This window comes from Onychostoma macrolepis, chromosome 12 (genome assembly GCF_012432095.1).
Source record: "Onychostoma macrolepis isolate SWU-2019 chromosome 12, ASM1243209v1, whole genome shotgun sequence".
NCBI classification, from domain to species: domain Eukaryota; kingdom Metazoa; phylum Chordata; class Actinopteri; order Cypriniformes; family Cyprinidae; genus Onychostoma; species Onychostoma macrolepis.
The window spans coordinates 31,281,844-31,408,066 of record NC_081166.1 but is presented as its reverse complement, the minus strand read 5'-3'; the positions used below and the strand labels follow the sequence as shown (position 1 = coordinate 31,408,066).

The window sequence follows — 126,223 nt, the reverse complement described above, 5'->3', positions numbered from 1 at the left end:
TCTAAAAATAAAATATTTTTGTTTTGTTTTTGACATAAATGTAAATAAAATCAAAACGAAAAAAACCTAAACTAAAAACAACAACTGCAATAAGCAGATATGAATGGCGGTATGTGTGTAAGAGAGTGTGTGTGTACGTGCGTGAGTGAGTATGCTCGTTCCACATTACATTTGTGCTCTAGTATCAGACTTTAATTTTGTTGTGTGGACATTTTCAGATTTATGCAGAATTTATTGATTTTATTTGCCAATTTCTATAAAAATGCTCTTTGTTGCAGTCACACGGTGTGTGTGCGTCTTTTCTACATTGCATTTGTGATGAAGTACCAGGCCTTTATTTCTGTCTGAAAATTTTAAGACCTATGCTGGATTTATTATTATTTTGACATATCCATCCATTTGGATATTTTGAAAAGGATTTTACAGTATTTATGATCAAGAAACCCATTTTTTTTTCTGTTTGAGCAGGGCAGAGTGAATTGCCGTTCTATTGATGGCATGCAAGGAATTTCATCAGAGGAGACCATCTGTGAGGTCAACAAACCTCTATTCTCAGGAAACGCTTCTGTGAGTCAAAATCTGTGTGAAGAGACACACAAATGGATACAGAGACATCTAAATGTCTGAGACCAAATATGGGGTTCAAAATGTACTTGGAACTTGGAAATACATTTTAGTGATAATGCGTGATTGAGTAACTCAAGGTTTGCCAGAAGGCCTCTGCAATGACATATCTGAAAGACCCAGATTCTAATCATTCGTACTGTAAAGGGATTGACCGGAGATTCTGAAGCCTCTGAGAGATTTGTAAATGTCAATGAATACCTTAGTGAAAAAAAAAAAAAAAAAAACTATGCCATAATTTATTTTAAATACACTTATTTCATTATAAGTGTACTTCAAATCCATTAACATATTTATTGACATATCACTCGAAACCTAGTGATATAAAATTATTATTTATTTATTGCACAATGCACATTTCTTAATATTATGCCTAAAATGTGTTTTATCACTATTAATATCACTATTAATAAGGATTGTATGGTCTCTGTATTATATCAGTCTTTAAATGCAAGATATTTAAGGTATACTCAAAAGTTCCACTTTATCATAATCAAATATACTTTAGTATGTCTTTAGTTGGAACTCAGCACTACTTACGCATAATTAATGTGCATTAAGCACAAAATTAGTTGTTCCAATTTAGCAGAATTTAAGCATACCAGTTTACCAAAAGTACAATTGCAGGGTATTTTTATTAAGTACATATATATGTAAATGTATTTGTAGCATTCATAGCACAAAATAAATGTATTTCATTTCATTTATACATTTTAGTGTGTGTGTGTATTTATATATATATATATATATATATATTTGTTTTTTTGTTTTTACATAATGTATGTATATGTATTGAGTATATTATATACAGTATATATATATATATATATATAAATACACACATACAGTATATATTTTGAAAATATTTACGTTTATACATTTAAATACATGAAATATACATTAAATATAAAATATAAGAATATGAATATATTATGTATAAATATTTAATATATAACCATAACACATTTTTCTTAAATATATACATGCATGTGTTTGTATTTATATATACATAATAAATATACACAGTACACGCATATATATTATGTAAACAAAACTTTTATTTTGGATGCGATTAATCACGATTAATCATTTGACAGAATTGAATATATATATATATATTCACTAAGGTACCATTTGATTGGCTAAACCTTTTGCCACTCTTAATTTCATTTCAGAATCAGGAGTAGAAGCAACTGAAAAAATAGTTTAGCACTTATAGTTCACCACTGTCTCACACTGTCTGACTTCTTGACCCAACTGTATCTAGACACACATACACAGAAATTAAAATATATTTTGTAAGCATCCTTGATTTTTAAAATGTTTTATAATGCTTTTAACTTCTTACCTCCTTTCTCTAGGCTGTGCTTGACATTATTTACAGTATTAATAAAGAAAGTCATTTTGACCAAAAGGTGACATTCAGTGCATCTGTTGCCAGGTATTGTTTTAATCTATGTCTATCAAATTAATTATATCAGCATGAAAAATACCACTAACCAATACCACTAAATACCACTTCTGTCATTTCCAGTGGCAATGCGAATCACTCTGAAAACAGTGAACTGTTAAAAATGAGAAACATCAGTGTAAAACATGCTATATATGTTACCTTGTTGAGGTCAGTGCTTCTGTTTGCTTTAGTATGATTACAAGTATGATTTCTGGACCTTTAGATATTTTGCTTTTCTCACTGGGTGTTTCTTCTAAAGACATACAGATTCCAGCATTTACATCAATTTCACCAGTGGGAAGAGTAATCTTGAAAAACCAGTGAAACAGATATTGGAGGTAAAGATGCTTCTGAATTCTGTGTTCCATTATTTCATCACACATCTACTGAAATAACAACAGTTGTCAGTATCAATCAGTCTCCTTTCTTTATGTCTTTAAGGTGAAAAATGAGTTTAGAGAGCTAAACTTAACAATTTTCATTAGAGTACCTGTAAAACTGGGAGCCAAAAACATCTGGAATAATAAAAACGTACAGGTAAAAGTGTGTGCAAATCACATAAATCAAGGAGAAACAAGCAAGTACCAAGGCCTTTAGTGTCTATATGGTGCCATTATTGTAGTCCATATGACTTTTGTAGTCCAAATTTGCACATTTAATACTTAAATTGTCTGCCATGGAAGGCATTTCCTTCTTGTTCCATGGACGAAAGTAAGCCTAGTTGAGTTTGGAATGACATGAAGGCAAGAATATTTTGGGGTGATTATAAAACTATTTTGCTTTGTAAAAGATTCCAGATTGCTTCAGGGACAGAGACGAGCAGCCCCCCTCCACCAATTTTCTGAAAGTGCTCAAAAAGAAAAATGTCTTGGTGAGTTACATTTGGTTTCATTTTTATTTGAAATTAATTTTGAATAAATGATCTGATTTAAATATAAGGAAGGACACAAGGATCCAAGGACCCAAGATGGCGGCGCGATCAGACGCAGCGGCTGCTCCAGGTCCCAAAGACGGTGCTTTTTTGTCTTTTAATGTCGTCTGTTCATCTCCAAATAGTGTAAATGTACCGCTAGTTCATAAGGAAATCACTCCTAAACTCATATATGTTCGCCAAAGACTTTTGGATATCGGCAACGCATACAAAGACCAACTCTCGCCGGCGGCTACTGAGAAGCTACGAGGCCTCTGTTTACTGCTGAAGCCAGACCTCGAGACCGCAGCCTCGCCTACTGTCGCTACCCGCACAAGGCGGCGTCGCAAGCGGTGTGAGAGAGGACGGAAGCGCGGTAAGCGGAGGTATACGAGCTAGTCTGAGGAAAACCCCACAAGACCGGCTCTTCCAACACTCATGCTCTCAAGCGTTCGCTCTCTGGAAAACAAACTGGACTTAATTCAACTCAGTCGATCTACACAGCATGAGACAAGGGATTGTTGTGTGTTTGTTTTCACTGAAACATGGCTGAACGACAACATCCCGGACTCCGCCATTCAGCTGCACGGACTAACTTGCTACCGCGCGGACAGAGATTCATCACTGTCTGGTATGACTCGCGGCGGTGGCTTGTGTGTGTACATCAACAAAGAATGGTGTAACAATGCTGGGGTAGTGACAAAACACTGTTCATCGCTGGTGGAGTTTATGTTTGTGAAGTGTCGACCGTTCTATCTGCCGCGGAGTTCACGGCCATTGTTATTGTCGCGGTATACATCCCACCGTGCGCAAACGCAAAGGACGCGCTTCGCGAGCTGTACAGCGCCATCAGCGAACAACAAACAAATAACCCCGACGGCTTTTTCATCATAGCGGTGACTTCAACCACGCAAACTTAAAGACAGTTTTGCCAAAGTTCTACCAACATGTGAACTTTGCAACAAGGGAAATAACACACTGGACTTTGTTTACACAACAGTTAAGAGCGCATACAAAGCTGAACCCGCCCCCACCTCGGTACTCGAACCACATCTCTGTTATGCTAATCCCAGCATACAGACCACTTCTGAAACTGGCCAAACCGGTTCACAAACAGATCAAGGTATGGCCAAACAATGCCACCTCAGCACTGCAGGACTGCTTCCAGGACACAGACTGGAACATGTTCAAAGAGGCGGCCACCTACAACAACCACACAGACCTGCAGGAGTACACTGAAACTGTGACTGCTTACATCCAAAAGTGCACTGATGATGTGACAGTCACCAAGACCATCACCACATGCGCCAACCAGAAGCCATGGATGACAGCAGAGGTTCATGGGCTGCTAAAGTCCAGAGATGAAGCATTCAGATCAGGAGATAAAGCAGCCCTCAAAACAGCAAGAGCCAATCTGTCCCGCAGCATCAAAAATGCAAAACGGTCATATGCTCAAAAAATCAACAATCACTTCACAGACAGCAGTGACACACGGAGCCTGTGGCAAGCTATTCAGACCATCACAGACTACAAGCCCCCGCCACAGGCCTGTGATGATGACACATCCCTCCCAGATACACTCAACCACTTTTACTCACGTTTTGAAATGCAGAATGACACACCTGCACAAAAACTGCCCACACCTCCCAACGACCAGGCACTCTGTCTGTCTCCAGCCGACGTAAGGAAGTCCCTATCTAGGATCAAGCCACGCAAGGCTGCGGGTCCCGACAACATACCTGGCCGTGTACTGAAAGACTGTGCTGCACAGCTGACAGATGTCCTAACAGATATCTTCAACACCTCGCTGAGCCAGGCAGTCGTCCCCACATGTCTCAAATCCACAACAATCATACCGGTACCAAAGAAATCACCTGTGTCCTGTCTAAATGACTACCGTCCCATAGCACTGACTCAATCATAATGAAGTGCTTTGAGAGGTTAGTCATGCACAACATCAAAACCAGCCTCCCCAACACACTCGATCCGCTCCAGTTTGCATACCGTCCGAACCGCTCTACGGACGATGCAATTTCCTCCACCCTCCACCTAGCTCTTACCCACCTAGAAAACAAAGACACTTATGTTAGAATGCTGTTCATTGACTTCAGCTCAGCATTCAACACAATAATCCCACAACAGCTCATAAATAAACTCAACCTGCTGGGCCTTAACAACTCCCTCTGCAATTGGATCCTGGACTTTCTAACCGGAAGACCTCAGTCAGTCCGTGTCGGCCACAACACCTCGAGCACTACCACACTGAACACAGGTGCCCCACAAGGCTGTGTGCTCAGCCCGCTGCTCTTCACGCTGCTGACCCACGACTGCACTGCCAAGTCCAGCTCCAACCACATCATCAAGTTCGCTGATGACACAACAGTGGTAGGTCTCATCAGCAACAACGATGAAACGCACTACAGAGAGGAAGTGGCACAGCTGGCTGAATGGTGTGGCACTAACAACCTGTCCCTCAATGTGAGTAAGACAAAGGAGGTTGTGATGGACTTCAGGAGAAACTCCGTTGATCACCCCCCACTGACCATCGACAGCTCGACTGTGGAGAGAGTCAGCAGCACTAAATTCCTGGGGGTGCACATCACAGAGGATCTCACCTGGTCCACCAACACCATGTCACTCTCCAAGAAGGCACAACAGCGCCTACACTTCCTCCGCCGGCTGAAAAGAGCAAGTCTCCTCCACCCATCCTCACCACTTTCTACAGGGGCACCATTGAGAGTGTGCTGACCAGCTGCATCACTGTCTGGTACGGAACTGTACTGCAGCAGACCGCAAGACCCTCCAGCGGACAGTGAACACCGCTGCAAGGATCATCGGTGCCCCTCCCTCCATCCTGGATATTTTCCTCACACGATGCTCCAGCAAAGCCAATAGTATCGTGAAGGACTCCACACACCCTCCCACAGTCTCTTCCAGCTCCTACCATCAGGAAGACGGTACCGGAGCATCAGAGCCCGCTCTGCCAGACTGCTCAACAGCTTTTTCCCCAGGCTGTGAGAGCCCTGAACTCAAATCACCCCGCCCTCTCTGAACCCCCATACAAACCCCTACCTCCTGTAACATGTAACGTGCAATTCAAGTGTGCTACACACAGGTGAGTGGGCCTGCACAAACCACCTGTAGTAGCACACTCTCCTCCTCTATGCGCACTAGTCACTTTTCACACACACTGCTGTGTGTACACAAATCCACAAAAGAACTCAGTAATATATGTATGTTTACATGCTCATGCACTACAAATCATCCTGCACTGTTCCCCAGCCAGCTGCTTGAACTCAATGTTTCTCCTTGCACATGTACAGTATTTATCTGAAGCATTCGTATAGTTTGTATAGTTTGTATTTTTAGTTTGTATAGGTACTTTTATAGATAGTATATTTATAGTCAAAATCTATCAGTAGGATAGTTGTGTATAGGTTTATATTGTCTTACTCCATTGTTGTATGCCTGTATTTATGTAGCACCGTGGTCCTGTGAGGCACGACATTTCGTTCCACTGTATGCCCCCGCATGTAGCGGAATGACAATAAAGCTCAACTTGACTTGACTTGACTTGATAAATTGTGTCAAAATAAACTTGTTTGACTGTTGTAACGTTTTTCTGTCAGAATTGCTCTGTGGCGGTGTGTGCAGTCTTCAGGTGTGACGTGAATCTGTTGAGAAATGAAAGGAAGTTCTATAATATCTCCAGCAATGTGAGCTCTGGATGGATTGAGCAGGTATCTGAAGTTACAGGGCCTGAAATCTTTATTAGATGAGAGATTTCTGCCATTCTAATATACACAACATTTATTCTTATAGATTGGGATTAGGTCTGCATCTTTTCAGTTGGTCAGTACAGCATCTCTGGATTATGATGAGGACAAATATATTTACTTCTCCGATTCACTCAACTCTGTGCCAGTTTGCGAGGTAATGCGTATAATTCACTTAAGCTAATATCATAATTTTCCAGAATTTGCATCAGAATTTGTGAGATTTTGCTTCTAATAGCAACATTATTGTGTTGGTGCGTGTGAAGGTGAACACTCAGGTGGAGGTCTATGAGGAACCCAGCATCTTAAAGGAGGTTATTGGAGGAGTTATTGGAGGACTGCTGATAGTCTCACTCATCACAGCCGCCCTCTATAAGGTGCAATACACCAGCCTTTTCATAATTCTCTAATAGTGTTAACGTAATGTATAATGTTTTATTTTCATTTTCTTTATAGTCAGGCTTTTTCAAAAGAAAGGCCAAGCAGCAGAAGTATCCAGCACAAGAAGCCGATGAAGTGAAAAATCTAAATGAAAATTAAAGCAGGATTGATTTATTACATTTATAATTTTTTTTCTTTCATCAAAATTAACAGATGTTCATAAAACAAGTCTCTCCTTTGAAGCTGCACTACAAAATATGTTTTGGTTATAAAAAGGAACAAAAAACTATAGTCCACCAAACATTACACACAGAAAAATAGCCAGATATATCATGGCCACTTTTCAGTCATGGCCACCTTGTACTAATTTGTTTCCTCGTTTTGAGTAAATGATTTTGATTAAATCCAATTAGTGCAAGGTTGCTACCATTTATTAAAACCAGGGAACAAATTAATACGTTGTGGGAATGCATTCTTAATTTGTACTGTCCATAAAAATTTGTGAAAACTCTTTGTGTCCTTGTCATATCTCGATTCACATTGGTAAGCTTAAATAATGATTTATAATTTAAGCTGTTGGGTCCAGTTTTACAGGAAATGTTATTTTTATGTCAAAAAGAAAGTCAGAAAGAGGTTTATTGCCAAGTATGTTTGCACATACAAGGGATTTGTTTTAGCGTCTCAAGCTTCCAGTACACAAAAAAACAACAACACACAGATAATAAAAAATAAGATGTGAATAAAATACACACATATAAATATAAATAAACCACAAAAAAGAGTAAATTGTATGTACAGGTGTGATACAATTGATAAAGTTACAAAATTGTATAGATAAAATTGAATAGGAATAGAATAAAAAATAAATTGTAGGGATGTACTTGGAGGTAGGGTGATAAATAAGTATAAGGTTATTGCACAATGGGGGAACATTTAACTGTTCATAAGGTAGATTGCCTGGCGGAAGAAACTGTTCTTGTGCCTGGTTGTCCTGTTATTTGGGGCTCTGTAGCGCTGGCCAGATGGCAAAAGTTCAAAAAAGAGATGGCTTGGATGTGAGGGATCCAGAGTGATTTTCTGAGCCCTTTTCCTCACTCTGGATGTATACAGTTCTTGGAGGGTGGGTATGGGAGCACCAATAATCCTCTCAGCAGTCCAAACTGTTCTCTGTAATCTTCTGGTGTCTGGTTTTGTAGCTGAGCCAAACCAGACAGTTATTGATGTGCACAGAACAGACTCGATGACGGCTGAGTAGAACTGTTTCAGCTGCTCCTGTGGCAAGTTGAACTTAGCTGGCGAAGGAGTCGATGTGATTGTCCCACTTCAGGTGCTGAGAGATGGTGCTGCCCAGGAATCTGAATGACTCCACTGCAGCCACAGAGCAGGGGGGTTTCTCCTGAAGTTCGTCTCCACTGTTCTGAGTGTGTTAAGCTCCAGGTTGTTAAGACTGCACCCGACAGCCAGGTTGTCAGTAAACCCTCAGCTATGTCATTTGTCTTGTGGTTTGTCATATCCACAAACGGAAAGAAAATGGCCGTGTGTGGGTGTTGTGGTTTGTCGAGTGTTAGCTGCTAGCTTGCTTTAGAGCAATAGTTACTTAGAATGTAAACTAGCCATCTAGCTGGCTAAACAACAGTCATCATTGACCTCTTGGGAATCACCCATTGTCAAAACACAGATGCCTCAAACTGCAGAGAGAGTTATCAAAACACAATCTGAACCATAACAGCACATATGGGTTTCTTATTTCATACTGTGCACTTTTTTGGATCTTTTTCTTACTGTCTAGCTTCGCTTGTTATGATAACTGGTAACAGTAGAGATTTCAAAGCATCGGATTCAACTAAAGTTAAATAACTACTCTAGAAGGGACATGTAATTTCATGTTTCAAGCACAGATGGCAATACAGAGGCCATAATGGAATAAAACGGGTAATTGCAGCTTTATCTCAATTCTGATTTTTTTTCCTCCAACATAATTTATATTTACATTTACGCATTTATCCAAAGCGACTTACAGTGCATTGAGGCTATAAAGTTTTTTTTTTATCAGTATGTGTGTTCCCTGGGAATTGAACCCACAACCTTTTGCGCTGCTAACACAATGCTCTACCACTGAGCCACAGGAACATATATAAGACATAAAAAAGTAAGCGCAACTTGTGAGGCGTCGCTCACTAGCGGATCTCAGACTTCTGGAGGGGATGTAGAGGAGGGTGCTGAGCCTGTGGTTGTTCTATATGCAAGCATCAGTGTCTTGAACTTGATGCGAGCTGCGACTGGTAGCCAATGCAATGAGATAAAGAGAGGTGTAACATGGGCTCTTTTGGGTTCGTTGAAGACCAGTCCTGCCGCTGCATTCTGAATCATTTGTAGAGGTTTGACTGTGTTTGATGGAAGTCCAGCCAGAAGAGCATTGCAGTAGTCCACCCTAGAACTGACAAGGGCCTGGACAAGAAGTTGTGCAGCATGCTCCGTCAGAAAGGGCCTGATCTTTCTGATGTTGTGTAGTGCAAACCTGCAAGATCGAGCAGTATTTGCAATGTGGTCTTTGAAGGTCAGCTGGTCATCAAAGATTACACCAAGATTTCTGACCGAAGTTGATGGGGTAATTGTTGATGAACCTAACTGGATTGTGAAGTCATGCTGTAGAGTCGGAGCGGCTGGGAAGACAAGAAGCTCAGTCTTTGCCAGGTTGAGCTGTAGGTGATGTTCTTTCATCCATGTCGAGATGTCTGCCAAGCAACCTGAGATCCGTGCAGCTACCGTTGGATCCTCTGGTTGAAAAGAGAGATAGAGCTGTGTGTCATCAGCATAGCAGTGGTAGGAGAATCCATGTGCCTGTATGATGGGACCCAGTGATGTAGTGTGTGTGGAGAAGAGAAGGGGTCCAAGAACCAATCCCTGAGGAACCCCAGTGACCAGTCAATGTGCTTTGGATACCTCCCCTCCCCAGGCCACCCTGAAAGACCTACCAGTATCTTAACCCTCTGGGGTCGACAAACGCGTATACGCGCTTTGAGGCAGATTTTCCTGATAAGGCCGAAATGAGCTTGAATTACTCTGCCATTTTTGATGGTACAGATAAGAGCAATACACCATTCGAATCTGTAAGGGGTCTACTTTTATTTGTATACACTCATAATAACAACTAAACTTTGTGCTTTTGAAGAATAAAGAAAACAAACAGGGTATGCTCTCTGTCTTCTCCGTCTCCTCGAACTGTTTTTAGACACGCGTCACTAAAATGAACTGTAACTCAGCAAATACTTCACACAGAGACATGGGAGTTATATCTATAGAAAGCTTGAAGTGTCTACTTTGAAATGAAAACATTCTGTGATGGAGTAATCAGTATGAAACCAACACGATGTTCAGTCTGTCCCGTCTGACTCATTATCTCTAATGAGATCCCGCCCTCGCGCGGCTCGCGCCATTCATATGTAAATAGCCGCGTGGGACATGGGCATGTGCAAACGCCCAACACAAACAAAGAAGAGATCCTCATCGCGGCTACTGTTACTGTTTGCGCTGAGTAAAGGCAGGATTTCCCTCGAAAGAAGAACACGATTTCATCCAGCAGAGGAGATCAATCTGATGAGTAAGTAATGTTTCTTTTTTGCATTAGTTACCATTTTATTGTGACATAAACTTGAACAGATTTACTAACAGTTAGTTGGGGTTTTCCCAAACGACAACATGATGAATACCACGCGTCTAAGAATGTTTAGACCATGTTTATTATTAATACTCTGTTCACAAATAGATTTTAATAGCGTGCTAAACAATAATAATTAGTTTCTCAGATATAAAATATCACTTTTTATAGTACAAAGTACATCCTTTTATTGTACAAAGCATGCTTGAATCTGTGGCTACAGAATCATATCATAGGCTACTATAAAATCATACATACTAGACTATATGACTACAAAATCATAGTTGGGTTTTTCCCAAACTATAATTCCTGACTACAATGTTTGAAATCGTGTAAAACATTTTTAATATGATAGGCAATTCACTGTATTTATATTTCTAACGGCGCGATGATGTTTTCATGCTCTATATAAAACAAGAAAAGTAATATAAATGTACACTGTAACATGATGAATGCTACGAGTCTAAGTATGTTTAGTACATGTTTATTATTAATAGCTTACTCTGTTCAGAAATAGATTTTAATAACGTGCTAAACAATAATTAGTTTCTCAGATATAAGATTTCTTTCTCTTTTTATGATAGTACAAAGCATGTGTGAGTCTATGGCTACAAAACCTATGTATATATATATATATATATATATATATATATATATATACATACAGATGTTCCTGATATTAACATGCTCACAAATGTTTTTTTTTTTTTTTGTATTTTGTTGAATCAGATACCAGCACCAGATGTATCCTGATGTCTCTTCAAACTGTTTTCCTCTGAGAGCGCTGTACCAACATCAGATGTTCAACTACACTAATATTCTATGTTAAAACAAGCTCCTTTTCTACTGATTATGTTTTTTCTTCTTGAATCCATGGAAAGAAGTAGAAACACTTAAATAACACACGTAAATATCAGGTATGATTTACTTGTTTCACTTGTTGAACAGAATCTGTTGCAGGAATGACTCAAAGTCTGTTCACATCTCTATGGTTAGATCAGTGTGCACAATAATGTTTTGATTATACTGTGTTGTAAATAAAATACAAATAATTTAAAAAAACCTTTTTTTCAATCTCCTCACATTCTCTCTTACCTGTCTCACAGTCACACTGATGGGCCATTAGGGGCCATTAGGGAGGGCCCTTGTCTCTCAGGTGAGACTCACTTAATATTCATGGCCATTTCCACTCCCTCGCATATAGACCCTCGACCACAAAACATGTCTTGAAAATTTTAAATCAATATATTGTTTTCTGTGAATGAGTAAGCAGAACGATTTTCACATAATTTTGAAGTAAATATTCTAGCCTACAAGACTGATTACTCAAAAGTCTTGTTCAGGACTATTTAGTGTGGGTTTTATAGCCTTATTTCAGCTACATTTTTTTTCCCCAAAACTTACTAACCACACATAATATTTTTTTTCTAAAAAATGCAAACATGTACATCCATCTTGGTCACATATTATTGTAGCACAATTTGTGCTGAATACAAAATAAATTACATGTTGGTCAATAGTATGTTTTAAGTAGCTGAAATAAGCACAAATATCAGGGCATGTCAAAACATCTCAAGGGCCCCAAAATGACCTCAGACCCCAGAGGGTTAATACTCCTTTGTAAATTATTATTTGAAGTAACAGAACTATGGTTAATTTGTGGTTACCATCCATGGCTACAAGAACCATAATTTTTGGTTTTATTCGTAGTAAAACCATGGCTACTTTTCTTAAGGGAACATAGAAACTCAGAGAGAATATTAGATGCGTTGGTGGTGGTGAAAATATTACCGACATTAAAATACGTTATTAATGTCAACAGCCAAATAAGTTTCACAGGATTATGAACGTGCCTGTGAAAGGAGTGAAATTATTTCCTTTATGAAATGAATTCCCCATGAGGCCAAAACTCAGGAACTCTTGCAGCACACATGACATGCAATAAAACAATAAACGTTCTAATCTGACAGGAAGATCTGGGAGAAAGACCATTTGCTCATCTGTCCCTTGACCCATCCTTAGGCCCCCTCCTTCCCCCCTGGGCATGACATAGAAGTGTCAAGAACTCAAGTTGCCAGACTTACAAACTGAATTTATTATATCTTAAGAATTAATGATCGTAACCCTTTCATCATTTTAAAGGTCTCTGTGCGATTGGTAAACTGGTCTCAATTTCACAGTAGTCACTTGTATTATGAGAAATAATGAAAACTTAAGTTAACTCTGTACTTCTGTCGTGGGCGGTCTCCTTTCAAAATCTGATAAACATTGCTCTACACCAGGTGTGACTATTTGGGTGCGCAAGAACAGCTCCTACAGGAGGCTTCTCATCCCCCATATACAGATGTTATCTGTTTTGGGGCAGAGAATAAATGTTTATGGCCCTTTTGTTCTGGTAATATTTAAGGGAAAGTTGCAAATCATTCATTGCGATTCTGTAGCCAGATCAGCCGTAGTGTGAAGTGTATTTCTTATGCTCCATACTATGTATCTTCTTGAAGTCAGGTATATATTTTACCCTTAGATTCATCTTTGAACAACTGATGTTATGTATTTTCTTATTTCTAAATTGGCTTCTAATTATTTTCATTATGTAATTGGCATGATACAACTCTACCTGACTAATAATAAATTGTTATATTTGATTCATTCTGATCTCTTCTGAAATTATTTTTTCTAGTAGATTAGAGTTGTAGTCTAATGTTTCCACAAATCTGCGTCCAGGACAGATCATACTGAAGTACCAACGAATGAAGCGGGGGCTCGTCTTTAGGGATCTTCTGATTTCGGTCTGTCACTGACTTAGCAAGTTACAGTTTTCGTGATTATAGAAAAAATACACTTTTTATTATGTGTTTGCAGGGTGCAGCCTATTTAAAGGTATTATAGTCACCCTGTACCCTCTGAATAAGATCAACTGGCTAGTTTGTGCCTTGCGTTCACAGTTGGCCGAGTGAATTGCTAAGCGAAACTAGGTCACTAATGAATGAAGAATTGAAAGTATGGGATTTCCAGAATGATCAAATATCTAAATTAATATATATTCAATGTCTGTGATCAGTTTTTAATTATAGATATTGTCTAAATTTAATGACCACTTGGAATTGGAGTCAGATTGAATACGGAGCTAGATTAAAATTGAAACTAAATCCAGATAAATTCAGAGGCGTAAGTAAAAGACCGAACATGCATTAAGCCTTAGACCAGGCTGCTGGATTCCGCTGTTTGTGCTAGCGGGTGGATCCTTACACCTGCAAGTGATGCACGGGCTTCATTTTCATATTTTTCTTTTCTTTTTTTTTTTTTTCTTCTCTCTGTGCCGGATTGCTGATGTCTTTTCACGGGTATAGTTGTCCATCAATTATGATTATTTGCAATCAGCTGCAAACATTTTTTTTTTGACCAACTGGAATAACACCCCCCTGGGAGTTGGTGTCCTATGCAAACTGTATACTCTGCGTATAGGGAGTGGCGGTACTGGCTAACGTGGTTTTGCCGACAGCGGGCTTTCTTGTGGCTATTGCTAATAACATGTCAAAAGTTTTTTCACTCACCCTACCTTTGGTTCTCCTTATTATTGGAGTAACTTCCAACACGGAAACTGCGTATCTGCCATGCAATCTGCCAAGCGTTTAAAGGGCCTTGATAGCCTTGATTTTGCGACATATGAGCACTGCCACTCACTTGGTATCCTCCGACATCCGCATTATGTGCATCGTTCAGCACGCAGGATTTTCAATATTCATCAGTCAACACCTACTGCTATTCCATCCATTTGGTCAAATAACACAATTTTGGATAAACATTTACAGAGTGACTGTCGTCCACCGCTTGTCTACATGAATCGGACAAACTCCAAGTATACCTCGCCTGGAAATTTAGGTGCATTACAAAATAACCTTGCTCTTCTCAACTGTCGCTCCATCTCGGATAAGGGCCTCTATCTACACAAACTAATTACTGACAACAACCTGGATATGCTATTTCTTACTGAAGCCTGGCAAACACCTAATGACTTCATGCATCTTAACCTTCTTACAACGAACAGATATCAATACCTGTCTAAGCCGCGTTCATGGTAAAGGGGCGAATTACTGTTTATAATTTACATTATGCTACTTGGACATATTATTCGTCGCTATGGTTTTCAATATCACTGTTATGCTGATGATATTCAGATATATACTGCTTGCCATCCAGATTCTATCCACCAAACCACATCACTATCTATGTGTGTTAATGAGTTAAAGACATGGCAAAATTCTAAAGGGAAATTCCCTATAAACCCTTACAATCTAAGTACACTTGAACTAATACCAAGCGCTAGCCGGAACTCTAAAGATAAAGTTGGTGTGCCCTATGCTCCATCTCAACTGAATTTGAGTCAGTTACTAATGACTCAGGACATGCGATAACAAGAATGCAACGTAATCTACTAGAGTAAATAATTACAGAGTAAATCAGAATAAAATCAAATGTAACAATGTATTATCAGTCAGGTAAATATGTATTATGCCAGTTACATAGCCAATTCAAAGATATCAAATCAATACAATACATCAAATTCTCAAAGATGAATTTAAGAGTAAGATGCATACCTGACTTTTAGAAAAATACATAGTATGAAGTGTGTGGACACCCTTCATACTATGGGCTCATTCTGGCTGCTGAATCGCCCTGATCTTCTTGCAAGATTTCCTTAAGTACTCAGCCCAAGACAAAACATCCCCCGAAATGGAAACTGGAACTATCAATTTGAATTTGTATTGATCAAGCTGAATTAACATCTTTTGGGACAGATGGTAATTTGCATGGAATGGTACACCCTCTATAGTAATCAAAATATCTCTTATCACTTAAGATCTGTATTATCTTTTAGTCTACTTTTTTAAGATTGAGACTATTATACCACTCGCCCTGAGACTATTCAAATGATACCAAAAATGACTGTGAATATCACTTGCGTTAATGTAGAACATTATATTTTGTTATTGACCATTCTGAGTGAACAGAGTGGAGGGAGGATGGTTAAGGGGAGGAAAGGGGAAGAAAAGGAATGCATATGTGAGAGAGGCGTTTTCCCGCATTTTCTCTCAGTGGAATGTGGAAACAGATGTCTGTCTCAGAAGATAAAAGACATTTTCTGTCATGGCTCCTAAGCTATGGAACTCTTTGCCACTGGCACTAAGGAGAACAACCTCACTCTCTGAATTTAAGTCACAACTTAAAACCTACTTGTTTAACCCAATACTACCAGTCATAATTATGTTTCTTTAGACACTTTCCAACTCATGCACTTCCAGTTGTAATGCTTTCTCTAAGTATTTTTGTTATGTGTATCTGTCTTGCATTTGCTGCTCTTTATGTTTGTTTGTTTGTTAATACTATCCATTTTCTATGTTGTTATGTGTTGCTATGTTTTTTTCTATGTGTCTTTGCTGTATCATAATATGCAACTGCAATCATTTTTGTTTCGTTTTGTTTCTGGACTGGGCAAATGTTTACTGTTCAACTTAATTGAATATCTGAGCTGACTGTCTGTGAAGACTGTATGTAAAATAACTGTCCATTGTGTTACTGCTTTTGTAAAGCATCCTTGAGCCTGGGAAAGGTCAGGTGCTATATAAATTAAACATATTATTGTTATCATTATTACAGACCAATGGTAGTTCAAAGGTGTTTACCAGCCGGAGCATGCTTTTCTAGAAATCTTCAATTTGGTAAGCTGTTTCAAATTCCTGAAACAAACTCCAACGTGCTTATTTTTGGCCTGATTTTGTTCGAAATGACATCACAACAGTTGCCCTTTAAGTATATCAGGGCCTTTAAATCAAGCGTAGCGTTAGTTCTGGCAGGTCATGTTAGCCAAGCTCGTATCAGCTGACTCTCAGCTGATCCCCATCTACCTATAGGAATACGACACCTCTCTAAGCATCCATATATAAGTTCCTTCAGTATTATCAGCAGTTTTCGCATTGCTCAATAGCTAATTAAATGGGGAATTCGGCAGGCATAACACCATCACTAGGAATTGAGAAATTAGCAAGTGGAATTTGTTTCCCCAATGGATTCACCTCCGATTCATTCAAGTTCGTTAACCTGAACACGTGGATTCACCGCATTGATCATAAGCTGCCTGATTCAGAAGTGACTGAGTTAGCATTACTTCACACATTATTGAAATGGACTCCACGAGTTATGTGACCGACTCAAGAACAAGTCAGATGGGAACTTCATCTCCAAGAAGGATATCTAGAGATCAAGCATCCTTGCCACAGCTGCTATGTTGCACTCTCTCGAACATCTTCACAAGCTAAGTTCCTTTTAATGCTCTCAGGTTATTGGCAACATGCATGTTGCTATATTTATTTACGTTGCTTAGGCTCATTTAGTTGTTTAGTTGGCGATGTTCGGTACTTTCTCTGTTACTGGCAACACGCTTGTCGTTGCAATATGCTGCGCTTAAAGGGGGATATAACGCCATTTCATGCATTCTGGTTGTTTACTCTGTTAAGAGTTGGATTTTATGCACGCGCACACTAAGTGACCCGAGCGAGAGCAAGAGCGCGCTGCTCAAAGCATTTTGTTTATAGGGAAGTCATCGGCAGCGCTGCAGTACTTGCTCGAGAAAAATGTCTCTAAAGATATGTGTTTTTGTATGTGAGGAAAATATAACTTTATTCAGTGTTATGTGAACAGTGGATGCAATTTGTTTTACCGGGACAGCAACAGAGTTTCACAAGCGTGTTTGTTTGTTCAATACAGTGACTAAATTAACGAAAAATAAAGCATCAAAGGTTTTGGCATTTTCCAACAGCACAGCAGTAATGACTTGATGAACTACTTTACTTCCAAGATCGATACTATCAGAGATAAAATTGTAACCATGCAGCCGTTAGCTACAGTATCGCATCACTATAGATCCCCTGAGGAACAATTCCACTCATTCTCTACTGTAGGAGAGGAAGAATTGTATAAACTTGTTAAATCATCTAAACCAACAACATGTATGTTAGACCCTATTCCATCTAAACTACTAAAAGAGCTGCTTTCAGAAGTCGTAGATCCTCGTTTGGCTATTATGAATTCATCATTGTCATTAGGATATGTCCCCAAAACCTTCAAATTGGCTGTTATTAAGCCTCTCATTAAAAAACCACAACTTGACCCCAAAGATCTAGTTAATTACAGACCGATCTCAAATCTCCCTTTTCTGTCAAAGATACTAGAAAAGGTAATATCCTCACAATTATATTCCTTCTTAGAGAAAAATGGTATCTGTGAGGAATTCCAGTCAGGATTTAGACTGTATCATAGTACTGAGACTGCTCTCATTAGAGTTACAAATGACCTGCTTCTATCATCTGATCGTGGTTGTATCTCTTTATTAGTTGTACTGGATCTTAGCGCTGCGTTCAACACTATCGACCACAACATTCTTTTGAATAGACTAGAAAACTTTGTTGGCATTAGTGGAAGTGCCTTAGCATGGCTCAAATCGTACTTATCTGACCGCCATCAGTTCGTAGCAGTGAATGAAGAGGTATCATATCAATCACAAGTACAGTATGGAGTACCTCTAGGCTCAGTACTAGGGCCGTTACTTTTCACACTTTACATGTTACCCTTGGGAGATATTATCAGGAGACATGGTGTTAGCTTTTACTGTTATGCTATCAGCCCTATACAGCCCGGTGAAACACACCAAATTAAGAAACTAACGGAATACATAGTCGATATAAAAAACTGGATGACGAGTAATTTCTTACTGCTAAATTCTGAAAAAAACAGAGGTGTTAATTATTGGACCTAAAAACCCCACATGTAATAACCTAGAACACTATCTAACAGTTGATGGCATAGATGTCAATTCTTCTTCATCAGTTAGGAACCTAGGTGTGCAGGTGTTTCTTTACAGATGTTTCTAGCATCTGTAAAACTGTGTTTTTCCATCTCAAAAACATATCTAAATTGCGACCTATGCTCTCAATGACAAATGCAGAAATACTAATTCATGGGTTTATGACCTCAAGGTTAGACTATTGGGTGGTTGTTCTGCACGCTTGATCAACAAGTTAAGTTAAGTCGTGACGTATTGTCAAGTATGGTGACCCATACTCGAAATGGTGCTCTGCATTTAACCCATCCAAGTGCACACACACAGTGAGTAGTGAACAAGTGCACAAACACACACACACACAGTGAATACACACCCGGAGCAGTGGGCAGCATCCAGCGCCCGGGGAGCAATTAGGGGTTCGGTGCCTTGCTCAAGGGCACCTTAGTCATGGTATTGAAGGTTGAGAGAGTGCTGTTCATTCACAATCCCCACCTTCAATTCCTGCCGGCGCGAGAATCGAACCAGCAGGTTACAAGCCCGACTCCCTAACCATTAGGCCACGACTACCCCCAATGTATCCCTATCAAACATCAGATAGATCTTGTTAATTACTTATAAAGCCCTGAATGGCTTTGCTCCTCAGTACTTGAGCGAGGTCTTTTCACATTATAGTCCCCTACGTCCACTGCGTTCTCAAAACTCTGGCCGTTTGATAATACCTAGAATATCAAAATCGACTGCGGGCGGCAGATCCTTTTCCTATTTAGCACCCAAACTCTGGAACAATCTACCTAACACTGTTCGGGAGGCAAATACACTCTGTCAGTTTAAATCTAGATTAAAGACCCATCTCTTTAACCTGGCTTACACATAACACACTAATACGCTTCTATTATTAAAATCCGTTAAAGGATTGTTAGGCTGCATTAATTAGATCAACCGGAACCGGGAACACTCCCCATAACACACGATGTACTCGTTACAGCTGGCATCTACGCTAATATTTGTCTGTTTCTTTCTGTGGGTTTCATCTGGCCAGAGGAGAACTGGGCCCCCAACTGAGCCTGGTTTCTCCCAAGGTTTTTTTCTCTATTCTGTCACAGAGGGAGTTTTGGTTCCTTGCTGCTGTCAATAACAATGACACTGACAATGACATCTCTGAATTCAATAATGAAATGCCTTTAACTGAAAATTTAGAAAATTGAGTGTTTAATCTTATCATTATACATTACTGACACTCTATCCTCCAATTTGATACTGTTAAGTGCTTTGACACAATCTGTGTTGTTAAAAGAGCTATATAAACAAAGGTGACTTGACTTGACTAGGAGCTGCTGTAAAACTGCATCAAATATCTGTCATGGTTGCCAATTGTCCGTAAGTGTAGTGTTGCCAACTTCTTTCAATGGAAAGTACCTAAAGCCAGTTTGAAAAGTCGCTAAATGTCGATAGATGACATCATACATTAATTAGCATGTTCATGACGTCATCGCGTGGTATTGCCTTTTACATTGTTTGTCTCTCTGTGCTCACATACTGTATTTTAATGCAGCCAAATTCATAATAAAAATGAATCTGCACAAAAATCCTGCCATCGTCTGATGAGAAGACAAATACAAAAAGACAAGACAATTCCTGTGCTGTGATTTTGGCTATATTTGCATGTAAAATTAGAGAAACAACATAATATCTATTTTAACTGAACGCGCTGCTCCTCTCAGCCGCTCGCTGAAAAGAGCAGATGCAGAGAAAGAGGTGTGTGCACGCTGCCCTCGCGCCGTTGCGGCAGTACCAGTGCCTCACTAAGTGCCTGACATCACAGAGACTCACTAAGGTTTGTCCAAGTGGTCGCTAGATTTGTCGTTAGTCGCTTTTTGGAAAAGAAGTCGCTAGGGGGGTCTGAAAAGTCACTAAATCTAGCAACAAAGTCGCTAAGTTTGCAACACTGCGTAAGTGCTCGCGACTCTTCAGCTCCACCCATGGCTCGCCTCCAGGAGCTCGACTGTTTTCGGAGAGAATCGTAAAGCTGTGTATTTCTTTTACAAACCTGATTAAACTGAAGACTCTTCGTAGATGTGAATGATGCAATACTACACTATAGGTAATCAAGATTAACATGAGATTTGTCAAAACTGTGCGTGTTATGTCCTCTTTAACCTACTCAAATCACCTTTATTTTATAATATTACAGCACAGATTTAAGCAGCAGGAAATATGGACCATGGTGCAAACGGAACAATTTCTGCTGCAGCACAGCTCCAAGAGAAATGGTAAATGGTCGTTGTTCAGTTGAAGTCTTTTGCATCCGAAAACCTTGGCTGCTGACATGCTGCCTTGCTGCTTTTAAGCCAATGACTTCGCAGGCAGCGTTTGTTCACGAAGGTCATGAAACTGATATCAGACATGCTTCTGAGGCAGCTTAACAGTTCAATGATATAAAACAATTTAGAACAAGCTTTGGTGATAACTAAGCGAATATTTAATTAATTACTTAATACTGATTTCTCACTAGAAATAACTTCATGCGCCATCTTTATTTTGCTCAACCACACAGGATTATAGGTATCAAGGCACCAAAGCATACATCTATTCTGTCTTTAAATATCTAGCAAATTAAGGTATCTCAGAAAGCAGGAAGGCTAACATTGGATTCGACGTGTCTTGATGCCTTACTTGAAATGCGTATTCCAAAGGCAGCATTTTCCAGTTTTGGATTCAGCCGTCATTTCAGTGTTGTTCAGCTTTCTCCTCTGGTATTAGACACGCTTGTCCTGTCTAGTTGTATTGGAAATATGCATGTTCTTAAGCTTTTGGTTGTTTTGGGAACATGCTTGTTCTTATAGTTGCATTGTGGGAACACGCTTGTCCCAGAGCTATCTGGTTGTTATTGGAACATGCTTGTTCTAAAAGTTGTAGTTGTATCGGGAACATGCTTGTTCTTAAGCTATCTAGTCGTATTGGGAACATGCTTGTTCTTAAGTTATAGCTGTATTATTGGGAACATGCTTGTTCCAGAGCAATCCGGTCGTTATTTAGAACATGTTTGTTCTTAATGCTGTAGTTGAATTGGAAACATGTTTTTCTTAAGTCTATCTGGTGTTATTGAGAACATGTTGCTTAAGCTTTCAAGGTATTGGCAACATATTCATTAGGTCAACTGTTGAAGGTAACATGTTCATTGCTACAGGTTATGTGGGTTTTGCCAACAATTTGTTTTGGTCATTGGTTAAGGGCAACATCCTTGTTTCTTAAGGCTTTGAGATTTTGCTATCAGTTTGTGTTGGGAGATATCAGCATATGGTTTTGTTTTGGGGGTTGTCACTGCTCTCCCTGCTCTCATCCATGCTAGGCTGCATGGATGCGAAGGGAGTTCTTGCCCAGAACAGAACCATACCGCCAATCCAAACTGTATGCTAATTGTCAATCATCTTTGACGATAGTGGTCCTGACAGAAATCAAGAGTAGCCTTATGGCAGGTCACGTTAGTCAAGCTCGCATCAGCTGATTCTCATCCCCATCCTGATCCCCATCTACCTATAGGAATGCGACACCTATCAAAGCTTCCATATACAGTATAAGGTCCTTCAGTATTATCAGCAGTTTTCACATTGCTCAATAGCTAATTACCCTCATGCATCCCCAACTCCTCCTCTGTCAGTCAGGATTCAGCCTTCTGATTTTCCTTTGAATCAGACTAATTCTAAAATGTGTATATAAAATTGCTGAACTTTAACGATATCTGCAATACATTTGTTGGTTCTGTTCTGTTTACCCTTGGGGTTATCGCTGCTCCCTGCTCTCATCCATGCTAGGCTGCATGGATGCGAAGGAGTTCTTGCCCAGAACAGAACCATATATACCGCCAATCCAAACTGTATGCTAATTGTCAATCATCTTTGACGATAGTGGTCCTGACAGAAATCAAGAGTAGCCTTATGGCAGGTCACGTTAGTCAAGCTCGCATCAGCTGATTCTCATCCCCATCCTGATCCCCATCTACCTATAGGAATGCGACACCTATCAAAGCTTCCATATACAGTATAAGGTCCTTCAGTATTATCAGCAGTTTTCACATTGCTCAATAGCTAATTACCCTCATGCATCCCCAACTCCTCCTCTGTCAGTCAGGATTCAGCCTTCTGATTTTCCTTTGAATCAGACTAATTCTAAAATGTGTATATAAAATTGCTGAACTTTAACGATATCTGCAATACATTTGTTGGTTCTGTTCTGTTTACCCTTGGGGGTTATCGCTGCTCTCCCTGCTCTCATCCATGTTAGGCTGCATGGATGCGCAGGGAGTTCTTGCCCAGAACAGAACCATATATACCGCCAATCCAAACAGTATGCTAATTGTCAATCATCTTTGACGATAGTGGTCCTGATAGAAAAGGTGAACGAGCCTCTTAAAGCAAGCAAGTCACCAACAGAGGTCACCCAGTCATTATTAATTTAAGAAAAACAAGTGCAAGTGCAAAAAGATTCATGGCAAGCTTGTCGCCACTGGGTTACACCAGTGACAAGCGGTGACTTTTTTAATAGGAGTGCTAAGATTCTCCCCATCGGCTTTTAGTACACACTGTGACACGTGTCCCGGGACCTCATCAGCGTCGCCCTGGAAACGGAGGAGAAGCACCTGCACGCCATTAACGCGGGCTGGCCGGCCACACCTGAACCTCCTGAACACCTGAAGAGGCGCATTTGGCGGAGACATGACTCCAGTGAAGCATCACTTACTTTTCTCTCCTTATCTCCCCAGAGAGCAGCGTTTAGCCGGCCAGCCCGAATCACCTGCACAGATACTATTTAAACTAAACTGAGCTAGACAATGACATCTCTGAATTCAATAATGAAATGCCTTTAACTGAAAATTGAGTGTTTAATCTTATCATTATACATTACTGACACTCTATCCTCCAATTTGATACTGTTAAGTGCTTTGACACAATCTGTATTGTAAAAGCGCTATATAAATAAAGGTGACTTGACTATATGTCTCTGCATCGATTGAATGATTTCATTTTTTAATTCCCAGTGAATAGGAGTTAAAACTCCCACCCGGGTGACACTTCTCCAACAACAGACCATGCAAAATACCAAAAATAATAATATCTTTAAAATATTGCCAAGTAACTTCGCAAACAACAATAAAATCAGAGAAGGACTTTAACTGTAAGTAACACAAGAATACGGAAAACAAAACTAGGTAAAAAATAAAATCTTCCCGAATGTTCAAAATGTTCTGAGGATTTATTTATTTATTTATTTTTTATTTTACATACATTTTCATCAACTTTTTATTTATAATTTTTTTTATTTACCACTTAGGCATGTTGACAATAATGTATATCTTCAACATTGTCTATGACCAAAAATTGAAGATATGTTTTCAGTGAACTTTCAAAATTTGCTTTGCTAGAGAAAGCATGAAAATATACAGTTCTCATGTTTTTTTCATTTGATTTAGTCGAGTTAGTTTTGCATCAAACACAATATAATTTTTGGTAATCTAGATCTGGCAGCAACAGTGCATTTTTCCGCTTGGGAGAGTGCTTCGCGGACAGCTTACCTCGTGCATGAAATCAGTCGCATGCCAGCAAAACACTGCGAATGCGCTACAATCCTGAGAGTCACAGCAACAGAGCGGAGGCGCCAAAGCTGCGGAGAATCTGCTTACCCTAGAAGTTTCCGTAACTGATGTAGATTTACAGAAAATTACCATTGTTTGTCAAATAAACAATTTTACGTATTTATTCCTAACACTTTATTAAGCTTTAAGTTACATCTAAAATGACGAGGGATCAACTTATAATCACGTTTATGTTAATTAGCCTGTGAACTCATTCTCTCAGATGGCCTGGGTATACGGAACATTGGCAGCTTATATGGACGGAACGCCCCTGGGTTACACATATCTCGTTGTTTCCTTTAAAGCTGAGACCACTGCTAGTTTTAGTTGACAAAAAATCACTAAAGAAAGACCTTCTACTACAGTTACAACAACATCAGCTTCAGTTTCAATGCCTCATTTATTTCGACATTATTCACAAGGCAGTCGTTTTCTAAGTGCTGCTTATTTACAAGGTTAAAAACACAACCATACACCACATAGCAAATATCTTTTCAAATACTTTACTTGGAGCACCTCTATTGTCATCCTTTTAAGGACTATTAAATGACTTAATAAACTGCAATGTATGTGATTTATGAATTAATTTAATAATTCATTTTCTTGATCATTTATTCTCTAAAGCTTCATCTTTCTTGAAAATGTGCTCATTTCCTCTTTATCAAATTGCTGTTCCTCTTTAGTTTGATGCTTCCACCCCTTTTCACAACTGTGAACCACATCTAGTCTCACTTTAGCATACGGTTTAATACATGTATCCTTCATATCTGCATTTATGATGGACCAGAACTTTTGCATCATTTTATGCATCTTTTGTGGTAAGTTTGCTCTTTTGTAAGCCTTCTTGTGTTGCAAATCTTAAGGCTTTTTGTACCGTCTTGTAAGATTGTAATCAGCAGTAATAAGATGAACTTTGAATGCATTGCAATATTAATACACAGAAATAAATGAATGATTCATTGTGTTGTTGTAGGAATTAAATTGAATATCTTGCAGTTTTAGTTTGACTATGGAGTTACAGTTACTCAACATTCACTATTGATCATGACATCTAATTTTATATAATCTCAGAACTTAAAAACATTGGCCAAATTTTTAAAGTAATAGCATACATAATACCATGGCCAGTCCTATGATATGGATGAAGAAGAAAAATGTCCTTTTAAAGCAAGAACAAACTCCGATAAAGTGTGAACTTCCTTTTATAAATGCCTCGGTCTAATTCAGTCTCATATATGCTGTCTGCTTTGACACATTGCACACAAACATACATCTATGAGAAATGAACTGCAAAAAATAACTCATAGATGCACTTGCCAGCTTTCCATATTTTAATATATTTAAAATGAAGACACTTAAGAGGAAACCAAACAAGCTAAAGGTTTTGTTAGGCACAGTGTTCAACAGAGTAGAGCACAGAACACTATATTCACAATGTAGCACAGCCTTAAGTTTTTCAGTATTGTTTTTTTTTTTTTTTTGGTTACAAGACCAAAAAAATGTAATTGTAATTGCTTCTGTTGATGCTACACAGTGATATGACCAACTGCTGAGCAGGTGTTAGACATATGTTAACCTATTACAGCATGTATTTTAGCATGACTGGACTGACTAATAAGCAAGCAGGAATGGAAATATAAATTTTATACATTTTAAATATGTCAAAAATTCAGTCTCTAGTTACTAATTCAGTGCTTTTTTTTTATTTTGAACACTTTAGTGTCTCAGTCGCTGATGGCTTTTAACATTGATCCTTCAACCTGGAAAACGTTCACTGTATCACAGAATGTATCCTTTGGCTATAAGGTTATACAGAAAGACACAAGGTGAGAGCAACACATACATTCATAATGTTTGAAAAGCACAACACTGCCATCAGCTGCCCAATGAGACAGGAAGAGACCATCTTATCAACATCTGTCATCCACCGCAGTTCATTTTGTTTTTACGTGGCTATCATAGCTTTTGTGCTCCAATTTACATAGTGAAGAATTATACTATCAAAATGTTTATTGAGAGTTTGTTTAACTTCAGAACAGTGATTGTCAAATTGTCATTGTCTTTGACTGCAGCACCCCCTGTTGACAAAAATTGAACTTACAGCAGTAGACAGAAAAAGAACCATGAAATAAAACTTTACACATAGGCAAACCTTGAAATGATTGATCCATATATGAATGATCTGTAAATTGCTTCTCTTCACAAAATTATAGTTTCTCAGACAAATATACTTTCATATGTGGTGTGATTTGAAAGAATAACAAATACACTTTTAACAAAAGTCAATTAAGCAGTTTTTACATTTATGACAGAACTTATGGACCGGTAGTGATGCTTGACACATTATTGGTCACATGGTGTTTCTGTAAAAAACAAAAAAAGACAAACAAACAAACAAAAAACAGCAACAAAGCTCAAAAGTCTGATAAGATGCTAGGCTCATAAATATTAATTCCGTTGTCTGTGTTCGTTCACAGATTGGCTGAAATTAAAAACATGGTTGGGCATTAATTCTGTCCACTACCAAAGAACCAACTGCCAGTGGCTTCTACTTCTCAGGATGAATAATTTTTAAAGTGGTGGTTGATTGCAATTTCACTTTTTTAACTTTAGTTAGTGTGTAATGTTGCTGTTCGAGCATAAACAATATCTGTAAAGTTACGGCGCTGAAAGTTCAATATAAACGGATATATTGTCTTGTAAAGAAAAGTCTGTTTAATGCCTACAATTACAGCTGGTAGGGACTACAACGAGCTACTTTCTGGGTTTGTGACATCACAAAGCCTGAAATTTGCAAAAACTTCACCCCGGGAACATGCAACAAAGGGGGCGAGGCCAAGTTGCTCTGCTGTCAAAACTAGGGGTGCAGGACAAAATCTATTTATATATGAATCGCGATTCTGTCTTCTAACGATTCTAATGAATTCACAAGTTTCAAAATCAATGTTCTATAGCAGCGGTTCTTAATCCTGTTCCTTGCGACCTCCTGCTCTGCATCTCTCTCATGATTCAGATCATCAGCTCATCAGCTCCATCAATGAACTGTGTTCCAATTATACACTCTAAGACAGACAGATATTTTTCACATAGCTACGAGAAGCGGTAAACATGGACGTGCACGCAGTTGCCGTGGTAGCGAGCAATACTTGCTGGCAAACACTTCTAACTGTTAAAAAGTAACAGATTACTGTTACAGATTACTTTACAAAAATGCTATTACGCAATCATGTATTCTGCTGTATTAAAGCTTTAATCAGGATAAAACTGTATATTAAATGCTAACATAAGCAGTAGCATTTACAAATCAGAATCAGAATCAGAATCCCTTTATTTATCCCCAAGGGGAAATTCCTTTTTGTTATACCATACACGATTCACAACCAAAAGAGAAAGATAGCATATAAAAATATATTAAAATATAATAAATGTCTAAGTAAATATCTAAAACTACACCATCCCTAAATTCCTCAAAAGAAACATTTACCACTGTATACACCTTTATATAGTAAAGGGCATAGTATACAAAAGAAAAACAAATATGTATTACCCATGTACAATGTTTGTGTAACTGTTACAGTTCAGAGTTCAATAGTTTAATTGCGACAGGCAGGAATGATTTCCTGTGTCTCTCAGTAGTGCAGCGTGGGAGTAGAAATCTGTTACTGCTCTTGTAGCTGGTCAGCACATTGTAGAGAGGGTGAGAGGGAAAGTCCTGTATAGTCTTTATTTTGTGGTCTGCCAGTCAAATAGTCCACCATCCAGGACACTAGTGGGGCATCCACCTGCATTGTTGTCAGCTTCTCAGCCAACAGAGCCGGCCTAATGGTGTCAAAAGCACCTGAAAAATCAAAAAAACACGATTCTCACAATGCTTGCCTGCTTGTCCAGGTGGGTGTAGACTCTGTTGAGCAGATAGCAGATGGCGTCCTCCACTCCGTAAATTATGTGAAAAATAATGCGTTTTTTTTTAAACGGAGCATTAACACATGTTAGACTGCACCCCATAAAAACAATCAAGCCTAAAAAAAAGCGGTCAACCACTATGGAGTCAATTTAATGCCGCATATATATGCAAAAGAAAATGAAGTATTGCAAAAAGAAAATAAGTTTTGCAAATAAAAATAAAGAATTGCAAAATAGATAAATAAAACAGAGCAAAAGCAATGATTTTGCAATACATATTTTCCATGGCCATATCTACTAATTTATTTGCAATGCAGCTTTTATTTTGCGTTTCAGTCAAGTTTGAGTTTGCAATACTGTTTTTTCCCTTTGCGCTTCACGTTTCTGCGCGTCTCACTTTGTGGCGCTGTTTTGACATGGGGGTGGAGTCAGGGGACGGGGGCGTGTCCAACACGGCATGCCTCCCTGGAAATGACGTCATCGGCCCGAGACGCAGATCACAGCTGATCCAGGCACGTCATTGAGCAGAGGCATGCGGGCGGATCGTTTCCTTTTATTCACTAGCTTTAAAACATGCATGCTTTCATTTTATTAACAAATCTATACGTGTATTAGAAGCGTTTGCTCAAGTTAAAGAAGTTGTTAATATGAACATCTGCTGTTTTTTCGCTCAATGTGTGCACACTTTTATAGCATTAAAATGTGTATTGTTTCATCTGGTTAACTAAATGTGCATTAATAGTGCTTGTTTAAAATCTCTTAACCTGTGCACAGCGCTCTTTGTTTACATTAGTTCAGAGTTACTGCTAGTTTTAATGTAAAGAATGCAATTAACTTCACAAACTATACATCATTAAAAGGTCTAAGACTCAAGCTTCATATCCATCTCGACTTCGTTTTCATTTACATAACTCCTGGCATAAATTAAGAAATGACTGGCACTGGAAGTTAAAAAAAAAAAATGAAGCTTGAGTCTTTTGGTTTAAATTTCTCGTGGCCACGATATATTAATGGGTAAACAAACCAGCGTGACCATAGCAACCTGGGATTATCAGAGATGTATTTATTAATATTTTATTTTTAATTAAGAAATTATACCAAAAAATACATTATTAAATTATTATATTAACACCACCACGGGTAATTTTACCCATGGCTGTTTTTCAAATAGGCTACATAATATATTTACAATTAAAAATATCCAAGTCTTACAGTCATTGACTTTTACTAAAATTGTGTTATTTACAATCCCTGTTTATTGTTAAAAAATTGTTTAGATAAAACCAGAACAAAAATGGGGCATTTATACCTATAAGCGCCATCAGGACAAATTTACGCATAATTCCTGTCATCACGTTCAAATGAAGATGTTTATTCCTCTACTCATAAATGTTCAAACTTTGGATTTAATATTAATTTGTGTTTGCAATTTTTATCGTTTTTGGTTCGCTACTGTGTTGCTTATTTATTCCTGAAAAAAAAATCTGAATTATGATGTAATGAATAAAACAATTTTATGATTACCCCAAGTTTATTGGTGTTGTTCTCTTATTCAAATGATAAATTATATAACTAAACAAATTAATTAATTAGGTGAAACTGTGCACTTGAATTTGTCATTGTACATCCTTTGCAGTGTGGTGAATTAGTATTGCTTATAATAGTCTATTTAGGGTGTTTTAGTCATTTAAATAACATGGGTTATCTTGAAACATTTTATTAGCTCTAATATTACAACACCCAAATATGTATTTATTTCCTCGTAATTCTTGTTGTAATTGCAGGCTGGTTTATTCATCATTAAGAAAAGTGATTAGTGTAACCTGCTTAAAAATAGCTGTGAACTTAAAACAACAGGACAAAACGTAGCTGATGACTAAAATAATAATTTTATGACTCTAGACATTGTGAAGACAGTGGCATAATACAGTGACAAACTACGTTTTTAGCCATATCAAAGCAGTAGTCATGGCATGGGTGAATTTGACCCGCTGGCGCTTTTAGGTATACAGCGACCTCTGGTGGTTGAAGTGTTAACCATAGGCTACGTACTGGACTGTATCGCGATGTAGACAACATTCGAATTAAGTTTATTATGAATAAATGTTACATAAAGTATAATAAAATAGGCCGACAAGAAAACATTTTTATCCATCCCACAAGTCTTGTAAGTCCATGTATTTTATTAGTATTGGTAATATTTTTATATTCGTTGTTATGTATTTGATTTATTTTCCCTTCATTTCGATCTCTTAACGTTCAGGGCTGTATAATAATAATAATAATAATAATAGCCTAATATACATATATTACATAAAAGACATGATCAACGGACTGTGGGATGGATAAATATATTTGATCAATCTCTGATAATCCCAGGTTGCTATGGTCACGCGGGTTTGTTTATGCATGATTAAACTCATGGCCACGACATACAGTATTATCACGTTCCCACGACTTAATATCTCGTGGCCACGACAAAACTAAACCAAAAATACTTTTAATCTTTTTAAACTTCCAGTGCCAGTCATTTCTTAATTTATGCCAGGAGTTATGTAAATGAAAAACGAAGTCGAGATGGATATGAAGCTTGAGTCTTAGACCTTTTTAATGATGTATAGTTATAGGTATAAATGCCCCATTTTTGTTCTGGTTTTATCTAAACAATTTTTTTTAACAATAAACAGGGATTGTAAATAACACAATTTTAGTAAAAGTCAATGACTGTAAGACTTGGATATTTTAATTGTAAATATATTATGTAGCCTATTTGAAAAACAGCCATGGGTAAAATTACCCCGTGGTGGTGTTAATATAATAATAATAATTTAATAATGTATTTTTTTGTATAATTTCTTAATTAAAATAAAATATTAATAAATACATCTCTGATAATCCCAGGTTGCTATGGTCACGCCGGGTTTGTTTACCCATTAATATATCGTGGCCACGAGAAATTTAAACCAAAAGACTCAAGCTTCATTTTTTTTTTTTTTAACTTCCAGTGCCAGTCATTTCTTAATTTATGCCAGGAGTTATGTAAATGAAAAACGAAGTCGAGATGGATATGAAGCTTGAGTCTTAGACCTTTTAATGATGTATAGTTTGTGAAGTTAATTGCATTCTTTTACATTAAAACTAGCAGTAACTCTGAACTAATGTAAACAAAGAGCGCTGTGCACAGGTTAAGAGATTTTAAACAAGCACTATTAATGCACATTTAGTTAACCAGATGAAACAATACACATTTTAATGCTATAAAAGTGTGCACACATTGAGAGAAATAAACAGCAGATGTTCATATTAACAACTTCTTTAACTTGAGCAAACGCTGCTAATACACATATATATTTGTTAATAAAACGAAAGCATGCATGTTTTAAAGCTAGTGAATAAAAGGAAACGATCCGCCCGCATGCCTCTGCTCAGTGACGGTGCCTGGATCAGCTGTGATCTGCGTCTCGGGCCGATGACGTCACTTCCAGGGAGGCATGCCCAGGCCTGTTGGACACGCCCCCGTCCCCTGACTCCACCCCCATGTCAAAACAGCGCCACAAAGTGAGACGCGCAGAAACGTGAAGCGCAAAGGGAAAAAACAGTATTGCAAACTCAAACTTGACTGAAACGCAAAATAAAAGCTGCATTGCAAATAAATTAGTAGATATGGCCATGGAAAATATGTATTGCAAAATCATTGCTTTTGCTCTGTTTTATTTATCTATTTTGCAATTCTTTATTTTTATTTGCAAAACTTATTTTCTTTTTGCAATACTTCATTTTCTTTTGCAATTCTTTATTTTTCTTTGCAAAACTTTATTTTCTTTTGCATATATATGCGGCATTAAATTGACTCCATAAACCATCCCTTTAACAAAATCAGTCATTGTGACAGGACATTTTTTAAAAAAATAATATAATTTAACATGTAGCACGTCAGTCTTTCAATTTGACTATACTCAGTATTCACATGTTCTATAACCCTAACACATATTCTTACCTTTTTCTATAGTCTGATCGTGAGTGATCCTTTAATTCAAATCAGTCAAGATCAAAGAGGACGGATTTATAACTGTTTGGTCACAGAAGGAACCTGCTCATCACTGAACATTAATGGTATTTGTACTATAGTACTAAATGATATATTATTTGCCATTTTCCACAAATAGGGTATATAGTGTCTATGGCCTGAAACACTTGAAGAATTCTTATTTTGTTTTTCAACAAAATGAAGGGAGGCAAATGTTTAACCCTCAGAAAATCATCAGTTTCTAAAGGTCATACTAAACATCAAATGGGCTGTTTTATTTCCTGTTACCTTGTTTCCAACATTTTGGACTCACAATTGAAAACTCGCAGTTGTATTTTCTAGTGATTAACATTAAATAAACATTCAAAAGCAAGGCAACTAAACTGCGCTGCTGCTAGGCAGTTTGGACCTATATGTTGGTGTGCTTATTGGTTATTGATAAATGGATATTAACTATACATTTAAAATATATATATTTTAATGTATTAGGTAACAAGATTAAATGCTTGAGCGTGTTTAATGAATAAAGTAGCCCATTTGTAGAAACTGTAGAAGAATTAAGATTAGTTATGAGATTAGATCTTCTCACCATTGTGTAGAATGGATCTAAATGATGCCACTGCACTTATATATATATATATATATATATATATATATATATATATATATATATATATATATAGAAATGTTAAAATGGAGAAAGTTGATAATTAAAAACGGCCTTGCATTTCAACAGACTGTCAAAGATATGCTTTTAGTTTGTATAAGGTGTAATTTTTAATTATAAAGAAGGTCAAGACCTCTGGGTGGGCATATCTAGCATATTTAGTAGTTTGTACCTCAGTACTGCAATCAGTGCATGCCCTTCACCCCCATAGGGTACTTTTTTTAATGAAAATGAACAAACTGTCTGTATGTTAATAAAGTGCCCTCGGAAGCTGTCAGCATGTCTCTTGGACTTTCCATGGTTCAAGATCCACAATCTTCAAAGGTGGCGGTAAGTTATTTAGCACACTATAGAAATCAGTTGCAAATGGAGTACATATTATATAGAGTACTATTATATAGTAGTATAGTTGAATTATTTTGTTGAGGCATTGGTGTTTATTTTATTATCTTCTTTCAACAACTAAACAGATTTTTATCAGAGAAATAAAAGTGGTTGGCATTGTGGTCTAGAATTACTAATTGATTTAGTATTTTTTTTAAATTCATGTTTCAATTCCATCTCACCCAGATTTGTGGTCCAACCATTCCAAAGAAATGTGTAGCAGCTACCAACTACAGAGGCATGTGCTTTATCCGTGAAAACAATGTGTTCAAATCACCAATACCAAGCCCTAAATACAGAGGTAAATATGATGATCACTAAAGGTATTTTAAAAATTTTTATTTGTACTGATCAGAGATGTGACTAGGAGATCAAAATGCAAGCTTCATTGAGTGTAGTCCATAAACATGATCCATTGAACAAGCAAAAGGGCAAAATCACAGTATAAACAATCCTAGTGATGTGTGCGCTCAAAACACTGCTTCATGAATCTTCGAAACGTTTACGAATCTTTTGTTTCCAATCATTGATTAGGAGTGTGCTACGTCATAACTGTTTCAAACGTTTCAAAATTTTAACAGCTCACTACTGGGGGGCCACTCTGAAGCCTTTTTTTAATTGACTTCTAATAAAAACAGAACATACAGCCTACAAGAGTATAACCATACATGTTAGAGGCCTGTACCATAATAGTTGCTGAACAAACTCAGGGTTACAGGATCAGTTTTGAGTTGACAAAACCAAACCAGTCCAATCGGGCTTTGTTGGTACCATGAAGCTGATCATCAGCTTTCTCTGTCAACTCAAGCTTGATTTTATCTTTAAAAATGTTTTACTATGTAGCGTCCCTTTATTTGGAGTAAGAGAAACTGGGGGAGTGGCTTTATTGCATCAGAGATGCGTCACTTTGCTTGAAGCTGATTGGTCAAATTTCAGTTTGAGATCTCTAAACCAGAACATAACCTACACCGGAGCAGGTTAGCTGTGGAGCGTAAGTTACTATGGTGATGAACACCACTAAAAGCCAAGCCACTTTCATGGTACCTAAATCCCAGGATTGGCGCAAACTAAAGTGAAACTTACCTGGCTAGCCAGCTAAATCGGCTTCATGGTACAGGCCCCAGGGGTGTATTCCAGAAAGCATGGTTAACTTACCGTCAGATAAACCCTGAACTTTCGGTTGATAAACGCCAAACCTTGCTTACTCGAGGTATGTGGTTCCAAAAACGCATCCGGGAGTAAGTTCATTCAACTCAGAGTATGTTCCTGGTTAAGACTCAAGACATTCTCAACAGAGCGACGAATCGACGAGTCACTATGGAAACGGACGCTAAGAATAAGCTCGCCATACTGCTTCTTTCTTCTTCTTCTGTTCAAAGGTCATGTTGGCCTTATGCTTAGTGCATATCGCCACCTAATTGATGGTTTTGCAATCATTTGTATTTTTTTTCCGTTTAATCTTCAATCCTTGAGAATAAGAATTATATTGTTTGTTTGATGCTAATTATATATTAAGTCATATCAGATATGTATTTTTATTATAGAAATACATTATAGAAAATGCCGATCCATGTGTGAGATGATAATATAAAATGTAATATATATATATATACTGTATATATATATATATATATATATATATATATATATATATATATATATATATATATAGGCTAATATAATAAATTAAACATTACCTTGTCATAATAGTGTTTTATAATTTATACAGATAACTGTTATATATGCCAATAAAATATAATAACCATATTAGAGCAATATATAGGCAAACCTTATTTATTACGTATAATAGCGCTTTATCAATAAAATAGCATATATATATATATATATATATATATATATATATATATATATATATATATATATATATTAGTAGGCTATATACATAACTGTATTGTAATAATATATAATATTGTGTGCTCTGATAGCTGAAGTGAACTAACCCTGGAACATAACCTGTTATCTTCAGGTTATCTTCAGAGACAAGTTGCTATGGTTACTTACATACCCTGAAAGTAACCGCCGATTTTGGAACAGAAAGCTGAGGTTATCCGCTCACTTATCCTCAAACATACCCGGGTATGTCACATAACCTGCTTTCTGGAATACACCCCAGGTGTAATACAGATGTATACAGATGTATACAGATATATAAATAAATAAAGACAGAATATCATTACGTTTTTATTGTTTGATGTTGTTTCCAAATGTATCTTCACATCGATTTTAAATGGTTCAGAATTTGGTATTTTTCATTCCATTGACATCATTAATTGTTCAGAATTTGGTATTGTTCATTCCATTGACTTCATTAATATAATAACAGGCAGTCATAATAATGTAATAAACTATAAGATGATTTTTACCATCATGAGTCAGGGTTCGAACTTGTGATGCCTAAAGAGTAACAGCTGTATGTGATAGCGTGTTGCTCATGGCACCACGTAGGTTATAATTCATCAACACTTGCCCGAATCGCTGTCAAGGTTCAGATCAACATGTGCAAGTGGCCACTGGGTGTCACAGTGGAGACAGGTGTCAGATTGTTTCGAAGCCTCGACACAATTCAGCACATTTGCTTCAACTGTTTCGGTGATTCATGAACCCTCACTCTGCCCATCACTAAACAATCCATATTACAACAGAGGTCCAAGGCAGGCAAACAGGTCAAGCCAAAGAAAAAGACAAAGAACCAAGACAGGAACCAGGATAAATGTACCAAAATGCAGAGTAACAGTGCGCTAGACTTTGCAACGTCTGGCAAATACACACAGACTTAAATAGGCAAACACAAATGAGATCATTACACACAGGTGGCAGGAATTGGAACATAATGAATCCAGGCAATGAATCATGGGAAACGCAGTTCATGATACAATCCAGAGGACAGGAAGAGTGCCCTCTGGAGGAGCTCATGGGCACTCGAGCTGGAGATCATGATATAAAATGAACTTTAACAACTTTCTTCTCATTTGATGTAACTTTATTACAGTTTTAACTACATATGTAGACACTTCTGCTTCTCTTTATTTCCAGACTGTCTTGGTCAGATCGACATAGCTTTTCTATTAGATGGATCGGGGAGTGTAGGGGAGTATGATTTTGGGATCATGAAGACTTTTGTGACAAATGTGATCAGACGTTTTACTGAGCGGGATGCACAGGTAGGAATAGCCTTAAATATTTTCAGTACTGTTTTTATGCATATAAAAAAGTGAAACACATGAAGGTGTCTTTCCATGTATAAATATCTTTTGTCAGAAAAAAAAAAATGGCTTTATAGAGCACATAATGAGAATTTATCTGTTGCTGGTTTACAGTTTGCCATTGCACAGTACTCCAATGGTTGTGAAATTCATTACAATTTCAATGAACTCAAAACTGAAGACAGCACATGGGAGTCTAAGGTGACAAGTATACGGTACTTTATGGGTGCCACTTACACTGCAAATGCCATCCAAAAACTTGTGTAAGACTTGTTTGTTACTATAATAATCTGAATAGTTTTTATTTGGCCCAATGTGTATTATGTTCATATATACGTTTATATTTGTAGTTTAAAAGTTAAAATGTAAAGCATTATGAGAAATACAATTGACATACTGAGTTGAAGTCAACAGTGGAGACACAATTATCATGAGGCTTACTAGAGGCTTAAATTTTCTGGAAAATGTGGGTGTTGCTATGACGTTGTTAAGCATTTCTGGGTGGTTATTTACATACCGATATGTAGTATTTATGTGGGTTGCAATTTTTTTCCTAAATCTCTTTTCAAATGCCAGGAATGAGCTATTTACATCAGCTGGAGGGGCAAGACGATCTGCCAAAAAAATCTTGCTTGTCATTACTGATGGAGTGTCACATGACAGGAACTCATTGCCATATGTAGCATCACTGGCAGAGGCAAAGAACATAGTACGATTTGCCATCGGGGTAGGTTGTCAAGTTCTTAAATATTCACTTGTTGTATTCTTCATTTTTAAGGTGCTTTGGATAAAAGCGTCTGCTAAATGAATAAATATAAATGTAAATGTAATTACAACAAGCTAGGTTTAAACCTGAACCTTTTGTTATGAATTTTGTGTTTTTATTTTTGAGCTGCTAATATTTTGTTGTACTTACAGCTTAAAATAAAAAATGCATGGAAATTTGAAAAAAAAAATAATAATAATTGTGTACATATATTTAATTAATATTTCATATTCCTATGAATTTATTGCTTAATGACATATTGCAATGTATATGCTGTGTCTGTGTTTCATTGTGTTTTGGTTCTCGCCTGTGACCTAGTTTCCCTCAGTCTGTTTAATCACTCTGTTCTCCTGAGTTCCTGTTAATGATCTAATTTAGTTCCTGTGTTTTTATTCTCCCTGTTTGGGTCTGTCCTTGGTCTTGTGTCATCTTTCGATGTGCATGTTATCACGTCATTCTAACCTGTATTCTGTGGATTATCTTATTAAAGCCTATTTCTGTGTATTCCTCATCTTTGTGCGATTAGTTTAACATCCACGCATGACAAATATGCTTTGTAACATTATTTCTCTTTAAGGAAACAACTTTTGGTAACAATTTACGGTAAGGGTACATGAATTACCATGAATTCATGCATAAATTAATATGTGAATCATGCATTACTTCATGTATTAATATCTCATGAATTATCAGGAACTAACATGAATTCAAAGTCTTTCATTCATGACTTCATGGATGAACAACACCTTAATTAATACATTAACTAAGGCGAGTACATTATCATGATTTATTACGCATAATCATGATGTTTTCTTTGTTCACAAAAAAACAAGGTCTTTACTATCTATTGTGGATAAAGCTATGCTTATGGTACATGATTCAAAAAAGCATTATTTTGTGCATGTAAGACTACTTGAATTATTAAAGGAATATACAAAATCCACATTACCTCATGCATGCATACAGGCTAGAACAGTATATCAATTAATGTGAGAACTAATGTTTTTCATTAAATATGATATGAGTTATCAAGCATGTTCATATCACTTTAGTTGAGGGGCCACACACATGATGAAGTCATGAGAAGTTAATGCTTAGTTAATGATGATTACTGTATTTCGATGTTAACAGAATTCACATACTGTGTTCTGTGATTGGCCAATGTACATTTACCTGCAGGCTACTATGAAGAAGATATGAACATGCTTGATAACTCATTTCATATTTAATGAAAAACATTAATTGATATACTGTTCTAGCCTGTATGCGTGCATGAGGTAATGTGGATTTTTGTATATTCCTTTAATAATTCAAGAAAGAAATGTACCATAAGCATAGCTTTATCCACAATAGATAGTAAAGACCTTGTTTTTTTGTGAACAAAGAAAACATCATGATCATGCGTAATAAATCATAAATCATGATGATGTACTCACCTTAGTTAATGTATTAATTAAGGTGTTGTTCATCCATGAAGTCATGAATGAAAGACTTTGAATTCATGTTAGTTCCTGATAATTCATGAGATATTAATGCATGAAGTAATGCATTATTCATACATTAATTTATGCATGAATTCATGGTAATTCATGTACCCTTACTGTAAAGTGTTACCCAACTTTTTGTTTCTAGGTTGGCAATGCTTTTGCTGATGCCAATGCAAAAAAGGAGTTGAATACAATCGCTTCTGATCCAGACAATGATTATGTGTTTAAAGTGACAGACTTTACTGCACTAAATAATATTCTTCAAAAACTGGAAGAGAATATTATTGCGATTGAAGGTATGTTGGCACCTCAGAAGACAATACAATTAAGAATGAAAGTGCTTTTTATGTATGTATAGATACATCTTTTTGGAATAACTGAACAGATTTTCCCTAAAGCTTTAAAGCAACTGTATGTAGTTTTGTGTATTTTTGTGACTTTGGATCCTCCTACAGTTAAGTTGAATTCACTGTCGTAATTACAGTGGATACTGTAAGTGTACTTGTGAATTTCTTGCTGCCTTCAAACAAACTGCCCTTTTCGCTGAATTTCGTGTCCACTCCAAAAACATACTCCCAAAACAGACATTTGGAATTAAACATTTGCCTTATTCAAAGCCAGTGTAAAGTTTTGAAACTGATTATTCAAGCTAAAAAACTTTATACAGTTGCTTTAAATAACTTTGAATCAGTGATTTATTTCTGTAACTTCTGTTGCTTTGCTGCAGGAACTCAGACTTCAGGTGATTCTTCTAGAATGGAGTTTGCACAGGATGGATTCAGCACAGCTTTCACATCATATGTAAATAATATGTGATTTTACCAAATCCTTAACATGAATCTCTTCAGACCAAGCAAATGATCATAATATGGTTATGAATGAATGAGGCATAATATTGTTATACAGTTATACTTTCACCAAAGGTTGAAAAAATATAGGAATATACTTTAAATACCACAACACTGTGCCCCAAAGACAACACTGCACCCTTTTGATCTTTTGTAATGAATTCAAATAGTTTGTCATGTTTGTCACTGAAATCCAGTAACAGTTTTGTTTTGCTTTGTTTAGGGAAGTGTGTTAGTGAGTGCTGTGGGAGCTTTCCAGTGGAAAGGTGGATATCAGGAATATTTTCCAGACTTTTCCTTTCAAACAGGCAGTGAGCATGAAAGCTATCTAGGTGAGGCTTTTTTGAAACAACCAAATATAGAAGACATTTGAATTTAAAATCAATTTCTTCTGTACATTAAACACAACTTAGAATATGCATTATTGGACTATTGCAGGTTATTCAATGGCTGTTGCGAATGTGGCAGGGACCAGCTATGCTATTCTAGGAGCTCCAAGATACAAGCATCAAGGACAAGTCATCGTATCACAAATCAGAGCCTATCATGATAAACAGCTGGACTCTCCCAGGGTTGTTCACTTACATTTTTTGGCATCAAAACCATGCATAAAAACACATCATTTTCACTATGCAATAAAACACTAAGTGCAAATAGCATATTTTCTTTAGCGATAGATACTATTTACACAGTGCAAATAGCAATGGATTCTATTTACACTGTTAAAATAGCAAGATTTTCTGCCATTTACACTACTTATTGCAAATAGTGGCAATTATCTGCACCTCAGTATTGTACTACATTATAAAACAGTACGCAATAATAACGTATTGAGTGTAAATTATAGTTTTAATTCAAATTATTAAATGGATGCCACCTTATTGGGACAATAAAACCCTCCATACACCTACCCTAACCCTACCCAATACTCTTATTTTCAACTTTTTGATTATTTCCTTCATTTTACTTACAATAAACGCCTTTCTGATGCTATATGAGATTTGAAAAGAGAGAAGAAAAAAAAAGTTCTGCCAAGGTTTGAACTCAGGTCGATCACATTTACATTTAGTCATTTTGCAGACGCTTTTATCCAAAGCGACTTACGATTGGGGAATACATAAAGCGATTCATCTTGAAGAGGCAATCCGACAAACAAAGTGCTTGTAACACCAAGTCTCAGGCATTGTTTAAATAAGTACAAGCTTGCAAGGGAAGGAATAAATAAGGAGAAAGTTTTTTTTTTTTTTTTATGTGTAGGGTGAAGTCAAGTAGTGTCAAAAGAGATGAGTTTTCAGCTGTTGCTTGAAGATTGACAGGGATCCAGCACTCCGAATATGGGTGGGAAGATCATTCCACCAGCCAGGAATGGTGAACGAGAATGTTCTGGAGAGTGATTTTGAGCCTCTTTGTGATGGTACCACGAGGCGTCGCTCACTAGCAGATCTCAAACTTCTGGAGGGGATGTAGATTCTTAATAGTGAGTGCATGTAGGCGGGTGCTGAGCCTGTGGTTGTTCTATAAGCAAGCATCAGTGTCTTGAACTTGATGTGAGCTGCGATTGGCTACCAATGCAATGAGATAAAGAGAGGTGTGACATGGGCTCTTTTGGATTCCTTGAAGACCAGTCGTGCCGCCGCATTCTGAATCATTTGTAGAGGTTTGACTGTGTTTGATGGAAGTCCAACCAGAAGAGCATTGCAGTAGTCCAGCCTAGAAATGACAAGGGCCTGGACAAGAAGTTGTGCAGCATGCTCCGTCAGAAAGGGCCTGATCTTTCTGATGTTGTGTAGTGCAAACCTGCAAGATCGAGCAGTCTTTGCAATGTGGTCTTTGAAGGTCAGCTGGTCATCAAAGATTACACCAAGATTTCTGACCAAAATCTTTCTGATCACATCAGAAAGCATGTGTCTTACCATCTACGCCACTGAAACTGATGTTGATGTCTTTTTTTAGTGTTGACTAACTCAATCACATGTTAGTGGGCGGAGTTGGTGTAAATAGCCTTTGCCAACAAGATGGGCTATTTGCACGTAGACACTCCATTTTTTGAATACGAACCAACAACATTACAATTTAGCTTTCTGTATTTCATTATAGAATATCTAAACAAGCATTCATAAATGAATAAAACTAATTTCAGGGTTTGACATCAAAGTGTCAATTACCTTACCTGGAAATATCAGTTTCAAAATCATTCTGATGGTACCTCTGTTACGGGGCTGACGAGATGAGAGACGTGCGGATCCAGATGCAGACTTTTATTGAGCAGAGACGTGGTCATAACAGGCAGGGTCGAACAGTGGCAAACAGGTATAACATGGGCGAGACAAAGAGTAAACCGAGACAAGCGTGGGTCAACGATCGGCGAACAGTATCCAAAGGGGCGAGACAGGAGAGGTAATCCAAAACGTCAGCGATAGTCCAGGCAGGGGAAATCACAATCTGACAAAGGCAAGGCTAGGCGAGGCAAAGCAAGACTAGGAAAACTAACAGGCTCTGTAGGGCAGCGATAATGCATACAATACTCGGCCGCGACGGAAGGAAAGTCCAGGGTTTAAATAAGGTATGTGATCAGTGTGTGCGTAGGATCAGGTGTGCGTGTGATTAGTGCAATGAGTGATTGGTGACAGCTGTGATCAGTAATGGATGATGGGAATTGGAGTCCATTGTGATGTGTGGTGTGAAAGTCCATGTGGTGAGCGAGTGACCTCTGGTGGTGAGTGAATGGAAGTACAGACCAGATTCGTTACAGAGCCCCCCCCCCCCCAAAGAGCGGCTTCCAGACGCTCCGCACAGTCTATAATCCAGGAGGGAGGTGGAGCGGAGGCAGAACAGGGGGAGGGATGGAGGGCGAGGTTCCTGTGGAAGCGGAGTGACCGGGGACCAAGGCAGAGCCGGCAGAGCAGGAAGCCAGGGCAGAGCGGACGGGACTGGAGCCCACTAGGGCGGAGCGGACGGGACTGGAGCCCACCAGGGCGGAGCCGAAGACCACCAGAGCCAGACAGCAGACCACCACAGCGGAGCAGAAGGAACAGGTGGAGCAGAAGACCACCAGAGCGGAGCAGACGGACCCGAAGACCACCACGCTGAAGCAGATAGAGCAGGAGCCCACCACGACGGATCAGGAACCCACAGCACAGCCTGGGACCTAGGGAGAATGGAGACATAAAAAGGAGAGAGAACATGCACGGACCCAAGGACCGAGGCAGGGAACACAGAAAGTTAATTGACGGCCTCCATAGCCATGACAGGACAGAACGAGAGTTCATTGACGGCCTCCATAGCCGTGACAGGACAGAACGAGAGTTCATTGACGGCCTCCATAGCGGTGACAGGAAAGAGCAAGAGTTCACCGACGGATACCGCTGACACCTCTGGCGGTTCTGCAGCAGCTGCCACTACCTCTGGAGGTTCTACAGCAGTAAACTCAGGACACAGGGAGAGTTTAGTAACGGTCTCTTCGACCGCAACACAACAGGTTGAGAGTACATTAATGGGCGCCACCACCTTGCAGGGAACTGAAGCAAGCACCGCTGCCTCGAAAGGTTCTGTAGCATGCGCCGCCACCTCTGGAGAGACTGCAGTGGCCTCCATAGCTTCGGGGAACACAGTAGCGGGCGCCACTACCTCAGGAGGCTCTGCAGTGATTGCCGCCACCTCTGGAGGTTCTACAGTGGTAAACTCAGGACACGGGGAGAGTTCATTGTTGGGTGCCACCACCATACAAGGGGCCGCCGCGAGCCCCGCCGCTTCTGGAGGTTCTGCAGCATGGACCGCCACCTCTGGAGAAGCTACGCAGCCCAAACGCAACACAAAGCGATTCCCATCAGGGGAAGTGCCTCAGACAGGGGAATATGCATAAGAACAGGAGGGTTAGAGTGAGTTGGTTTGGGGATACCAGCCGTGCGTGCAGACACCAGAGGTACATCCCTCAGACTAGACATCAAACTGGGATAGTGGAAGACTGACCTTGATGATCTGGGTGTGTCAGCCCGGACGTGACGTGACTCTGGACGGTCAGCGGAGACGTGACGTGCTGTGACTCTGGACGGTCAGCGGAGACGTGACGTGCTGTGACTCTGGACGGTCAGCGGAGACGTGACGCGTGCTGTGACTCTGGACGGTCAGCGGAGACGTGCTGTGACTCTGGACGGACAGCGGAGACGCATGTGACTCTGGACGGACAGCGGTGACGTTGTGACTCTGGACGGACAGCGGAGACGTGCTGTGACTCTGGACGGACAGCGGAGACGTGCTGTGACTCTGGACGGACAGCGGAGACGTGCTGTGACTCTGGACGGACAGCGGAGACGTGCTGTGACTCTGGACGGACAGCGGAGACGCTGTGACTCTGACGGACAGCGGAGACGTGCTGTGACTCTGGACGGACAGCGGAGACGTGCTGTGACTCTGGGCGGACAGCGGAGCGTGCTGTGACTCTGGACGGACAGCGGAGACGTGTGACTCTGGACGGACAGCGAGACGTGCTGTGACTCTGGACGGACAGCGGAGACGTGCTGTGACTCTGGACGGACAGCGGAGACGTGCTGTGACTCTGGACGGACAGCGGAGACGTGCTGTGACTCTGGACGGACAGCGGAGACGTGCTGTGACTCTGGACGGACAGCGGAGACGTGCTGTGACTCTGGACGGACAGCGGAGACGTGCTGTGACTCTGGACGGACAGCGGAGACGTGCTGTGACTCTGGACGGACAGCGGAGACGTGCTGTGACTCTGGACGGACAGCGGAGACGTGCTGTGACTCTGGACGACAGCGGAGACGTGCTGTGACTCTGGACGGACAGCGGAGGCGTGCTGTGACTCTGGACGGACAGCGGTGACGCTGTGACTCTGGGCGGACAGCGGTGACGTGCTGTGACTCTGGGCGGACAGCGGTGACGTTGTGACTCTGACGGACAGCGGTGACGTGCTGTGACTCTGGACGGACAGCGGTGACGTGCTGTGACTCTGGACGGACAGCGGTGACGTGCTGTGACTCTGGACGGACAGCGGTGACGTGCTGTGACTCTGGGCGGTCAGCGGAGACGTGGCGTGCTGTGACTCTGACGGACAGCGGTGACGCTGTGACTCTGGACGGACAGCGGTGACGCTGTGACTCTGGACGGACAGCGGAGACGTGACGTGACGTGACTCTGGACGGACAGCGGTGACGTGCTGTGACTCTGGACGGACAGCGGTGACGTGCTGTGACTCTGGACGGACAGCGGTGACGTGCTGTGACTCTGGACGGACAGCTGTGACGTGCTGTGACTCTGGACGGACAGCTGTGACGTGCTGTGACTCTGGACGGACAGCTGTGACGTGCTGTGACTCTGGACGGACAGCTGTGACGTGCTGTGACTCTGGACGGACAGCTGTGACGTGCTGTGACTCTGGGCGGACAGCGGAGACGCGTGCTGTGACTCTGACGGACAGCTGTGACGTGCTGTGACTCTGGACGGACAGCTGTGACGTGCTGTGACTCTGGACGGACAGCTGTGACGTGCTGCTGTGACTCTGGACGGACAGCTGTGACGTGCTGTGACTCTGGACGGACAGCTGTGACGTGCTGTGACTCTGGACGGACAGCTGTGACGTGCTGTGACTCTGGGAGATCTGGGAGATCAGCGTAGACGTGACTTGACTTTAGGAGATCAGCTGAGACGTGAAGTGATTCTGGATGATCAGCTGAGACGGGGCAAGATTCTGGGAGATCAGTTGAGACGTGACTCGGTTGATGACGACCAACTGTGACTTGACTTGACTCTCTGACATCAACTGTGACTTGACTGGGCTCTTTAACAGCAACTGTGACTTGATTTGACTCTTTGACATTAACTGTGACTTAGCTCATTAAGATCAGCTTTGACTTGTCTTGACTCGTGAAAATCAGCTGTGACTTGACTTGGTTCTTTAAGATCAACTGTGGCTTGATTTGGCTCTTTGACATTAACTGTGACTTGACTTAGCTCATGAAGATCAGCTGTGACTTGGCTTGACTCCTGAAGATCAGCTAGAACATGGCGGGGTGTTGTTGTGGCCGCCATTTTGTGAACGGGCTCCGCTGTCACCGCCATTTTGTGAGCGTGCTCCTGCGCAGTTGCAATCATACAATTGAGTGCGGTGTCGCGTTCCTCCGCGACACCCACAGTGAACGATGAACCGACAGTCAATAGAGCATGGTCCATAAAATCACTTAAAGACGAACGAGGACCCTCACGAATTAGTCGCGATTTGAGCGGCTGGTTAATGCCCTCGCAAAAGAAGTCTATGAGTACACAGTCCGGCAGATAGGCTACATCTAAATACTCTTGTATATAATCCTTCAGCGATCGCACTCCCTGCTCGAGGGTTAATAACAGTCTTGCAGTGTCCATACCTGGCCAATATCCACATGAAAAGCCGCTGGATCCTTGTGCGGCCGAGTATTCTGTTACGGGGCTGACGAGACGAGAGACGTGCGGATCCATATGCAAACTTTTATTGAGCAGAGACGTGGTCATAACAGGCAGGGTCGAACAGTGGCAAACAGGGATAACATGGGCGAGACAGAGTGTAAACAGAGACAAGCGTGGGTCGACGATCGGCGAACAGTATCCAAAGAGGCGAGACAGGAGAGGTAATCCAAAACGTCAGCGATAGTCCAGGCAGGGGAAAACACAATCCGACAAAGGCAAGGCTAGGCAAGGCAAGGCAAGACTAGGAAAACTAACGGGCTCTGTAGGGCAGCGATAATGCATACAATACTCAGCCGTGACAGAAGGAAAGTCCAGGGTTTAAATAAGGTATGTGATCAGTGTGTGCGTAGGATCAGGTGTGCGTGTGATTAGTGCAATGAGTGATTGGTGACAGCTGTGATCAGTAATGGATGATGGGAATTGGAGTCCATTGTGATGTGTGGTGTGAAAGTCCATGTGGTGAGCGAGTGACCTCTGGTGGTGAGTGAATGGAAGTACAGACCAGATTCGTGACAACCCTGAGTTATAATAAGGCAAATGGCTTCCCACACACCCATCCTGAAATGTTTCAGGCTTGAGTATGTGAAGTTTATGTTGTACAACAAAACATCCCATTATTGTCAAGTTATGTTTCATTTTGAGAGAACCCTCCTGGTTTTGACACCACAGCTGCATCACTCTACAATCTGACCCATTTCAGATGTGGCCAAAGTAATAACAACAGTGGTTAAATATAAATATATTTTTATTATATGATAAAAATTATGGCTAGGGACAATTTATGTAGTTGCTGGACATTGGTGGATATTGTTGGTTATGTCCCTAATAAATTCTCGGGCTAGAGTAAAATCAAGTCTCGAAAGAGAGGCTTGAGAGAGATCTAAAGTCTTTAACATTAGGATCCAGACATGGTTTTAAGAAGATGCGGGAAGGGTGCAGTCATAGCAGTACAGGATTAAAACACAAATGTGCAGTATTCTGTTACAATTAGCAGAAAGTAAATAAAGCTAATATTAATATTCAACTTCCTCTTTTCTCAGCCTCAGATTGGTTCATATTTTGGAGCTGAGGTTTGTGTGGTGGATTTGAACAGTGACTCCAAAACAGACCTTCTCTTGATATCTGCACCAACGTACATGGAGCCTGACCGAGAGGGCAGAGTGTTTGTTTACACCTTTACGAGTCAGGTAAGTGACGGGGATATGACATTTTAGAACAATTTGAAAATTCATTCTGATTTAAACAAAAATAATTTTGATTAAATATTTGATCCCCCCCCCCCCCCCCCTTTACTCTCTCTGGTCTGTCTTCATAGTTCATTTTTTCCGGTGTGGTGCTGGTGGGAATGGCAGGTCAGAGGGGTCGGTTTGGTTCTTCTCTGGCCAATCCAGCAGATCTGAATGGTGATGGTTTCAGAGATGTGCTGATTGGAGCTCCTCTGGAGGGGAATGGACAGGGCAGCATCTACGTCTTCAATGGTGGAGTAGATCAAATAAATCCCACATATTCACAGGTGAAAAAGAAGTGGTTGGTCGCAGTTTAAAGGGTGTAGTAGTTTAAAGCACCTTCCTTGCATTACTTTACTTTTCCTTAGCTCGCTTCATGGGCTCATTCTAATATTTTCATTGTCTTATCCATTCCCTGTGTGTGACGGCAGAGGATTACTGGATCATCTGTGCGACCAGGTTTGCGGTTCTTTGGGATTTCGTTGAGTCAGTCCTCTCTAGACCAGACTCAAGACAGCCTTCCTGATATTGCTGTTGGGTCCATGGGAGAAGTTCTGCTTCTCAGGTCTGTTAAAAGAACTCAAAATATATACAAATACAGAGTTTCAGCCATGATCACTCACATGTGTTATATGTGAACCTTTCAGGTCCAGACCCATCATGCTCTTGACCACAAATGTAACTTACAACCCATCCAAAATACCAACCAGTGTAACAGACTGCTCAAAGCCATTGCAGAACACCCTGACCGTGTGCTTCACCATGAGTGGATTCAAACACAGCCTAACAGGTTTATTTATAAATTACATACTAAAACTTTTTTAGTTTTTGTGCACAGAACTCTTGAAATCCGGTATTGTTGCATCGCTAATATTTGATTTCTTGTAATCAATTATTTTTTCTAGGTTTGGCTGCAAATATTAATTACACCATAATGCTGGATGCCAAGCGACAGAAATATCGAGCATATTTCACAGCCAAAAACCGTCTCCACAATGATGTGATGAACATAAAATTGCAGGAGGCTTGCAAAAGTCATGCTTTCCTTATAGAAGTAAGCTTCAAATGTCATTCTGTTGTCTAGCTTTTCTGATTACAGTTTTTCTCAATTGTTTACACGCAATTTTAAAAACCGGGTTCTTTTTTTCCAAATATAAGCACAATTATCCAAACACCACACTCAATTTGCATAATTCCAAGATTGTTTGCAAAATGACACACTTCAGTCAAAACATATAAACATATTTGTGAAAATGCTATTAGTTTTATTTAACCAACACAGTCCTCAATGATCAGACACTATTGCAGCCAGTTTCACACTGCTGTGATAAATAAAAAACACATTTGTAAAAAAACGAATTTTAGGAAATAGCATGTGCTAGATTTTTGGCCAGACATTGTTATGTAAGGGATCATTTAGATGGGAAAAATATTGTGACAAACCCACAACATTCTTCATGATTAGTTTGAGATATAGGAGAATGTACACAAATAGGCCTATAAAACTTACAAAGCACTGCACAACACTGATGCTGCTGACTGAATATTTCAAGTATTTATTTCAATACTTACAATATTTCTTACCATAATCAGTTACAGTAATCAACCAACAATGAAATCAATGAAACATAAAATCTGTAGACAAATAAAATTACTGCATGAATTACAGTACATACACTTTGACTCTGAAGAAAAGTAAAGTAAACAGAAAACTACTGTAAAAGCAACAAGAATACTGTAACTATTCATCTCTCCGTCTGGCTGGATCAGGCCATAAGATTTCATCCACATCACAGGCTATGTCTTCATTGGCAAGGCACCGTTGGAAGAATCGCCTTGTGTGACGAATCCACCCCTGCACAGAAGCTGCTTCAATAAGATCACAGGCCTGCTCCATGGCCTGAATGAGGGGCAAACGGTCATAGGGCCGCAGGTCGTATACCTTCCACCGCCACGCTGAAAAAAACTCTTCTATAGGATTCAGGAAGGGGGAGTATGGGGGAAGGTATAAGACTTCAAAATCAGGGTGATCATGGAACCAATTCTGGACCAGAGCAGCCCGATGGAATGAGACATTGTCCCAAACGACAATGTACCGCATATGGTCCACTTGGTGTAATGCTGTGACAATCTCATGCAATCGGTCAAGAAATGCAAGAATTAGATTTGCATTATAGGGTCCCAGATTTGCATGGTGGTGGAGGACCCCATTTTGTGTGATAGCAGCGCAAATGATGATGTTACCCCCTCGCTGCCCTGGCACATTGGTGATTGCCCTGTGTCCAATTACATTTCTCCTCTTCTTCTTGTTTTCGCAAGGTTAAATCCAGCCTCATCCACATATATAAATTCATGTTGAATTTCTGCTGCATCCATTTGCAAGACTCTCTGAAACACATTAAAGACAATAAGATGCTATTCAATATCTATTGGACAGTATTTTTTGTGACAGAACATTATGAGCAGTGCACAATACCACACCATAGTAAGATGAACAATACATACCTCCACATACTCATTGCGCAGATGTTTCACTCTCTCTGAATTTCTGTCAAATGGTACCCGATACAGTTGCTTCATGTATATTTGATTTTTCTTTAGGATTCGACCTAATGTTGACAGAGAGACTCGTTGAATGTTACTGAAAATATTGTCATCATTGATGATATTGGCTTGGATTTCTCGCAGCCTGATACAATTATTGGCCAAAACCATGTTCACAATGGCAGCCTCTTGTGCACGAGTGAACATAGGGCCCCTTCCACCTTGGTGTCCTCTACCCTCAATCCTATGTTAAAAAAAAAAAAATTATATATATATATATATATATAAAATACATATGCAGCCTACTGTCAAATGTCACAGTAAACATTATTGATGACAAGTACAGCAAGCTTCAGTTTCAATATACTGTGTGGTTAGCTTACCTGTTTTCTCGATGAAATGTCCGAATTACTGACGCAACAGTATTTCTGCTGAGATTTGGTTGAACTCTTTGTCCAGCTTCCATCAGTGTCAGTCCATGGTTGATAACATGGTCAATAAGTGTTGCACGGATTTCTCGAGTCAAATTTGGTCCTCGCCTTCTTTGTTCAGGTTCTATCAACCCTTCAAGTCCTTCTCTACCTCCTCCTCTACCCACTTCTCCTCCTCCTCCTCCTCCTCTACCCACTTCTCCTCCTCCTCCTCCTCTACCCACTTCTCCTCCTCCTCCTCCTCCTCTACCCACTTCTCCTCCTCCTCCTCTCTACCCACTTCTCCTCCTCCTCCTCCTCCTCCTCTACCCACTTCTCCTCCTCCTCCTCCTCCTCTACCCACTTCTCCTCCTCCTCCTCCTCTACCCACTTCTCCTCCTCCTCCTCCTCTACCCACTTCTCCTCCTCCTCCTCCTCTACCCACTTCTCCTCCTCCTCCTCTTCTCCTCCTCCTCCTCTTCTCCTCCTCCTCCTCCTCCTCTTCTCCTCCTCCTCCTCCTCTACCCACTTCTCCTCCTCCTCCTCCTCTACCCACTTCTCCTCCTCCTCCTCCTCCTCTACCCACTTCTCCTCCTCCTCCTCCTCTACCCACTTCTCCTCCTCCTCCTCCTCTACCCACTTCTCCTCCTCCTCCTCCTCCTCTACCCACTTCTCCTCCTCCTCCTCCTCCTCTACCCACTTCTCCTCCTCCTCCTCCTCTACCCACTTCTCCTCCTCCTCCTCCTCTACCCACTTCTCCTCCTCCTCCTCCTCTACCCACTTCTCCTCCTCCTCCTCACCCACTTCTCCTCCTCCTCCTCCTCCTCCTCTACCCACTTCTCCTCCTCCTCCTCCTCCTCTACCCACTTCTCCTCCTCCTCCTCCTCCTCTACCCACTTCCTCCTCCTCCTCCTCCTCTACCCACTTCTCCTCCTCCTCCTCCTCCTCTACCCACTTCTCCTCCTCCTCCTCCTCCTCTACCCACTTCTCCTCCTCCTCCTCCTCTACCCACTCTCCTCCTCCTCCTCCTCCTCCTCCTCCTCTACCCACTTCTCCTCCTCCTCCTCCTCCTCTACCCACTTCTCCTCCTCCTCCTCCTCCTCTACCCACTTCTCCTCCTCCTCCTCCTCTACCCACTTCTCCTCCTCCTCCTCCTCTACCCACTTCTCCTCCTCCTCCTCCTCTACCCACTTCTCCTCCTCCTCCTCCTCCTCCTCCTCCTCTACCCACTTCTCCTCCTCCTCCTCCTCCTCCTCTACCCACTTCTCCTCCTCCTCCTCCTCTACCCACTTCTCCTCCTCCTCCTCCTCTACCCACTTCTCCTCCTCCTCCTCCTCTACCCACTTCTCCTCCTCCTCCTCACCCACTTCTCCTCCTCCTCCTCCTCCTCCTCTACCCACTTCTCCTCCTCCTCCTCCTCCTCTACCCACTTCTCCTCCTCCTCCTCCTCCTCTACCCACTTCCTCCTCCTCCTCCTCCTCTACCCACTTCTCCTCCTCCTCCTCCTCCTCTACCCACTTCTCCTCCTCCTCCTCCTCCTCTACCCACTTCTCCTCCTCCTCCTCCTCTACCCACTCTCCTCCTCCTCCTCCTCCTCCTCCTCCTCTACCCACTTCTCCTCCTCCTCCTCCTCCTCTACCCACTTCTCCTCCTCCTCCTCCTCCTCTACCCACTTCTCCTCCTCCTCCTCCTCTACCCACTTCTCCTCCTCCTCCTCCTCTACCCACTTCTCCTCCTCCTCCTCCTCTACCCACTTCTCCTCCTCCTCCTCCTCCTCCTCCTCCTCTACCCACTTCTCCTCCTCCTCCTCCTCCTCCTCTACCCACTTCTCCTCCTCCTCCTCCTCTACCCACTTCTCCTCCTCCTCCTCCTCTACCCACTTCTCCTCCTCCTCCTCCTCCTCTACCCACTTCTCCTCCTCCTCCTCCTCCTCCTCCTCCTCCTCCTCCTCTACCCACTTCTCCTCCTCTACCCACTTCTCCTCCTCCTCCTCCTCCTCCTCCTCCTCCTCCACCCACTTCTCCTCCTCCTCCTCCTCCTCTACCCACTTCTCCTCCTCCTCCTCCTCTACCCACTTCTCCTCCTCCTCCTCCTCCTCCTCCTCCTCCTCCTCCTCTACCCACTTCTCCTCCTCCTCCTCTACCCACTTCTCCTCCTCCTCCTCCTCCTCCTCCTCCTCCTCCTCCTCCACCCACTTCTCCTCCTCCTCCTCCTCCTCCTCCTCCTCCTCCTCCTCCTCCACCCACTTCTCCTCCTCCTCCTCCTCCTCCTCCACCCACTTCTCCTCCTCCTCCTCCTCCTCCTCTACCCACTTCTCCTCCTCCTCCTCCTCCTCCTCTACCCACTTCTCCTCCTCCTCCTCCTCCTCCTCTACCCACTTCTCCTCCTCCTCCTCCTCCTCCTCTACCCACTTCTCCTCCTCCTCCTCTACCCACTTCTCCTCCTCCTCCTCTACCCACTTCCTCCTCCTCCTCCTCTACCCACTTCTCCTCCTCCTCCTCTACCCACTTCTCCTCCTCCTCCTCTACCCTTCTCCTCCTCCTCCTCCTCTACCCACTTCTCCTCCTCCTCCTCTACCCACTTCTCCTCCTCCTCCTCTACCCACTTCTCCTCCTCCTCCTCTACCCACCTCCTCCTCCTCCTCTACCCACTTCTCCTCCTCCTCCTCTACCCACTTCTCCTCCTCCTCCTCTACCCACTTCTCCTCCTCCTCCTCCTCTACCCACTTCTCCTCCTCCTCCTCCTCTACCCACTTCTCCTCCTCCTCCTCCTCTACCCACTCCTCTTCCTCTACCCACTTCTCCTCTTCCTCTACCCACTTCTCCTCTTCCTCTACCGCCTTCATCTCCTCTTTGAGCTCCCCCTCTCATTCTCACTCTTCTTCTTCTAACTCCTTCCATTTTTGTTGAAGACAGGTGAACTCACCTGCTGCCTTTTATAGCACACACTGAAAACAGTGCTGCGTTTTCAAATTAGCACATGTGTGCTTCCACACCTGGTGGTTGTGATTATCCAATTCGTTCATTAGTGTGGTCATTGGCAATCCAGTGCTTTGTAATGACAAGTAACCTCACAATCCTTATCTGTGTCTAAGGTGTGAAAATGTGTGTAGAGTTTTACAAATCACTGTGTGTAATGTTTTGCAAAAAGGGTGAAGCAGACATTGTGTGTAATGTTGTGCAAATCTGTGGAGGTGTTTTGCTCATTGGAGTAGAATTTTGCAAATTGCGTGGACATTTTTATTTTAGTGTGTAAACAATCGTAAAAAACTGTAAACTTTCAGTGAATCTGATGATGATGAGTGAAGGTAAAAATCCGAAAACTTGAGACATTCTTGTTTCTTTTACCAAAAGCTCAGTTATTCAAACTTTGTTAATTATGCCTTATTTTTACACAACAGAAAGAAAATTAGCAGGATGCAAAACAACATATTTTGGAGAATTATTACATTCCTTACTATTTCCTGTTTCTACCAGGCTTGTCCAGAAGATGCTCTGAATCCATTGTCCAGTGAGTTAACATTCACATTTGAGGGTCTTCCATCTACATCTAGAACAATGCAAAACTTGAGGCCAGTACTGCTGCCGGAGATAAAGACCACCACAGACCACAATGTAAGAGTTAATCTGTGCACAATCCTTAATACCTTATAGCCTGTACTTCATAGTTCACTCTAAAATGTATGATCAAAACTGAAGTATTCTAATATCAAAGGAGGTTAATTTTGTCCCTCGTCTTTTTAAATATGTCATGGTGGCCAACATAGCCAGAAGAATCAATAATGCAGAAATGCACAGTGGTTTTAGAATTTCAACCTCATATATGAGATTCTTGATTTTTTTTTTCTTTTTTTTTCTGTGCCCTCACATTGTTTTACAGCTAGATTTTGAGATAAACTGCGGAACTGATAATCTGTGTGTTGATGACCTCAGAATGGATTTCAATTTCTCTGGGTGAGCAAATCACTTGCTCTATTTCTAAAGTGTAATATTGATAGAGATTAATAATTCCAAACTATCTTGACATCTCTCTTTTGTTTCTGTCATCCAGATCTACAAACATAGAGGTTGGGATCATGCAGGAGATCAATGTGACAGTGTTTGTAGAGAACAGAGGAGAAAACTCATACAACACAATCTTCATCCTAAACTACCCCTTTGGACTTTCCTACAGGAGAATTACATCTAAACAGGTAAAAACAGACACCAAAGTACAAATGCTGAAACTATAGTAGTTAATCATGATAAATATCCAAGGCAAATTATCTACTAAACAATGAAGAGACAATAAAATGTGTGTTGAAATATATGATAAACAATCTGTGTGAACAGGGCAGAGTGGAGTGTGTGTCTCTGGATGGTGTGCAAGGAGTTAAACTAGGAAAAACCACCTGCTTCATCAGTAAACCCATCCTCAGGGACAACTCTCAGGTCAACAATCACAGCCATGACACACGTGTTTGCTCATGTGTAGTGCTGCACGATAATGGTTAAACTCAGTGCTTCTCAAATTTGTCCTGGGAACCCCTCACCACTACAGATTTTGTATGTCTCTGTCATTGGACACAATCAAGTCAAGTCTTGCAGATTCTACTTACGAGCTGAATGAGTTGAGGTGTGTTAGAGGAGGGAGACATACAAAACTTGCAGTGGTTGGGGGTCCCCAGGACAGGTTTGAGAAGCACTGGTTAAACTGATAATCATGATACTTTTGCTCAAAAATTAGAATCACGCTAAACTAAGAAATTTCTTCTTACGTTTCCTCAGAATTATTGCACGTTCATGTAGGCACAAATCAAGAGAACGTCTGCTCATACACTGGGTTTACTTCACCCAGGTCTACTTTCCTGGTTCATTATTTTCATCATAAACATTAACACACTCTCTACATTATGAAAACTGGTAGAACGTTAAGCTTCTCTCAAAAGTTAAAACTATAAAAAAAAAAGATTGTTTCTGCCATGGAATAAACAAATATAAAAAGGTAATTGTGAGTTTTTATCTTTTCTTGTAATTGTGAGTTAATATCTTGCAATTTTGACTTTTTTCTTTGAATTCTGAGTTTACATCTCACAATTCTGTTTTCTTTTTGTTTGTTTGTTTTTAATTGTGGGATTAAGGGATCTACAATATGGTCATGCATTGATATGTGCTTTATACGTACTAATAAACAGCCAATATGCTAGTAATACAGTGAAATTCTTTTTTTTTTTTTTTTTACATTTGAACCTTTAAATTTGTATCTTTAAATAAATAATAAAAAAAAACATTTTATTGTAGCATAGTCATTGCATGTGTGCATTTATTCAGCAACCACAAACAATATAGTAGAGACTGATCTTTGGATTTATTACAGTCACTGAGAAGGTTTGCTCAGATTTAGTTGCAGAAAATAGTACAAGCGGCCATAGGTGGAGGGTGAACAAGCGCCAGGGTAAAGTTAAATGTAGCTGAAAGTTAGTATAATCTATTAACTACAAACATCATAAACTCGTCTTTCTAGGCAAGTACCAGATATGGGTGTCATGTAGGCTAATACATTTTTTTTTAATAGGACTGAATTTGTATTTAACATGATCACAATTTAATGAAAAAAATTGAAAGTTGCTAATTGTAAAGTTTTCATTTTCACAGTTACTCAAACAGGGAATAAAGTATATACAGAAAGTGAATGAAGAACACTAACTTCGATCTATTGATCGAACAAAAAACAAAACTGTCATTATAATCACTGAAGCTGTCTACACTGTGAAAAGAATCTCTTACTTACATTGTACGTGTTACGGGGCTGACGAGACGTGAGACGTGCGGATCCATATGCAGACTTTTATTGAAGAGAGACGTGGTCATAACAGGCAGGGTCGAACAATGGCAGACAGGTATAACATGGGCGAGACAAAGAGTAAACTAAGACAAGCGTGGGTCGATGATCGGCGAACAGTATCCAAAGGGGCGAGACAGGAGAGGTAGTACAAAACGTCAGCGATGGTCCAGGCAGGGGAAAACACAATCCAAACAAAGGCAGGGCTGGGCGAGGCAAGGCAAGGCAAGGCAAGGCAAGGCAAGGCAAGGCAAGGCAAGGCAAGGCAAGACTAAGAAAACTAACAGGGCTCTGTAGGGCAGCGATAATGCATACAATACTCGGCCACGAGGGAGAGAAAGTCCAGGGTTTAAATAGAGTGTGTGATTGGTTACAGCTGTGTGCGTGTGATCAGGTGAGCGTGTGATTGGTGAGATGGCTGATGGGAAACGCAGTCCATTGTGATGTGTGGTGTGAAAGTCAATATGATGAGCGAGTGACCTCTGGTGGTGAATGAACGGAAGTGCATGGACAGGATTCGTGACAGTACGTACATCTATGCTTTGTTGTTTCTGATGAGAAAAGTCAATTACAGTGCAGAATTCAGTCAGCGAGCGCGCGCACGCAACGAAACTCCGGTATTTTAGCGCTGACTCATCTGAGCATCTCTGATTGACCACTACATTCATAAGCTAAACAGAATCCCTTGTGATTGGTTATAATACACAATGCTGTAAAACGCATTAAAAAAATATGATTAAATATAAATTAAGAAATATCGGTAACACTTTACAATAAGGTTCATTATTATTAACTAACATGAACTAACCATGAGCAATACATTTGTTACTGTATTTACTAATCTTCGCTAACGTTAGTTAATAAAAATACAGATGTTCATTGTTAGTTCATGTTAGTTCACAGTGCATTAACTAATGTTAACAAGATTTTAATAATGTATTAGTAAATGTTGAAATTAAAATTAACAAAGATTAATAAACGCTGTATAAGTGCAGTTTATTATTAGTTAATGTTAACTAATGTAGTTAACTAATGAACCTTATTGTAAAGTGTTACCGAAATATCTTAATTTATACGCAAACGACACTTTTCATTAATTTTCACTTTGTTAGCAACAGATGTAATAGATTTCATTTTAATTGTGCTGTGGTGCAAGTCCCCGTGGCCAGAGAAAGGCTTACACACGTTTCGCCTATGCAAGCGGCCTTTAAAATCTGGACGTCTGGCAACCCTGAAAGCTAGTGGAGGCTTGTTACTAATACAAGATAACATAAATGTCAAAATAAATAAATAAAAAAAATAAAATAATAATATTTATTTATTTATTTTCATCATTAATAAATTAACAAAAAAAAAAAAAGAAGGAAAAAATAACCAGGCCAGTATTGCAACAATTATGGTTAATTAATCAAGAGAAACCGTGATCATGATTAAAAATGTGATTAATCATGTAGCCCCACTTATGTGCACATACACACACATTTACTGACTAATTTTAAACTTAAAGCTGTTTTCTACCATTGTCTTATCCATAGAAAATTTTATTTCATGTTATGTTGACATATATGTAAGTTATGACTCATCTTTGAGCTAGTCTAACATTCAGTCTTGTTTTTCTTATTCTGGCATTTTTGTCCAAATTCTAGGTTGTCTTTGAGATTACATACAGCATTAATAAAGAAAGTACACTGGGCCAAAATGTGACGTTTAAGGCTGAGGTCACAAGGTATGACAATAATTTTAACTGATAAATTTTAACTGATAAGTGATGCTGATAAACAAAACCTCCATCTCTCACAGTGGGAATGACAGACACTTGAGCAGCAGTGGATTTTTTAAAATGAAGACCATTGGTGTCAAATATGCCATCTATATTGCCTTGATAAGGTTAGTGCTCTGCTTCATGTTTCTGTATAAATAGTAAATCATACCAAATTTTTCTTTATCCTATACTGTAATATTGTAATTGTTTTTTTGTTTGTTTGTTTTTTATTAAAGGCATGAAAATTCCACCATCCACATTAATTTTACTTCAGGGAAAAAGGATCTTATGAAACCAGTCCAGCAGATAATAAAGGTATCAGTTAAAATTCTGTAACTTAAAATACACTGAAAATAATTTGGCACAGAAACTATTTTCACTTGAGTTTGAGTTTTATTAGACATAAAAGGTGACAATACAGTCCAAAGGCAACTTATTCCACTCCTGTGCACCTGAATACACAAAGGCCCTTTGCCCATTCAACGTCTTAAACCTACATACATTTTTTTTTATCTACATACATATACATTTTATGATCTCGGACCATAAGCCCATATTATTTTCACTGACTCTTCCAGATCTCACTCAGATTTCTACTACTCCTGCAACTCTGTCTCGATTATACTCTCCTCAGTTTAGCACAAATTTCAACTTGTGCTTTGCTGAATGTTGCTCACAGTTGCACTTGGATCAATCATTATCTGACTTGGATGCTGATCAACATCTTAGCCTTATGTATTCTGCCTGGCTTAAGGTAGCAAATGCAACTGCCCCCCCTTAAGCCACACAAGCACAAACCAAAATTTGAACTTTGGCAAAACTCTGACACGCGCCTCTTAAGACAAAATTGTAGAAAGGCGGAATGAAAATGGAAAAAGGACAGGCTGCATATCTCTCTTCAAATGCTCAGAGACTCTCTTACATCTTATCAGACTGCAGCTAAGTCTGCAAAAGCTGCATATTTTTCTAATCTAATTGAAACTAATCACTCTAAACCTAAGGTATTGTTTTCAGTTATTCAATCTGTCACAAATCCTTCTGTTAACACTTTACCTGTTGCTTCTGTTGCTCTCTGTGAAAGCTTCTTGAGATATTTCAGTGACAAAATTACCAACTTAAGACGTTGCGTCTGCCCCACTTTAACTTTAACTGTCTCTCCAATCATGTCATCTGCCTCTGCCTTTTTGGATGTTTTTGAACCTATCAATTTTCAGGAATTGAAGGAGGTGATTGGTAAGCTTAAACCTTCAGTCTGTTCCAGCGATATCATTCACCCGAGATTTTTAAAATTAATTATCAATTCGATTGGGCCAGGTCTGGTGTCTCTTATTAATAAGTGTCTCCAGACTGGCTCTGTTCCTGCCAATCTCAAAGTCGCTACGGTCACTCCTCTGCTCAAGAAGCCTTCACTGGATTCCTCTGTCCTAAAATTTTTTCGCCCAATTTCTGTCTTCCCTTTTATTTCAAAGGTTTTGGAGAAGATTGTGCTGAATCAACTTCAAAGTTTTCTGTCAAGAAATTGTATTCATGAGGTTTTTCAATCTGTTTTAAGTCTGCTCACAGCACTGAGTCTGCCCTGTTGAGAGTGTTAAATGATATTTACCTCTCTACCGATTCCGGAGACTCTGTGGTTCTTATCCTTTTAGATTTATCGGCCACTTTTGATAATGTAGACCACTCCTCACTGTTATCCAGATTGGAGTCCTTAGGTCTAAAAGCTAACGTCCTGAAATGGTTTCAATCCTACCTGTCTGACAGAAAGTTTTTAGTGAAGCTGGGTAATTTTACTTCTTCTTCTGCACCTCTGACCTGTGGCCTTCCACAAGGCTCTATCTTATCTCCTTCTCTATTTTCTCTTTACATCCTACCTCTGGGCTCAATTCTACGTAAACATGGTATGTCTTTTCACTTCTACGCAGATGATACTCAAATCTATCTACCAATCAAAAAAAACAATTCCACTGCGATTACTTCTCTTCTGCAATGTTTAGAGGAGGTAAAATCATGGCTAGCCCAAAATTTCCTCTTCCTAAATGAAGACAAGACCGAGGTAATTGTTTTTGGTCCAAATGAAAACTCTCAGTATATAAGCCCTGAGTTAGAAAGTTTATCCGTTTTAGATCCTCACGGGTGCAGAACCTAGGAGTTCTTGTTGACCAGCATTTAAAATTTATTGGAATTTCTGTTATCGGATCCAGTTTCTATCAGCTTCGTTTACTGTCCAAAATTAAACATTTTCTCACTCCTAAAACTCTCGAAATCGCTGTTCACGCTTTTGTTACATCTCGTCTAGATTACTGCAATTCTTTATATTGCGGTATATCTAAGTCTCAAATTGCGCGTCTACAGCTTGTTCAAAATGCTGCGGCCAGACTTCTTTTAAAGTGTCGTAAACATGAGCACATCACTCCAGTTCTTAAATCCTTACACTGGTTACCGGTCTGTCAGAGAATAGACTTTAAAATTCTCCTCTATGTATATAAATCCCTACACAATCTAGCCCCTATCTACCTCTCTGAACTTCTTCTTCTCTACTCTCCGTCAAGAAGCCTACGATCCTGTGACCAGGCTTTGTTGGTAGTCCCTCACGTTAGGCTTAAGTGTAGAGGTGAGCGTGCTTTTGCAGTGGCAGGGCCTCGACTTTGGAATACCCTGCCTCTAGAGATTAGAATGGCCTCTTCTCTGTCTGTTTTTAAGTCTCTGCTAAAAACGTATTTGTTTTCCTTAGTGTATTGACTACTGTGCTATGGCCATTTTTAATTTTTAAATTGTTGTATTAAATTCTGTCTGGTTTGTTTTCTGTGTATGTGGTAGGCTATAATCTTGCTTTTCTGTAAAGCACTTTGGTCAGCCTGGTGGCTGTTGTAAATGTGCTATACAAATAAAATGAACTTGAACTTGAACTTGATAAATTAAGATCCATAATGCTCTGTCTAGTAAAATGACCATGTCTTAATTTAACCTGAGATAAATGATAATTAAAATATACCAGAGCTATATTATTAATTATTCTACATACCATTTTAGGTTCAGAAGTGCAATAGTTAACCATCTAAGCTGCTGAAAGTGTCTATTTTCCACATGACTAAAACATTGTAATCCTAAAACTAATCTCACCACTTTATTTTGTGACTTTTGTCATTTTGCCATCCACATACTGGATAAATCAATCATCCAAGAAATACACGCATACTCAAAATGACATTGAACAAGTCCTATAGCAAGCACCCTTAAACTTTAAAAAATAAATAAATAAATAAAAATAAATAAAAACTATATCTTGCAATGTATTTGATTCTAGCATTAACTTTCTAGAACACTTTCCAAGCCATATTCACTCCACAATTAACCAATGTTTTATTTGCTAGGATGAGCCGCTAACAGGTTGAGCACTTCCGGTTGAGTGAATGCTGTGCGAATTGTCTGCCGCTGCTCTCCGGTCCTATTGTTTTATTTATTTATTTAAAGTTATTATTTTATTTTTTCACTGGGCCTTCAAGTTGGTGAAAACTGAGAATTTCTCTTCTGGCTGAGTTCCCATCGATTGGTGCAGTCTACAAGCTGAGGCTAAAGCTAACCTGGGAATCTCCCTCCGCTGCTGCCGTCAGAGTGGCGCCTGGTGTTAGGCGTCCTCTGGATTAACATATAGACATTTATGTCGTCCTCTGGGTGTCGGCAACTCTGTGTTGTGATAGCTTCATCTGAGTTTTTGCCACTGAATTTTCCTCTGACTTCTGCTGCATCTGGGCTGCAAGTTCTGGATAATAATTATTATGCCTAGTTTTCCTCTGGACTCTTGAGCTTCGTCCAATATTTTATCAAAGGTATGCCGTTGAACTCCCATTGAACTCCCTTGGATCTGCCCGGTGAGTGTCTATTCTCCTTGCGACATTTAACCATGGACTTGTACTCCGTCTGCTGTTTATATCTTACTGTTCTGGGAATTATCGTCACTTGGAAAAGTGAACGGCACTTCTCTGATGTCCCCTCATTTCTACCGACTATGGCAATTACGTTCACTTCTTCTGAACTTATCCGATTGAATGATCAGTCAGTTATGCTGCCATCAGATGCTTTTCTACAATGCGCTGGTCTGGGGATTCTTCGTTGATCACGATATATTCACCGTGGCGCTCGTTCTACTTGGCGTACACGGTCGACTATGACTGCAATACCAGGCAATATTCCTGTAATATTGTCTAATGAGTGACCGTCGCAGCGACGCTGTTTATCCTCGGGGCGAACTTGAATCACCTTCACTCCTTATCAGAGGCGTCTCAGCATGACTTTTCATCACAAGAGTCAAATCAGCTTGAGATTAAAATGGCCTTGCTAAATGCAAGATCAGTAACATAATCAGCTCTTGATTATATTTTCTTATCAGGTTTCTCTGTCAGTAATGTAACTGTTAGTGAGGCCGGACTGTCTGACCACTGGCCGTTTTGTTTGACAGTGTTATAAAGGTATTTTGGTGCAAAACAACTGAGCGTCCGTGACAGCGGAATTTGTAGTTGTAGAGAATAGCCACACATGTGTATCAGTAAATTTGAAGCCACAGACAAAAGCTGCAAACTTGTAGATTTTTTTCTCTCTCCCACAAACACAACAGTTACACCTTCTCGAATCCTTCATTGCAGATACACAAATCCTATTCTACGAATCACAAAATCAAGAAACTTGCTCACATGTTTTGCTACTATTGCTGCAGTGAATGTGGTGCAAAACACATTCACACACCTGCATCAAAATTGTGATTTCACGGACGAATTTTGTACATCCGCAAATCAGTATGTGAATACTTGCAATGAGATTTGCACACTTGTAGAATGTTTTCTTACATATATAAATTTTTTTCTTGGATGCTTTTTCTAGCACAAACACAAGTGCATAAAGACAACAGCTTGAATCTGCTGCTACGAGTCTTAAACACTGTTTTTCACCTGCAAATGACAAGTTTCACGTACTCTCACTTTTGCACCTCATATCTGTGTGACAAATGGAGCAAAAGTGATTTGTGCATCTGTAGAGGCAGCAGCGGCCACTCTTCCGAGATCAGAGAAGTTTGGCCAATCAGAAGAGTACGTTTGGGCGCCTATCAGCAGGGAGGAAAAAATAAATAAACTTTCGCAAGCTGTGAGCATCTTCCGGAGCGGAGAACTGCAACCAAAGGTATGTTGTTTTTTTTTTTTTTTTTTCTGAAATCACTCACCGTTATACTGTACAGTATATTTATTTATAGTTTAAATATTAAATGAGTTTAGCTCCAACCCTGATAAAACTCACCTACCTGTAGCCTTCTAGTAGTCCTAATTAAGTTAGCCCATCCCTGCTTCTACTCACAAAGAGGCTTCATAAAAGATAAACCCGTTAATGAAATAGATTATTATGAGAGTGTCATATACAAGACAATTAAATATATTTGTTAATATATTTAAATTATAAACAAATGTACAGTATAACAGTGAGTGAATTCAAAAACAGAAAGTAAATGTACCTTTATTGCTATTTGCTGCTGTCCGCTCCGGAAGATGCTCACAAGCGTTTTTATTATTATTTTATTCCCCCCTTCTCGTTCGGTGCCAAAGGATAGGTACCTAAACTACACTGTAAAGAGATTGCTGTAAATTTTACAGTAGCTGGATGTATTATTACTGTATTCTCATTTAAAGTATTATTACTGTACTGTCAATATTAGTACTGTTCGGTTTATTTTCATTTTTTACCTGAATAAAACAATCTAATTGTAGTACAACACTGTATACCATATTATTTTACAACCCCAACCCCATAAAGATCACATTAACTCATTAGCATTTGTCTTTATAATATTCTTGTTTGAACATTGTTGAACATTGAACTTTTTAAAAATACGACTCTTCATCTCTAGCATGTGCTAGCTGAAAAAGGGCATCACCACAGTCCCCTGGGGACTTTGTATATGCAGCATGGCAAATCAGACTTCACAGAAATAAAATGCAGTAAAAATTAGATTAAATTTGTTTAAAAAGTTAAATTTCAGTAATTTTGGCAAATTTGACAAGCTCTCTGATGAGAAACACCATGAGTGGATTCAGGCTGATGCTTTTTCTTTGCACCCTCTTTCCAGAATTCCATCTGATCTGTGACACTGAATGGTATGCCATCAGGGTTGATTCTCGGGAATGGGAAACAAGTGTTAACAGAATTTGCCCTAACTGCCAGACTTTGTGCTGTATGCAGTCTCAGGGGGAAGTCGTGGCCTAATGGTTAGAGAGTTGGACTCGTAACCTAAAGGTTGTGCGTTTGAATCTCAGGTCTGGTAGGAATTGTAGGTGGGGGAGTGAATCTCTCCCTCCACCCTCAATACCACAACTGAGGCGCCCTTGAGCAAGACACTGAACCCCCAACTGTTAATAATAATAATAATAAGTTTTATTTATATAGCGCCTTTCCAGAGCTCAAGGACACTTTACAATAAACATCAGAAATGGGAGGAAAACAACATCAGAAATCCAAAGAGTAATATACAACATAAAACAAAGTAAACAGAAGTTAATTAAGAAAGATAACATTCTGAAAACAAGTGAGTTTTGAGTTGTTGAATTATAGAAATGTGTTAGTGTGGGTTTATGTGTATGCCAGGTTAAAGAGATGGGTTTTTAATCTAGATTTAAACTGACAGTGTGTCTGCCTCCCGAACAATGTTAGGTTGTTCCAGAGTTTTGGCGCTAAATAGGAAAAGGTTCTGCCGCAGTTGATTTTGATATTCTAGGTATTATCAAATGGCCAGAGTTTTGAGAACGCAGTGGACATGAAGGACTATAATGCAATAAGAGCTCACTCAAGTACTGAGGAGCTAAACCATTCAGTGCTTTATAAGTAATTAACAAGATTTTGAAATGTATACAATGTTCAATAGGGAGCTAGTGCAGTGTTGACAGAACCGGGCTAATGTGGTCATATTTCCTGGTTCTAGTAAGAACTCTAGCTGCTGTATTTTGGACCAGCTGGAGTTTGTTTATTAAGTGTGCAGAATATAACATTACAATAAAGCATTACAATAATATAACCTTGAGGTCATAAACGCATGAATGAATGTTTCTGCATTTGACATTGTGACTTTAGTGTTCTATTGCTGAAATAATGGGGTTGATTCCCAGGGAATGGATAACGATTTAAAAAAAAAAAGCTTTAACTAGTTTACTTCGGCTAACTTACTAGCTGATGTTATCCCTGTTATGATGGCAATCACAAAAAAAGCCTCCAACTGGAATGCAGATGACATGATCCAGACTAGAAAATAATATAATCAAGGCCTTTCGCAGCGCAAGCGCAGATCTAAACGGTGTCTAACATACCGTCTTACTGAGCAAAAGCTGATGTAAGCTTGGCATGACAGAGACATGCCCTCTGTCAGCGCAGACCGCCAAGCTGCCTGATCTTCCGCAAGGTGATGCCATGGGTCAGGGTTGATGTTAAAGACATTCATGTCCCGCTTGACGACACCCTTAAAGCGGAGCTTGGGTCGGCCACAAAGGCGGTGTCCAACAGCTAACTCCCCATGGAAGATGGACTTTGGGAGACGTTCATCAGGCATTCTGTGCACATGGCCGATCCATCTGAGATGTCTCCTCCGGATCGCGGTGTACATGTCACTGCTGTTAGTGAGCTTCAGCACGGTGGTGTTCGGGACCCGATCCTGCCATGACAGGCCAAGGATCTGTCGTAGACAACGGAAGTGAAAAGCATTAAGCTTGTGCTCCTCCCACCGGTATGTAGGCCACGTTTCGCTTCCATATAGCAGAACAGAGAGCACGCAGGATTCATATATGCGCACCTTTACTTTGAGAGAATGGTGGCTGTTGTTCCTGACGCGAGACTGAAGTCGCCCAAAGATTGTTGAGGCACAACCGATCCTAGTATTCAGTTCAGCATCAAGGCTGTTGTTTGCTGTCAGGGTTGAGCTGAGATAGACAAATTTCTCGACAACCGACAGCACTGTGCCAATGATGGTGACGTGAGGGGGAGCAGGAACGTTCTGAGCCATCACCAGTGTCTTACTGAGGCTTGTGGTGAGTCCGAACTCTGTGCAAGCACTGGCATAAGAATTGCACATCTCCTGAATTTCTTGTTCAGTGTGAGCCACGAAGGCAGCGTCGTCTGCGTAGAGCAACTCGCGCACAAGGACGTGCTTCACCCTGGTTCTGGCCCTCAGACGAGCCATGCTGAAGAAGTTGCCATCACACCTTGTGTGCAGCAGAACCCCACCCGGAATCGGAAACGCCTGTCGCAGCACAGCCGAGAAATAGATGCCAAACAAGGTGGGAGCGAGGACACACCCCTGCTTTACTCCGCAGCAGACATCAAACTCGTTTGAGCGGGCACCATTGAACTGTATGGTTGCCCACATCCTGTCATGGAAGCCTTGGAGTATTGCCAAAAGAGTTGCCGGACAACCGAGTCACTGCAGAACATGGAAGAGACCAGAGCGACTCACATAATCGAAAGCCTTAGTCAGATCGACAAACACCATGTACAGCATGGTCGCTCGCACTGACTCTCCGGCAGCACCTGGTCAGAAACGCGCTGCAGTCTTGGGAGGATTGCACGGGCAAGTCATTTTCCCGGAAGGCTAAGGAGCGAGATGCCTCGATAGTCGTTGCAATCCTGCCTGTCACCCTTGTTTTTATAAAGAGTAATGATGTTGGCATTCTTGAGTTCGCTAGGGATACATTTGTTCTGCCAACAGCGTCGAAACAAGCAGTGAAGCAACCTGACCAACACTGCCCCATCACACTTCAGCAGCTCTGCTAGAATTCCATCGCTGCCCGGTGACTTGCTATTCTTCATAGCTGCAATCGCACGCTCGATTTCCATTGTTGAGATCTCCGCATCCAGCTTGTTAAAGAAAGGTAGTTGTGGTACAGGAGCAGAAACAGCGTTCAAATCGGCGTCCACAGGAGTGCCATACAGCAAGCTGTAATGCTCAACCCATCTACCAAGCTGGCCTGGGAGGTCATTGACGATGGTGCGATCAGTGGCTCGCAAAGGTGCTGTTTTTTTCACTGTAGGACCCAGTGCCTCATTGACGCCACTGTACATGCCGCGTATGTCCCCAGTACTTGCACACCGTTCTACCTTCTCACTAATGTCCTGCCAGTACTGCTCGTAGGCCTGGCGTGTGAGACGCTTGACCTCATTCCTGGCCTTATGATAGTGAGCGATGGTGGAATCGTTTCTATCTTGGAGAACACTGAGACGGGCACCACGCTTCTCAGCAAGGGCCAGGAGCAGAGTAGCAGAGCTTGCAAGTAACCAATCCGGCTGTTTTCTTCTACAAAGGCCGAAGACCTCAGATGCAGCCTCCGTCTGCAGAGTGCATGCTCCTTTACCTCTTGACAGCGTTGAGTTGGCGCCTCCTGACAATAATGTGATCAAGTTGGTCCCAATGTTTGGACCAGGGGTGCATCCAGGTAACCTTGGATCTGATAGGTCCAGATGAAAAGGAACCCGGCAAGCATAGGCCATGAACATCGCACAACTCGAGGAGACATTGGCCATTGTCATTGATGCTACCAATCCCAAAATGACCCAAGACCGGCCTCCAGGCAGTGACATCCCCTCCAACTCTGACCAAGCAGAACTAGATCGTCCCTGGCCGGGATGGAATGAATGACCTCGCTAACGTGGGTATAAATGGCGTCCTTGTCCTTAGGAGTCGCGTCAAGTGTGGGTGCATAGGCAGAGAGGAGAGTGAGAAAGCCAGCTGAGTGTGACATCCGCAGGGACATTAGACGTGGAGAGCAAGCAGTTGGTTGAGAGACGGTGGACAGCAGGGTGTTTTGCACAGCAAAGCCGACTCCATGCATTGGATGATGGTCGTCTGGATAACCACACCAGAAGTTCCTCTCGCGCACCGAACAGCCAAGTCTAGCTTATAGCAGCAATAGATAGTTCGCAGTCAATGACGGCTGATTTCCGAGGAGCACTGTTGAGGTCGGAGTGCACTCCAAGACTTCTGATGTTCCAGCCCGCCAGTGTCAAAGAAGAAGAAGAGGCAGTCGCAGAACTGACCGAGCAACGACAGCCCTTGAGCGCAAGGGCTCCCAATTTGCCAGTCGCTGAATATGTATATGACTTTCCATGCATGCTATAGCACTGAGTGCTGGGGCAGAGTGCAGAAGACGGATGTTTGCCCAGGACAAACACCTTCCTCTGGGTCCTGCACCACTAAATCCGACAGAGTGCAAAGCACGACAGTCAATAGCAACGCAGGATCACCGCAGTAGCCTACTAACTTGGCCTAATACTCGCTGTCCGTTGGCCCGCTAAGGATAATCCGCCCACCGAGGAAGCTGTGGTAGACCAACCAGGAAATGTTCGAATGCTCTACAACAGCTGCCAACTCCTGCTGTCGAGTTGACATCTACTATTTGACCCATAGTTGGGAGGCATAGAGGGGTACTGTCACTTGCCCATGGTGAGCCCCTATGACTCATGGTAGGGCAGGGTCGTCTTACTCTCCCGTACAGGTCCGTTAGACCTGCCCACTGCCCCAAGAAATAATAATAAAAAAGCAGTAATTGAAAATACTACTCAATGTTCAACTGTTTCACTCTTTTTAGTGTTATTGTAGTTTATGATCAGAAAAAAAAACTACCATACAATAACAGAACTTATAGGTTATAAGAAAATAAACAACATTCATAATATTTGTTAGCCAAAATTCCTATGTATTGCTAGTCCGTTCCTATACAACCCATTCTGTGGGTTAGTGGAGAGCAGCAGCCTGTGGCTAGTTACATCAAGACATCAAGAATTCGATGGAAAATAATTTCCTACAGTTGAATCAAAAAAAGACTGAAGTTATGTTGTTTGGTCCTTCTCACCTTTTACAAAATTTAAGACCTACTCTAGGCCATTTTGAGTTATTTTTGATCCTGAATTAAAATTTGACAAACAAATTAACTCTGTAGTCAGAGCCAGTTTTTGCAGCTTCTGGGGCTTTGCAAGCTGAAAAGTTTTCTCAGTTTTAACAATTTATTCATGCATTAATTTCAACCAGGCTGGATTACTGTAACGCTCTTTACGCCGGAATTAACCAGTTCTCACTATCACATTTACAACTGGTACAGAATGCTGCCGCTCGCTTTTTGACAGCGACACAAAAGAGGGAGCATATTACCCCTGTGTTAGCTTCACTTCACTGGTTGCCTGTTATATTCAAAGTTGATTTTAAGGTTTTAGTTTTTGTTTTTAAAGCATTTAATGTTCTTGCCCCAATTTACATTTCAGATCTTCTCCATTTCTATTCTCCTGTGAGAACACTTAGATCGTCTTCTCAGAAGTTATTGATTGTTCCAAAATCTTGTTTAAAATCTAAAGGAAACAAAGCTTTTTCAGTTCTTGGTCCTATGCTCTGGAACTCTTTGCCTTTATCCATCAGATCATCCCCTACGTTATCTTCTTTTAAATCATCTCTTAAAACATACCTTTTTTTCTCAGGCTTTTGCTTAATTTGAAAATACTTTTTTGGTTTCACTTTATTTTGATGGTCCCTTTAACACATTCTATTGACTATAAGTAATGTTGCACCTACATTTCTACTAACTCTCATTAGAGTGTTAGTAGTGCATTAGTTGACTGGTAGGGTTAGGGTTAGATGAAGTTGACACGTTCTTGCAAAGTTACTTATAGTCAGTAGAATATCTGTTGGGAGACCAACACAATAAGAATTTAGTAGATATGAAGCAGACAGTCTACTAATACTCATATAAGAGATTGTTGACATGTAGTTGCAACATTACTTAGTGTCAACAGAATGTTCAAAAGGGACCATCAAAATAAAGTGTTACCACTTTTTTATTTTGTTTCTGTTTGTTTCTTTTGTTTGGTGATGTTTTGAATTTCTTTTTGTATTATTTAATGATTTTAAATTTTATATTGTCTTAATGCTTTCATTAGTTGGTATTTTTGATGTCTTGGCTGTGCAGCACCTTGGTCAGCACTTGTTGCTTTTAAGGTGCTATATAAATAAAATTGACCTTGACCTTGACCTTGACATACCCATCAACTTTGACAGCTAAGTCCACTTAAAAATTGCTAGTAAATTCCACAAACATTTGAACATTTTAAATTAAATGTGAAATTTTGAATTAGAAAAACTGAAATAGTATTATCTTGTAAAATAATATTTGTTTTAGTTACAACTTCAGAAAATCATTCAGTGTTATTATTATCATTATCACTGATATACTGTTGTAGTTCCCCTTCAGGAACTCGAGCTGCGTCGGAAAATGCTAGGGAACGCCTTCAGCGATATCAAGCTCTGAATCATATGTGTAATCAGTCCAATCGATGGCGAGATGTCAGATGCGGGTGACGTCATGACCTGGAAGCTTAAAAGCACATGAGGTGCAGCCGGCGTCAGCTTTCTGTCATTCAGCAAAGCTCTCTGTGTGTGTCAATCACGATCTGTGTTCTGTGAGTCTTATTTATTGTTGTCTGTCAAGTTCACAAAGCATTCAGCATCATAAGCTCCAGCATATCGAAAGCAAGTGCTAAGACAAATAAGAGGCGAAAGCAGATTGCGCTATAGAATGTGTGTTCCTCTCTGTCCACGCTATATCACGAGCGGGGATACACACAGTCTGTGCGTGGTCTGCTTGGGAGTGAAGCACGCAGAGTCGGCTCTCGAGGGAGCCGTTGCCGCACTGTGAGCGGTTGCCACTGCATACACTTCTCACCTGGAAGGTTCTCTTTGAGGAGGGAGCCTTCACCAGCGTTCCTCACGGTGCTGGCCCCGCTTCTGCCGAGGAGGAGTGACAGCTGCACTCGTGGTGTTCGCAGCTGGATCTGGTGGAGGGAATGGAGATGGGCGAGGCCCTATCTTCTTCCTCACCTGCCAGATCCACTGCCCACTCTCTGAGGTTGTGTAGTGTCTTCCGCCGCTGCTCAAAGAACCAAGCACAGTCTCAGACTTTATTAAGTCTCACAATAGCTTATGTCTACCCAGAGTGCTACTTCATAATTCAGTCCTTTCAGTTAACACTATCTAGTGACTAAGTAAGTCACACAGTCTTATCATCAATGACTAGATGATGCAGCAGCACTCTGGAGCAGAATCAGAACCAAACTTCTTTCTCTACTCTTGACTAAGAGAGAGTAAAAGATTCTGTCTCCTTACCCCCTTTATCGTAGAATACAATGTTATAAGCATGAGCGTGCATTTGGTTCAGCACTTGCTTTAAACTCATAAGGTATACCTCTTGGTTGACCAATTGAATCTATATAAACTGCAGGGTCTTTTTCATAGGCTCTTCTCGATCTGGATTTCTCTTCCTTTGTTTCTTCCTCTTCTAAAGAGATGTGACTCATTTTATGTGTCAGCATAACCCTAGTACATAATCCTGACCATTTTTCTGGTAATGTTGTCAAGAGGCCAAATTCTAATCCACACATCCACCATATGTCTGCCAATGCAATATCAATGTCATAAAATATAGGTGGTGGGCCTTATCAATAAATAGTCATCTGTACATCGCGGCATTTTCCATATTTTGCTACATTTCCCTTTAAATCTTCCTACGTCAACATTTCCCTTCTTTTCATAACATTCAAATTCCTGATCTGCCATTAGTTGTATTTTTCCTTGTGGCTTTTGTATTTTTATTTTCTGTACTATTGGCAATTTACGGCTACGTACGCACTGTAATTCAGTTTCTTCTCTGTAGCTTGTTGTAGATTGGAGAAACTGGCACCAATATGGGCAAAACATTTACCTCCCATTCTTAATACATCTAACCCCATTGCATTAGATAGTCCTGGACATTTCTTAAACCATTCATCATGAAATATTTTGCAACTAGAACTATGTATAGGTATTGGTACAATATATAAAATTGGTCTTGCTTCAAAGCAAACTATGCAGTTTTCCCATTTCTCTTTTTCTGCTGTGTAATTTGCCCACTTATTGTCTTCTGCCTTGTCCTATAATATATCTGAATTGCCCATTTTCCTGTAAGTGATGTTATAATTGTCATCTACAATGTGTCTATTTTGTCTAGATATTTTTTCCTCCTCAACTAGTGCTTGTTCATTTTGGATTAAGTTAAAGTCACTGCTAGATTCATTTGAGGGCTGAAAAGTCAATTCTGGGGAAGTCTGGTTGCTGTTGGTTATCGCTTGTGTTTGCATTTGAAGGGAAGTCTGGTTGCTTTCTATTGGTTGAGATTGGAGTTGCATTATTAGTTACATTAGGCATAAAATGGACTTTAGACACATTGTCAGATTCGTTCTCCTCCCTCTCCTGTTCCTCTGACAGGAAGACTGGAGCTCCTTGTGAATCATTTTCTGTGCTATCGTTTGTTTACACTTCATCTTGTGTTTCAGGTTCCTCCTTGTCACTCTCTGCTGCATAGTCTGCTTGTCTATTTTCCTCCCTTTCCGTCTTTTTCTTGGGAACTCTCGTGCAGAGGAGTAGCTCTCATCACTGTGTAGGGTCCCTCTCTCCTGGGTTCATTCCATTTTCTCTGGAATACCTTCAGATATACTTGGTCACCCGGAACAACTGGACATGTTGTCTCCGTTTCCTCTCTGGGCTCTTTTTTCCTGTAAATAGATAGCTTTATGTATGGCAGTTAATTTCTTCATATATGAACGAAGTTCCATCTGTAATTGCTCTAGAGGCGGTCCTTTGTAGGGACCTCTACAATATGGCGCAGGCATGGGCCGACCCGTAAGCATTTCATGCGGTGTTAAATGCGTGGTTCAGTTAGTTTGCATGCGATAGCTCATTAGTGCTAGAGGTAACGCATCAATCCAATTAAGTTTAGTACTTTCACATATTTTGTTTATTTTGGCCTTGATAATTCCATTTATTTTCTCTACCTGTCCTTGACTTTGAGGGTGGTAAATGCACCCTAGTCTTTGTTTTATTCTTAATTGTTGCAACACTTGTTTTACAGTTTTTTTTGTATGAATGCCGAACCATTATCTGAACTTATTTCTGATGGTATCCCAAATCTAGGAATTACTTCTCTTGTTAGAAATTTGATTACTGTCCCTGCTCCCAGATCTGCTGATGGTACTGCCTCCACCCATTTGCTAAATCTGTCAGTGATCACCAGCATGTATCTTATGCCTTGTACTCGCTTTATCATATCCACGTAGTCCATGACCAAATGCTTAAAGGGCCCTTCCGGTATGGGTATATGCCCTATTGGTGTCGTTATCCCTTTTCTCACATTGTACTTTGCACAAACTTCACATGTGGACAAAAATTAATCTATCGTTGCATATAAATAAGGAGACCAATATCCTTGCTTTTTAATTTTTCTTACCACTTCCCCCCTTGCGCAATGGTCAAAACCATGCGCATCTGCGATAAGAATATTCAAAAGTGAAGTTGGTGCAACAATATTTCCTTCATGTGTACGCCAGATCTCTTGTGAGTCTTTTTTAGCTCCCCTTTGGTGCCACATTGATTGTTCATAGGGGCCTGCTTGTTGCTGAATTCGAATTATATCATCCAATTGAGGTTGAGGTTCTATAAGTACTACAGGTGCTAATACTGCTATTTGACATCCTGAAGCCTTTTTAGCCTGTAAATCTGCTGCATTGTTTCCTTTAATGACATAATCATTTCCTTTTTTGTGTGTTTGACATTTGATTATTGCTAATCTCTTTGGTAACATCATAGCAGAAATGAATTGCCCTATTTGTTCGCCGTGTTGGATGGGAGTCCCATCACTTTTTTTGAAACTTCTTTGTTTCCACACTGCACCGAATAGGTGACATACACCATGAGCATACGCTGAATCAGTGAAAATGTTAGCAGTTTGTCCTTGTGCTAACTGACATGCAGCTGTAAGAGCTTTTAATTCAGCTAATTGAGCAGAACAAGGTTGTACACAATGCTGTGATATCACCTGTACAAATTCTTTCTTGTCTCTTTTCACCACCGAATATCCTGTATGATTTCCTTCATGGTCTCTAAAGCTAGAACCATCTACAAAGTAAGTGACCTCTGCTTCAGTAATGGGTGTTGATTCAAGATCTGGTCATAATCTGGTAAATGCCAATGACTCATTCACACAATCATGGGGTTTTCCTTCAAAAGCCAAAGGGATTAATTCAGCTGGATTGACTGTATGGCATCGCTTGATAGTTACATCTGGATATGTAAGTAATGAGGAATGAGGAGTTAGAAAAATTTTCCTTGTTCTAATAATTCCACAGCTTTGTGATGAGAATAAATAGTTACTGGGTACTCCATAGTTATTGTGGATGCTTTTTCATAAGCATAATATACTGCTGCCAGGCCCTGTTGGTAACATGGCGGGTATCCCTGGGCTACGTTATCCAGTTTTGTGCCGTAATAAGCTATAGACTGTTTTTTCCTCCCACTGCAAGTTTCCTGCACCAGTACAGCTGATGCATAACCATCAGCTCTGTTTGCCACATACAGATGAAACATTTTATTGTAATTTGCTGTTCCTAGAGCAGGTGCCTGTTGTAATTCTTTTTTCATCGTCTCAAATGCCAGTAATGCATCTGTGTTCCATATTAATTGATTGCTTAAATGTTGTATTCCTGCTTGTTTCATAATTTCTCTCAATGGTCCTGATTTTACTGCATATTCTTCTATCCAGTCTGAACTAAAGAAAGTCATTCCTAGGAAAGTCATCATTTGTCCTACTGTTTGAGGCAACGGCGTTTTACTTATGCCTTCTAATTGAGTTGGAGCTATAGCTGGAGTGCCAAATGCAATCAATCTTCCCAAGTATTCAATTTGAGGTTGACAATATTGTATTTTGTTTTTGGACACTTTGTGACCTCCTTGTGCTAATTTTGTTAAGACTTTAATTGAGTCTCTGTGACATTGTTCCAGCGAGGAAGCACAAACAAGCAAATCATCCATGTATTGTATTAGCGTACTGTCTATTGTAAGATCTTCTAAATCGGCCTTTAGCACTTGATTAAATATGTGAGCCGAGTGTTTGAATCCCTGAGGAATTCTTGGATAACTGTATTGTTTATCTGCATAGGTAAACGCAAACAGGTATCTACTCTCCTCTGCTAATGGCACGCTGAAATAGGCTGAGCAGAGATCAATTACAGTAAAGTATTTGGCATCAGGAGGGACATTTGTTAGTAACGTGTGTGGGTTTGGTACCTCAGCTGGCAAATCTTCAACTATTTCATTGATTTCTTGGAAATCATGAACAAGATGCCATCGGTTTTTGTCTGCTTTAAGTATAGGCATAATTGGAGTGTTACAGTAACTAGATGTTTCTATTAAAACTCCTGCTTTCACGAAACCTTCAATATTGTCTTTTATTCCTGCTTCAGCCTCTGGATGCAAAGGATATTGTGCTTTTCTGGGCAGACGTGCATCTGGCTTAAGTTGAACTCTTACAGGATTAGCTGATTTTATTAATCCTAAATCTGTATCATGCTGTGACCACAATTCAGTTGGTACCTGACTCTCCATTTCCCTAAATAATTCAGTCTCAGTGTTGTCTAGTAATTCAGACGTTGTGGTCATCTGTGTTAAATTCTTTTGGCTGATTACTACTTCCTGAGGAATTCCCAGCAAGCTGGTTGCACACAAAATTTTGATGTAATTTTTGTCAGCTGAATGAAAAATCAATGAATGATCTGTTGGTTCCCATTTGCTTTTTCCTGCTTCTTTCATCATTGGTCCTAAATCTTTTGCTTCCCAGTTTTTTCCTACATATATCGCAATATGTGGGACAGAATCAGTCAGATTATAGATTATAGATCATCATACAATGAAATTCTGATTTTGATAACCGTGCTTCAATAAATTTTCCACACTTGTTTACTGTCTGTCTCACATCTTGTTCTATCTGTCCTATCCAATAGACATTTGCTTTTGACTCTGCAACTACCATTTGTGTTTCTGTTCCTATTGCGTTGATAAGTATTCCTTCTGGAGAACACCAAATTTGTAACCCCAATTTACATAATGCATCCCTTCCTAACAAATTGATTGGAGTTTGATTTGATACAAGAATGGGCATTGTTATACTTTGATTTTTTGTTTGTAGACACACTGGAGCTGTCATCGGAATTAATTGCATTTGTCCCAAGAATCCTACTGTCTTTGTGATTTTTCCAGACAAGGGGAGATGTAAGGCATATTTTGAATTTAAGCAAGTAAAAATTGCTCCTGTGTCTAACATCATAGGTGTGGTTTACTTTCTATTTTAATTTACATAATAGGCTCTTGATCGGCTTTAGTTGTTAACATTGGTAGCTGGTTCTCCCCTGTAGAATTCTCTGGGCACCCCTAGTAACCCTGATTTGGACCTCTCCCCCCTTCCACCCCGAGGGTACTTTGCCATGGGAAGGTGGGACAATCATATTTGATATGTCCGGGCTGTTCACACGCCCAGCACACACCTGGAGGACCAGTATAAGGTTTGCCTCTTCCTCTCTGGCCTCTCTGCATTGGTCTTTTTCTCCATCTCATTGGAGCTGGCTGTTGAGGATAAACATTAATAATGGGTACAGGAAGCTGGTGTGTGTTTGGAGGGACTGCTGTAGATGGGCTTGGCTGCGGAACGCTTACTGGAGACATAACTGTCATTTGTTCCTCTTCCTCTTTCTTTATTGGAGCTTGAATTTTTCTCTTATTTTTCTTTGTCAGCTCTTCAAGCTGTAATTGAGTTAGCTTTTGCTGTAGCTCTTTCTCTTGGGTCTTGAGCTTTAGTTAATTTTTTCTGTGTTGTTCCACTGCATGTGTCACATGATCACAAAATTCTTTATGAGTTTTTGAGTTCAAGCCAACAACGTCTTCTAGCCTGCTTTTTACGGCTGGAAGCATAGCATCAATCACAGCTTGTCTGAATAATGTGGCCATTAATGGGTCTCCCTCAGGATTTATTTCAGTCTCTTGTTTCCAGTTTTTCAGCTGTCTCTGGACATGTGTGGTTGGATTTTCTGTATCTCCCAGCTCTTGCCCCTTTAGTGACTTGGGATCCAGTCTGATCGGATACTCAAGACGCAATGCTTGCCATACTGCTGGACGGAATGCATCAAAAACAATCCCATCCATATTGTGAGAGTTCACCGCTCTGTCTAGAGTGGCTGTTTGCAAAATTTCATCCATCTTTGCCCCTCCTACAATTTTAGCCAGCAATGCTTTAATGTCCCCCACAGCCAAATGTTTGCCCATTGTCTCTTCTTCAAACACTCTTATCCATTTTCCAGCGCCCTCATGAATATCAGGGAGGCGAGTGACTAGCCCCTCGAGGTCCTGGGAAGCCCAAGGAATATATTGTCCCTGTGCACCCTTGATTAAAATTGGGAATTGTGCAGCCAGTGGTCTGAGCGTCCCCTTTTCTCTGCCCTGTTCCCATTTTCCTGTATTCAATAACTCCTCTTCACCATTCATTTCCTCATTGCTGTTGAACAACTTACTTCTCCGTCTCTCCAATTCATTTACTTCTTGGATTTTTTTTTCCTGATTCTCTAATTTTCGTTCCCATCTCTTGTTCCAAAATTTCTACCTGTGCTTCAATTTCACAATATTTTCTCTTTATCCTCTCTAACACTTCCTCATATCGTGTTTTGTCTTCCTGGTTGGTTTTCATCATTTCTAAGGCTATGCATGCTTGTTTATAACAATTCATAGGCAAATATTTTTCACTTTCCTTTTTCTGTTCCCTGCTCTTTGTTTTTACAGCTGGTTCCATTTCAACTTGACCTTCCATCTCCATCTCTCCCGTTACTTCTACCTTTCCCTTGAGAATTGGGAACTGTTTTTCAACTAATGGATAGGGAGGTGGTTGAGAAAACAACATTTCTTTTTTAATCGTTTCTTTGTCTGCCTCCTTCAAAATCTTCCTGGCCTGTTTTATACTTTTTAAAGTGTTTTCTCCTTCTTTTTTAAACATAGCTAACACTTCTTTTTCTTTTTCTCTTTTAGCTTCTCTTTTCTCCCTCTTTTTACTGATGCTTTTAGTTTTGTAGTTTTTTATCAGAGTTTCTATTTCCTCACACAATGCCACATCGAATGTCCCTTCCTTTGGCCATTTTGTCATTTTATTCTTTGTCCTCTTTTGCCATTTCTCTGAGATTTTGTTTATCATCTCTTTACACAGAGGATATTTCAATCCTAATATCTCTACCGGAGTAGCTGCCATATTTTCTCCTCCAATCTTTCAGTCCTATTTTTTTATTCTATTTATTTTTATATAAAAAATGTTGCCACTATTTTTCCAATTAATTTTATTATTTATTTAGTGACTAGCTTCTTTTATCTTAGTTTTTTATTCTGTCTGATGCATGTACACTTTCTATATGAATTTTTCAACTTTATTTTATGATCACTCAGTATGCATAAAATCTTTATCAATAATTCTTTATTTATTTTTCAATTATCTATCCTTTCTTCTGTTTTATTTAGTGCGCACATTATTTTTAATGTACTTTTTAAACTTACTATCTTAATCACCCTTCTCCACAGCACTGCTCTTAGAATGTTTTCTCTCTCTCTCTCACACACACAGATATCCAAAATAAAATCTTATAATACATCTGGATTCAATCTTTATTGACCCTATTTTCCTAAAAACATTCACACTGCTAAGTCCCTTCATTCAGTCAGGGCTCATACTTTCATTCAGCATCCCTTTATTTAGAGGGATTATCATTCATCCAGCACCCCTTTATTTTTGATAGGGTTTATTCTTTCATTCATCCCTCTTGGGTGTAACAAGAACTGTGGCCGTCTCTACTTAGAGAAGGGCATGCCTCTCCTATTCAACCCAAACGGAATTTATTTATTTTCAAATCAAATCAAATCAAATCTCTTTATTGTCACACATCATGTACACAAGTGTACCAATGGTGAAATTCTTAGGTGCAGACTCTGTGCCATGGCAGTACAAGCAACAAGATATAAACATTTTTTACAATATACATAGACAAGAATATACAACAATATACACACTTTACACAATATACACATTTGCACAGTATACAATAAACAATATACAGTTGTACACAATATACATTATACATACATATTTCTATAATATACATAGTATATTATATATACACATAGTAAGTACACGTGTTCTCAAGAGACTTAAAGATGTATGTATAGCTTTTATATTTGACTTATTGCTTTATATTGACTTACAGTGATGTATACTGTTAGTGTTTTGACTATGAAGTGCAGTGCAGTAGTTAGTGCAGAAGAGAAGATGGAGCTGCATCTGTTCCAAGCTGTACAGTGCAAGACATGCTACAGTCCTGTCAGAGTCAGTGTGACTGGTGTGTAGATGGAATCCAGTGTGAGGGGTAGGGGTAGGTGGGTGAGTGCCGTTTACTATCTGGAGTTCAGCAGTCTGATGGCCTGCGGGAAGAAGCTGTCTCGCGTTCTGCTGGTTCGGGTCCTGATGCTGCGGTACCGTCTGCCTGATGGTAGCAGCGAGAAGAGTTCATGGCTCGGGTGGCAGGAGTCTCTGATGATCTTCCGTGCTTTCCTCACACATCGTTGGGTGTAGATGTCTTGGAGGGAGGGAAGCTCACCTCTGACGATGTGCTGGGCCGTCTGAACTATTCTCTGCAGGGCTTTACGGTTGAGAGCGGTGCAGTTCCCGTACCAGGTGGTGATGCAGCCAGTCAGGATGCTCTCCACGGTGCAACTGTAGAACTGTCTGAGGATTTTTGAGCTCAGACCAAATTTCTTCAGTCGCCTGAGGAAGAAGAGACGCTGGTGGGCCTTCTTCACTACTGATTGTGTATGAGTAGTCCAGGTGAGGTCCTCGCTGATGTTTACGCCCAGGAACTTGAAGCTGCTGACCCGTTCCACTGGAGTCCGTCGATGGTGATGGGGGTGCTCACTGGTCTGCCTCCTGAAATCCACCACCAGCTCCTTGGTCTTACTGATGTTCAGAGAGGTTGTTGTTGTGGCACCAGTTAGCCAGGGTGTGCACCTCTTCTCTGTAGGCTGATTCATCGTCGTCGGTGATCAGACCTATCACCGTTGTGTCGTCCGCAAATTTGACGATGACGTTGGAGCTGTGCATGGCAACACAGTCATGCGTGTACAGGGAGTACAGGAGAGGGCTGAGAACACAGCCCTGAGGGGCTCCAGTGTTGAGGGTCAGCGTGGAGGAGGTGTTGCTGCCTACTCTGACCACCTGCTGTCTGTCTGTCAGGAAGTCCAGGATCCAGCTGCACAGAGAATTGTTCAGACCTAAATCCCGGAGTTTTACTACAAGCTTAGAGGGCACTATGGTATTAAACGCTGAGCTGTAGTCAACAAACAACATTCTCACATATGCTCCTCTTGTCAAGATGGGAAAGGGCAGTGTGCAGGGTGAAGGCAATTGCATCATCAGTGGAGCGGTTATTGCGGTAGGTGAACTGCAGTGGGTCGAGTGATGCTGGCAATACAGAGCTGATGTGATCTCTGATAAGCTTCTCAAAGCACTTACTGATGATGGGAGTCAGAGCAACAGGGCGCCAGTCATTCAAGCAAGAAGCTTTGGGTGTCTTTTGTATTGGCACAATGGTGGATGTTTTGAAACATTGTGGAACAACAGATAGAGAGAGGAGAGGTTAAAATGTCTGTAAAGACTCCAGCTAGTTGGTGAGCGCATGTTTTAAGGACACGGCCGGGAATGTCGTCTGGACCTGTGGCTGCGGATATTCACGCCGGGCGATCGGGTAACATCCGTTACAGACACGGAGAGTGGATGAGCCTCAGCAGTCTCGGCCGCGGGAGCACTCTGTGTGTGGGAGGAGCCGCTGACTTCGAAGCGAGCATAGAAGGCGTTGAGCTCGTCAGGAAGTGAGGTAGAGGTGTTTGTAGCAGGGTGCCACATGTCTCTGTAGTTGGAAGTGGTGAACTGTGCTTCAATTTTTTTCTTTGTATTGGCGTTTTGCGGTCTTGATGGTTTTGCGGAGGGCATAGCTGGCTTGTTTATAATCATCCGCATTACCGGAATTAAAGGCAGAGCTTCGAGCGTTGAGAGCCGCGCGAACCTCGCCGTTAATCCACAGTTTCTGATTCGGGTAGGTTCTGATTGTTTTGGTCGGTACAACATCTTCTATGCACTTCCTTATGAAGCACGCGTGACAGTGTCTGTGTAAACATCGATGTCGCCATCGGATGCAGCCCGGAACATATCCCAGTCGGCGTAATCAAAACAGTCCTGTAACATAGAGTCCGATTGGTCCGACCAAAGCTGAATCGTCCTGAGGGTGGGTGTTTCCGTTTCAACTTCTGCCTGTAAGCAGGCAGGAGCAGAACCGAAGAGTGATCTGATTTGCCCAGAGGTGGGCGGGAGGGACTTGTAGGCATTCGGAAGGGGAGTAACAGTGGTCTAGAGTCCGTTCTCCACGTGTGTTGCATGATATGTGCTGGAAGAATTTTGGTGCGATCCTCCTAAGATCGGCTTTGTTGAAATCCCGGTTATAATAAGCATGGCGTCAGGGTGCACAGTCTCCTGTCTGCATAAATGCCCGTACAGTTCCTTGAGTGCTACATCTGTGTCGGCTTGAGGGGATGTAAACAGCTGTAATGATGACCGCTGTAAATTCCCTCGGTAACCAAAATGGCCGGCACAGAAGCGTGAGGTATTCCAGGTCAGGAGAACAAAGAGATTGTATAGGATGTGCGTTCTTCCGATCACACCAAGAATTGTTGATCATGAAGCATACACCTCCTCCTTTGCTTTTCCCTGAGAGATCCGGTATTCTATCTGCGCTGATGCACGGAGAAACCTGTGGGTTCGATGGCAAAGTCTGGTACCTCTCGAGACATCCAGGTTTCTGTTAGGCAAATAATGGAGCAATCCTGATCTCACGCTGGAAAGAAATCCGTGCTCTCAGTTCACAGAGTTTATTGTCCAGGGACTGGACATTAGCTAGTAGGATACTTGGTAGCGGTGGTCGGTCTGCTCGGTGTCTTAATCTGACGAGAACGCCGGCTCTCTTTCCTCTCCTCCGGCTCCGTTTTCGACGTCGCGGTCGGGCGGCCCAAACAAAGGGCTCCGCAGTGTTGTTTGTAAACAACGGGTCGGTGTTGAAGAATTTAAAGTCCGGTTTGCGGTGAGTAACTGTAGAACCGATTTCCAGAAGTGTTTGTCTGTTGTAAACAATTAGGCAGACAACATCCAGAACAAGAAACATCCAAATTACGTACAAAACAAACAAAAGCTGCCAGTTTGGCTCGGAGCTTGCAACACAGCTGCCATACTCGGCGCCATCTTGAGTTTCGCCATTTCTCATACAACCTCAGTCTTTCACACCGACAGGCATTCAAACACGGATACAGTTTCAAACATTCATCAAAACAAAACACTACACTTCTCTCGAGCGACCTGCTCCAGAGCTCTGGTTCTTTCACTGTACCCCCCTTTCTCTCTCTCTCTCTCTCTCTCAGTAAAAGAACAAGGCTTAGCCAGGAATTTTTTGCCTACCTGTGCAGACCCCTGTACTTTTAATCATCCGTAGGTCTTGCGCGCTCCCTATATTATATCTTCTTCATGTTTATTTCTGTCCCTTCAGGCCCAGTCTAAATAAACACAGACCATTGCTAGCAATGTATGTCTGCTTACACCATCCAGTTTTAATTCAGGCTACTTATCAAGGCCATAAACAGCAAACTAGACAAATGCATGCAGTTATTTCTTCTGGAATAAAACTCCCTTTTATGTTATTTTCTTTAAATTTGGAAATTTGGAAGAGCAGAATTTAAGAGACCTTACCGCTAAGAGCAGACTGGCAAAAACACAAAATTATATAAGCAAAAATGCTTACCTGCTAATTGGTGGCCACTGTTTGTGCTGCTCGTCAAATTCTGCTCAAAGCGGTCATCCACTCTGTTGCTCTTTTCCAATCCTGTTCGTGGCGCCAATTCTGTAGTGTCTTCCACCGCTGCTCAAAGAACCAAGCACAGTCTCGGAGTTTGATACCAGAAGAATAGACTTTATTCAACAAGAATAAAGCCGAGGCCCTTCTGCAGAAAAGTCTGTCGAATGTTTTTTGGCTCTGGTATATATACCATTTTTTAGGGTGGGCTCCTATACATTAGGAATCTCTCTTATGTATACAATTCTACATTTCACTTACGTATGCAATTCTATCTCTCCCTTAGGAGATGAGACCTCCTAGACTTGTTATGGTTAAGGGAAAAGCCCCCCTTATTTCTCCAGATGTTTTCTGTCTGTACATTTTTGCCACGTAGGCATTTCTAACACAGAGGCCTTAGAACATAATGGAAGATTAAATAGATATATTAATGGCAAGATTCACCTTGATTATACTTGATTAATTCAGATCTTTAACAATAAAAATCTTCTTCAGTTGGAAGCCCGTTCTGCGGTTTCTTCCCCTTGGGGAGCAGGCTCGGTGCTTCTCCTATCTTCCTCCGAGGAGGTTGATGTGGAGAGCGTCGATTCACCCCCTCAATCCCCACAGTATGAGGAGCTACTGAAGGTAGTTACTCGTGCGGTTGCTAAGTTACACATTGATTGGCCCGCCAAGAAACAGGCTGAAGCGTAGAAAAGTCAACTTGATGAATGCTTTCTGCGCTCTAAGCCGCAACCTCCGCACCGGATCCTGCCTTTTTTCCCCGATCTCCACACTGAGGTGTCGAGATCGTGGAAGAAACCATTCTCGGCCCGCTTATTCATCCCCGCCTCTGATTATTATGGGAATGTGGCGGGGCTCAGTGAATGCAGTTACAGAGCGATTCCCTGGGTAGAGCAGATGCTTGCAAGCTATCTGTCCACCGGTGTGGCATCGTCTCTGAAGGCTTCGGTCTTGCCCTCCAAGCTGCTGAGCACAACATCAGCGCTGGTGGGCAAGGACTACACGGCAGCGGGTCAGGCTGGTGCGTGACTGCACACTATGTCAGTGTTACAGGCGTATCAAGCCGACCTGCTGAAAGATCTAGATGAAGGAGAGCAAGTAAAATCTGATGACTTTTCAGAACTGAGGAGAACCGTTGATTTAGCTCTCCGTTCCACCAAGGAGACCGCCCGTGCCATTGGGCAGTCCATGGCAGCTCTGGTGGTGGCGGAGAGGCATTTGTGGTTGACCCTGTCCGATATGAAAGAGAAGGACAGGGTCTTCCTTATGGACGCCTCGCTTATGCCTTCTGGTCTGTTCGGCCACGCCGTCAATTCCATTGTCAACAGATACCAGGAGGCTCGTAAACAGGCGGCGGCGTTTCAGCAGTTTCTCCCTCGCCGTTCTAATAATAATAATAATAATAAATATAGCTGCAAGCAGCGATGGCAGGCCCAGTCCCCCGGTGGCATCAGGAAAACTGTGCCCAGAGGGCACATGCATTACAGTAACCCTCTGGCAATCTGGTTTTGAGGGATACAGCAATGAAAGGGTTAATCCAAACTATCAAGACTGTGAAAGACACACACACACACACAAACACATACACACAACAATATATACAATTTTGGTAATACTTTCAATAAGGTTTCAGTTATTAACATTAACTATATTAATTAATATGAACAATAATTATATAGCTTTTATTAATGTTAGTCTCTCTCCATCCTCTCTCTCTCACACACACACTCACACACACACACACATAAAGAACTATGTAAATCTTTTGTAACACTTTTCAACAAGTTTTCAGTTTTTAACATTATATAAGTTAACATGAAGTTAGCATGAACAATAGTTTTATAGCATTTGTGACCCTGGACGACAAAACCAGTCTTAAGTGTCAATTTTTCGAAATTGAGATTTATACATCATCTGAAAGCTGAATAAGCTTTCCATTGATGTATGGTTTGTTAGAATAGGACAATATTTGGCTGAGATACAACTATTTGAAAATCTGCAATCTGAGGGTGCAAAAAAAAATTTAATATTGAGAAAATCGCCTTTAAAGTTGTCCAAATGAAGTTCTTAGCAATGCGTATTACTAATCAAAAATGAAGTTTTTATACATTTACGTTAAGAAGTTTACAAAATATCTTCATGGAACATGATCTTTACTTAATATCCTAATGATTTTTGGCATAAAAGAAAAATCTATAATTGTAACCAATACAATGTAGTTTTGGCTATTGCTACAAATATACCCCAGCGACTTAAGACTGGTTTTGTGGTCCAGGGTCAAATTTATGAATCTTGCTTAATATGTTCAAAATTGACTACTACATTATTAATTAAAATTTCTGGTTAATGCACAACAGTTACTGTACCATGAACTAACACAAAGATTTTTTTTTACTGACACAAAAAATATAGTAAAACATGTTGTTCATACTTAGTTTGTTAGTTTTGAATTAACTAATGTTAAAAACTATATAATTTAACTATACTAGTTAACATGAACAATAATTATATAACATTTATTAATGTTAAGTTAAAAATTTATTAATACATTATTAAAATTTAAAGTTGTATCTTAACATTAGTTTATGTGAATTAACACATAAGAGAAGGCCAGTCACTCACTGTCAAGCAGTTTCAAAAGCTGCTGGGTCTGATGGCAGTTGTGTCCAACGTGATACCTTTTGGCCTGCTGTACATGACACCCCTACAGTGGTGGCTCAAGACCAAGGGATTCTGCCAGAGGAGGACCCTCACCGGTTGGGGAGCGGTCATGAGTGGCCACCCTGCCTGTGGTCTGTGGAGTGGTCGCCATCTCACGTGGCACATCAACTGCCTGGAGATGCTGGCCGTGCTTCGAGCACTCAAACACTTTCTGCCAGACCTGAGAGTTCGCCATGTGTTGGTGCGCACTGACAACACAGCGGTGGTCTCTTATATCAACCACCAGGGAGGTCTGCGTTCGCGCCCCTTATACAAGCTGGCGCACCAGATCCTTGTGTGGTCCCAGGACAAACTCCTGTCGCTGAGAGCAGTTCATATTACTGGGCATCTCAATATGGGAGCGGACATCCTGTCGAGGAAGGGCAGAGGCCCGGGGAATGGATGCTTCACCCCGAGGTGGTGAAGCAGATATGGAGAGTTTTTGGCCAGGCTCAGGTGGATCTGTTTGTGACTCGTCAGACATCGTACTGTCCCCTCTGGTTCTCTCTGACTCATCCAGCTCCACTGGGGTTGGATGATATGGTACAGACTTGGCCGAGGCTTCGTCTGTACGCCTTTCCCCCGATCGCTCTGCTCCCGGGAGTTCTAGGGAGAGTGCACCGGGATGGGGTACATCTATTGCTAGTAGCCCTGTTCTGGCTGGGCCGAATATGGTTCTCGGACCTGATTTCCCTCCTTGATGGCTCTCCATGGGAGATTCCTGTCAGGAGCGATCTCCTCTCACAGGCGGAGTGCATGATCCTTCATCCTCACCCGGAGTTGTTGAAGCTGTGTGTGTGGCCACTGAGGGGGCACAACTCATAGCCTCTGGTCTCTCAACCGAGGTTGTTGAGACCATCCTCCAATCTAGAGCTCCCTCAACGAGGAAACTGTATGCCCTGAAGTGGAGAGTCTTCACTTCATGGTGCGGAGACCGCCAGCTTGATCCAGTTAACTGCCCGATTGGTACAGTGCTGGAGTTCTTGCAGGCCCGTTTCTCCGCAGGGTTAACCCACTCCACCTTGAAGGTCTACGTGTCGGCTATAGCGGCCTACCATGCCCATCTTGGTGGTCAGTCAATGGGCAAGGACCCCCTGGTTATACGTTTCCTTCACGGTGTGATGAGGCTCAGGCCTCAGGTATGGTCTTGTGTCCCTCCTTGGGACCTCGCTGTGGTGCTAGAAGCTCTCTGTAGGCCTCCCTTTGAGCCTATTGAGGAGATATCAGATCGACTTCTTACATTAAAGACTGTATTTCTTTTAGCTATATCTTCTCTAAAGAGAGTTGGGGATCTTCAGGCCCTTTCAGTGGCCCCTTCTTATCTCGACTTTGCGCCCGGTCTGGCCAAAGCTTTTCTGGGCCCTCGAGCGGGATATGTCCCTAAGGTCCCCTCCTCTACACCACGGCCTGTCGTACTTCAGGTTTTTTGTCCTCCTCCCTTCAGGGAGCCCGACCAGCAGAGGCTTAATTGTATGTGTCCAGAGTTGCCCTGTGGAGAAGGGCGGACCAACTGCTTGTTTGCTATGGTCCCCCTAAGAGAGTTTAACTTTAAGTTTATTTTGCACAAGGGTAAATAGGTACAATAAAAAAAAAATTTAAAAAAAAAAAAGGTAAAAAGATAAATAATAAATAATACAATCCATATACTGTGCAGGGAGAGGCAGAAAACCCAAAAGGGCTTATTTAGAGCCTCTACCTAAACAATGAAAAACAAATAAACTCATAAAACTAAAAGAAAAACTAGATTACAAAAACAAATATATAAATACAAATTAATTACAACATATGTCAAAAAAAAAAAAAAAAAAAAGAGAGAGAGAGGATTTAGTAAATTTGTTGTGTGTTTTTGTCAATTGTATGTTTTAATTAATTATTATTATTATTTTAAATGTCTATATGGGTTTTTATTACATTTTAGTTATTTTGATACTTTACATGAAAACGAGAAATTCTGCCTTGGCAACTAACTGTAATAAAATACAAAGTTTATATTTTATTTTATTTCTCTTAATGTTTATTTCAAGTAATGATTTTTTAATGGTTTTAGTCCAAGTTTTCGTTTTCAATAATGATAATAACCCTGAGTATGTTATAGAAAGGTTTTATTTCATTTTTAAGATTTACAACAGAAGAAAACACCCTTCCTTATTCTTCTTTCAGATCGAAAATGACCTAAGAGAATTAACTTTCAAGGTTTTCATCAAAGTACCAGTCAAAGTTGGTGATGCTGACATCTGGACGAATTCAAGTCTGCAAGTGTGTGAATTTAGTTATTAAATTATAAGCCATTTACAGATTTTAATTCAGTAATTTCTGCATGATATGAGGAAATACAACAGCATCTCATCCTTCACCTATTATTGTAAACCTATGTTGTAAACTGTACTGTCCTTTAATTTCTTTTTTTATCTATGTATTTATTAATTTAAAAGATATTTGGCTGTAAGAGGGAGAACATTCAGAAGCCTGTTTTCACCAATTATATGGACATTATTATAAGTCAACGCATAGTGGTAAGGACACTTTTTGAGTTTTGTCTTTATTTTTTACACATTTGATTTCCTCATTTATTTAATAATTCAGTGTGTTCCAAATTATTATGAAAGTTTGGTTTGGTTTTCTTGCCTTTTGTAAGACATTGAACTGTTTCATGCTTTTCATCTTCTGAGAGATCTGATATGTCTGATATGTCACTTGCATAATAATATGAAACAGTGTACTGTATATGTTAAACACACATTAATGAAACTCTCTGGATGTGTGTGTGTGTGTGTGTGTGTGTGTGTTTGTGTGTGTCAGAACTGTTCTGTGGCGGTGTGTGCTGAGTTCAGCTGTGACGTCACTCTCATAAAGAATGAAAGGATTCTCTATAATATAACTGGCAATGTCAGCTCTGGATGGATTGAGCAGGTCTCTGACTTTTAAAGCAAATTCAAATCACAAAACAGATCATATATTTATAATTGTTTTATCATTTCTTATTGTCCTGATCTTTGTCTCTCTTAGACTGAACTCAGAGCTGCTGTTTTTCAGCTGGTCAGTTCAGCGTCTCTGGATTATAACAAGAACAAATATGTTTTCTTTTCCTCTGATTCTCAACAAACTGCACCGTCTGTCCAGGTAATTTAGTGAGAGTTCATGTCAAGACTAATGAATGTATGAAGAGCTCTCAAAGCCATGCTCGGTTTAACTGAACAGTCCTATAACTGCAATCCACAGTTTATAATTTGTGTTCATCTGAACAGTATTTTTTTTTCAGACCACGTACACTCTTCCCTTTATTGCTTCTAGCAAATATATTTATCTATATTTATATCTAGCACACACACACACACACACACACACACACACACACACACACACACAATAATAGATGCATTATAACAAAAGATTTTACATAGTAAATAGTAATGTTTCAGCTTGATTATTTTAGCTGTAAGTGTTATCCTTTGGTCTACACTTTTTTCAAAGCTTTTCACTTTAAATAATTCATTTTGATTTAACACTATGGTATCAGGTTTTTCATTTAAAAGTGATTGTTTCATATTAAATTGACTTCATTTTAAAAGAACATGTTCAGTAGCTTGATCAATTAAAATTGAATTAAAATTTTATATTTACTAATGAATTCAGTGTAGTAATATAATTCACCAACATTATTAATCAATTATGTTTGTAGCCCAAATTATAATTATGTATCTGTTGTTTGACGTGTGGGAAGTGTGATTCATGAGTGTGACTTCTGACTGCAGTTAAAATTCACATGTTTCCATGTATGAAGATTAATACTCAAGTGGAAGTGTACGAGGAGGCTGACCTGACTAAAGAGATCATTGGAGGAGTAATAGGAGGACTGCTGCTACTGGCTCTCATCACAGCTGCCCTCTATAAGGTATATCGCCATCGTTCAAATCAGTTTTAATCACTGGCATTTCAGTTTCACCTGTCTGCACTCTCTATATTAATACATTTTTTATTCTTGCATATTTTCTCCCTTTACAAGGCTGGATTCTTCAAAAGCCAGTACAAGCAGATGCTGGAGGAGGCTCAGGGGGACACAGAAGGACAGCCACAATAATCTGCTCTCAAACTGTTAGGAGATGCTAGTGTGTTTTGTGTGTTTGAGGATGAAACATGAATCACCTCAGAAAAAAATATTTCAGCCTGCTTTAAAACACTTTATAAGAATAACATTTTGAACTTACGTCATATCATTTCTCATTATGATCTCATCAGTGAGCTTAACAATGAGTTACCACAATGAAAGTATTTCAAATATTGCTTAACTTCCTTCTTTGTTATGAAAACTGATGAAGAACTATAGCAGAAGTATTAGTAATATTGGACGAACTCACAATTCTGAGTTCATATATCACTTTTATTCCTCTGAATTCTGAGTTTACATTTTGAGTTAGAATTTTTTAATCTACCGTTTTAATTTTTTTAATTTACATATCACAATTCTTTTCCTCTAAGAAAACTTTTCCTCTAAGAATTTAGAGATTATATCTTGCAGTTCTGAGTTAATATCTCACAATACTGATTTTTGTTTTCTCAGAATAGCAAGGAAAAAAGTCAGAATTGTATAGTATCACAATTCCTTTTTTTTTTTTTATTCCATGGCAGAAACAAAGGCTTAAATAACATAATAGGGATTTGCTCTGGGTGTATTTAATTATTTAATTTTTTTTACTGCTTTCTGCTTAATACAGAAATATTATTTTGCTAAATGTTCTTATTATTTGCAGATAATGTTTATATAAACACACACACACAAACACAAACAATGTTGTCAAAGCGTAAAATAAAAGCGAAAATGAAATATTTTTGGCCATATTGTCATGCCCCTAGACTGTCTTTGTTTTGTTTTCTCTCCCCATGTGCTCCGTGATCCAGTTTCTCCCCTGTCAAATTAGTCATTCTGTTCACCTGTGTTCATCCCAATTACCTCATTATCCCATGTATTTTAGTTCCAGTCTGTGTGTTCCTCCTTTGTTGGCTCTATAAGTTGTGTTTGTGTGTCATACACCCTCTCCTTCTGTGTGGATTTACCCTGTTTATTGGATTTATTAAAAGACAGTTTTGTTTATCCACGGCTCCGTTGTTCCTTCCGGCAGCGATCGAGACACATATGCATTACACGTATTCTTGTGTCATTTTTTTATGCACACCTTCATTTGTACACGTAGGTAATTAAGCTGAGGTCAGATTCAATAGATAAATAGGCACAGTTGTTTTATAAGGTGCCCAAGCACCAAGTGTCCTCCCGACTGCACTTAGGTCATATGATGCAAGTTTTGTTTTGAAGAAAACAGGAAAAATGTACAGAGTCCAGAAGGGGACTTTTGCAAAAATATAAACTCCGAAACCGCATAAACTCTAAAGTAGGTACTTAATTTCAATAAGTACTTAACAAATGCTAAAAGCTACAAAAATGCACAAACATAATACAAAAGCAGTCATTCTAACAGTACAATGTCATTTGAGTTCTGTATTAGAAGTAACAAAATTATCTTACTATATATTTTTGTGTCAGGTTTTCCCCTTTTTTTTTTTTTTCACAAATGCTGCCATCACCTTGCCTTGCAGGTTTTGCTCCACCACAAAAGCTCTGTAGCAAACGCACAGAAACCAGAAATAAAAAAGTGTTGTAATAACTCTGTTTGAAATTACAATAATTAAAATAAATTTAAACTTCATCAGTCACTCTGCACCGGATAAGTGCATGTGTGTCTCATCTTTCCCTGTAACAACCAGACAGGATTCGTTACCTCTTTGACTGATGTGCTCAATACTACATTTAATGTATTCAAAATGAGGCGATGTGAGCATTATGGAGCATTAAAAACTCATGTAATGTCTGTTTCACAAGTGAGACTCTTGGAAGTATTAAACTTATGATGTTCCAGGAAATCCCTTATATGGAAAATGCATCAGCTATCACTACAGCTGCATAACATGCAGATAGAGACGTTTTGACTGATGAAACATGAAGACAATAAACACAATTGCAGTGATATATCTGTGTTTATCTGTGTTCTTTAAACCATTTTGTATATTTTCATAAGAATGATGTAATGTATATTTATAATGCAACACTAATCGACATAGCCTGTTTCACAGTATAGAATTGTTGTATATATTATATATAATATATTTTCTGTCTCATTCTGTGATAAGAAGCAACATGGAACCACAGAACCAAGTTATTTCAAACACGACTGATGTTCTGTAGTGATTTTGGAGCAAAACATGATATTAATATCATAAATTGTCATGTTTGATGATGTGCTAGGCAAACATACTAGCTAGCCCTGTTGCCAGGAGCGATTGTTTTATAACTGATTTTGAAAGGCAAGTCTACATAAGATTATGTGAATGTTGAGGGGATCACGTGACGCTTTCATGACCCAGGACACACATCAGCCAAGCTCCGCGTATGTAGCCCGTCTTTTACTGTTGTTTTACTTCTTTTTTTACATTTGGGGTAGTTTTTTCATTTACCGTTGGTCTGTAGATGTCACAGACACAGTTGTAAACTCGCTTATCTTTCACCATCACCCTCGCCAATTAAGAAGAAAACAAAACCAGCGGCCGCAGCAGGCGGACATGGAGGAAAACATGGCGATCACTATAAAGTGATTTGAGGACATTTTGTGAACTGATTTAGCAGCAATGAGTGATGAATTCGCCTCTCACATGACTACAATCCAGAATATGTGCTCTAAAGTTGACTTTTTCGGGGAACTGAGAGAGCAGAAAAAGTGATCAACGAACACACTAGGCGTCTGGATGCCCTCGAGCAACAAGTGAGTGATTTATAAGACCGCAGCAGATCCAGTAATCTCCGGCTGCTAGGACTACCTGAAGGGGCCGAGAAAAATTACCCAGTTAGCTTTCTGAGGCGGTTGCTGCCGATCTGGATCCCAACACTTGCGGGCAAAGATATCGAGATCGAACGTGTGCATCGAGTTTACTCCAGAACTTCAAATGATCACAGTGTTTCTCTTCAAACTGTTACTCTACAATGACAGAAATTTGATTCTTAATGATACAAGACGCCACGGTCCTTTAAAAGCAAATGACGGTGCGATGTTGAGCTTTTTCCCCGACTTCTCTCCCGTGACGGCAAAGAAGCGGAACTCCTTCAGTACAATACGGAAGGAATTGAAAGAGGCAGGTCTGCAGACCTTTCTTCAGTATCCAGCTACGCTGAAGATCGTCATGAAACACGGCAAGACCAAACTAATGCACTCTCCATACGACGCGCGTCAATTCCTGGGCACAATTCCCGCTCCTCATTCTCCAAGGATGGACGTGGCATAAGGGTTTGATAATACTGAGTGACTCGACTTCTGATTTGCTAATCTAGAACTTCATGTGACAATTGGCTACTGGCAGTATCTTTATGTAAGCTAGGAAACTTGGTATCACTAATGTACAGTTTTCAATGTACATGACGCAATTATTTATGTTTGCCCTTTTATTTATTTATTTTATATATTGTTTTTTTTTTACCCCTTTACTTACCCCTTTATTACTTGTGTGAATTCGAAGTTATTCTGTTCTCTTATAGTAGGGCTAATGACGGTGTTACTGTCACTGACTAAGACAGGGGAGGGCAGCAGCCTGGGGTTTCCACCCCAGTCTGTAAAAGTTTTATGGGGTGGGTTGTCTTTATGTTAAAGGGTTTTTCGGTGAGGGAGGGATGGATTAAAGGTAGATTTGAGATAATTCATTTGCAGTGGTATTACTTTCTCTCATTTGTTCAGTTCACTTATTTGTTGTTTGATAGTAATGACAGAAATGAATATACTAAGTTTTAATGTCAATGGTTTAAATGGCCCTAAAATGGGTTCTAAAAGTTTTTTAGAAATATTGCGACGAAAAAAGGTTGACATTGCTTTAATCCAGGAAGCTAATTTGCGGAAGGATGATGTTCATAGATGCAATAATAAATATTACAAGGTGGTCTCTTTTGCTGCGACTGACATTCACGAGTTCACACTTACCTATAATAAATAGAATAAAGTTTGTGCGTATTTGGTGTGCTGTCCGAGGGGAGAGCTCCGAGCTCGGAATTTTGGCCTGAACCCAGAGTACCTGTCATGAATCCAGTCTGTGAACTTCCATTCACTCACCACCAGAGGTCACTCACCCACCACAGTTACTCTTGCACTACACTAACTGTTGCACATCACCTCCGGACTACAGTTCCCATCATCCATTGCACTGACGACACGCACACAGTTCATTGCACTGATCAGACACAGCTGATTCCCATTTCACCCCTTACATAAACCATGGACTTCCTCTTGCCCTCTGCCGAGTATTGTATGCACTTATGGCTCCCCTAGCTTTAGCTACTCTACAGAGCCCTTGATAGTTTTCCTAGTCTTGCCTTGCCTTGCCTTGCCTGTTTTGGATTGTGTTTTCCCCTGCCTAGACTATTGCTTACGTTTTCAGATTACCTCTCTACCTTACTTTCACTCCCTGTTGTTTAAAGTGATAATATATAACTTAATTCCCACCATATTTCTGGTGTTGTCTTTCAAACTAATTTGATCGGTCGCTTTTAAAACCGCGGGTGCAGCGCATTAACATTCATTAGCCAGTTAGTTTGTCACTCGCGGTTGCAATCGCGTTTCTATTCGTGCCTATAATTGTTTTCTTTTAATTTCTCTCGCTCCGTTTTTCACGAGTTCATCAAACAATGGTGGTAAGTGGTAAGTTGGTATCATTCATCAATCACAGTGAGTAATGGCTTCTTCTCCTGCTATTGTTGTTTGCACTGTTTGCCACATGTACAGTTTATCTGTCTCTTTCAGCAGTGAGGGATTCATTTGTGATAAATGCAGGGAAATAGTTAGGCTGACAGAGAAGGTTTTAGAACTAGAGACACACATCCAAACTTTAGCTGAGGACAGTAAGAATGTGAGGGCTGTAGATACTGCTTTGGATGCGATTAGCTCAGGGAGTCCTGTACATTGTTCGGTTCTGGTTGAGCCCGTGCAGCAGGGCAACTGGGTGACAGTGAGGCGGCAAAACACCACTCTTCCGGTCAAAACATCGAACAGGTTCTCCCCACTCGGTGATGCATCCACTGAGAAACCTGATGAAAGTGCTCTAGTTATTGGCGATTCTATTGTACTGAACGTAAAAATAGAGACACCAGCCACCATAGTCCACTGTTTACCGAGAGCCAGAGCGCCTGACATCTTGACAAATTTAAAAGTGCTGGCTAATGCTAAACATAAATTCAGTAAAATTGTTATCCACGTCGGTGCTAATGATGTTCGACTTCGCCAGTCGGAGATCACTAAAAATGATGTTAAAGAGGTGTGTGAACTTGCAAGTACGATGTCAGACACTGTAATATGCTCTGGTCCGCTCCCTGCTTACCGTGGCGATGAGATTCATAGCAGACTGTCATCACTCAATGGCTGGATGTCTAAGTGGTGCCCGCAAAATAACATAGGCTTTATAGACAATTGGAAACATTTTTGGGGCAGACCTGACCTGTTGAAAAGAGATGGTGTTCATCCCTCCTGGGGTGGTGCCTCTCTTCTCTATAGAAATATGGCACATAGTCTTAGAGTTCGTATTTGACTAACTGGAACCCAGGTCAGGAAGCAGACAGACTGGCTAAACCGACCGTCTGCTAGCCGCCTCACGTCACAGAAGTCAGTTAATTCTCAGCACATAGAGACTCTTTCACCTAGATATCACACTATAGAGACTGTGTCTGTTCCCCGAACTACAAAATACAGAAAATATCCAAACCAAAGTAATGGTAACAATTTAAAGGGGGGTAAAAGGGGAGGTGTTGCTACAATTTATAACAATATTTTCAGTATTTCTCAGAGGTCTGGTTTCAAGTATAATTCGTTCGAAGTAATGGTGCTTCATATAACGTTGTCCAAAGAAACAAGTGTTAATGATAAATCCCCTGTGATGTTTGCACTGGCTACTGTATACAGGCCAGCATACAGACTTTATTAAAGAATTTTCAGATTTTCTATCAGAGTTAGTGCTGACTGCAGATAAAGTCCTAATTGTTGGTGATTTTAATATCCATATTGATAAAGAAAAAGATTCGTTGGGATCAGCATTTATAGACATTCTAAACTCTATTGGTGTTAAACAACACGTGTCAGGACCTACTCATTGTCGAAATCATACTCTAGATTTAATACTGTCACATGGAATTGATGTCAGTGGCATTGAAATTTTGCAGCAGAGCGATGATATCTCAGATCATTATCTAGTCTCCTGTATATTCCATATGGCTAAAGCTGTAAAGCCAATTCCTTGTTACAAATATGGTAGAACCATTACCTCTACCACAAAAGACTGCTTTATAAATAATCTTCCTGACTTATCTCAGTTCCTCAGCATATCCGATAGCTCAGATATATAGCTTAAATAACAAAATAACTAAAATATAATAAAATACCTAACTACATAATACTACTATTGTTAGAAATTGCAACAAAATTAAAATAGAAATAGAAACTTTTGAACTGCGGGTTTCGTCTGGTCAGAGGAGAACTGGCCCCGACTGAGCCTGGTTTCTCCCAAGGTTTTCTCCATTATGTCTCAGAGGAGTTTGGTTCCTTGCCGCTGTCGCCTCTGGCTTGCTCAGTTAGGGACACTTAATTTCTAGCGATTATCGCCGATTTGATTGCACAGATACTATTTAAACTAAACTGAGCTAGACAATGACATCTCTGAATTCAATAATGAAATGCCTTTAACTGAAAATTGAGTGTTTAATCTTATCATTATACATTACTGACACTCTATCCTCCAATTTGATACTGTTAAGTGCTTTGACACAATCTGTATTGTAAAAGCGCTATATAAATAAAGGTGACTTGACTTGACTTGACTTGACTCAGAACAACTTGATGATGTAACAGGAACTATGGACTCTCTCTTTTCTAGCACTTTAGATACGGTTGCTCCTTTACGCTTAAGGAAGATTAAGGATAAGAGTCCAACATCATGGTATAATGAGCACATTTGCACCCTAAAGAGAGCAGCCCGGAAAATGTAGCGCAGCTGGAGGAAAACTAAATTAGAGGTATTTCATTTAGCTTGGCGGGAAAGTGCCCTATCCTACAGAAAAGCATTAAAAACTGCTAGATCTGATTACTTTTCGTCTCTTCTAGAAGAAAACAAACATACCCCTCGGTATTTATTCAATACAGTGACTAAATTAACGAAAAATAAAGCATCAACAGGTGTTGGCATTTCCCAAGAGCATAGCAGTAATGACTTTATGAACTACTTTACTTCCAAGATCGATACTATCAGAGATAAAATTGTATCCTTGCAGCCGTCAGCTACAGTATCGCATCAGATAGCGCACTATAGATCCCCTGAGGAACAATTCCATTCATTCTCTACTGTAGGAGAGAGGAAGAATTGTATAAATTTGTTAAATCATCTAAACAAACGACATGTATGTTAGACCCTATTCCATCTAAACTAGTCATAGATCCTCTTTTGGCTATTATTAATTCATCATTGTCCCCAAAACCTTCAAATTGGCTGTTATTAAGCCTCTCATTAAAAAACCACAACTTGACCCCAAAGATCTAGTTAATTAGACCGATCTCAAATCTCCCTTTTCTGTCAAAGATACTAGAAAAGGTAGTATCCTCAAAATGATATTCCTTCTTAGAGAAAAATGATATCTGTGAGGAATTCCAGTCAGGATTTAGATCGTATCATAGTACTGAGACTGCTCTCATTAGAGTTACAAATGACCTGCTTCTATCATCTGATCGTGGTTGTATCTGTTTATTAGTTCTACTGGATCTTAGCGCTGCGTTCGACACTATCGACCACAACATTCTTTTGAATAGACTAGAAAACTTTGTTGGCATTAGTGGAAGTGCCTTAGCATGGTTCAAATCGTACTTCTCTGACCGCCATCAGTTCGTAGCAGTGAATGAAGAGGTATCATATCGATCACAAGTGCAGTATAGAGTACCTTAAGGCTCAGTACTAGGGCCGTTACTTTTCACGCTTTACATGTTACTCTTGGGAGATATTATCAGGAGACATGGTGTTAGCTTTCACTGTTATGCTGATGATACTCAGCTCTATATTTCTTCGCAGCCCGGTGAAACTCACCAAATTGAGAAACTAACGGAATGCATAATTGATATAAAAAACTGGATGACGAGTAACTTTTTACTGCTAAATTCTGAAAAAACAGAGGTGTTAATTATCGGACCTAAAAACCCCACATGTAATAACCTAGAACATTATCTAACACTTGATGGTTGCTCTGTCAATTCTTCTTCATCAGTCAGGAACCTAGGTGTGCTGTTTGATAGCAATCTCTCATTTGAAAGCCATGTTTCTAGCATCTGTAAAACTGCATTTTTTTCATCTCAAAAACATATCTAAATTGCGACCTATGCTCTCAACGTCAAATGCAGAAAGACTAATTCATGCGTTTATGACCTCAAGGTTAGACTATTGTAATGCTTTAGTGGGTGGTTGTTCTGCACGCTTGATCAACAAACTACAGTTGGTCCAAAATGCAGCAGTTAGAGTCCTTACTAGAACCAGGAAATATGATCATATTAGCCTGGTTCTGTCAACACTGCACTGGCTTCCTATCAAACATCGAATAGATTTTAAAACCGTGTTAATTACTTATAAAGCCCTGAATGGCTTAGCTCCTCAGTACTTGAGCGACACTATAGTCCTCCACGTCCACTGCGTTCTCAAAACTCTGGCCGTTTGATAATACCTAGAATATCAAAATCGATTGCGGGCGGCAGATCCTTTTCCTATTTAGCACCCAAACTCTGGAACAATCTACCTAACACTGTTCGGGAGGCAGACACACTCTGTCAATTTAAATCTAGATTAAAGACCCATCTCTTTAGCCTGGCTTACACATAACACACTAATACGCTTATATTATTCAAAAAGATGTTACTCTCCAACCTTTGTGGGATGAGGGAAAGAATGGTAACGCAAGTACCCACCATGTGCATTATGTTAACCAGATTGATTATCTCTTCAGAAGTACCACTGACAAGAATGGGGTCAGAGTTTACAAGTTGTCATGCCACCTAAACTCTGTGAACATTGTCTGCAGTATGTACATGCCATGCCAAGTGGGCATCTTGGGCGTATGAAGACATTATGGAGGTTACTAGAGGTAACATATTGGCCTGAGATCCAAAAAGATGTCTGGAAGATGTGTAAGGAATGCCAAATATGCCAACAATATAAACCCTGCATCTCTAAATTGGCAGGGCATCTCCAGTCCACATCAGTGGTCGAACCAGGGTACACATGGGTATTTGTATACACTCATAATAACAACTAAACTTTGTGCTTTTGAAGAATAAAGAAAACAAACAGGGTGCGCTCTCAGTCTTCACTCTCTCCGCGAACTGCTTTTTGAAACACGTCACTAAAATTAACTCTAACTCAGCAAATACTTCACACAGAGACATGCGAAATATATCTATAGAAAGCTTGACATGTCTACTGTTAAATTAAGTAAGTCTTACCCTAAAACAAATATTCTGTGATAAAGTAATCCGTATGAAACCAACGGCAGGTCCAGTTTTTCCATTTGGTCTCATTATCTCTAATTAGGTCACGCCCACGTGCTGCTCGTGCTATTGTTATTACAAATCTCCACGTGAGACACGCGGCATGTAAACGCCCACACCACCATAAACAAAGCAGCAATGCATTCATCTCAGATACTTTTCAGTTTTGGAAGAACACACTGTGAGGAATAAGCCTTGTATTTACCCCCAGAAGACGCGCTGAGAGGAAAAAGTTTTGTTTACCTTACAAACAGAATGCGAGCGCAGCTGGAGCCAGCGGAGGAGGAGATATTTTATACCGAGTAAGTAATGTTTCTTATTGGCATTCGATAATGTGTTGTTGTGACAAAGTTGAACGCATTTACTGGTGAACTTTTCCCAAACTATAACTCCAGAATAAAAAAATCGAGTGTGAAATCAAGTGCAACGACGTGAGGATAGTTATATGTTCTATAAACAATGATATAAAAGCAATGTCTAAGAAAGTTTAGACCAATCTTTACTGTGAAGTAGCCTACTCTGTTTGCAAATACCTGCTCAAACATGTTTATAATAAGCTTAACAATAATAATTTAGTTTCTCAGTTATAAAATGTTGTTTTGTATTGTATGATAATACTTGCAAAGCATGTGTGCATCTATGTTATAAAATCACGTGGGAAATATTGGTTATTGCTAATGTAATAATATAGTTGCTCCTGATAAGCCTATCAACATGCTCACTAATTTATTTATTAATGTGTGTGGGGGTGCTTTATTTATTTTGAATAGTAACAATATGTAGGCCTATATATTATAATAAATATAATGTACTGTTTTTGCTGTACAAAAAAAACAAAACATTACAAATCTTACTGTTTAAATAATTTGACTGGTAGTGTATGTATTGTCACCATGTTTGCTTTGTCTTTGTCCATTCATTGTGTTGCTCATGTCTGTTTTGTGTTTTCTCATGCAGTTTCTGCTGTCTCCCGTTTTCCTGGGTTCCAGGATAGTTCACACCCTCTCGCATAGACCCTTTCTACTCAAAAAGTGACTTAGAAAATTGTAATCAATATACAGGTGCTGGTCATATAATTAGAATATCATCAAGAAGTTGATTTATTTCACTAATTCCATTCAAAAAGTGAAACTTGTATATTATATTCATTCATGACACACAGACTGATATATTTCAAATGCTTATTTCTTTTAATTTTGATGATTAGAGCTTACAGCTCATGAAAGTCAAAAATCAGTATCTCAAAATATTAGAATATTACTTAAGACCAATACAAAGAAAGGATTTTTAGAAATCTTGGCCAACTGAAAAGTATGAAAATGTACAGCACTCAATACTTAGTTGGGGCTCCTTTTGCCTGAATTGCTGCAGCAATGCGGCGTGGCATGGAGTCGATCAGTCTGTGGCACTGCTCAGGTGTCATGAGAGCCCAGGTTGCTCTGATAGTGGCCTTCAGCTCTTCTGCATTGTTGGGTCTGGTGTCTCTCATCTTCCTCTTGACAATACCCGATAGATTATCTATGGGGTTCAGGTCAGGCGAGTTTGCTGGCCAATCAAGCACAGTAACACTATGGTCATTGAACCAGCTTTTGGTACCTTTGGCAGTGTGGGCAGGTGCCAAGTCCTGCTGGAAAATGAAATCAGCATCTCCATAAAGCTTGTCAACAGAAGGAAGCATGAAGTGCTCTAAAATTTCCTGGTAGATGGCTGCGTTGACTGTGGACATCAGAAAACACAGTGGACCAACACCAGCAGATGACATGGCAGCCCAAATCATCACTGACTGTGGAAACTTCACACTGGACTTCAAGCAACATGGATTATGTGCCTCTCCACTCTTCCTTCAGACTCTGGGACCTTGATTTCCAAATGAAATGTAAAATTTACTTTCATCTGAAAAGAGGACTTTGGACCACTGAGCAACAGTCCAGTTCTTTTTCTCCACAGCCCAGTTAAGATGCTTCTGACGTTGTCTCTGGTTCAGAAGTGGCTTGGTAGCCCTTTTCCTGAAGACGTCTGAGCGTGGTGACTCTTGATGCACTGACTCCAGCTTCAGTTCTCTCCATGTGAAGCTCTCCCAAGTGTTTGAATCGGCTTTGCTTGACAGTATTCTCAAGCTTGTGCACCTTTTCCTACCCAAATTCTTCCTTCCAGTCAACTTTGCATTTAATATGCTTTGATACAGCACTGAGGAGCTAAGCCATTCAGGGCTTTATAAGTAATTAACAAGATTTTAAAATCTATCCGATATTTGATAGGGAGCCAGTGCAGTGTTGACTTCTTTTTATTAAATAATCTAGACTTCTTATTTATTACTGAAACCTGGCTTACGGCTGATGATCTAAGCCCTTTATCTGAGCTTTCCCCTGTACACTGTAACCATTTTAGCTGCCCCAGAACTTCTAGTCGGGGTGGAGGAGTTGCTGTCATTTTTAAGGACCGGTTCAAATGCAAACTCTTGCCTGTCAATGTTTACTCTAGTTTTGAGGTTTTAATGTGCAAGGTGGAGCTTTCCAGTCCCCTACTTTATGTTTTGATATACAGACCTCCAAAAGTTAACAATGAATTTTTAAAGGAGTTTTCAGATTTTTTATCAGACGTGGTTCCAAGTGCTGATAATCTCTTGATTGTTGGTGATTTTGTTTTTTTGTTTTTTTTTAACTGTTTTTATTAAACTTGTTATAGATATAACAATATATACATAACATTTACTTGAAACATTAATATAAAAAATAAATAAATAAATAAAATAAAAATAATAATAATAAAAAAATAAAAATAAATTAATTAATTAAATTAGAAAAAGAAAAAAAAGAATAAGTAAATAAGTAATGGTTAGATAACCATACAGAATGTAACAAGCAATGGCAGAATAAATATAAATATTTAAGGCCCCCGACAACATTTCAAAGACCAAGCAAATATGTTTAGATTAGTGCCCAAGTCTGTTGGAAAACGTCCGATTTCAGCTGCAAGTCTGCTGTCATTTTCTCAAATATATATATCTGATTCAGTCTCTGTGTCCATTCTGTCAAAGTAGGTTGGCGCTCCTTCATCCAGTTCACAGTTACTATCTTTCTCGCTGCCATTAATAATATATGTAGAACAAATAGGTGAGACTTACTAAACTGATCAGGGGGGAAACCATCAAGCAGAAAAAATACTGGGTGCATTGGTATGTCATATCCTAAAACTTTGCCAATCTCCCTTTTAACCCCCTGCCAATACACTTGTATTTTGGGGCATTCCCAAAATATATGAACATAGTCCCCCACCTCCACACAGTCTCTCCAGCATTGTGATAATTGTGAAGAACTATCAAATTTAGCGACCACTAATGGAACTCTGAAGAACCTCATTTTCATCTTCCAATCGAACTCCTTCCATATTTGACTGCTTATACCCTTATGACAGCTGGCACATATATTTGTCCACATCTCGTCCTCTATTATAGTATTTAACTCTAGTTCCCAATTTCTTTTGATATGGAATGAGTCATCAGATTTATCTTGCATTAGTTTTCTGTATAAATGGGCTACATGGTTTTTAGTAGGTAAACCATGTTCAATAATATCAGTAAAATATTTTTCTACATTTGTTGGAGATCTTTTAATTATATTCCGATGGTTATGACTTGTGATATAGTGTCGTAGTTGTAAATATCTAAAGAAATCATTAGATTTCAATGTAAATCTATCAGATAATTGAGAAAAAGATCTTATGGTCTCCCCATCAAAAAGCTGATTAATTATCTTTAAACCATTCTTTTCCCATCTACTAAAGACACTATCCGATACAGAAGGAAGAAAATCTGGGTTATCTTTAATGGGTATTGCACGTGATAAGGCTATCGCTCCTCTGAATGTTTTTTGTACTGTGGACCAGATTTTTACATTGTGTTTTATCCATATATTTGTTTTCTTCACTCCCTTTTGTACTTGCAAATCCATGAATGGCAGAGCTTTCAGAGACACTCCAGGAAGTGAATTCTGCTCAATACTAACCCATTCTGCCTCCTTATCAACACCAAGCCAAGCAGTGATAGCCCTAAGCTGAGCAGCCCAATAATAGTATCTAAGATTAGGAAGGTTCAAACCCCCTGTCATGAGCTGGGTTTGCTTCTCTGTCTCTCTCTCACACACACACTTACACATAAATACATACATACTTACACAATCTTACACTCACACACACAGGCACGCCCATGCTCGTTCTAGCTCTCTTCTCCACCTGTTTGTCATCACAATCAGCGGTCGCGCTGCTTGGCGGTGACACCTGTTTCCCTCTGCTCTAATTATTGCCTCTATTTCCAGTGGCTGTGCATGCGGCTCTCTGTCGGATTATTGTGTGTGTCATGCTTATGCTCTTGTTTCGCCCTTCATGTCAGGATACCGTCAGGAGTCTTACCATGTCTTGTCTTGCTGTGTTCATCTAAGTTTTCTCGGTGTCTTGTTGCTGCTTCCAGTGAGCCCAGCCCCACGAGCTCTCTCCAAGTCGGGAGTCCTCTGAGCCTGACCTTCTTCAGTTGTGTTTTGTTCTCATCCAGTTCTGTGTCATTGTACGACAGACTGCCTTGTTTTGCGTTTTCATTAAAGACTGTTTTTGACTGACTGCCTTTGCACGTGGATCCTTTATATCATCCGTGACAGAATAATCCGACCAAGATGGATCCAGCAGAGGAGGAACCTTTTCGATCAGCGGTGGAGATTCAGGGAGTCATGCTCGGTAGACATGAGGAGGAGTTGTCTGCCGCCCGTCACGCAGTTGAGAGTTTGACCGCGCAGGTAACAGATTTATCTTCCCGTCTACTACAACTGTACCGAGATCCATCAACTCTTTACAGCCGACATCCTCCTCCTGAGCCACGTGTCAACAACCCCCCCTGTTATGCTGGTGAGCCCACTGAATGCAGAGCTTTTCGGACCCTGGCGACTACGTGCGAGTGGAATGAACCTGCTCTGGTTGCTCGCTTTCTGGAGGGACTAAATGTGGATCTTAAAGAGGAGATTTATGCGCGTGGACCGCCGACTCAGCTGGATCAGCTTATTGAACTGGGCATTCGTTTGGACAGATGCTCGAGCAGCGGAGGCGGGTTCGAGCTCAATTCAAGACCACTAGAGACTCTTACACCTGCTGTGGCATCTTCTCCTCTCAAGTCTGATCCTGAACCTATGCAGCTGGGGGCTTCGCATCTCTGCGGAGGAACGGCAACGGCGGATTCTGAACCGTCTCTGCCTGTACTGCGCGCGGCTGGACATTTCGCCTCTTCGTGCCTGTTAAAGCCAGAGCTCGCCAGTAGACGGAGGAATACTGGCGGCGCTACTGTCATCCCTCTTCACCCAGGTCTCGTCGACTGTCTCTGTTGTTCTTCGATGGGCTGAGTTTACTGTCACTGGTCCAGCGCTCATCGATTCGGGGCAGAGGGCAATTTTATTGACGAGAGATGGGCTAGCGAACAGAAGATCCCCCTGCTGGACTTGAATGACACCACCACCGTCTTTGCCTTAGACGGTAGTGTACTTTCTTCTGTTCACCATATCGCCAGTCCGGTGAGCCTTACCGTCTCAGGAAATCACCAAGAGACTATTTCTTTTTTTGTTTTCCAGTCCCCTTATACCCCCATTGTTCTAGGGCATCCCTGGCTTATTCAGCACAACCCTCAGATTGACTGGGTCAAGGGTTCTATTCACTCATGGAATTTGTCGTGTCATGTCAACTGTTTGGTGTCTGCTGTCCCTGCTGTTTCCTCTGTGTTTCAGGAGGAGCCTGGTGATTTGTCGGGAGTTCCGGAGGAGTACCACGATCTGCGGGCGGTCTTCAGCCGTTCCCGGGCTACATCCTTGCCACCTCATTGTCCTTACGACTGCAGCATTGAGCTCCTTCCGGGCACCATGCCACCCCGCGGTCGATTATACTCTCTCTCGGCGCCCGAGCGGGAGGCTCTGGAGAAATACCTCACAGAGTCCCTCGCTGCGGGGATTATTGTTCCATCCTCCTCTCCTGCCGGTGCGGGGTTCTTCTTTGTGAAGAAAAAGGATGGGTCCTTGCGTCCCTGTATTGATTATCGGGGGCTGAACGGCATAACAGTCAAGAATCGCTATCCCTTGCCTCTTATGTCGTCGGCCTTCGAGATCTTACAGGGCGCAAAGGTCTTCACAAAGCTGGACTTGCGCAATGCCTACCACTTGGTACGTATTAAGGAGGGAGACGAGTGGAAGACTGCGTTTAACACCCCTGTCGGGCACTTTGAGTACCGGGTTTTACCGTTCGGGCTGGTCAATGCCCCCGCCGTTTTTCAGGCCTTAGTTAATGACGTCTTGAGAGATATGCTAAATGTCTTTGTGTTTGTGTATTTGGACGACATTCTTATTTTCTCACCCTCTCTCCAGGTACACGTACAGCATGTCCGCCGAGTTTTGCAGCGCTTGCTTGAGAACCGCCTGTTTGTCAAGGCGGAGAAGTGCATGTTTCATGCCCGGTCTGTCACGTTTCTCGGTTCAGTGGTTTCGGCGGAAGGAATCAGCATGGACCCTGACAAGGTTCGTGCTGTCATTGATTGGCCAGTTCCAGATTCTCGAGTCGCGCTTCAGCGGTTTCTGGGGTTCGCTAATTTTTACCGTCGTTTTATCCGAGACTTTAGTCAGGTCGCTGCCCCACTCACTATCCTCACCTCGTCCAAGATTCGATTTGCTTGGTCTGAGGCGGCGCAGGGTGCTTTTGATCGGCTCAAGGGGTTATTTACCTCCGCCCCCATCCTTATCACCCCAGATCCCGAGAGACCGTTTATTGTTGAGGTTGATGCCTCCGACGTCGCGGTAGGAGCTATCTTGTCGCAACGCTCTTCCCTTGACGACAGGGTTCACCCGTGTGCTTTCTATTCTCATCGCCTTTCGTCCGCCGAGCGCAACTACGACGTCGGTAACCGAGAGCTTTTGGTGATCCGTCTGGCGCTTGGTGAATGGCGACACTGGCTTGAGGGAGCCAGTGTGCCATTTATTGTCTGGACGGATCATCAGAATCTAGAATACATCCGCTCCGCCAAGAGACTTAACGCCCGTCAGGCTCGGTGGGCGCTTTTCTTTGGCCGCTTTGAGTTTTCAATTTCGTTTAGACCCGGTTCTAAGAATCTCAAGCCGGATGCTCTCTCACGTCAGTTCGGCTCGTCAGGGAGTCCCTCGACCAACGAGAGTGTTTTACCTCAGCGTTGTGTGGTCGGGGCGGCCGTCTGGGGAGTGGAACAGGCTGTGAGGAGAGCCCTTTTACGTATCGCCAGACCACCCCGCGCCCCTGAGGGAACGTTATTCGTTCCTGAGGTCGTACGCTCTGCAGTTCTTCGTTGGGGTCACTCATCCAAATTGGTGGCACACCCAGGAGTTAGGGGTACGTTGGCTGCGATTCGTCAACGTTTTTGGTGGCCCACTAGAGAACATGACGTTCGGCGCTTCGTTGCTTCCTGTCATGTTTGTGCCCAGACTAAATCTAGTAACACTCCACCGGCAGGTCTTCTTAGACCCCTCCCCATTCCTTCACGTCCGTGGTCTCACATTGCGTTGGATTTTGTGACCGGTCTTCCGCTTTCGGCCGGTAATACGGTCATCCTCACCGTTGTGGACCGATTTTCGAAGGCCGCTCACTTTATCCCTCTCCCTAGATTACCGTCCGCCCGTGAGACCGCCCAAGTTATGGTTGATCACGTGTTCAAGATCCATGGTCTTCCTTCGGACATTGTGTCTGACAGAGGGCCTCAGTTCGCCTCTCAGTTCTGGAGGGAGTTCTGTCGGCAGATAGGGGCATCCCCCAGTCTGTCGTCAGGATTCCATCCACAGACCAATGGGCAAGCCGAGAGGACTAATCAGATTCTGGGTCGCATGTTGCGTAGCTTAACCTCGCGGAACCCCGCATCATGCCCATAATTCTCTGCCCTCGTCTGCCACTGGGTTATCCCCGTTCGAGTGTTGTCTGGGTTACCAACCTCCTCTATTCACGTCCCAAGAGTCCCAGGCCTCCGTTCCCTCCGTAGAGGCATTTATTCAGAGATGTAAGCGTACCTGGAAGAGGGTGAGATCAGCGTTATGTCGTACCAGAGCACGTACACGTCGAGCCGCTAATCGTCACCGGGTTAGGGCTCCCAGGTATGTTTGTGGTCAGAAGGTGTGGCTTTCCACCCGTAATTTGCCTATGCAGGAGAGTTCTCGTAAGCTGATGCCGCGCTTTATTGGGCCCTTTTCTATTGTGAAGGTTCTCAGTCCGGTCGCGATCAGACTCAAGTTGTCCCGTCAGCTGCGCCGTGTTCACCCTGTCTTTCACGTGTCCTGCGTCAAGCCTGTTGTCCGCGCTCCCACCCGTCCCCCCCTTCCTCCTCCTCCTATTGACGAGGAAGCTTCTGTTTACAGAGTCCGTAAGCTTCTTGAAGTCCATCCTCGAGGGCGTGGCCACCAGTTTTTGGTGGACTGGGAGGGGTACGGTCCTGAGGAGAGGCGTTGGATTCCGGCCCGGGACATTCTGGATCGCTCGCTGATCGAGGACTTCTACCGTTCTCGCCAGGCTTCTTCCTCGGGAGCGCCTGGGGGCGCTCGTTGAGGGAGGGGTACTGTCATGAGCTGGGTTTGCTTCTCTGTCTCTCTCTCTCACACACACTTACACATAAATACATGCATACTTGCACAATCTTACACTCACACACACAGGCACGCCCATGCTCGTTCTAGCGCTCTTCTCCACCTGTTTGTCATCACAATCAGCGCTCGCGCTGCTTGGCGGTGACACCTGTTTCCACTCTGCTCTAATTATTGCCTCTATTTCCAGTGGCTGTGCTTGCGGCTCTCTGTCGGATTATTGTGTGTGTCATGCTTATGCTCTTGTTTCGCCCTTCATGTCAGGATACCGTCAGGAGTCTTACCATGTCTTGTCTTGCTGTGTTCATCTAAGTTTTCTCGGTGTCTTGTTGCTGCTTCCAGTGAGCCCAGCCCCACGAGCTCTCTCCAAGTCGGGAGTCCTCTGAGCCTGACCTTCTTCAGTTGTGTTTTGTTCTCATCCAGTTCTGTGTCATTGTACGACAGACTGCCTTGTTTTGCGTTTTCATTAAAGACTGTTTTTGACTGACTGCCTTTGCACGTGGATCCTTTATATCATCCGTGACACCCCCCCTGTCTTTATCTGACATAAGTATTTTTAGTCTTATTCTTGGTCTTTTATTTTGCCAAACAAACTTTGAAATAAATTTTTCTAATTTATTAAATGCTGAGACCGGGACCCAAACTGGAAGGGATTGAAATAGGAAGAGAAGTCTCGGCAATATGTTCATTTTCACAGTTTCTATCCTACCAAACATAGAGAGAGGTAGTATTTCCCATCTAGCCAAGTCTTTTTTTATAATTTCAAAAAGCTGTGTATAGTTAGCTGCGTCTAAACGTGATGCCATAGGTGTAAGGATGACTCCCAGGTATCTAAAACCCTGACTAGACCATCTAAAAGATACCTCATTATCTAACTGAGTGGGCCAATGTCCTGATATCATCATTGCTTCAGATTTATCTGCATTTACTTTGTATCCAGAAACTAATCCATAACCTTTAAGGCATTCTAAGAGGGCTGGAACAGATGTAAGTGGATTTTCAATGAATAATAATACATCATCTGCGTATAACGATATCTTATGATACTTTTATCCTTTATGCCCTGTATTCTAGGGTCACTCCTTATTAATTCCGCTAATGGCTCGATACTAAGTGCAAATAAGACTGGGGACATTGCATCTCCCTGACGAGTTCCCCTACATAAATAAAAAAACTCTGAGCAATGACCATTAACTCGGACTCTTGATTTAGGGTTTTTATAAAAAACCTTTACCCATTTAACAAAAATGTCATGAAATCCCATATGATTGAGAGTCTGTTCCAGAAACCCCCAGTCCACCCTATCAAACGCCTTCTCAGCATCTAAGCTGAGAAGCATTGAGGGTGTTTTACTGTCCTTTCCAATCTGCTGTAAATTTAAAGCTCTTCTTATACTGTTTAATCTTTCATTAATAAATCCAGTCTGATCTGGTTTAATCAATTTTTTTATATGTTTTTGAATTCTGTTTGCTAGTATTGAAGTTAAAATGTTCATATCTTGACATAATAGGCTTATTGGTCTATAAGCCGTACACTGCGTAGGATCCTTTCCGCTTTTATGAAGTACAGTAATGATTGCGTCAGACCATGAATGTGGTGTGTCTTCATTCTGTAGTACATAATTATATACCTTACTTAAGTTGGGAGCCAATTCATTTACAAATGCCTTGTAAAATTCCCCAGGTAGTCCGTCTACCCCTGGTGACTTGTTATTTTTTAGCTTTACTATAATCTCTCTTATTTCTTCTTCCGTAATAGGGGCTATCATTTCCTTTGCTTCTTCTTCTGTTAATTTATTTAAATCAATTGGTTGCAAAAAATGTTTTACTTTTTCTTCCTTATTTATTAGATTCTGACCCTCATATAATGTTTTATAATATTCTTCAAATGCATTAACTATATCTTTTGGTTGAGTTAACATTTTTGAGGTATCCGGGTGTTTGATTTTTGGAACAACTCTGCTTGCTTGAGCCTTACGTAATTGAAAGGCTAAAAGCCTGTTTGCTTTGTTACTCATCTCATAATATTTTCTACTTACAAATCTAAGTGCCCCCTCTGCTTTATATGTTAGTAAGTCATCCATTTTTTTTCTTTCCTGTTTTAAGCATTCTAGAATTTTAATTTTACCTGTTCGTTTATGTTCAATTTCTAGTTTCCTGATTTCTTTCTCTCTTATTTTGTTTAGCTAATCTCATTTTTTTATTCCTGGATGTTATTTCTATTATTTTACCTCTTATTACTGCTTTGGCCCCCTCCCACAAAAAAGGAGGAGTATCCAGCCCATTATCATTAATATCAAAATATTAAATCAGTTGTTCTCTTATTTCTTCTTTGGCCTTACAATCACTTATTACTGACACATTTAATCTCCAGTATTTAAACTGTTTACCTTGTCCTAATTGAAGTTTTAATCTAATTGGCGCATGATCAGATATAGTTATGGGATCTATTTGGCATTCTTTGACATTATGTAAATCTGTTCTAGATGTACAAAATAGGTCTATTCTAGAATAACTACCATGCACATGTGACATAAAAGTAAAATCCTTCTCTTTAGGATGCAAGTATCTCCAAACATCTGTTAAACCTAGTTCTCTCATTATTCCTGAAAGAACTTTTACTTTTTTTGCCTGTGGTCCCCTTTCTGATGGTAACCTATCCACATTGCTATCTAATACACAATTAAAGTCTCCACCAATTAAATACATTCCCTCACCTTTCTGTACCATTAGAGAGAAGACATTCTTGAAAAACTGTGGATAGTCTTCATTAGGTGCATAAAGATTAAGAATAGTAATTTTCTTGCCTGAAATTGTTCCAACTACCATGACATATCTTCCCTCTTTGTCATTGTATATTTGCTCCATATTAAAAAAGATTGACTTGGAAAACATAATTACAACACCTCTCTTCTTCTCCTTAGAAAATGAGGCACTGTAAACTTGGTCCACCCACTCTCTTTTGAGTTTTAAATGTTCCTCATCAGACAGGTGGGTCTCTTGAAGGAGTGCAATAGAGCATTGCATTTTTTTAAGCTGATTAAATATTTTCTTTCTTTTAATTGGGCTGCTCAGTCCTTTCACATTATAACTGACACAAATTACATCATCCATTCACCTCGTTATAACTGTTATATGTGCTAGTAACCAATGTTCCAGTAATACAGAAAAACAACAACAAAAATACTTTAGCCTTCAAGGGCCTGTAATTAACGTGAACAAAAAGAAAAGGAAAAACAAGAACTATGTACATGAACAAGGCTTCCATACATCCATTCGGCCCAGTTCTTCTCCCATAGGCCAAATCCCGATGTAAAAAGGGCAGAGAGTTGTGGCGCTGACTCCCTGGGGTATCAAAAGTGCACCGAGTGCTTGCAGCCTTCTGTTTTGAAACACGGCTGCCTGCAAGAGTGATTTCCACTCCGCAATGTATCCGAAAAGCGTCCGTCAGTTTGAAGGAAAATCAGTTATTTATCCCGAAAACAAAGGTGAAAAAAAACACCTAAACATACGCATCTTTACAAAGAGTACATTTCTTCTACGTTTTAACCAGAGTTTACTCACATTCTGAAGCTGAAATGTCCGTTTAAGTGTTCTGTCTACATATTTTAAACAGTTCAATCCTTCTGTAGAAACGCTTGAAGATCCGAGTCCGCCAAAGACGTCGAGCCCAATCCGCGTCCAGCTTTACCTTGCACTGACCATCTTGCCTTCGATATTTCTCTTGTTTGTCTGTCTCGTTCATTCACTCGAACTTTAATTCCCAGCTCCCGTAGCGGTAGTGCAGCATCCATCAGTGTAGGGAACGTTTTTACTCCCGCCTCCAGGTAAATCCTTATCTGTGCTGGATAGACACACTGCGCTCGCACATTCTTTGTCTTGAGCTGTTTCATGATGTCTCGCACCTGTGCTCTTTTCCTCTGCAACTCTGGCGAGTAGTCGTTGTCAAAGTAGATCTGTTTCGCGTTGTACAGTACTTGTTTCTGTGATCAAGCTTGTCGTAAGATTGCATCTTTAACTGCATAGTCCAAGAATCTCACTATTATCGATCTAGGAGGTGCAGCGGGATCTTTAGGTTTGGCTGCAAGTGCCCTGTGTGCCCTTTTGATCTTTATATCCATATCCTGAGGCAGTTGCAAAACTGTGGTAAGCAAGTCTTTTACAAATCCCATTGTGTTTTCTCCTTCGCAGCCCTCGGGGACTTGGTATATTCTCAAATTATTCCGGCGAAGTCTATTTTGCAAGTCTTCGCACTTTTCTGTGAGATCTGCCTCGCGTTCCAGGAGATATCGGAGCGCCCTTTCATGCCTCATCCCAGCCTCCTCAGCAACTCCAATCCGTTCTTCAGTCTCCCCAATTCTGCTCTCCAAACCATTAATTTGGCATTTCAAATCCTCAACCGAGGTCTCCAATTTTGTCAATGATATTTTCGTTTGTTTATGCCCCTCTTGATTTTCTCTTCTTAACGATTTCAGTTCATCCATCACTTCAGAAAGTTCGGACTCACGCAGGCTAGCTTTAGCATGTCTAGCAGGGCTAGGTGATCGTTTTATATTGTCTCTTTCTCGTGCATTTTCGTTTTTGGATGTATTCTTATATCTCGTTGACGTACTCATTCTGAAAACTCTAATTATAATTGAGCTGGTTCTATAAATCGGGAATTATTGCAACAATCAGACGGAGCTTAACTTTCAAGCGTGTGCCATCTCTATTGCGCCACCGGAAGTCTATTGTTGGTGATTTTAATATACATCTGTGTTGTCCTTCAAGACCTCTTTCAAGAGATTTTGTACAACTTCTGGACTCTTTTAATCTCACGCAATATGTCTCAGGTCCCACACACAAGCTGGGTCATAATCTTATGTTTTCTCATCAGGTTTCTCTGTCAGTAATGTAACTGTTAGTGAGGCCAGTCTGTCTGACCACTGGCCGGTATTGTTTGACAGTGTGATTACTTGTTCTAGCCCTGTAAACCAGTCTTCTACTTACCTTTCTCGATCTATTAACCCCTTCACGGCCCTGCAGTTCACTGAAGCTTTTATAGCCCTGCCAGCTCACAGTAGTGTCCTGGCAACACAGGGTATAAGTGTTGACGAGTTGACAAATAGTTTTAATTCCTCTTGTTTAGCAATCTTACATGTCGTTGCTCCTCTCAAATCCAAAAAGATTAAACCAAAAAATCAGCCATGGTTTAATAACAACATTAAAGCTTTAAGGAAGGATTGCAGAAGGGCAGAAAGAGGATGGAAAAAGGATAAATTACAAATTTCATATCAACTCTTGCAGAACAGCTTGTCTAAGTTTCAGGAAGCCGTCTCTTTGGAACGGGCAAAATATCTTTCTAATTTAATTTCAAAAAATTCTCATTGTCCTAAACCCATCTAGACCAACTGGCCCAGATCCTAGCTTGGAGTTATGTGAGAAGTTTTGTAACTTCTTCATTAACAAGATTGCTTCTATCAGGGTGCAGATTTCTTGTAATTTATCCCAGAATTTTCAGTATGGAAATACTAGCTCCTCTGTGTTTTCGAACTTTCAAGCTATTTCTCCTTTTGAGTTGTCAGACATTATTTTAAATATAAAATCAACTACTTGCTCTTGTGATGTTGTTCCTACAAAGCTGCTGAAGGATGTTCTGCCCTCTGTTTTGCCTAGCTTACTTTCTATTATTAACGGTCCTGTACAGACAGGCATTGTCCCTTCCTGCCTTAAAAAGGCAGCAGTCCAGCCTTTACTCAAAAAAACAAACCTTGATCCCACTGAATTAAATAATTATAGGCCTATTTCAAAACTGCCGTTTCTGCACAAAATTTTGGAAAAAGTTGTATTAAACCAGATTTCCCTTTATCTAAATTCAAATGATATTCTGGATCCTTTTCAGTCTGGTTTCAGAGCAAAACATAGTACTGAGTCAGCTCTTTTAAGAGTATTAAATGATATCTTGTTATCTGCAGACTGTGGTAACTGTACTATTCTCTTATTATTGGACCTGAGTGCTGCCTTCGATACAGTAGATCACAGCATCTTGTTAAAAAGATTAAATCTTGAGGTTGGCATTTGTGGTACTGCATTAGACTGGTTTGCATCGTATCTCACAAATAGGAGTTTTTCGGTGGAAATTGGTGAATTTTCATCAAGATCAGTTCCCATCACTTGTGGGGTACCCCAGGGCTCTATTTTGGGTCCAATTTTATTCTCCCTGTATTTGCTCCCTCTTCGTTTTATATTTGAGTCTCATAAAGTTTCATACCATATTTATGCAGATGATACTCAGCTTTATTTTCCTCTAAAATCAGGTTCTGATTCAGTGTCCTCCCTGCTGGCTTGTTTAGAGGACATCAAGAATTGGATGGAAAACAGGTCCAAAGAAAAAAAAGTTATGTTGTTTGGTCTTTCTCACCTTTTACAAAGCTTAAGACCTACTCTAGGCCCTTTTGAAGACAACATCCATGAAAAGGTAAAAAAAATCTGGGAGTTATTTTTGATCCTGAATTAAAATTTGACAAACAAATTAACTCTGTAGTCAGAGCCAGTTTTTTGCAGCTTAAGGGGCTTCGAAAGCTGAAAAGTTTTCTCTGTTTTAACGATTTAGAGGTTGTTATTCATGCATTCATTTCAACCAGGCTGGATTACTGTAACGCTCTTTATGCCGGAATTAACCAGTTCTCACTATCACGTTTACAACTGGTACAGAATGCTGCTGCTCGCTTTTTGACAGGGACAAAAAAGAGGGAGCATATTACCCCTGTGTTGGCTTCACTTCACTGGTTACCTGTTAAATTCAGAGTTGATTTTAAGGTTTTAGTTTTTGTTTTTAAAGCACTTCATGGTCTTGCCCCAATTTACATTTCAGATCTTCTCCATTTTTATTCTCCTGCGAGAACGCTTAGATCGTCTTCTCAGAAGTTATTGATGGTCCCAAAATCTCGTTTAAAATCTAAAGGGAACAGAGCTTCTTCAGTTCTTGGTCCTACACTGTGGAACTCTTTGCCTTTATCCATCAGATCATCCCCTACGTTTATCCATCAGATCATCCCCTACGTTATCTTCTTTTAAATCATCTCTTAAAACATACTTTTTTTCTCAGGCTTTTGCTTAATTTGGAAATATTTTTTGGTTTTGTTTCTTTTGTTTCTTTTGTTTGGTGATGTTTTGTATTAATTTGTATTTAATGATTTATATTTTATATTGTCTTAATGATTTTGTTAGTTGTTATTTCTGATGTCTTTGGCTGTACAGCACCTTGGTCAGCACTTGTTGCTTTTAAGGTGCTATATAAATAAACTTGACCTTGACCCTTGACCTTGACAGAACCGGGCTAATATGGTCATACTTCCTGGTTCTAGTAAGGACTCTAGCTGCTGCATTTTGGACCAACTTTAGTTTGTTGATCAAGCGTGCAGAACAACCACCCAATAAAGCATTACAATAGTCTAACCTTGAGGTCATAAACGCATGAATTAGCATTTCTGCATTTGACGTTCAGAGTATAGGTCGCAATTTAGGTATGTTTTTAGATGGAAAACGTAGTTTTACAGATGCTAGAAACATGGCTTTCAAATGAAAGATTGCTATCAAACAGCACACCTAAGTTTCTAACTGATGAAGAAGAACTGACAGAGCAGCCGTCAAGTGCTAGATAGTGTTCTAGGTTCTTACATGTGGGGTTTTTAGGTCCGATAATTAACACCTCTGTTTTTTCAGAATTTAGCAGTAAGAAATTACTCATCATCCAGTTTTTTATATCGACTATGCATTCCGTTAGTTTCTCAATTTGGTGTGTTTCACCGGGCTGCAAAGAAATATAGAGCTGAGAATCATCAGCATAACAGTGAAAGCTAATACCATGCCTCCTGATAATATCTCCCAAGGGTAACATGTAAAGCCTGAAGAGTAACGGCCCTAGTACTGAGCCTTGAGGTACTCCATACTGCACTTGTGATCGATATGATACCTCTTCATTCACTGCTACGAACTGATGGTGGTCAGAGAAGTAAGATTTGAACCATGCTAAGGCACTTCCACTAATGCCAACAAAGTTTTCTAGTCTATTCAAAAGAATGTTGTGGTCGATAGTGTCGAATGCAGCGCTAAGATCCAGTAAAACTAATAAAGAGATACAACCACGATCAGATGATAGAAGCAGGTCATTTATAACTCTAATGAGAGCAGTCTCAGTACTATGATAAGGTCTAAATCCTGATTGGAATTCCTCACAGATACCATTTTTCTCTAAGAAGGAGTATAATTGTGAGGATACTACCTTTTCTAGTATCTTTGACAGAAAAGGAAGATTTAAGATCGGTTTGTAATTAACTAGATCTTTGGGGTCAAGTCATGTTTTTTTAATGTGAGGCTTAATAACAGCCAATTTGAAGGTTTTGGGGACATATCCTAATGACAATGATGAATTAATTATAGCCAAAAGATGATCTATGACTTCTGGAAGCAGCTCTTTTAGTAGTTTAGATGGAATAGGGTCTAACATACATGTTGTTGGTTTAGATGATTTAACAAGTTTATACAATTCTTCCTCTCCTACAGTAGAGAATGAGTGCGATTTGTTCCTCAGCGGACCTATAGTGCACTATCTGATGCGATACTGTAGCTGACGGCTGCATGGTTATAATTTTATCTCTGATAGTATCGATCTTGGAAGTAAAGTAGTTTATAAAGTCAATACTGCTGTGCTCTTGGGAAATGTCAACACCTGTTGATGCTTTATTTTTCATTAATTTAGTCACTGTATTGAATAAATACCGGGGGTTATGTTTGTTTTCTTCTAGAAGAGATGAAAAGTAATCAGATCTAGCTATTTTTAATGCTTTTCTGTAGGATAGGGTACTTTCCCGCCAAGCTATACGAAATTCGCTATTCCTCCAGCTGCGCTCCATTTTCCAGGCTGCTCTCTTTAGGGCGCAAGTGTGCTCATTATACCACGGTGTTGGACTCTTATCCTTAATCTTCCTTAAGTGTAAAGGAGCAACCGTATCTAAAGTGCTAGAGAAGAGAGAGTCCACAGTTTCAATTACATCATCAAGTTGTTCTAAGCTATTGGATATGCTGAGGAACTGAGATAAGTCAGGAAGATTATTTATAAAGCAGTCTTTTGTGGTAGAAGTGATGGTTCTACCATATTTGTAACAAAGAGTTGGCTTCACAGCTTTAGCTATATGGAATATACAGGAGACTAGATAATGATCTGAGATATCATCGCTCTGCTGCAAAATTTCAACGCCACTGACATCAATTCCATGTGACAGTATTAAATCTAGAGTATGATTTCGACAATGAGTAGGTCCTGACACGTGTTGTTTAACACCAGTAGAGTTTAGAATGTCTATAAATGCTGATCCCAACAAATCGTTTTCATTATCAACATGGATATTAAAATCACCAACAATTAGGACTTTATCTGCAGCCAGCACTAACTCTGATAGAAAATCAGAAAATTCTTTAATAAAGTCTGTATGGTGGCCTGTATACAGTAGCCAGTACAAACATCACAGGGGATTTATCATTAACACTTGTTTCTTTGGATAACGTTATATGATGCACCATTACTTCGAACGAATTATACTTGAAACCCGACCTCTGAGAAATACTGAAAATATTGTTATAAACTGTAGCAACACCTCCCCCTTTACCTTTCAGATGCGATTCATGTTTGTAACAGTAATCTTGGGGTGTAGACTCGTTTAAAGTAATGTAATCATCTGGTTTTAGCCAGGTTTCTGTCAAACAAAGCATATCTAGTTTATGGTCAGTGATCATATCATTTACAAAAAGTGCTTTTGTAGAAAGGGATCTAATATTCAATAAGCCAAGCGTTATCATGTGTTTATCTGTATTATATCTGTTTTTTATTTGTTGAACATCAATTAAATTGTTACTATTATTTTGGTTTGGATGTTGCTAGTTCGGGGAACAGACACAGTCTCTATAGTGTGATATCTAGGTGAAAGAGTCTCTATGTGCTGAGAATTAACTGACTTCTGTGATGTGAGGCGGCTAGCAGACGGTCGGTTTAGCCAGTCTGTCTGCTTCCTGACCTGGGCTCCAGTTAGTCAAATACGAACTCTAAGACTATGTGCCATATTTCTAGAGAAAAGAGCGGCACCATCCCAGGAGGGATGAACACCATCTCTTTTCAACAGGTCAGGTCTGCCCCCAAAATTTTTCCGATTGTCTTTGAAGCCAATGTTATTTTGCGGGCACCGCTTAGACATCCAGCCATTGAGTGACGACAGTCTGCTATGAATCTCATCGCCACAGTAAGCAGGGAGCGGACCAGAGCCTATTACAGTGTCTGACATCGTACTTGCAAGTTCACACACCTCTTTAACATTATTTTTAGTGATCTCCGACTGGCGAAGTCGAACATCATTAGCGCCAACGTGGATAACAATTTTACTGAATTTACGTTTAGCATTAGCCAACTGGACAGACAAGGGTCCGGCGGGCTTGGAATAACCACAGCCGGCGGACTGGACAGATGATCGGCCGGCGAACTGGACAGACAAGGGTCCGGCGGGCTTGGAATAACCACAGCCGGCGGACTGGACAGATGATCGGCCGGCGAACTGGACAGACAAGGGTCCGGCGGGCTTGGAATAACCACAGCCGGCGGACTGGACAGATGATCGGCCGGCGAACTGGACAGACAAGGGTCCGGCGGGCTTGGAATAACCACAGCCGGCGGACTGGACAGATGATCGGCCGGCGAACTGGACAGACAAGGGTCCGGCGGGCTTGGAATAACCACAGCCGGCGGACTGGACAGATGATCGGCCGGCGAACTGGACAGACAAGGGTCCGGCGGGCTTGGAATAACCACAGCCGGCGGACTGGACAGATGATCGGCCGGCGAACTGGACAGACAAGGGTCCGGCGGGCTTGGAATAACCACAGCCGGCGGACTGGACAGATGATCGGCCGGCGAACTGGACAGACAAGGGTCCGGCGGGCTTGGAATAACCACAGCCGGCGGACTGGACAGATGATCGGCCGGCGAACTGGACAGACAAGGGTCCGGCGGGCTTGGAATAACCACAGCCGGCGGACTGGACAGATGATCGGCCGGCGAACTGGACAGACAAGGGTCCGGCGGGCTTGGAATAACCACAGCCGGCGGACTGGACAGATGATCGGCCGGCGAACTGGACAGACAAGGGTCCGGCGGGCTTGGAATAACCACAGCCGGCGGACTGGACAGATGATCGGCCGGCGAACTGGACAGACAAGGGTCCGGCGGGCTTGGAATAACCACAGCCGGCGGACTGGACAGATGATCGGCCGGCGAACTGGACAGACAAGGGTCCGGCGGGCTTGGAATAACCACAGCCGGCGGACTGGACAGATGATCGGCCGGCGAACTGGACAGACAAGGGTCCGGCGGGCTTGGAATAACCACAGCCGGCGGACTGGACAGATGATCGGCCGGCGAACTGGACAGACAAGGGTCCGGCGGGCTTGGAATAACCACAGCCGGCGGACTGGACAGATGATCGGCCGGCGAACTGGACAGACAAGGGTCCGGCGGGCTTGGAATAACCACAGCCGGCGGACTGGACAGATGATCGGCCGGCGAACTGGACAGACAAGGGTCCGGCGGGCTTGGAATAACCACAGCCGGCGGACTGGACAGATGATCGGCCGGCGAACTGGACAGACAAGGGTCCGGCGGGCTTGGAATAACCACAGCCGGCGGACTGGACAGATGATCGGCCGGCGAACTGGACAGACAAGGGTCCGGCGGGCTTGGAATAACCACAGCCGGCGGACTGGACAGATGATCGGCCGGCGAACTGGACAGACAAGGGTCCGGCGGGCTTGGAATAACCACAGCCGGCGGACTGGACAGATGATCGGCCGGCGAACTGGACAGACAAGGGTCCGGCGGGCTTGGAATAACCACAGCCGGCGGACTGGACAGATGATCGGCCGGCGAACTGGACAGACAAGGGTCCGGCGGGCTTGGAATAACCACAGCCGGCGGACTGGACAGATGATCGGCCGGCGAACTGGACAGACAAGGGTCCGGCGGGCTTGGAATAACCACAGCCGGCGGACTGGACAGATGATCGGCCGGCGAACTGGACAGACAAGGGTCCGGCGGGCTTGGAATAACCACAGCCGGCGGACTGGACAGATGATCGGCCGGCGAACTGGACAGACAAGGGTCCGGCGGGCTTGGAATAACCACAGCCGGCGGACTGGACAGATGATCGGCCGGCGAACTGGACAGACAAGGGTCCGGCGGGCTTGGAATAACCACAGCCGGCGGACTGGACAGATGATCGGCCGGCGAACTGGACAGACAAGGGTCCGGCGGGCTTGGAATAACCACAGCCGGCGGACTGGACAGATGATCGGCCGGCGAACTGGACAGACAAGGGTCCGGCGGGCTTGGAATAACCACAGCCGGCGGACTGGACAGATGATCGGCCGGCGAACTGGACAGACAAGGGTCCGGCGGGCTTGGAATAACCACAGCCGGCGGACTGGACAGATGATCGGCCGGCGAACTGGACAGACAAGGGTCCGGCGGGCTTGGAATAACCACAGCCGGCGGACTGGACAGATGATCGGCCGGCGAACTGGACAGACAAGGGTCCGGCGGGCTTGGAATAACCACAGCCGGCGGACTGGACAGATGATCGGCCGGCGAACTGGACAGACAAGGGTCCGGCGGGCTTGGAATAACCACAGCCGGCGGACTGGACAGATGATCGGCCGGCGAACTGGACAGACAAGGGTCCGGCGGGCTTGGAATAACCACAGCCGGCGGACTGGACAGATGATCGGCCGGCGAACTGGACAGACAAGGGTCCGGCGGGCTTGGAATAACCACAGCCGGCGGACTGGACAGATGATCGGCCGGCGAACTGGACAGACAAGGGTCCGGCGGGCTTGGAATAACCACAGCCGGCGGACTGGACAGATGATCGGCCGGCGAACTGGACAGACAAGGGTCCGGCGGGCTTGGAATAACCACAGCCGGCGGACTGGACAGATGATCGGCCGGCGAACTGGACAGACAAGGGTCCGGCGGGCTTGGAATAACCACAGCCGGCGGACTGGACAGATGCGGCGGCGGGCTTGGGATAGCCACAGCTGGCGGACTGGACAGATGATCGGCCGGCGAACTGGACAGACAAGGGTCCGGCGGGCTTGGAATAACCACAGCCGGCGGACTGGACAGATGATCGGCCGGCGAACTGGACAGACAAGGGTCCGGCGGGCTTGGAATAACCACAGCCGGCGGACTGGACAGATGATCGGCCGGCGAACTTGACAGACGAGGGGCCGGTGGGCTTGGGATAGCTACAGCCGGCGGACTGGACAGATGATCGGCCGGCGAACTGGACAGACAAGGGTCCGGCGGGCTTGGAATAACCACAGCCGGCGGACTGGACAGATGCGCGGCCGGCGGGCTTGGGATAGCCACAGCTGGCGGACTGGACAGATGCGCGGCGAGGCGGACTCGCAGCGTTCGCGGTAATCCCACCGAACTCCCACGCGTCATCCGTGGGCTAGAGTGGGATGACGAGCGGCGATTTCCATGCCACGGGGAAAACACAAACAAGAATAAAACACAATTTTTTTCCAAAAATGGAAAACAAAAGGGTGAAAAGGGGGCGCCGCTTACTTTCGGTTTGGTCTGGTCTTCTGTCATGGTGCACACAGCTGGGAGGAACGAGGAGACAAGGATGAACTCAAAATACAGTCTTTAATAAATCCAAAACAGACAGGGCAAGGCTGGGACACACAGGAACACCGGGGAGTAACAAGTAGATACATGAATGATTATACTTAATTAATTTATATTTTGATTAATAAAACTCTTCGTCAAGGGTTAGGATTAGAAAAAATCCAAGAGCTGAAACAGCGTCCAGCTCTGGTTAATGCTCAGTCCTTCGTACTCCTTCTGGCCGCTCTCTCGCCTCGGCCGAGGCCCGCCCCCACGCCCTAAGCCCACCACACTGTAACCGATGTACTTGGCCTTTTTATTATTGAACCACAGATAGTGAGATTTTTAAATGTATGAACGAGTATTATTTTTAATTATAGGTGTTATTTATTAAGGTTTTTTATAGGTATTTATATTACTTTAATTTATTCGGGGTAGACAGAGTAGGTTTAGGTTGGATAGGGGTAAAGTTATGTGTCTGGGGGGTAAAATGGGTAGGTTTAGGAATGGTGTAGTTATGTCCATAAGGGGTAAAATGGGTTAGGGTTAGGATTAGAAAGAATCCAAGAGTTGAAGCAGCGTCCAGCTCTGGTAAATGCGCAGTCCTTCGTACTCCTTCTGGCCGCTCTCTCGTCTCGGCTGAGGCCCGCCCCCACGGCATGAGCCCACCACCCCACAACCGATAAACTTGGTCTTTTTATTATTGAGCCACAGATAGTGAGATTTTTAAATGTATGAATGAGTATTATTTTTTAATTATAAGTGTTATTTATTAATGTTTTTATAGGTATTATTTATTAATCCAACCTCCCTACTAAGGGTAGGTTTTAGGTATTTATTAATATTTATGGATAAAATTTGTTTGGGTAATTTATTCGGGGTAGAAAGAGTAGGTTTAGGTTGGATAGGGGTAAAGTTATGTGTCAGGGTTAGGGTTAGGGTTAGGGTTAGGAATTAAAATTCTCCAAAGGTCAGACTAGTCTGACCTTGGTTGTGCGCTGGCCTACATTTCCACTGCCCGCTTTAGTGTCTGCTTGAATTCAGCCCCTCATCTCAGTGTCCACCAAAATTCATCCTATTTTTTGTCTGTGTATTCCGGATGTTTCCTCTTTTAGTTTTAAATTCAACAATTAATTAATTAAGGATATTTTAGTCTAAGGGAAAAATAATTAATTAATTAAGGGTATTTTGATCTAGGGGTAAAAAAATTTATTTTTAGGTGTAAGGTATAAAAGGGGAATTTTTCCTTAGGGTTAGTGACCTTAGGTTTAGGGTCATGTGTGGGTCAAGGTTAAATAATTGTACCCCTTGGGGTAAACCGTCAGGTATCTACAATGCACATGGCCACTAAGTGGTTAGGATTAGAAAAAATCCAAGAGCTGAAACAGCGTCCAGCTCTGGTTAATGCTCAGTCCTTCGTACTCCTTCTGGCCGCTCTCGCCTCGGCCGAGGCCCGCCTCACGCCCTAAGCCCACCACACTGTAACCGATGTACTTGGCCTTTTTATTATTGAACCACAGATAGTGAGATTTTTAAATGTATGAACGAGTATTATTTTTAATTATAGGTGTTATTTATTAAGGTTTTTTATAGGTATTTATATTACTTTAATTTATTCGGGGTAGACAGAGTAGGTTTAGGTTGGATAGGGGTAAAGTTATGTGTCTGGGGGGTAAAATGGGTAGGTTTAGGAATGGTGTAGTTATGTCCATAAGGGGTAAAATGGGTAGGTTTAGGAATGGTGTAGTTATGTCCATAAGGGGTAAAATGGTTAGGGTTAGGGTTAGGGTTAGGATTAGAAAAAATCCAAGAGCTGAAACAGCGTCCAGCTCTGGTTAATGCTCAGTCCTTCGTACTCCTTCTGGCCGCTCTCTCGCCTCGGCCGAGGCCCGCCCCCACGCCCTAAGCCCACCACACTGTAACCGATGTACTTGGCCTTTTTATTATTGAACCACAGATAGTGAGATTTTTAAATGTATGAACGAGTATTATTTTTAATTATAGGTGTTATTTATTAAGGTTTTTTATAGGTATTTATATTACTTTAATTTATTCGGGGTAGACAGAGTAGGTTTAGGTTGGATAGGGGTAAAGTTATGTGTCTGGGGGGTAAAATGGGTAGGTTTAGGAATGGTGTAGTTATGTCCATGAGGGGTAAAATGGGTAGGTTTAGGAATGGTGTAGTTATGTCCATAAGGGGTAAAATGGGTAGGTTTAGGAATGGTGTAGTTATGTCCATAAGGGGTAAAATGGGTAGGTTTTGGGTTAGGGTTAGGAATTAAAATTCTCCAAAGGTCAGACTAGTCTGACCTTGGTTGTGCGCTGGCCTACATTTCCACTGCCCGCTTTAGTGTCTGCTTGAATTCAGCCCCTCATCTCAGTGTCCACCAAAATTCATCCTATTTTTTGTCTGTGTATTCCGGATGTTTCCTCTTTTAGTTTTAAATTCAACAATTAATTAATTAAGGATATTTTAGTCTAAGGGAAAAATAATTAATTAATTAAGGGTATTTTGATCTAGGGGTAAAAAAATTTATTTTTAGGTGTAAGGTATAAAAGGGGAATTTTTCCTTAGGGTTAGTGACCTTAGGTTTAGGGTCATGTGTGGGTCAAGGTTAAATAATTGTACCCCTTGGGGTAAACCGTCAGGTATCTACAATGCACATGGCCACTAAGTGGTTAGGATTAGAAAAAATCCAAGAGCTGAAACAGCGTCCAGCTCTGGTTAATGCTCAGTCCTTCGTACTCCTTCTGGCCGCTCTCTCGCCTCGGCCGAGGCCCGCCCCCACGCCCTAAGCCCACCACACTGTAACCGATGTACTTGGCCTTTTTATTATTGAACCACAGATAGTGAGATTTTTAAATGTATGAACGAGTATTATTTTTAATTATAGGTGTTATTTATTAAGGTTTAGGTTAGGGTTAGGGTTAGGATTAGAAAGAATCCAAGAGTTGAAGCAGCGTCCAGCTCTGGTAAATGCGCAGTCCTTCAGACTCCTTCTGGCCGCTCTCTCGCCTCGGCCGAGGCCCGCCTCACGGCATGAGCCCACCACCCCACAACCGATAAACTTGGTCTTTTATTATTGAGCCACAGATAGTGAGATTTTTAAATGTATGAATGAGTATTATTTTTTAATTATAAGTGTTATTTATTAATGTTTTTATAGGTATTATTTATTAATCCAACCTCCCTACTAAGGGTAGGTTTTAGGTATTTATTAATATTTATGGATAAAATTTGTTTGGGTAATTTATTCGGGGTAGAAAGAGTAGGTTTAGGTTGGATAGGGGTAAAGTTATGTGTCTGGGGGTAAACGGGTAGGTTTAGGGATGGTGAAGGTGTCTCCATAAGGGGTAAAATGGGTAGGTTTAGGGATGGTGAAGTTGTCTCCATAAGGGGTAAAATGGGTAGGTTAGGATTAGAAAAAATCCAAGAGCTGAAACAGCGTCCAGCTCTGGTTAATGCTCAGTCCTTCAGACTCCTTCTGGCCGCTCTCTCGCCTCGGCCGAGGCCCGCCTCACGCCCTAAGCCCACCACACTGTAACCGATGTACTTGGCCTTTTATTATTGAACCACAGATAGTGAGATTTTTAAATGTATGAACAGTATTATTTTTAATTATAGGTGTTATTTATTAAGGTTTTTTATAGGTATTTATATTACTTTAATTTATTCGGGGTAGACAGAGTAGGTTTAGGTTGGATAGGGGTAAAGTTATGTGTCTGGGGGGTAAAATGGGTAGGTTTAGGAATGGTGTAGTTATGTCCATAAGGGGTAAAATGGGTAGGTTTAGGAATGGTGTAGTTATGTCCATAAGGGGTAAAATGGGTAGGTTTAGGAATGGTGTAGTTATGTCCATAAGGGGTAAAATGGGTAGGTTTTGGGTATGTTAGTGGTATGTCTATATAATAGTTATAATATAATAATCTCACTATCTTAAAGGACAGGAATACAATTCTCCATGGCTCTCAACCATCTCTTAGGCCTCATTCAATCCTCTTGGATACAAGGTATTGAGTCTGTTTATCCAAAACCCTTCTGCCCTTAGTCTGTCCCTTAGACTCCACAGAGGGTTAGTTTGTAGTACAGTTGCTCTAAGAGAGGAGAGACCATGTACTAAAAAATGTTGGATCAAAAACCTCCGTTTGTGTATTTTATGGAGGATGTTATGAGTGTGCTGATATATTCTCGTTCTCACCTCATTTTTAGTCTGTCCGACATACTGTTTTTTGCACTTTGTGCAGAAAATTAGGTAGACACAATTTCGGGTGTCTGGAGAGAGAGTTCTGTCGACCTGATAAATTTGCTTCGTGGTTACATTTTTTATCCATTTTAGAGCCAGATAGTATTTACACGGTCTTCGTTTTCCGATTTTAGGGTTAGGATTAGAAAAAATCCAAGAGCTGAAACAGCGTCCAGCTCTGGTTAATGCTCAGTCCTTCGTACTCCTTCTGGCCGCTCTCTCGCCTCGGCCGAGGCCCGCCCCCACGCCCTAAGCCCACCACACTGTAACCGATGTACTTGGCCTTTTTATTATTGAACCACAGATAGTGAGATTTTTAAATGTATGAACGAGTATTATTTTTAATTATAGGTGTTATTTATTAAGGTTTTTTATAGGTATTTATATTACTTTAATTTATTCGGGGTAGACAGAGTAGGTTTAGGTTGGATAGGGGTAAAGTTATGTGTCTGGGGGGTAAAATGGGTAGGTTTAGGAATGGTGTAGTTATGTCCATGAGGGGTAAAATGGGTAGGTTTAGGAATGGTGTAGTTATGTCCATAAGGGGTAAAATGGGTAGGTTTAGGAATGGTGTAGTTATGTCCATAAGGGGTAAAATGGGTAGGTTTAGGAATGGTGTAGTTATGTCCATAAGGGGTAAAATGGGTAGGTTTTGGGTATGTTAGGATTAGAAAAAATCCAAGAGCTGAAACAGCGTCCAGCTCTGGTTAATGCTCAGTCCTTCAGACTCCTTCTGGCCGCT

The 126,223-nt window shown here is 41.0% G+C and overlaps 2 protein-coding genes across 5 annotated transcripts; both read left to right on the top strand.

Moving 5' to 3' along the window:
* The first annotated feature begins 473 nt into the window (after positions 1-473).
* LOC131551258 (integrin alpha-M-like) lies at positions 474-7,629 on the top strand. 2 transcript variants are annotated; one of them, XM_058794054.1, is made up of 10 exons: positions 474-567; positions 1,986-2,065; positions 2,159-2,245; positions 2,337-2,415; positions 2,519-2,614; positions 2,868-2,948; positions 6,617-6,727; positions 6,810-6,920; positions 7,030-7,140; positions 7,220-7,629. In XM_058794054.1, exons 1-10 carry the CDS (start codon positions 499-501, stop codon positions 7,301-7,303), a joined length of 909 nt encoding a protein of 302 aa, XP_058650037.1. In that variant the 5' UTR covers positions 474-498; the 3' UTR covers positions 7,304-7,629. The 2 variants fall into 2 exon arrangements, with proteins under 2 accessions (XP_058650037.1, XP_058650038.1); XM_058794055.1 differs by lacking the exon at positions 2,519-2,614.
* A 17,359-nt stretch (positions 7,630-24,988) lies between these two features.
* On the top strand, positions 24,989-90,427 carry LOC131551356 (integrin alpha-X-like). Of its 3 annotated transcripts, none has more exons than XM_058794253.1 (30): positions 24,989-25,089; positions 25,992-26,097; positions 32,184-32,287; positions 33,128-33,198; positions 33,439-33,553; positions 36,307-36,434; positions 36,591-36,739; positions 37,053-37,203; positions 38,875-39,025; positions 39,457-39,530; positions 39,801-39,909; positions 40,016-40,149; positions 47,077-47,223; positions 47,352-47,549; positions 47,694-47,827; positions 47,910-48,052; positions 48,168-48,316; positions 53,693-53,830; positions 54,096-54,169; positions 54,267-54,408; positions 54,548-54,646; positions 57,683-57,762; positions 57,837-57,923; positions 58,035-58,113; positions 87,499-87,594; positions 87,771-87,851; positions 88,138-88,248; positions 88,372-88,458; positions 89,120-89,230; positions 89,342-90,427. In XM_058794253.1, the coding sequence occupies exons 1-30, from the start codon at positions 25,047-25,049 to the stop codon at positions 89,414-89,416; spliced, it is 3,366 nt and encodes a 1,121-aa protein (XP_058650236.1). In that variant the 5' UTR covers positions 24,989-25,046; the 3' UTR covers positions 89,417-90,427. The 3 variants fall into 3 exon arrangements, with proteins under 3 accessions (XP_058650236.1, XP_058650235.1, XP_058650237.1); XM_058794252.1 differs by having other exon boundaries at positions 88,345-88,458; XM_058794254.1 differs by lacking the exons at positions 24,989-25,089; positions 25,992-26,097; positions 32,184-32,287; positions 33,128-33,198; positions 33,439-33,553 and having other exon boundaries at positions 36,303-36,434; positions 36,591-36,677; positions 88,345-88,458.
* Positions 90,428-126,223: the final 35,796 nt, after the last annotated feature.

Excerpts from the sequence above, each read along its gene's own strand:
- LOC131551258 (XM_058794054.1), top strand. The coding sequence starts at position 499 with ATGCAAGGAATTTCATCAGAGGAGACCATCTGTGAGGTCAACAAACCT. Across the intron at positions 2,416-2,518 it reads CAGTGAAACAGATATTGGAG|GTGAAAAATGAGTTTAGAGA; the intron begins GTAAAGATGCTT and ends TATGTCTTTAAG. Across the intron at positions 7,141-7,219 it reads TCACAGCCGCCCTCTATAAG|TCAGGCTTTTTCAAAAGAAA; the intron begins GTGCAATACACC and ends TTTTCTTTATAG.
- LOC131551356 (XM_058794252.1), top strand. The coding sequence starts at position 25,047 with ATGATGGACCAGAACTTTTGCATCATTTTATGCATCTTTTGTG. Across the intron at positions 53,831-54,095 it reads AGACCACCACAGACCACAAT|CTAGATTTTGAGATAAACTG; the intron begins GTAAGAGTTAAT and ends ATTGTTTTACAG. Across the intron at positions 54,409-54,547 it reads GGAGAATTACATCTAAACAG|GGCAGAGTGGAGTGTGTGTC; the intron begins GTAAAAACAGAC and ends CTGTGTGAACAG.